Raw genomic sequence first — 105,518 nt, forward strand, 5'->3', positions numbered from 1 at the left:
TTGAACATCTTAACACCGGTTTTATTGTTTTTAATGGAGCTTTTTTTGATGCTGGAAAACTGGGGCAATGGTGGTTGCAGTGTGGTGAGTATAAATGTGCCATTTGAACCTGCAGTAAAAATGATGTTTATTTCCTAGTAAGTATGGAATTTTTGTTTATTATGATAATATATAAATTCATAGAATATTTTTCAGATGACTGCAATTTGTTTAAAATTGCGTGTTAAAACGCCATTTGTATTTTTGAACAGGCATTCCCTAAAGTATATAGCGCTCCAAATACATTTTACCACCGCATTTTGTATTTCCGATAAATACAATTCTTGGGAGTGCTTTGCCCACCTTTGCCCGCATGCGCGCACAACAGACAAACGGTGGTACAAACGCAATGTTTTGGGCAGTCGGGCAAATGTAATAATAGTGGGGAAGTGGTGGTTCTGAGGCAAGGCGGCAGGGGTTGGCGTGGGCCCTAAGTGGGCCCTCGTGCAAGGAATTAAATTGTTCTCCTGTTCACTCTTCCCCCATTTTTTGCAGCCCATCACCTGGACTCACCCTCGAGCTAACGGAACTCGTGTGCAGTTGCACCGCCTGCACCCTCGATAGCTACGCTACTTGGTTTGGGGTGGCGGGGGACCAAACAGAGAATTGCCTCAACACTAAGTGAGGCATACATGCCTACACTTACATATCCAGTTCCGCCAACCACTCTTTCTGGACACACGTGTGTCCGAGCTGCGTCAGAATCTGTCAATCCCAGATCGGTCTCTTCAGCAAATCTTCGGACCCACAGATAGTCCAAACTTTTCTATGGAAGACAATCAACCTCGATTGCGAGCGGTAGCCTATGATGATGATATGCGTATGAAGGAAGAGGGGTCCTAGAGACGGCGAGAGATATCGACATGAAGAAGGACATGGAAAATCAGACACGGAGAGACACACACACACCAAGAGACATTTCGCCTGTTCAACACAGTGCGCTGTGCCCAGATATAATTTCATCGATGCTTAATGTTTGTGCTCCCAGGACTAAGCGAAGTTCCTGAGAGAAAACGTCCATGAAACTCCACCACCTGTGCATACACACATTGCATATACTGTATACGCAACCACATTCAGACGCACATTCCATATATACACAACCACATTCAGACACACATTGCATATACTGTATACGCAACCACATTCAGGCGCACATTGCATATATACACAACCACATTCAGACACACATTGCATATATATACAACCACATTCAAACGCACATTGCATATATACACAACCGCACTGAGTGACGGTGACGTCAACATTGCACTCGTGCCAGGCTAGGTGCATCTTGAGGCCACGCGAAGTGCCAAAGGCTGGCTGACAGGAGGTTCACGGGACAGACCCAGGTGTCGTGGGTTAACTGACTGAGATGCCTGGCAGATGCACAACATGAACTCCCCGCTGAGTATGTATGTAAATTTAACTTATTTCGCACCGTACGTAACCAACCGTGCTAATCGGAGGTATGCATACATACACACAAATGGTTACACAATCCCATGCATACACTCACGCATAACTGTGCTACTTCATACAGGGCCTAATAAAATGCGTATAAAACACAACATGCGTTTGTGGTATGTGTGCACTGAATATTATTTCCTTATACCAGGAGCTAAACTCACTGCTAACACTACAATATTTCAGGCAGGCTACAATATTTAAAATGTATAATATATTTATTTGAAAAATGGGATTGGGAGAATAATTCTAGATTTAAAGCTTTCGTGACTGCAAGGATCCATACTCTTTGGTTCTATTCGGTAAAGTCACGTAGGTAAAAAATAAAACAACAAAAATCACGACGTTTCGGCCACAACACAAGCGGCCTTCATCAGGTGAAGGGATCAGGCTGTCTCGAGGACAGCGCTGGAGTGAAACACAGCCACGCGCAGACCGCGACCTTTAAGCTGTGTGCGAGGAAACAAGGTGCCTTGACAAAGGAATTAGCATAAAATTTTTATCTGAAATTTTATCAGAGATTTGTTCACGAGGCAATTCAGATCTACAAGCACAGACACAATTTCAACCGAGAAGATGGTTTCAAATTAGGCAACCATTGGAAAGATGTTCTAAATCGAACCAAACATTAAACTAATTTTCAATGGTACAGTATATTTTTCAAGTAGTGGTACCCAAACTTTCGCAGCTCTTAAATTCCCTTTTCACACCATCAATAGGTAAACTGCCCCCCCCCCCGCGCCAACCGGCATGTGCACCCGCATGTACACCACCTCTATGCTAAGTCGGCCAATCAAATGCTAATTTTATGCTAATTCCTTTGTCAAGGCACCTTGTTTCCTCGCACACAGCTTAAAGGTCGCGGTCTGAGCGTGGCTGTGTTCCACTCCAGCGCTGTCCTCGAGACAGCCTGATCCCTTCACCTGATGAAGGCCGCTTGTGTTGTGGCCGAAACGTCGTGATTTTTGTTGTTTTATTTTTTACCTACGTGACATTACCGAATAGAACCAAAGAGTATTGGGAGAATAACCTTGTTTTTCAGTTAACTTTTTCAGTATGTTTTTTGAAATATTAAGGAATCATTTAAGATCCAAACACTCGGAGTTTTAGTCATTAAAAACATTCATTCAACTTCACCGTTAACCCGAAAAACCTTTTTGGCCAAGCTTTCCAAGCATTGCCCTTCGATGCAGCGGAAACCACTCGGTGTTTCAGACGAGGTAACAACAACAAGAGGATCACCGGAGCACGTGAAAGCCATTGCAGACCAAATCACACGCGCATCATGTGCGCTCCAAGGCCATGCTGCAACATTTCCTCTCAAGACAGTAGTGAATGGAATACAAAAAAAAGAAACCCTACAATTCCGGCTATTCAAGTCGTTTATAGTCGCTGCGAGTGGTGACATGTTAACTCCCTGAGGCACGGTGCAGCCTTGGCCCTCATTAAATAAATGGGGGCTGGGGGGGCTGAAGGGGATTTGTTGGGGCCAACGGTTGCAGTGTGTGGGTTTGGGGGGGGGGGGTGCTCACCATGCCCCCCTCCGCCCCGTTCTGTTGAAAGTTGAAAACGTCGGGGAAATCCTATGGGTGGCGGTGTTGACAACAGCTGACACGAGCCTTTTTTTGGGGGGGGGAGTGGTGGTGGAGGTTTCCTGGAATTTGCGTTGGAAGGCCAAAACCGAGGCACGTGCAAACAATTAACCTGCCTCACGGGCTGCCTTTGCGCTCCCTATTCTTGGCGTCAACCCAAGGCATTGTGGGAATTTATTTGGGCAGATTTGTTTTTATTTGCGGTGGAGATTTGTTGTTTTTTTTGTGTTACTTATTTTTTTTATTTTTGTTACTTTTATTTGTACTTCCCAAAAAAGGGGTACAGGGACGCGCGGGATCAGGGTAAGCGGCGGGCAAAGTCACTGGTACACAGGGCAAAGTCACCGGTACACATGGTAAAGTCACCGGTACACAGGGTAAAGTCACCGGTACATAGGGCAAAGTCACCGGTACACAGGGCAAAAGTCACCGGTACACAGGGTAAAGTCACCGGTACACAGGGCAAAGTCACCGGTACACAGGGTAAAGTCACCGGTACACAGGGTAAAGTCACCGGTACACAGGGTAAAGTCACCGCTACACAGGGTAAAGTCACCGGTATACAGGGCAAAGTCACCGGTACACAGGGCAAAGTCACCGGTACACAGGGTAAAGTCACCGGTACACAGGGTAAAGTCACCGGTACACAGGGCAAAGTCACCGGTACACGAATACACGTGGCAATAGGAGAGAACCCCCAAGGCAACAGGAGTAGGAGCAAGATTGAATAGAGAGAGATAGAGAAGATAAATTAATGGAGAAGAGAAGTGGATTTGCTGCGACTGCGCCTTGGTTGTGGAATTACCTACCGTTTGAAATTCGTTTAACCGACAATGTGGCTACTTTTAAGTCTAGGCTAAAAAAAAACAAATATTCTGAATTTCGTTTATTTTATAAAAACCTATTCTTCTCTCTTGGCCTTTCCTTAACATTAATCTTACAAGGCGCCTTGAGACATTAGTGGAAGGCGTCTTACAAATGAACGTAAATTATTGTTATTAAAGGAGCGGAATGTACAGTCACATCAGGAACAGGTCGATGAAAGGAGACCAAATCGTCCTCTTATCAATTAGCGATCCCTGCGACAGAGTCCCAAGATGTTCAAGAGTGGATGTCTCACGCGCCAGATTCAGCCGGTGCTCAAGAGTCCTTATTGTATTGAACATTCGGCATCACGCGGTGTGCCGTTATGGCTTCGATTACAAACGCTCGTCACATCTGTTGGCCGACGGAAACAAAAAACCCGAGAACTAAAAATATCGTAAAATATTGCCGCATTTTTATTTCATAATTAACAGCTTACTTAGAATGATTACATTATGTATTTGGAGCGTTTAATTTAAAAAAAAAAGTTGGACGTTTTTCTGCACGTTTTAGCCAAAAATAACATTGGCTTCCTTTGTAGGTTATTTGTGGGTGGGTGCAACGTTGTGTGTATTAAATGTACGTTTGGTCTGTGCATATGGATATGCTGCATATGTTAACGTGCTGTGTGTGGCATGCAATGGGCTTGAACAAACCACTGCCGTTGGTCACTGGGGTTGTTTGACCATACTTCACCACCATGGTGAGTGTGTGGTTCGGTGAAAAGGGTCAAGAAAAGGATTCAAATTTCACTCGCCACCGATATCACTTGTCGCCAGGAATCCAACTCAGGTGGGTCGTTGAAAGTTTCCCAACACACACTTGACCACGTTCAATCATGGCCCCATGAGTTCTCGTCTGGATAAACAAATCGACTTGATTCGCCTTGACTTAAATCTAAAGGTTCTACAGCAACCCACCGAAGATCCTAAGAGAGATGAGAATAACATTCCAAGCTATTCTGCACTCATAGCTTGTTTTCATAGAACTTATAAACGTATGTCTTACATGTTTTCTTTAATCCTGGCAACTTAAATCAGTCTTCCTTATTATAGGATAAGTATAATTTTTTTGCTGCATATATGAATGCAAATTCACACTTTCAAGTACAAAAATGAAAAGAATGGAAACACTTTTTTTTGGGCAAATAAGGTGGAGACAATCAATGTATTTTCTCATGCCTGTGTTGCGTTATTGTTTTGCTTTTTCTTCCCTCTACGCTTGACAAAGAATACTCCAGTTTGCATTACATTTTAAGAGGGGTTAACCAACACCGGGAGGCCGCAACTGGACAGCAACAACTAAACACAGGAAGCATAGGGGGGGGAGGCATTTGCCCAACAGCAGGAAGTTACAAGTTGACAACAACGATAGCAACAACAACAAGATTGACAATCCAAATCCTGCAACAGTCCAACTTTAGTTCTCTCACTTAAAACAAACATTCACTGGCTCATTGCTGGAGCACACACGTCTTATTCGCAGGGATGAGATATGAGATGTCCAAAAGAACACACGAGACAATCTTTAAATACCATCAGCCAGTGGGTTTTGTTTCTATTGTCAATGTGTAGTAGTAGTAGTAGTCGAGGAGTAGTATGTGAATGTCCCCAAAAGAACATTATTAATCGCCACCTATGCCACTGTCCCAGAAACACACAGTGGGAGACTTCTACTGACAAGCGGCGGCTGACGAAGTTCGGACACGATCACTCGTGTAGAACAGCGGTATACCTGAACGTCATCCAACACGTGTCGCACGCTCACTCTTCCAGATAGAGAGAGATGAGATGCCCCGGACTTCCAAGTGTCCAGCTGGGAACAACGTCCCGTGCCTTGTCCGCCCCCCCCCCCCTTCCCTCGGCCATTAACGTTCAAACCGGCGGTTGTTTTGCCGTCAAACTTTTGCAAGAGGGCCCTTAAACAAGCGACTGAGCCCCCCCCCCCTTCCTCCTCCCCCCCCCCCCCCGAGGCGTCTCACCTTTCAAAAACAAACTCTCTCCGCCTCAAGCTGGCGAGCCTCATACCCCCACCGCCGTTATGAAACCTCCAGGCGCACCCTTGCCACAAGAAATATCTGATGGGGTTTTTTTTTAAATCTATTTCACCCACAGCAGCCTATCTGCGTACGCCAAACAAGCGCCGCGCCTCCGGATTAGCACGGTTGGTTACGTACGGTGCGAAAGAAGTCCAATGTACACGCGTACAAGTCCACGACAATGCACAATTTGCTTCTGTTTGAGACAAATACATTTTTTGCTACTCACCCCACGAATGTGAATTTCGATGGACGTGTGCACACACTTACATATTCATTTATTTAGCAGGGGGAAATATTTTCCCGTGACCCATAACTGTGAGCATTTTGACGATTACAGTCACAACAAATTGTGGTTGGATGCGTAATTGCCAAGTGTTTTAAGGAAGTCGGGAGAATGGAGTCTTTAAGATTTGCCTTTTGTTCTGTTCTGATCACACCGCCACTCATCTTCATGCATACTTATTTGCGTAATCAAAATAAGACGCAACGATTTCTGCATCTCATTTACACTCACGTCATCCTCGTGTTGTTTGTTGGTGTTTTTTGTAATACATATACATGATCATCTTTGTTTTCACAAAGCAACTCATTTTGCCATTCGTATCAAATAAATGTGTGCCGTTATATGTGTGATGCCACTTGTGTGAATCACTATGAGCATCATGTGAGAAAACTCTGTTGATAAATTCATACATTTTTCACCCAATTGATCATTCAACATCTCGAGTTCTTCGCAAAGAGCGTGCGAGTCGCAGGATATTAGAGGCACAGAAACCACAACTTGAAAATATTATACAAAAAAGATTACACCACAAATTCCGCATAACTGGTTCATTATTTTGGACACAGATGGAGTACGGTATGTGTGTAATGACAACTTGACACACTTCTCTTGAGATGGCACTTTATTTAAGGCACGTTCGCTTGACATCAGGCGGAGACACCCCATTGCAACAGCCCCGAGTCTCCCACGCATCTCCCTTTTATATACCAACACGAGGCCATGCTCCCCCTTCTCGATCAATCCCACTGACTCTGGCCGCTCGCTCCACCAGCAGAATCTATCGGCCTCTCCTGTCACCTGACCACGCTCCCTTCTCGAACATTCCCGTAGCCACCAGTCCCTTCGCACTCACAACTGACTCTCCTGTCATTACCTCCCGTGGCCACTAGGGAATTCGCACTGTAGGCTGACTCCCCTATCATTACCTCCCGTGGCCACTAGTCCACGCACACGGCATGCAAGATCCATTGTCATTACATATGGAACAGCAGCAGTGTTATGCGTGTAAAGCTCTGTTCATTGAATCCACCTCTCTGGCCTCTCGATGTGCTGTAAAGAAGGACCATTGCCTAATAAGTCAGCTATTATATACTTTTTCTCTTTAGAGCAGTGTTATTGATTATTGTGTTGAGTTTTTTTGTGAATTTACTGAACTCTTGCCTGTGGACATTGCCTAATCTCTTAAATAAACAGGTCCCTGCAGGGTGGGCTGGTAGGAACATTGGAATTTTGCGCAATTTTATTTTTACACCCCAACAGCACGAGATTTCACTTCGTTAAAGTATTGAAAGGGGAAGAACGGACGGACGGACGGACACATTAATCTATTGCAGGCTGGTACACTCAGTTTACAACTTCGTTCCTACCAGTATAAGTCAATTATAGAAATATGACTGTCAAGATTTTAACGGAATGCTCACATATTCACGCACAAAACAACAACAATAACCGCTATTCGCCTACTGCATGGCGGTGACGTCACCACGGCCCTTGTGCCAGGCTATGTGCACTTTAAGGTCACGTGAAGTGTCGAACACCCGCTAGCAGGAGGTCATGAGCTAGACCCAGGTGCCATGAGTTCACTGACTGAGATGACTGGCCGATGCACCACCTGTGCCCCCGACTGTGTTTTATCCGCCCCTACGCAGCACTCGTTGTTGTGAGCACGAGCACATGCGCGTGCATGCACACACACACTTCACAAGTCGAACAAGCATAGAGGTAGCTCTTTCCCAGAACTCTGCCGAATTCTCTGCCACCTCTTAGAAACATCACTGGAAACCAAACTGAACACGATGTGCTAATCACCGCAAAGCAAAAGCCGGCGTACACTCGCCGTTTAAAAATATACATTGTTAAATCAACCTATCCTCCAAAGGTTTCTATTCAACAACATGAAACTCTGCTTAGGTAAACACACTGCGAGGCCGTTTACAAAATAGTCAGGGAGCATTGACAGAAAGGGTGTCCAATGCTGTAATAGTGAGTTGAGACACATGTGAATCGGCACGAAAAGAGGCAGAACCGCTATAAAGCAGTCACGTCTTGAGATGGCAGAATGTGCAAACGTTATGGAGATTTTACCCTACATCGACTGCAAGTGAAACATTATTTACAAAAAGGCTACAGCTGAAAGGCGAACTTTCCACACGTAAAGAATTCTGCGCCAAAAAGATTCCCACCCGAGTATAAAACCACCATGTAAATTAGCGATTTTTCTAAAAGGTTAAACATGAATTACGGTGGTTGGGGTTTTTTCGAATGCTATTTTAAGGGTGCACAATGGGGGGGGGGGGGGGGTGAAACGTAGATGTGTCACGGATAAGACTGATGTAATTTGTTAATTTCAGTTCCACAATCTATTTTCCTTTTGGGGAAAAAAAAAAACATTGACCATGCTTGCTGTGGCCTTATGGCACATCCAGACGTTTTAGACTCCACGCCTACTCCAGTGAAGCAGGTCTTGATCCAAAGTCCTCTCACCTATTTGTTTTATAATCTCGCATTACCTACCCCGTTTATCGGGCCGAGAAGCACGCAATTTTTGTGTGTTGCTTCATGATTTGGAACCAACGACATTTTCTAAATCGCGTGATGCTTTGATGAAATGTTGCTATTCAGTCTTGATTCGTTCTAATACTTTTTGTTGTTGTTTTAACACTGCTGAATGGTAGCGCCTGTAAGTAGCTGAATAGTGCTGTGAACCCGTTATATGTGAATTAAAGCGCACAGATTCTTTCACGTGATTCAAGTCACCAGCTGGAGAATATTAAATGAACATTTTAAATGGAAGAAAGGTTCAAAGGTGCTCAAAGAAGCATGCAGTGTTGCATACTTTGAGTTATAATGAGACAGAAACAGGAGCAAACGGATTATAGAACATAGACAAACTTGGGACACGACAGTGACTGAACAAAAAGACACGTGAGTCGACTTGGGCAGGACCCACCACTCGAATGGACGATGGTCGATGGTTGAGACTGCGAAAGAGTGGCCGCCAAATGACATGAACGCGGCTTAAAAAAACATCCACCAAGGAGATGGACGGATGAACTCACCTCCTTTGTACGTGCTGAAGGATTGTTACATTGCAAGACTGTGAGAGATGGCGATGGTTTGAGGAAGCCTTCATCTAGCAGTGGACGGATTATGGTTGATGATCCCTCCAAACTTAGCAATCCCATCACCAACACAGTCGCTATGAACGCCGTGTAAGCTGCAATTATTTTGCAATAAACAGAGGGCCAAAATGCGTCACCTGAAAATGTCAACATGTAAACCGTGAGTGGGTAAACACATTCGTACTGGAGTTGCATAGGATTTCGCCTCCATACTAAGTACAGGAACTGATACAGTTCGGAGAGCCTGCTTAGCAATGGAACTCTGCATACCTGTGAAGCCAACCTGATTATAAGCAGCTGGGCATAGCCACATGAGGACCTCATTGGCTGCGATTGAATTGAAGCAGTCACCCTCCCCTTTGACGGCGTATCACACACACATGTAACTCGGCTTAGGTACCAGAGACTTATCTTAGGGTCAATGGAAAGCACTTCGCCAGGCACTTATGGGTTCTTAGGAAGGCATTATACTTTGCTGAATGTATACGGTACCGCATAGCCCTATGCTGACCATAGACTAAAGGACATATAGAGTCAACTTTTGATTATCCGGAGTAACGGGGAGGAGTTGTGGCCCGCATAAATAAATAAAACCCACTAATAATGCAAACCATATTTAAAGTAGGCTATAAACATGTATGGTTTGTGGCGGGTAAAGACGTGATCTGCTTTTCATCGTTTCTGAAAGGAATCGGTTTACTTACCAACAAGTTTGCGGTCACGTGGGCACTGAGTCAACAGACCCTCAAGAAGTGAGGAGGGGCAATTAATCCATGGCCTGGATATTCTGCCCATGGATAATCGAGAATCAAACTGTATTATATTAACAAGCACCAATTCTGATTTGTTTGTATATATAAAAAAATGTTTTAAACTGGGTTCGTTATATTTTCAGTGTGCATTGTTAATCATGCGATGAATAAATGAATAAAACAAACCTTGCAATTCCTTTTAATTTTCAATTTCAGCTTTTTCTCTACTTCCAGAAATGCCTTAAAAGGCTTTTACAAGCAAACGATTGTGGCATGTATTTCTGTGAATAGTCGTAACTCCAAGCAGACCCCATATCTTGGTGAAATGGCCCTTGCCTCTAAACGTCGAGAAGTTCATCATCATTATTCAGGATTATTCAAGCAAGCCTGCCTCTGCACGAAATATCAAAACCGGTCGAGAGTCTGCTGGTATTGAACCAATACTGCTCATAGGATGCACTCCCAGAAGACAACGCGCAGCCAAATGCTGGTGTACAAAAAGATCTTCACTGGCTACCTCTCCGTAACCGTATGGATTTTAAGATTCTCTTGTTGGTATTCAAGGCCTTAAATTGACTTGCTCCTTCCCTACATCCATGACCTCCTTCAGCCATATATTCCATCGAGGAGATTAAGGTCCTCAGATTGTGCGTTGCTCGCTGTCCCACGGTCTCCAGACTTCACACTTGTTCCGTTTGGAATTGATAAAAGCTACCGTACTGCCTCTACTTGACTACTGTGATATCGTGTATAAATCAGCCCCAAGTACTGTACTGAAGAAGCTTGATTCCATCTATCACTCGGCCTTAAGATTTACATTGAACTGCCCATATAGGACTCACCATTGTGATCTCTATATTGGGTCAAACGTGACATCTCTTAATGTTCGACAGCTTGTGCACCAGATCTTATTTATTCACGATGTACTTACAAAAAAATCCGCAGACTACCTGCTGGATCTCCTATCTGTTTCAAAGAACAAATTTGACCTCAGGTCTTCGCTCATTCACCAGCTTCACATTCCCTATTGCCGTACAAAATCTGGAGGAAGGGCCTTTGCTATTGATGCCCCCAGGGTCTGGAATGCTATTGCCAATAAACTGCAACTTGAATCGCTACCTATGAGATATTCTCTCAAAACTGCTCTAGAGGATATTCTTGGTTCTTTCGGTAAAGTCACGTGGAATGGAAATAAAATAATAAAAATTAAACATAATAAAATAAAATTTTCACGACGTTTCGGCCACAACACAAGTAGCCTTCTTCAGGTGAAGGAACAGAACTGTCGGGACGACAGCGCTTCAATGAACGCTGCTAAGATTAGAGGAGTTGTACACCCCTAGCTGCCACTGCTATGCATTGGCGTAAAATAAAATAAAATGTTTCGCTCCGGATGACGCTGCAAAGTATTATCTGTATTTTGATTTAGCGTGCTGATCTTAAAGGTGCATTGAAAAATGTGATACTCCGACTGATGCTCCTGTTGTTGTGGAGTAACTCATGCAGCCAGCTATGGCTCTAGGATTTGGTGTTACATGTTATTTATGTAGTTTATTGTAAAACTTCGGTCACAGTCCCTATGATCACTGTTACGTTGCAATTATGGCTTTATTTTTTGGTGATTTTTAAAAGTTTTTTGGTTTGGACATGTTTGTGTTGTAGTACGGAGTTAGGCTGATGGCCTTAATCTACTTTTCTTGTGGTTGTTGTTGTTGTTTGACTTGCATCCCACTGGGATTTTTTTGCACACAGCGTTGGTGCACGGTGCTTTTTTCAGGAATATTTTGCTGGGTTTTTTTTCATGGATTTTCTGTTTGCACAGTCACATAGTCACTTTAAAATGTTTTCTTGTTCGTGTTTTTGTTTTTCTGTTTGTTGTGGTTGCACCCGATTCAAGAGCCGAATGGCTCACAGGGCTACACCAAAATAAATGAAACTATGAAACTGAACTGACGGCAGCTTTGCAATTGCGGCACCTTAACTGTGGAACTCGTTGCCTCGTCACGGTCAGGGGACTTCTGAGACACTTTACACACAATCAAACCTCGACTGAAAACGAATCTGCTAAAATGGCTTTTTTTCTCTCTCTCGTTATTTTCAAACGTCTTTCTCAAATCTTTCCTTCCATAACACAGGTTTGTTTTTGCTTTTATTTTCCCTACGTTTTAAACTCTTCTTTCCTTGGTTGATGTTTAACTATTTACACCTTTCCATGCGTAGCGCCCTGAGAACGATTGTTTACGGGTGCTTTATGCATTTTTTATTATTATATATTTACGTATACATTTCAACGATGCATTTTCATTGTTATTGTTTCTGATCTACATGTCATTTCAGGTAATATATGCATTTATTTCACGAAAATATAATCTCTAAACATATTTACATGTTACATTTCACGATCAAGTTCAGCTCTCCAAAATCTTTTCCAGCCTGCTCTTTGTCTGCCCCTTTACTTCGTCATGTTGATTCCAATCTGCCTTCAATACCTGCCCTATAGGTACACTGATTCTGCTGACTTTTCTAGTTGTGGCCCTGTGACATATCTCCAATTGTTAAGCGAACTTTTACATAATTTTAGCCTTGTTCGTATGTATGTATGGACGTTGAACTTATTTCGCGCCATGCGTAGCCCACCGTGCTGGTAAGTAATTAATTCCCACTGGACGTTATAATGAGTGTGTGGTTAGAAAGTCTGACATGGTTCACGTTTTCCCCATTGCTTATGCAATGGAAAAAATCCTATATTTTGGAAACTATATCTCACTGTCCCTGTGAATAACGTTGGTGAAAATGTGTCACCTTCGCTGACTGCCCTTTTAATATTTACTCTGTTACTTGTTCCATGTCAAAAAAATGTATATGTAATGCAGGCTTAACAACGCATATAATTGGTCATAGAGATAATTGGGAATAGAATAGCAAAACATGTATCGGCCAGACAAATCATAAGAGCGAGTAGGGTTTAGGAAAATATTCGCTACTATTGACCACATGTTCATCAAATTTTGATGAAGACGAATTAATTTTAAATACCATTATACCTATCATTTTCATACTCAAAAAAATCCAACGCTGTAGAAAATGATGCAGTCATACAAACTCTCACGAACCACTCTCCCTATATTAATAAACAAATATTCAACTCTGGCAAAAGGGAAATATATCTTTCACGTGTTACTGTGTACTGAATGTAGCAGGACAAAAAAACAAACCTAACCGTTGTTTCGATTTAAAGCTTTCGTGACTATTATTATTATTTCCCTTCTACGTGACTTTACCGAAAGATCCAACAATACTAACCGTTGTTGTTGTTTTGTCATCTTTTTCATAAATCCAACAAAGAACAAAACACTTACCCCCGAAGTAACAAAGACATGAAGCCCGCATTGTGTATACGGGGTAATCTATATACACCCCACAAATAATAACGTAGATAATTATAGAGAATACATACATACATACATTAAAAATGTTCAAGCCTCCCCATGTCTGCCTCTAATCAAAATAAAGTAATTAAATCCTTTCAACTACTCCCCATGCACCCTGCATTGTTTCCACAGCATTCAATCAACTACTTGAGAAGTAAGGTCATTGGAAATTGGTGGCGTATTTTTAAATAGATCGCCCTGTGTAAATGCACGCATCTGCAGTAAACCTGTAATTTGCACGCGTGAAAGGCAGGTATTGTAAGATTAATCGGAAATGTGAGGACTATGTAACAGGCAATCACAATCCATTGGAGGTGGCATTGTGTAGAGATGTCTATGTAGGTCACATCAAATCAACAATACTATTCTGCATATGCCCAATGTACAAACACCACACACAGACATGAATATTGTACAACTACTGCATATGCAATGTGCCTTCTTTTGATTGTGAGCTACATCCACCCGGCTTATTAAATGCCACTCGGTTCATTGGATGCCACCCGGTTTATTAGACGGATTATTAGACGACTTATTAGACGGCTTATTAGATGCTCCCAGAAGATTACACGTACACCAAACTTGCGCCCGGTGTCGAGAACGTTCTTACAGATCTTTGTCGCACAGGAACACACACACCACGCTTAGAAGATGGCACACCCCCCTCCCCCCCCCAACTATTTGTCTCGCGCTCACGGCAAACATCTCGGTCACACACGACGAGTACCCGGCGGGGTGACTCGACACCACCATTGTAATGTGCGCATGAGAATTCACCCATGAGCGCCGAGAGTCCAAGGCGCTTTTCTCCACGGGTGTGCCCTGAGTCTCATCACAGCAGGGATCACTGCGCTTGCGGATGATGGTGGTGGCGATGATGATGATGGTGAATATTCGGATGATGTAGCAGCTGATCATGACGATGACCGTGTTGTTGTTGCTGCTGCTGCTGCTGTTGCGACTGTGTTTTTTGTATCATATTTGACACTGAGACATAAAAAGTTAAGAGGCAAACCCAGTCACATATCTTTATGAAAACAAAGACACAAACACACTCCAAAACACAAACACGGGAAATCAAAGGGAACATTAATATAGCATTTACGGTTTACATCCACACTGCTGATTTGTGTTGGCAGCGGTGAGTGTGCGACGCTGCTCAAGGCCAACACCAGTGACGATTATCTGAACCGGTCTCGGGCCTCCCCTAAGTCGACTCAGCCTCAAATGATTAGGGGCACATCCATTTAGTACGTACGTATCTGTCAAAACTTGACCCCTACCTGTACGCACGCGTACTTTTTACCCCCCCCCCCCCACCACCTGCGTACGTACGCTTGACGAACCTCCCCCCCCCCCGCCCACGAATCCTATAGAACGGCCGATATTTAATCCACGCAGAAACGATCAAGGATTAATAATATTAACGTGTTTCAAGCAAACAGATGGTCCACCGCCGGCTGCATTAAAGAATTAAGTTGCGTACCATTAACAAGTTTGTCTAGTGTCCGCTAGGTTCAAACGCCGACTGAACCCAGTCGAACAGGTGACGTATTCTTTGGTTCTATCGGTAAAGTCACGTAGGTATAAATAAAATAAATCACGACGTTTCGAACGCAACACAGGTCGCGATTTTCACCTGAAGACGGACGCTTGTGTTGCGTTCGAAACGTCGTGATTTATCTTATTTTATTTCTACCTACATGGACTTTACCGAAAGAATCAAAGAGTATGGATCCCTGCGGCCTCGAAAGCTTCAAATGAAGTTAGGTTACACATTCTTGATCCTGGCTTCACACTCCCCCCCCCCCCGTTTCCTATGCGTGCATTGTCAGTAGACCCCCCAATACGCAAGCGAACGCATTTTGGTTAACCCCCCCTCCATGCGTACGTACTAAATGGATGGCCCCCTACCTGGTGTGATGTGTAAACATAGCCACTTCGGGAGACAAAGGCAGCCGGGTGTGGCGCTGACTAGCCACCCCCATATTGAAAGGTGAATATTTGAACATCTTTTTTATAGTAAAAAAAAATCTTTATTTCAAATGCACTAAAACAGAAATAGTATGTGTGCTGAAATAAAATAAACACCTTACTTCGGTACATTGCCCTCGTGCTCTCTCCATCATCATCATCATCATCTTCTCCGTGGCTGCTCCCATCATCGAGAACTCTCCCACTCCACACACAAATAATTCAAACTTCTTCTCCCTTCAGGAGTCAATTGAGGGTGCTGCACTTTGTTGAGGGCTGGCAAGCGACGAACCGAAGCGCCTTTTGCTCCGCGCCTTTCAAGTTCGCGATCGCAACGGCGATGTGCACATTTCGCGAAATGTGTGGACGCTACGAAATGTTTCGTTCTTACGGTTGGAACAAGCAAAGATCTATATTCTTGGTTCTTTCGGTAAAGTCACGTAGAAGGGAAACAATACAATAATAAAAATATAAAACAATACAATAATTTTATTGTTTCTCTTCTACGTGGTGACTTTACTGAAAGAACCAAGAATATGAATCCCTGCAGTCACGAAAGCTTTAAATCAAAAGCAAAGATTTATTCACAACTGCGATCACCCCTCACGATCCTTCGAATGCAAGGATCCACCCAGCAGCTGCACGTGAACTGATCTCATCACTCCGTCTCCTTCGTGAATGTTCTCTCAGATGTATTCCACAATCCTTGGATGCCACTCCATTCTTATTCTTGACCATCGTTTGTGTCTCTTGTATCCGTGACGCGTCCGGCCCGAGCCCACTGACTTTCTTTTTCTACAATTTGGATGATGGAATTCACCTTCATAAGTTCTCTCATCCACGTGTTCCTCTTTCTGTCTCTCAATGTATTCCAGGCATGCATCTCTCCATGCTCCTTTGCACACTCTTTCGTATTTTTTTATCATTCATCACTGTGTTTTGAATCCATACGCAGGTGGTGCACACTGATTAAACAAATACTCCTTGAAGCGTATTGCTATGTGGCTCTCATTATCCACTTCAGCATTCCTAAACGTACTCCAACCTGCTTCTCATCCACCTTTTTATTTCATAATTTTGAGTGTGGCCTGCCTTCAATAACTTCTATTGCACACGTACAAATGTGTGTGGGGGGGCAGGGGTTTCGCAAGAATGTATTACAAGCTCCAACTACCTTGGCTTTTCACGTCGCATAGGGCCTATAAATGGCCATCCCTAGCAAGCAAGCATAGTATTGGTTACCTTTATGATTGAGGTCACACGTTCGTCTTTGAGCAATTAACACTTACAATTTTCGTTTGCTTTAAATCAGAAACAAAAAATGTTGAAGTTCAGAGGCTTTCAAAGAGGCTCATAGATCCCAGTGCAAACATTTGCTGTTTGGAATTCTAACAATAAAAAAAAACTCCACGCGTAGAGCTTGGTGGCTGTACTGCTGTGGAAGCTCTTCTATGCGTTTTTTGGGGGTCGTACCGCGTGCCGTTCGCATTTTGCCGGATGTTCCACTCCACGTGCTGGAGATTCTAATTCAAGAGATGAATTAAAATACGCGGTACAAGCTGGTAACAAATCGGAGAGCAAGCGAAAACTAGCGCAACGGACTTGCTTTTTTGACCATACATTTGCATTATTTTGCTGCGGCTTGAGCAGCTTGCTGAATGACGCGGCCACTTGTGTTTTTTTCCTGCACGCGATAGAAAAATACGCAACTTAAAGTAACTGTGACGAGACAACAAATGGCATCGAGTCGAATAACACAGGCACCGCAGAGATTTAAAAAAAAAAGTGTACGTACAATTGCAAATAGATATATAACGTTACAACACCCGACAGTTTCAAATTAATTACAGAATATGAATACGTTCGCGATTACAATAAAAAAAATCACCAAAAAGGACCGTAAACTGCAATTACATTTGTACACATTTTCTGTTTGGATTATGGACGACGTGTGTAGGAAGCCCCCTTCCCCCCCCCCCCGGCCTCCAGCACCAAAATTAAGATAAATGGTCGGGTCACTAAAAACAAAGTGTGTCTCGGTCTCCTGAAACATCCGCTCCTTCCGAGCTCTTTCGAGGATAGGCCTGTGGAGGGCATTCATCAGCCTTCTTCATCGACATGACTCGTGTCTACATGCCGTGCACACAACGGGGCGCTTAGCACAACTCGATTTGTGGATCACACCTGGTGGGTAAACGTGCGGGTACCCAATCTCTCTCTACACTGACAGTGGAACCAATGCCCCTTTGATGAAGGGGGAATCGATTGTCAGTGATGTGAGTTCCCAGGATCACCGTTCACCTCTGTCCTCTTAATACACTCAAAAAATGATCAAGATGATGCATATTTTATGCACAGCGATGACATGCCCTGGCGAGTCAAATTCTGCAAAACTGTTACTGACAACACTGATGATTGCTTAAAAAATACCAAAAAAAATTCTCCATTTTTTTTTACATACGTACCCAAATTTGTGTACATTTATAACTCTCATAATGTTTAAAACTATTTTATTTTGGAACCGTAAAGCTCTTCAGCAGCGGCAATAATTCAAGTCACATTCGTCTCAACGGACTAAAAAAAAGTGAACCTCGTGGGCACAAAAAAAAGATGCAGATTTCCTTTGGCTGGGTTTTCTTTTGCAGAGAACTTATCTCACGAAAATTCTCAGCGTGCCGTTGAAATTATCGAGTGGTGGTTCTTCTGCACCGTGAAATTGTCATGGCAACGAGCCACAGAGGGGCTGATGCCCAACAGTCACATTGACGGGGTAATGAGTGGGACTCCCCCTCCAAACGGGGATGGCCGCTGTATCCAAAAGTTGTTCCCTATATGGTTGATGTCCCACACCCATCCATTACACTTGAAACTAAAGGATATATATTGTCCCAAAATGTTTTTCCAAACATACTGATTTTGGCCTGGCAAAAAAAAAAACAAGCAAGCTTCACCAGTTTGAAACGCGTATCCAAGTTCCACATCTGTCGCGAAGGCGTAAGAGTTTTTTTTTTGTGCTCAAAGATATTTTCACTTTTGAACAGCACTTCGTACATGGACACCTTCAGCTTGCCCCGAGGGTCGCAGAATCACACAAAAAAGCCACGGGAAGAGATGGCGCTCCGGGCCGCTCACAGGACGTACCGCACGCACGTGCCGGGATTCGCGGCGCACGGCGACACGACGCCGGGCACCTCGCCGCCGCCGCCGCCGCCGCCCTTGCCGGCCGCGCCATCCCTGCCGTTGAGGGCGACGAGCGTGTACACTGTCCCACCGCTGCCACGGTGGCTCGACGTCCAGCTGCCGTTGCGCACGCCCGACGGGTGGACGCTCAACGCCGTCTGCCCGCGGTAGAGCTGCGCTCGCGCCTCGCAGAACCCGAGGCGACTCAGCAGGATGAAGAAGTCGCGACGGAACGTCTTGGTGAAGACGGCGTAGAGGAAGGGATTCGCGCACGAGTTCAGCGGGTAGAACACCACGACGAGGATCTTGGAGTGCGACACCGTGATGAGCGGCAGCTTGAACGCCGCCGAGATGGCGAAGAAGGAGATGGGCGCCATGCAGATGAAGTCCGTGAAGATGAGTATGGCCATGCGCTTGGCGATCTTGGTGTCCTGGTTGCCCGAGATGTAGTTGGGGTTACGCACGGTGATGTAAATGTGCACGTAGCAGGCGCAGATGATCACGAACGCCAGGACGTTGAGCGCGAGCACGGTGACCACGTAGGCCTGCGCCACGAACGTCTCGACCTCCATGGGCAGGCAGATGCTCACCTTGGAGTAGCTGCTCACGCCATAGAGCGGCATGCCGGCCAGGACCACCGAGAACAGCCAGCCGCCGGCCATGACGCCGAGCGCCTGGCGGAAGCGGATCTTGCGGTCGAGGCGCATGGCGAAGGTGATGGCGTGCCAGCGCTCCACCGTGATCACCATGAGCGTGTAGACCGACAGCTCGCTGGCGAACACTGACACGAAGCCCGCGATGTTGCAGCCGGGCCCCGTCTGCCAGTCGATGGCGTGGTTGTAGAACTCGCTGCGGCTGTACAGGTCGAACCCGGCAATGATGAGCAGGTAGATGCCCATGCAGAGGTCGGCGAAGGCCAGGTTGCACATGAGGAAGCGCGGCACCGTCGGCTTGTAGTGGCTCGTCAGGATGATGAGGAGGACGAAGAGGTTGCCGACGATCGCCAGGAGGCTGACGAACCAGATGCTCATCCGCAGGAACTCGTCGCCCATGATGTCTTCGCACGGGTTGAAGGCGTCGGGCTTGGGCAAGCAGGTGATGTCTCGGGGGATGCAGAACTCAAACGGGTCACCGCCGTAGGAGTGCTCGAAGGTGGCTGAGCCCTTGCTCTTGGTGACGCGGATCTGCTCCCCGAAACCGACGTTGGTGTCCTCGGGCTCCTCCAGGAAGGGCAAGTAGTAGTGGCCGCTCTGCGCCGACCGGTCGTCCTCCCCAGAGCTCCACGCCTCGCCGCTGCTGCTGCCGTTGACGTCGATGCCGAGTGGAGGCGCCTTGCCCTGTGTCAGGGCCGCCGCCCTGCGTATGCGCGAGCGGTACAGGGTCGTCTGGTTGCAATGCAGCTCCAGCGACCTTCTTGATTGAGGGGGAGAGAGTGCAAAACACACGCAAAAGCAATGTTGTGCGTGTATTTTTTTCTTATTTAAACGAGCCTGTATTTAATTTTATTAAGCAATGTTTGCAATTGCTTTTTAATTTTTATTTAAACTTTTATGGAACAACTCACGGACCCGATACATCCAGTCACGTGTTCCAGTTGAAGGATCTCCCATCGCAAAAAGCCGACCCAACGCAACTAAGCTATGTACTGGAGGAGGGGAGGATAAAGGATGGATGAAGGAGTAGGGCCCACTGCAATGTTGTGCTTTAATTATGATTGTTCTTATTTACTTCTAAGTGAGAAGGTGCTTAGAGTAATCGTCGTACAGCTGCAAATATTTTTTTCATGATTGCGCTGTAAAGCTCTTCAATAGTTTTGTGGCTTTTGGTTTGTTGTTGCATAGCACAGTAGGTCCAAAGGCCTTATAAACGTTAAGCGGCCAGAAACAAACAGCACTGTTAAAGTTTGTAATAGATAAGAGTTGACACTTTTCTTGAATTGAGCAAGGTTGTAAGAACGCTTTGGATGGAATTCCGAAGCCAGCAAAAAGACAGCACTAATAGTTGTACAGAAGATAAGCGCAAAACACATTTCTTGAATCGAGCAAGGTCATAGCAATAGAACAGAACTCGCCTGAGAGACTTTCCACCGAGGAAAAAATAGCTTCGCATAACTGCGAGGGAATTGCGATGGCTTAGAGGAAGGCCTTCATCCAGCAGTGGATAGATCATGGCTGATGATGATGATACGAACATGAGAAAAACAGGATTTGAAGTTTCAATGTTCCAAAGAGTATAATGCGATGCAGAGTGAATAAAATCAACTCTTAACCATTCGTAGTTTTGATCATTCTTATAGCAGCGCAAGGCTATCATGAAGGCCATTTGTTTCACAGATGAGTATAGCTTGCAGTAGTTTCACAGTAAGAGACAATAGTAATGTTTAGGTTTTATCCATTTATTGAATTTAAGTAGTTGCTAAGTAATTTAAGAGCAATTTAGAAACTTGACCAAATTAAGACTGTGACACCGACCGGTACTACTCTTTCTCGAATAATATCGGCGGAATATATTTTACGTCCACCGCGGCGCAGTTGGCAAGTGCATCCATGTTGGGTTCAAGATTCCCGCAAGTGTCGACCAGGGCGGCCGTTGGGAGGACGAACCGAGGAGGCCTCCACAAAAAGCAAAGCGTCGAAAAAAATTGTAGCCACCGCTCGGCCTTGCTAAGGAGCCAAGGGCAAAAGTCTCACCCCAACTGCCGCTTCATGCCGCGGAAGGCGCAGCAGTGGCTCGGGTAGGTGAGCGACGTGTTGAGCAGGGCCTTGAGCACCGAGGTTGGTGGCAGATGCTTGAGGCGCGTGGTCGCTTCGGCTCGCAGGATGCGCAGGTTGTCCAGGCCCTGGCTTGGCAGGGACTCAATGGCGGTCCAAGACACGTCACTGGAGGTCCCACGCAGCGGTGGAGGGCGGGAAAACAAGTTAGAACAATATGGGAGCTTTCTTGCAAGTATTAAAATATAACAATAGGTTTCAACCCTTTCTGCCAATGAAACAGGTGTCAAGATTTTGATTTAAAGCTTTCGCGACTGCAGAGATTCATATTCTTGGTTATTTCGGTAAAGTCACGTAAAAGGGAAACAATAAAATAAAAAATATATAAAACAATCAAATTCTCACGACATTTCGACTATAACACAAGCAATCATCATCAGGTGTGAAAACCACAGCAAGAAAATTTGAAAAAAATTGGCGGTTCTTTTAACATTAGCACCACGGAGAGCGATTTGGCAGTTATTCAGATGGACGAGTCCATCAATGTTCGGAAAAGAGGAGGAGGGATACGAAAATAATGGATGCGGTCTGAAAGCCACCGTAAGCGTGAACAATCAATTAAAACCCGAAATGGTTTATATAATCCTTCCAATGATTGCTAAGCCAGAATCCATCTTCTCGGTTGAAATTGTCTCTGTTTGTATATGTGGATAGCCTCATGAACGAATCTGTCATGGTAACCAGATGGCTTGCAGAGAACCTCTGTCTTGGAGAATAATTATAATTCAGTAGGCTCATGTGAGCCTACTGAATTATAACAGTGATCTGCCACGGCCGAGGTGTTGGTCCTACCGTGTTTTAGGTCTGCTTTGTGTTCACGAATGCGGTCCGAGACATGTCGTTTGGTTTCTCCAATGTAACTACTACCACAGAGGCAACTTAGTTTGTAGACGCCAGGGTACTGTATGTCCAGAATCACATCTTTTACAGATGGAACCAGATCACGGATTTTACGTAATGTGTTGAATCGGACCTGGATCTTGTGTTTATTCAAGATTTTGGAGATCTTTTTTGTGATCCCCGCAATGTAGGGTAAAGTGATGGTTTTGAAAGACTCCTCAAGAGGATCCTTCTTCATGGTTGGAGTGATAGCTTTGGGGATTGTGTAGTCAGAGTAACCATTAGCCTTAAGAGCTTTGTGTACGTGCATGAGTTCACTGGCTATGTGTTCCTGGTCGAATATGCATTGGGCTCTATGGTGCAAATGGATTCTGGCTTAGCAATCACTGGAAGGATTTTATAAACCATTTCGGGTTTTAATTGATTGTTCACGCTTACGGTGGCTTTCAAACCGCATCCATTATTTTCGTCTCCCCCCTCCTCTTTTCCAAACATAGATGGAGTCGTCCATCTGAATAACTGCCAAATCGCTCTCCGTGGTGCTAACGTTAAAAAAACGCCACTTTTTTCAAATTTTCTTGCTGTGGTTTTCACACCTGATGATGATTGCTTGTGTTGCAGTCGAAACGTCGTGAGAATTTTATTGTTTTATATTTTTATTATTTTATTGTTTCCCTTCTATGTGACTTTACGGAAAGAACCAAAAATATAGGTGTCAAGATGTTATAACACCGAACTGAATCCTTATTCAAGGAATCCTGTCTGCATTAACCACACGTGCTTGTGGTGAACATCCAAACAAAAAAATATCCTCTGATAATATATGGCATTGTCTTTGAAACCGATTGCTCTACAGGAAGCTGTCTCTGGTGTAGACCAACCAGTTTGTCACCCTGATTGCTGTGGTGTAAATTATTTCTATTCCTATGGTGTGAGCAGATTATATCCATTGGATGACCTCACTTCCCCCACAAAGAGGTTTATTGACCCCGAAGAGACTTCGTCAAACTCCAACCAGGATTTGATGTCAATATATGCATTAGACATACGTTTTAAATTGTTACCAATATTAGTTGGTACTTTCTTGCTGTTTTAGGAGAAAACCCCAGTTTCTGATATAATGACAAGTCTGCCCGTTCACCCGACTTACCACCATTAGATTTTTTTTTATCTGTTAGTTTTTTTTTGTTTTAAGTGAAAGTCTTACACTAGCAAACCAAGTGTCCCTTGTTAGAAATTAAACATCGTATTGTTTAATTCTAGATTTAAAGCTTTCGTGACTGCAAGGATCCATACTCTTTGGTTCTATTGGGTAAAAGACTGTCCTCCAGACAGTCTCGTCCCTTCACCTGATGAAGGCCGCTTGTGTTGTGGCCGAAACGTCGTGATTTTTGTTATTTTATTTTTTACCTACGTGACTTTACCCAATAGAACCAAAGAGTATCATATTGTTTATTCTGCTGTGTCACCATCCATCCCTACAGCTGTGTTGGAAAACGTTTTCTCAGAGTTTGAACGCCTAATTTGATTGACTGTAGTCAACGATGAGCGATGTAGCTATGTATTAATAATTCGAGAATATCTAATAGTGGCCATGAACAAAATAACTAAAACTCATGTCTATTACATGTATTCACATTAAATTGATGTCAGTATCTCGAATAACAATAAACTATTCAACGTTCTCGTTGGTATATTCATTATGGGACAGTCTTTATTTACGTGAGAGAGCACGGAGGCAGGCAAGTGTGTCTGTGTGTGTGTTTCTCGAGCGCGCCCTGTTTAACATACAGGTAGTCCGGACTTCTCAGCACGCCGGCGAAAGCGTTGTTGTCGAGTTTCTGCAGGTGTTCATTTCTGTACAGCTCCCTGCGCGGGAAGAATGACAAGACGCGGGAGCGAAGACTTTTGTGAGATGTACCACGCGGCGCATGTACGCGTGTGAAATGGAATGGTACAACGTGAATGACATGCACTGCCAGAGACGACTCACACTCGGTGGAGTCGGCTGCCATTGAACGCGTGACTCTTCACTTCTCTGATGCCGTTGTTGTACAGCCTCCTGTTGTACAACAACGTTAGCAAACAAGACGGCATCATCGTTCTCATCATCATCGTCATCGGCCATCATGAATCCACTGCTGCATGAAGGCTCCCCGAAACCATTGCCATCCCTTCTGACAAACCGGCCAGCAACCCTCCGCTTAGCACGATTGGCGAGATACGGTGCGAAAGAAGTACAGCGTACGTACAATAGCTTATGAGCGACCCAACATGCAGCATGTGTAAATTTAACGTGCCAGGAAAAATCTGGACATTCCAACATCAATGGCGAATAATGTCTTAACCAATCCTGGGTGCCACCCCTTCACAAACCCGCACTGATCAGTTTGGTGAAGTACGGTCAAACAACTGCCGTGAATGACATGGCGCGTGCAGGTTCTTCATCCAGAAGTGTATTGACAAATGACTCTAAATTATTATTTGCAATCATTGTATCCAAGTGCACAATGCACTTGGACATTGATGTACAACTTTATGATTGTGACCGAATCAGTGATTGTCATAATATTCCAAAATGCCTGAACAAAACTGAATTTAAAAAATATATATATTTGGTGATTTCTATGCGTATAACTAGAAAATGTTGAGAAGCAAATTGAGTACATTTGGGCTCCCTAATTTACAGCTGGATATTGATTGGTTTTACTCACAGGGCAAGGGAAACCTAGAGTTCTCAATTGCATGGTCATGTGATCAAGACTTCTGCAGCTGCTTCTCGTTTATCAGATCACCTACCGAGCAATGCCTTCCGCAAGCGTGCATCCATTTGCCACGCAAAAATGTTGTCTGCCTACGAAGTGCAACATTCCAATCTCAAAGGCAGTGAAGAGAACAAATGTGAATGCTCTACCAAGCAATTAAGTGTGCTCATACGCCCCTTGGTATCGTCATTACGTCACTGCTATTGAATGCCATTCCATGGTACAGTCTCACATGGCTGAAATGTATAGGCACTTCATTATTGTTTTATTGTTAGTGTGCATCATCATCACTGTCATCATGACCAAATGTAAATGCCCTGAAATAATGTAACGCGCAAAAATATCCTGCATGTATGTACAAGACAAATATTTCAATCAATGAACCGATGCGTTTGGGTGGAACACTCACAGTATGAGGGTGTCTGAGCTCAGGCCTTCAAACGCGTTGGCAGGAATCAGGGGCATGTTGAGATTGTCAGCCATCTCCCTGGGGCAAACAAACAAAAATGACGTCACCCTATCAACGGACAGACAATGGCAATCGGAAGCTGGTCAAATCCCACCTAAAATAATCGATGCGTGCATGCATGGCAGACACATGGCTCTCGCATCGGTGCGGTATTCAATCGTCTCACGATGAGAGCAAAAAAGATGAACAAATTAACCCTTCTTCAAGAAGTGTTTATATCCCTCACCGGTTGCTCCATCGTACGGCTATGATCCATTCTGTGATTAATGTGAGAGTTCTGGATCATTTGGGGTTAAGAATATGGTTTCATTAATTTAGATTATCTTAAACTGAAGGACCTCCAAATGTAAAAATATTTCACTGTGGCCAAGATAAGTTGTACATTTATCAAACTGTCTACCTAATATTTACAGTTGGTCTGGAAACCCGTTCCGCCAGCCATCTGTACTGTTGACTTCCTGTCCCTGTTCAAGCCCAAGCTGAAGACCATCTTATTCCATAAATCCAAATAATATTGTGCAGTAAAACTTCCCAAATCTGGACTCGAGAAAGTCAGAATTTTATGCAAGTCAGAAAGAATGGCCAAAGTAAATACCCTGCACTTGACAGAATATGGCTTAAAGCTCCATGCTAATACATTTAATGAAATTTGAGATGCGCTCGTCAACAATAGGAAATGTAACATTCTTTCCCCGATCGCTTTGATGAATAGTTAACAATTCACATGCATTTGCGCGCTATCAATTCTAAAGCTGTGTACTTATCTGATGGAATTTGGTCAAATGGAGTTGGGTAAACCCATTTCCTTGGACGCCACATGCTATGTTGGTATGCTCTCTCATTTTTTTCCCTTCATATTTTAAATGTATTACGCACATAAACAAAATGCATTCTCTTTCAGAAGAAAAAAAAACGTTCCCACATTTCCCGTCCAGTGAACCTCAGCCTCTCCACATTTGCTCCAGGGTGATTGTCGGAATTATTTAATGTCATTAAATTAATCATACGGAACTTTGTACCTGTGGGCACACCACAAATGAATGGGAAAAGAGAAATGAACAGCAAGAGGATGGGATGCTGGGACAGAAATTCCCCCAAAATGGACAAAGAGGGCACGGCACAAGATGAGCAGCAGCAAAAAGTAAGAATGGAGGGCTGAACAGGACAGGGCGGAAAGGGGAGAAGGATGATGTCGGAGATGAGACAGTGATGATGATGATGATGATAGGATAGTGAAGAGAGGGAGATAGTAGGAAGGAGCAAGACACAAGTGAACTGCACGGAGCAGAGTCTGTTTTCACAGGGGGCTGGGAGAGTGGAGGGATTCAGAGTGGGGGTGGCCACACAGAAGTCACGTGATTCATGGGTGACTTTATTACGTGTTCGTTAAATGTGATAGATGTTAATAACAGTAATACGCCGGTCTACGTCTGAATGACGTTCCTGAAAGGTGCACCGAATATCTAAACTATGTATATCAAAGTGATTTACAGGGTAGGTGGAGGAAAAAGCTGAGGCGACGGATACAAGAAAGGACGGATGACGCTGTCAGCGATGTAAGTGTGGGGTTGAGGCGACGCAAATCAGGCAGTGGCAATTACGAAGTGACGACGTATTTGCAAAGCAATTTACAAAACGGGTGATATGTAAATCTATAGAAAAAAAGGGAAATTTGTGAATGTGTGTCTGTTCGAAATGTTGAGCGTACTTCCCAACATGTAACAAACTTGAAATTTGGCATGTGGGTAGCTTCCAGACTGTACACAATGCAAAACGTATACAAATTGACTTTTGCATTTTGGGGGGGGGGGGGGGGGCGCAATAATGGATATATTTTGCACGACAGGTGAGCGGTGACGTCACATTTGTGATGTCACCCGCATGCGGCAGCGTCACGCAGTGTACCTGCTGACGTCACGCATCCCCCACCCTCCGCGTAGGCCGTGTATTAATCCAAGGCAAGAATCCAAGTCTCGGGCGAAGCCGGGTAGTAAAGCTAGTTATACATATAAATGTAATGTAAACGTATTTATTTGCAGGATGCCAGACATCTCCGGTAACGGGGAAGGTTCTCGGGTAATATCAGTGCGGCCGCGAGGCGTTTCTCTGTGTTCACAGTGCGGCGCGTGGTGGTGGTGGTGGCGGCGGCGGTGCAGCTCGCTTTGGAGTCAACAACAAATTCGGGGTCACGCGGGGTGGTTTTGGAGCTGGCGATCAATGTGGCCGGCCGCTGGTGATGCACTCACAGGATGAAGCCCATGATCGTGGAGCGGACCCATCGCAGGTTCGGGAAGCTGCTGATCCCAGTGTTGGTGATGGTGCTGAGCGACAAAAATATCACAGCGGCGTCAGTGATGCACAATTTTTGGCGCCGCGGTGGCGAGATGTTAACTACCTCGCCCGGTATGCAGGAGGTCGTGGGTTCAATCCCGACCTCGACGCCTGTTGTATATTTGGAGTTTGCGTGTTATCCCCGTAGCAGTGTGGATTTTCTTCCACGTCTTCCTGCTTTTCCCTCCGCATTTCGTAACATGCATTTGGAGTATTTGGCTGTTTTAAATATCCACGCGATAAGCCACTTGGTCGAGCCCACTGAGGTGTTGACTTTTTTTTTTCAGAAGCGACCTGGCCACAAATAATGGTCAACAAATGCCAGGCCAGCGGGGAAGAATAGACCAAGACACCACCCCAAGTGGTGCTCTCTACAGCTCCCTCTAGTGGAGGCGCTTCCACCTGCAGTGGTGGTAATCCAGAAATTGCAGGGCTGCACCTTTTCTCTCTCATTGTTTTTCCGTCGACCATTGTGCGCTGTCATTTTATTATTCATTTTGCCCGTTTCCCCGCCTCCAGACAAAATCTCGTCAAATATTTTTGGCCCCAAGTGGAAATTAGTTCTCGTACGATTTCAATGGATAATCAATGCTCGACTAACACCTGCTGATACGCCAATTATGGCAGACATTAACATCGCCGTAAACTTCTCGGCATTATTTACGAATCGGTGTAATTGTACCAGGAACATTTTCTGAACAAAAAATTTGCGCAATGAAACAAAATGTGCCCGAAAGGAAATTTCATGTAAATGTGAATAAAATATAATAAAAACACGTATTGTAAAGTCGTCAGGAGTACTTACAGATACTTGAGATTGGGGAGGTTTTGGAGAGCTAGCGGATGTATGCGAGTAAGATTCTTTGCGTGTTTAATTTCTCTGTAAAGGGAAAGAAAAATCAACGACAAGAAGGAAAACGCACACCCTCTTTAGAAAATAGTACAGAATTGCAATAATGAAAGTACAGTCTTTCGTCAGACAATGCGTGTTTTCACAACGCAAATTGGATATAATGCGATTAATGTATATTAGGGAACGCCTTTTTTTTTACGCGGATGCGAAATGGATATAACTCGATCGAGCAAGCGGAACTACGTCACGTGAGTAAAAATAAGCGGTCGTGTGACTGCCGCAGTGTGGCACCATCGCACGAGGCATCGGGATGCTGCTGGATGCTTCTAGATGGCACCCACGTGCCTCAGTCTCTGTTCAGCCTGCGCACGAATTTCACGTGTTATTGTGGACACGACTTGTACTCATTTTATACAAATTCATGCAATGAGCGTCAAGTGATCGCTCAGCTTGAACAACAAACAGACTTGAGAGTGCTACTAAATGATGTGCCTGCGGGATTAGCGCATGTGTGTCTGCGTTGCAATGCTCACAGGTACTTGAGCTCCACGAGGTTGGAGAAAGCATTCGCCTGAACGTGTCGCAACTGGGTGGCGATGGAGAAGAATCTGGGAACAGATTGAGAAAAGGCATCAAAGAAGGTGGACACGGGGTGGGTGGGGGGTGGTGTTGGTTGAGACCGGAGGTGGCGGAACAAAATCATTCTCGGAGGCTTGGTAGTCGGGCTTCTACTCGACCCTTAAACCTGCCAAGGATTAATCACATGAGTACCGCCTTTGTGGGGAAGGCACTCCTCGTCACAGTAAAGTGGAATTTCCACAAGTATTTTCAGGTCTGAGAAAGGGAGAAGGAGCACCACTCCACACTCATTCGAGCAGGAAATCGCTTTGGCTTGTGCGTAATATATCAAGTATGTGCTATATATATACTGCCCAGGATTTTTTTTTACAGGGTGTAATGTAATCCATTTGATGGCAATAGCAGCTTTTGTTTGGTTTTTGCCTTAAACATTGATGGTGTCAGGTGACCGACAAATTGCATCAACAGGGCTGCCCAAAGAGACCAAATATGGGCTATTTTTCACGCACAGCTGGAAAATACTCGATTATGGTTATGTTGAACGCTAAGTTGTAGGTAGAAAATCCGTGTCTGGCTATAAGCGACCACAAATGTCGTTCGAAGCAATTTTTCGGCGACTGAAAATTCAATTAAATGAATCCACTGTGACGTGCGGCTGAGGTTTGAGGTTTCGAGTCGGCGTCGGGAGGGCCCCAAGTGCCTGTTGCGTTTCGTTTCGACGGCCGTTTATGAAAACAAATTCTTTTTTTTGATTCACCATCCCAGCTGGTGCCAAACTAAATCGCTTCTCAAATCCCTCCGCTTTCGCGTGAAGTGTTCGACTTTCCCCACCAGGGCCAGGGCCAGGGCCTCCCCCCCCCCCTGGAAGGAGCGGTGTGCCCCCCTAGCGTGCCCCCCTAGCGTGCCCCCCTAGCGTGCCCCACTCCACTCCGCCCCCCGTGTCGTAATCCCTCGCCTTCGTACAGGAGGGCGCTCTGTGTGCTGCGGTTGACGCGAGGTCAGCGGTCAGGAGGCGTCTTGCGGGCCCGGCCCCTCCACTGAAAGACGGCCTCACTCCTGGGGCAACAGTGCCGGCCTGGAGCCAATTTTGAACTGCGCGATATCCAATAGCTTTCCCCAACGGGACCCGTGCCCCCAGGATTTATCCTGGCCAACGTTTTGGACTAAATATTTTGACAGAACCGCGGCACCAAAAAGGAGGGTTTTTTTTTCCCCCTTTCTGCTGTCCGTCTCCAAAGCGGTGGTTAATGGGCCAAGTGGAGAAATGTTGCCAGGGAGGCTCTACGGCGGCTCATAACGCAGCTTAGCATGACATGATTTTCCTGGAAGAAAAAAAAATGTACGTTTTCATTGGAACTCAAGCAAGCACCTAAAAAACGGGCCTGTGTGTGTGTGTGTGTTACAGGGCTGCTAGGCAGCTGGCTTTGTGAGAAGCCAGCACTGAGATGGTATTAATCTAATATTTTGCCGCAAATCACATGGTTGTGCGAGCCTTCATTGTTCAATTTCCCTTTCAGTGACTGCCGACATCTTTCAAAATCATTAAAAGCTTTCAGTTTCTGTGAAGCTTATGAAAGCTAATGTGTAAATTACCACCGCATGTTGACGGCCTTCATCTGAATGATGTGCTTTTGATTTAAGCAATTAACTTCACAAATGTACATCTTAGCTGAAAAGCAGATTTACAAAAAAAAATGTTTAAGATTTCTCGAACAATGAGCCACGAAGATAAAGTAGACCAAATGTATAGAGAAATTAATAAAAAAAATTATTATTAATTTGGCGTTGTGCTGGTGAACAAGAGCGGAGGTGGCCTCTCGAGTTCACGGATGGCAGGGACATGAAGATAATGAGAGAATATAGAGGGTGGACAACAAAAAGCCCAGATGGGGACACCGCATGAAGAAATTAAAAGAGAAATTGTAATTAAATTAATATTGGATTGCCCTGATTCTCATGGACAGTGCTCAGATATAACAACACACAAAGGGGTGCATTATCCAGACCACCAACTCAGTAGAACTAACTGTTTGGCCGTTTATTTGTTTATTTGACCAATTCAGAGTTGGGAGAATGCAAACATCCAAACAAGCAGCAATAAAAACAGCCTCGTTTAGGTTCATCAATACATATTATTGGTTCTTTCGGTAAAGTCACGTAGAGAGAAAATAAAAAATATATTAGATCAAAAATAAAAACAAAAAACGCACGACGTTTCGATCGCAGCACAAGCGGTCTTCGTCAACACAAGCGGTCTTCGTCAGCACAAGCGGTCTTTATCAACACAAGCAGTCATCATCAACACAAGCTGTCTTCGTCAACACAAGCGGTCTTCGTCAACACAAGCGGTCTTCATCAACACAAGCGGTCTTCGTCAACACAAGCGGTCTTCATCAACACAAGCGGTCTTCATCAACACAAGCGGTCTTCATCAACACAAGCGGTCTTCGTCAACACAAGCGGTCTTCATCAACACAAGCGGTCTTCATCAACACAAGCGGTCTTCATCAACACAAGCGGTCTACATCAACACAAGCGGTCTTCATCAACACAAGCAGTCATCATCAACACAAGCGGTCTTCATCAACACAAGCGGTCTTCATCAACAAAAGCGGTCTTCATCAACACAAGCGGTCTTCATCAACACAAGCGGTCTACATCAACACAAGTGGTCTACATCAACACAAGCGGTCTTCATAAACACAAGCGGTCGACGTCAACACAAGCGGTCTTCATCAACACAAGCGGTCTTCATCAACACAAGCAGTCTTCATCAACACAAGCGGTCTTCATCAACACAAGCGGTCTTCATCAACACAAGCGGTCTTCATCAACACAAGCGGTCTTCATCAACACCAGCGGTCTTCATCAACACAAGCGGTCGACGTCAACACAAGCGGTCTTCATCAACACAAGCGGTCTTCATCAACACAAGCGGTCTTCATCAACACAAATGGTCTTCGTCAACACAAGCAGTCTTCATCAACACAAATGGTCTTCGTCAACACAAGCGGTCTTCATCAACACAAGCGGTCTTCATCAACACAAGCGGTCTACATCAACACAAGCGGTCTTCATCAATACAGGTGGTCTTCATCAACACAAGCGGTCTTCATCAACACAAGCGGTCTTCATCAACACAAGCGGTCTTCATCAAAACAAGCGGTCTTCATCAACACAAGCGGTCTTCATCAACACAAGCAGACTTCGTGAACACAAGCGGTCTTCATCAACACAAGCGGTCTTCTTCAACACAAGCAGTCAACATCAACACAAGCGGTCTTCATCAACACAAGCGGTCTACATCAACACAAGCGGTCTTCATCAACACAAGCGGTCTTCATCAACACAAGCAGTCTTCATCAACACAAGCGGTCTTCATCAACACAAGCGGTCTTCATCAACACAAGCAGTCTTTGTGAACACAAGTGGTCTTCGTCAACACAAGCGGTCTTCATCAACACAAGCGGTCTACATCAACACAAGCGGTCTTCATCAACACAAGCAGTCTTTGTGAACACAAGTGGTCTTCATCAAGACAAGCGGTCTTCATCAACACAAGCGGTCTTCATCAACACAAACAGTCTTCGTCAACACAAGCGGTCTTCATCAACACAAGCGGTCTTCTTAAACACAAGCGGTCTTCATCAACACAAGCGGTCTTCATCAACACAAGCGGTCTACATCAACACAAGTGGTCTACATCAACACAAGCGGTCTTCATCAACACAAGCGGTCTTCATCAACACAAGCGGTCTTCATCAACACAAGTAGATTTTCATCAACACAAGCAGTCTACATCAACACAAGCGGTCTTCATCAACACAAGCGGCCTTCGTCAACACAAGCGGTCTTCATCAACACAAGCGGTCTTCATCAACACAGGCAGTCTTCATCAATACAAGCGGTCTTCATCAACACAAGCAGTCTTCATCAACACAAGCGGTCTTCGTCAACACAAGCGGTCTTCGTCAACACAAGCGGTCTTCGTCAACACAAGCGGTCTTCATCAACACAAGCGGTCTTCATCAACACAAGCGGTCTTCGTCAACACAAGCAGTCATCATCAACACAAACGGTCTTCATCAACACAAGCGGTCTTCATCAACACAAGCGGTCTTTATCAACACAAGCGGTCTTCATCAACACATGCGGTCTTCATCAATACAAGCGGTCTTCATCAACACAAGCGGTCGACGTCAACACAAGCGGTCTTCATCAACACAAGCGGTCTTCATCAACACAAGCGGTCTACATCAACACAAGCGGTCTTCATCAACACAAGCGGTCTTCATCAACACAAGCGGTCTTCATCAACACAAGCGGTCTTCATCAACACAAGCGGTCGACGTCAACACAAGCGGTCTTCATCAACACAAGCGGTCTTCATCAACACAAGCGGTCTACATCAACACAAGCGGTCTTCATCAACACAAGCGGTCTTCATCAACACAAGCGGTCTTCATCAACACAAGCGGTCTTCATCAACACCAGCGGTCTTCATCAACACAAGCGGTCGACGTCAACACAAGCGGTCTTCATCAACACAAGCGGTCTTCATCAACACAAGCGGTCTACATCAACACAAGCGGTCTTCATCAACACAAGCGGTCATCATCAACACAAATGGTCTTCGTCAACACAAGCAGTCTTCATCAACACAAATGGTCTTCGTCAACACAAGCAGTCATCATCAACACAATCAGTCTTCATCAACACAAGCGGTCTTCATCAACACAGGCGGTCTTTATCAACACAAACGGTCTACATCAACACAAGCGGTCTTTATCAACACAAACGGTCTACATCAACACAAGTGGTCTACATCAACACAAGCGGTCTACATCAACACAAGCGGTCTTCATCAACACAAGCGGTCTACATCAACACAAGTGGTCTACATCAACACAAGCGGTCTTCATCAACACAAGCGGTCTTCATCAACACAAGCAGATTTTCATCAACACAAGCGGCCTTCATCAACACAAGCGGTCTTCATCAACACAAGCGGTCTTCATCAACACAAGCGGTCTTCATCAACACAAGCGGTCTTCATCAACACAGGCGGTCTTCATCAACACAAGCAGTCTTCGTCAACACAGGCGGTCTTCATCAACACAAGCGGTCTACATCAACACAAGCAGTCTTCGTCAACACAGGCGGTCTTCATCAACACAAACGGTCTACATCAACACAAGCGGTCTTCATCAACACAAGCGGTCTTCATCAACACAAGCAGTCTTCGTGAACACAAGCGGTCTTCATCAACACAAGCGGTCTACATTAACACAAGCGGTCGACGTCAACACAAGCGGTCTTCATCAACACAAGCGGTCTACATCAACACATGCGGTCTTCATCAATACAGGCGGTCTTCATCAACACAAACGGTCTTCATCAACACAAGCGGTCTTCATCAACACAAGCGGTCTTCATCAACACAAGCGGTCTTCATCAACACAAGCGGTCTTCATCAAAACAAACGGTCTTCGTCAACACAAGCGGTCTTCATCAACACAAGCGGTCTTCATCAACACAAGCGGCCTTCGTCAACACAAGCGGTCTTCATCAACACAAGCGGTCTTCATCAACACAAGCGGCCTTCGTCAACACAAGCGGTCTTCATCAACACAAGCGGTCTTCATCAACACAGGCGGTCTTCATCAACACAAACGGTCTTCATCAACACAAGCGGTCTTCATCAACACAAGCGGTATTCATCAACACAAGCGGTCTTCATCAACACAAGCAGTCTTCATCAAAACAAGCGGTCTTCATCAACACAAGCGGTCTTCATCAACACAAGCAGTCTTCGTCAACACAAACGGTCTTCGTCAACACAAGCAGTCTTCATCAACACAAGTGGTCTTCATCAACACAAGCGGTCTTGATCAACACAAGCGGTCTTCATCAACACAAGCTGTCTTCGTCAACACAAGCAGTCATCATCAACACAAGCGGTCTTCATCAACACAAGCGGTTTTCATCAACACAAACAGTCTTCATCAACACAAGCGGCCTTCATCTAAACAAGCGGTCTTCATCAACACAAGCAGTCTTCATCAACACAAGCGGTCTTCATCAACACAAGCGGTCTTCATCAACACAAACAGTCTTCGTCAACACAAGCGGTCTACATCAACACAAGCGGTCTTCATCAACACAAGCGGTCTTCATCAACACAAGGGGTCTTCATCAACACAGGCGGTCTTCATCAACACAAGCGGTCTTCATCAACACAGGCGGTCTTCATCAATACAAGCGGTCTTCATCAACACAAGCGGTCTTCATCAACACAAGCAGTCTTCATCAACACAAGCGGTCTTCATCAACACAAGCGGTCTTCGTCAACACAAACAGTCTTCATCAACACAAGCGGTCTTCATCAACACAAGCGGTCTTCATCAACACAAGCGGTTTTCATCAACACAAACAGTCTTCGTCAACACAAGCGGCCTTCATCTACACAAGCGGTCTACATCAACACAAACAGTCTTCCTCAACACAAGCGGTCTTCGTCAACATAAGCGGTCTTCATCAACACAAGCGGTCTTCATCAACACAAGCGGTCTTCATCAATACAAGCGGTCTTCAACAACACAAGCGGTCTTCAACAACACAAACGGTCTACATCAACACAAGCGGTCTTCATCAACACAAGCGGTCTTCATCAACACAAATGGTCTTCGTCAACACAAGCCGTCATCATCAACACAAGTGGTCTTCATCAACACAAGCGGTCTTCATCAACACAAGCGGTCTTCATCAACACAAGCTGTCTTCGTCAACACAAGCGGTCTTCATCAACACAACCGGTCTTCATCAACACAAGCGGTCTTCGTCAACACAAGCGGTCTTCATCAACACAAGCGGTCTACATCAACACAAGCGGTCTTCATCAACACAAGCGGTCTTCATCAACACAAGCAGTCTTCATCAACACAAGCGGTCTTCGTCAACACAAGCGGTCTTCGTCAACACAAGCGGTCTTCGTCAACACAAGCGGTCTTCATCAACACAAGCGGTCTACATCAACACAAGCGGTCTTCATCAACACAAGCGGTCTTCATCAACACAAGCAGTCTTCTTCAACACAAGCGGTCTTCATTTAACACAAACTTTTAAGTAATATATATTCATACTGGACGTATCTTAAAACACAAAAACAATGCGATAGAAACAAAATACAATTCCAAGTGTTAGGGGAAACTGATATTGTTGTTGTGGTATTGTGAGATTGGATATCGTATGGTATCATGAACATTATATCACAGCAATCCTATTACAGACACCACCGAGCCGGAGTGAGCCAATGGTTGGATGCAGCACTGGCTGTCAACGCAAGTCGCAGGACAATGCAAATGTGCACTCACATTTTTGTAATGTTGGGAAGGTCACTGAAGGCACCCCCCGGAATTTCTTCTATCATCGTGTCCATGAACCTTCTGTATCCAGCACAGGGGGCGGGGGGGGCGGGGGGGGGGGTAGGGAGGGGAGCACATTTGCAACAATCACTGGAAGATAAATATTGACAAAATTCAATAAAAATACGGGCAGCAGGTGAAAATACTCTTAAAACAAGGCACACAAATGCTGGCGTGGTGACCAGATGTCACGCGCTCAAGTTCGATTCTCGCTCACGGCCAACATCAGTGATGCACTTTTAAGACTAGATTTAAGCATTTTCTTTGGAGCTGCTTATTGTGTTTCATTTTTTACCCTTCCTCTGCACCTCTGATTAGCACGGTTGGCTTATGCACCAGCAGCAGGCGGCGATCAACACAATGGGCGCCACCCCACCGGCCAAACGCGAGCCCCGGGGGGAGTCCGCTGCAGTCGCGCGCAGCGACAACGCCCTCCGGTCAGCCGTCGATCCTCAGCTTCTTTGCCAAGGCGAGCCCCGCTGCCCCCGCAGTGAATTTAACGTGTTTGTGTAATTTTTCAACTTTTTACGAAACTTAGTGCCCCGAGTAGCTCTCGACGAGGCCAATCGATTGACACTAGTTTTATTGTCGGTAAGGCAGCAAGACTCATGTCGCTACGTGGTTTTTCCCACCCCGGGGCAGTGATGGGACCCCGGGGTCCCACCAATTGCCTCAATTGACCAAATAATGCACCCAATACAGGGGCCTTCTTAGAGCTCCCTCTAGTGGAGGTTTTTTTCATCAGCCGTGGCGAGAGCGACTGCAGGTGCTGCACCTTTACCTTATTTTACCATATATATGGCAACGCATGAAGCAGAACGCAATTGACACTCTCCCAGGGTTATGCAACTTGAGGTGGTTACCGGTCACTGCCACGTCGGTAATGGGCGCACACTTTTGACGAGGTTACGTATTTTCAGTTTTGAAATTTTGCTGAACCGTCCGAAATAAAACAAGCCTTTCCTGTGTAACATTTAGAAAACGAAAAAAAGTTCTTTGTATTTTCATGAGGTTGCGTAAATGCCTTTGAGCATGAACACTTCAAGTTGTGCCTGTTCAGCATTCCAAAACTTAAGTAAAGAAAACATATATGGTTTCCGTCGTCCATTGCGAAGCACAATAATTTAGCCCGACTGTAGGCCCTTGACACCCGTAACTCGAAGATTTGAATCAACGTTATGGAGTTTTGTCATCTGCTGTGTTCAGTGTAAACAGTATAATAAACATGAGATGAAAAGCTTTCTGAAGCTGCGAGCGCTTGCAAAGCGGTCGTGAGACTCGCAGCCGCTCTGCCGCTCTTTGCCACAACCGGTGGAAGGTGAGCGCCACAAGGAGCCTTAACAAGGTCACACCAGCAAAATCCCACACCCATAACTGCCTCCCGCCCCCCTCTCAGGCACCGTTTCTACGTTTTCCATAAACTTGGCTGTCATCACGGGCTGGAGGCCAAAATTCAACAGGCCAGTTTCACTTTCATGGGCCTGGCCCAAATTCTCTTCATCACAGTTCGGAATGAGCAGAAGTTCAAATGTATTACGGTCAGTAATGTTGTGGGCCGTGAGAACATTTCACATACCATTTAAAACTATTCAACTAAACTATTACACTTTTTTATTGTACCAGGTAAGGCCTACTGAGCTATATAAGCCCTTTTTCGGAAGCGACCTGACTACAAATGATAGCTCAATGCAGTGGTTTATCATGTCGAAATTCATAGCAGCAAAATACTCTTAACGCGTGTTTCTAAATGTGGAGGGGGCAAAAACGAGGACCCTGAGAAAAATCCACGTGACCACGGGGAATACATTCAAATTCCAAATGTACAGGCGTCAGGGTGGGGATCAACCTCATGACCTCCTGTATACCAGGCGAGGTGATTAACATCTCAGGTTTAAAATTTGATTCTGTCAGAAACGTGGTCTTGCCGAACTCGCGCAATAACTCACGGAAATGTCACTTTGCTGAAATCAACTCGCGTTCTTCAATTCAAACGGGGACCAACTCAAAGTACACTCCAGTTAACTGGGGTTGGGAACGTGGTATCAGATCGCGGTGACTTTGAAATATAGGGGAAATATCTTGATCACGGAATATCATTGAAGTAGTTTTTTTTCCCCCCAGAACTGTAAAATCACACATCTTTATAAACACATTCCTGCGGAGGGAGCTGGTAAGAACGTTGGGTTGCTCGGTCAATGGCCAGGGTCAACGGCGGCACGTGGTGTATTCCGCAAATATGCCCGACTATGAGGCCGGGCACAAGCCGGCGTGAGTAGGTTAAACCTTGAGTTTTATAAGGGCACCACGGGGTGGCCCCTCTCCACCCAGCCCCACCCCTCCCACCCCCCACCCAGCCTCACTCTCCTCACCCAGCCCCTCCCCACCCTCCCCACCCAGCCCTTCCCCACCGTCCCCACCCAGCCCCTCCCCACCCTCCCCTCCCCTCCCCACCCAGCCCCACCCCTCCCATTTTTGGTTGCACGATGGAGGGACGGACACAATAATCCCGTGGGCTGGTGTAACCAGGAGGTTCCTACCAGTATAATTCTTCAGCAGTGCAAGCTTATCACCAATCAATTTACAAATACATTTAGGCACCTCTATTTAATATCATTGTCAACTCGCTTATTTACGCTGAAAAGCCTCAATGACTCTTTTTCAGGATGATCCCTGCCATGTGTTTTTGTACTAGGGGGTAATATTGATAAGTGTCATCCAATTGAGTAATTTGCAGGTAATCTTTCGGCATTCGGATGTTTGGCCACTAGAAGTTGCATTGTGTGTTCTTTTTGTTTCAACTATGAAAGAAAACACATGCATAACAGAGGTGGGGAGACTATATAGACTCCATGCAGGAAGGTGCCTGGGTCGGTAATCAAACACAGGGACTTCTAGCTGCGAGGCACACGTGTTACCCCCTTGCCACCCTGCTGCCCTCTTCCTCTGAATAAACTCAAATGTCTGATACCTGGAACAAAAAAAAATGCTGTTTCAGTAAATGTCTTAATCTGTTTTCATCTGTGGCAATCGTGCTATTCGGTTGTTTCTGCATAAGTCTGTGACACATGACCAGCGGTTTCATCTCTGTATCCTGGGCTCAGCGTTTATGTAAGCGTAGTGACGTTATGGGTGTCACTATGTCGCTTAGCGCTAGCTACTGTCGCAGGAGTGGAAACGCACGTCGGGAGTCCTCTGCCACCAGACCGTAGGTTGACACGGAAGCTGGCCACAGGGGGCATGGTTCTGGTGGTTGGTTGGAGGAGAGCAAGTAAGAACGTGCTACTCCGTGTGAACCCGAGAGGGCACGTGACCGAGACAGGGTAGCAAGGGGGCCAAAGGGGGCTCGAGGGACACGTGACGGGGAGCCGAGAGCCTTCTGACAAGATCCAGAAGGGGGCGTGGCCGAAAGTGCAGCAAGGCTACGCTCGGGGGGGGGGGGGGAGGGGATAAAGGGGAAGCCCCGAGAGCAATGGAGGCTCGTCGGTGGAATCAACCTTTGGTGCTGCGTCTCATCGTCTCCGGGTCATCGGTGTTCGCTCGGGATCATGGGTCAGGCAGCGTGTAGGCTGACTGACCCGTGCGTGCAGTTAACCCGCTGCTCACATAGTTAACTGTGTAGCTATCACTTAGCAGTAGAACCAGTGTACGTTTAGTGAGTTACCCTGTTGGGGAGTTGTTAAATGAACGTGTTGCCTCCAACTCCAGTGTGTGCCTCCGTCCATCACACTACATAAGTAAAATCATCGTGACGGAAACCAATACACAAGTGCACACAGACCAAAAACGGTTCACTTGATAGCTGTCTCAAAAGCAGGGGCTCCAGTTGTAGCAAAACAAGAAAATCTATAAGTGACAAGGATGGTATGAAATCCATTCGAGCAATTTGATAAATGAGCCCGTGGGATATGCCAAAGCCCATTACTCAATCATCACTTTGTGGCCAACAGGGAGGTCACTCACCCACCTCCAACGCAATTTGTACTTCTGATGTCACATTTGATGACTACAACAGCAGAGGTGAAGAGAAAATGTAAAATAACAGCGCAGGTTAAAACACTCCAATGTGTTTATTGCTTTGAATATCTGCTGCTCCAGAACTGGAATCAGAATTTTGACTTAAAGCTTTCGTGACTGCAGAAGTCAAGTCGATAGGTTCAAAGAAAATAACAAAAAATAATTTAAAAAAACTACGACGTTTCGATCACAACACAAGCGATCGTCATCAGGAGGCAAAAAAGAGAGGGGAAGCTGCTGAGGCAGACTGTTTTAAAGGTGTCAAAATGGGTGTAGCCCAAGAGTCATAAACGAAGTGGGTGGGGCTAATGATGTAAATGTAAAAATTAGCATAATGTTAATGTAAGATCGGAGGGCGACCTCCACGACGATCGCGTGGAGGCGGCTATGTTAATGTGAGAGATTAGCATGTTAATGGGAGATCGCAGAGCAGCAACGTCAAGCTCAGCAAGCAAGGTGGCTGTGTTAGTGTGGGAAATTTAACCTCGCTGATTCCCACAACGTGAATCTGGCCCGATTCACATTGGAATTCTGATGTGGCATTCCTTCGGGCAAGAAGGGAGGGCCCATGCGGAGCCAGAATGTACGGAGCAGACAAGTGTATAACCAAGGCTAAATATACACGTAGCTGCTGGAATCAACTATTGAGAGTCTTACATCCCAGTGGTGACTCCACCAGGGCGGCAGAATCCCATGGATACCCCCCTTCTGATTCTCGGTTGGGATAATGAGAATCATGAAAACCACTCGAATGCAGCTTCCAACAAATTAATACAATAAACAGTTGAGAATTTTACAACAAATATGTCATGGGTTTTATTTACTTTGTCCATGCTCAGCCGATAGCCTAGGCTATAGGCCTTCATCATGATGTATTTTGAGGGTGGGAATTGTTTGCCAAGTGGAATAAAAACAATTGCAGGCTCAAGTCCAAATATTTCAACTGTCCTTACATTTTATGTTTGTTTGATGGGTAGTTTTGTCCAACAATCTTTTGTCAATATATTAACATGGTTAACCTTAATGCATGCCCAAGTGTGCACTCCATAACATGCTCTCTGCGATGTCTGCCTTGGTTTTATGTGGCAAGAAATTGCCACTAATCGGTGATGGTAGTACAAAATAAGGAAAAGTGGGCTGAGGTCTGATCTCGGTGGAGTCAATGCAATGCAAAATGGACTGCTTCAGAACAACGAGCAATGAGATGCCGACCAACTCAGAGGGCTTTGTGACTTCTGAGAACATACTAACCGGAAGTTAAAAGTCAGGCTCCCATCTAAGATGAATAATTATGAACGACTTTATTACGATGTCGAAGAGAGACTCAAAATCTGTTTAAGAAAAAAGAACAATGTGACAAGCTAGAGAACAGCAGTGAATAACGATTATATCATTTACCTAGCGAAGCATCGTTACATCTCAACAGATCCGGCGAATGAATACAAAATCCGGCAGAAATGTTTTTTGCACACAGCAGGTCCTATTTTCAAAGCGACGGTGAAAAAACACATTCGGTGAACGGAGCCGCCTTCATTAACGTCGTATGCCGATATCTGTCGACAATCGTTTCCGAGGGCAAGCTGAGGTGTCGAATAAGAGCACTTACCTTTAATATGAAAGCCGGAGGTTCAGGGGAGGTCATGCGATTGAAGCAGTAACCTTGACTACCAAGGCAAAAGGTTAATTTTTTTGGCGAGTGGGGATCTTTCGAAGATGGTGCATCTCTCGGTGTAATTCCAAGCGTGTAATCTCTCCACGCTTCTTGTGCGTGATTTGTCACCTCGCTCCATTTTTGTCGTGGTTGCTGTTGTTGTCCTACCAGTGTCCACTTTTCTGCAATTGACGAGCGTTGTTCTTCAATTCGAACTGGGGCCAACTCGAAGTACACTCCAGTGCACTGGAGTTGGGAACGCGGTCTCATCAGACCACGGCGACATTGAAATCTAGGGGAATATCTTGATCACGGAATATTACTGAGGTGGTTTCCCCGACCTCCCTCTAGAACTACAAAATCACAGATCGTCATACTAATTGTTCAGTAATGCAAACTGATCACCAATCTATATACAAATACACTTAACCACATCTATTTAATGATTGTTAGTTCGCTTATATACCCTGAAAAGCCTCAATAATTTTTTTCAGGATGATCCTTGCATACTTAGACATATGCACTTATCCAAAACAAATATTTCTTCCGGAAGGCAAAATGCATGTTGCTCTTCGCTTTCAAATTATATATATATTTTTAAAGCACTCTAACCCGATCCTCAACTCACCTCTCTATCACTTCCTTGTGATCCCAGCCTGTCTCCAACAAGTGCCCTTGTTATTATACTCTGTTGCGTTTTCCAGTATTATCCTTCCCGGAAATGTATTCTTTTATTTCGTACAGGATGCTGCGTAGTGACGCTGATGTCGGGTTTGCTGTTTGGCAAAATGTCCGACGGTTTTTGCTCCCCGTGCTGGGAGCTTCGTCAGAAACCCTTCAGGAAGCTCCCCAGGAAGTGCAGCAAAACGTCGGACATCGTGCCCAACAACACGCGGCATAACCCGAAAACGCGCGGGAGAGCTGGTACACAGCAGCAAAACGGCAATGGACACCTACGCACAAGCAAAAAGAACAGTGGTCACATCACTTTGATTTCCAGCATAAGAATTGACCCTCTAAACATTTATTTTCATGCATGCGCGGTGCTCATTAACTTTATGAAACTCGCGATACGTTCTGCACACACGTTCCTTTCTTTGCAGATGCACTTAAGGACGCATGAAATAAGCAATGGGCAGATATTGCGTATGTGCACATCAAAAATGAACTTAATCTGCAATCAGTGCAAAAAAAATAGACGCGTTACACTCCAATGGTGTCCATTCACAAACATATGCCACATTCTAAAGGGTGCATCGCAACGACGCTGCTTACTGTATTTACTAAACTAAGCGAATAGCGTGTACATCAGAAGCTGGATATGCACAAAATTTCACAGCAATGAACGACTCCATCTGGGCTTCTATTTAAAATATTGGAAACACACACATGGGTATTCTTGTATATATATTTAAATAAAAACATTACGGAGCAACAGTACGGAACAGACAAGTAGGAGCATTATAATTTTGTGCTACACTCTGAGCCAGTTGACAAGTGTGTGTGTGTCCGTGTGCGCATACGTGGGGAACGGTAGTGTAGCAGTTAGCGCACTGTGCAACGGACCTGGCCACCCGAGTTCGATTCCCGCTCATGGCCAATACCAGTGACGATTATCTGAACTGGTTCTGGGCCTCCTCCCCTGGGTCGACTCAGCCTCAAATGAGTACCCCGGTGTGGTGGAAAAGATCGCCACTGGGGGAGACAAAGGCGGCCGGGCGTGGTGCTGGCCACCCACCCCCTCGTGACCCGTGCCGGCCTTCATAGGTGCTCGCTAACAGCACTTGTCCCAACAGTCTTTTAAGGCTATGCGGGGGATCTTTGTCTCTGTATGTGTGCGTACGTTGTTATTTGATGGCAGCGGTGTTTCCCACTGCACTGCCCGTAGCAGCGATCCGACTAGAGGTTGACGCTGGTCAGGTCATTGAACCTGACCTAATATCCTAAATTATTTCCGCTCCTCACTCCCTGTCACCCTCCACCTCTGGACCCCCTCCCCTCGCCCCCTACCTGCATCCGCCAGCCGTCACCGACCATGCCCTTTGGTGTTTGCGGATCAGGTTAGCACTTGGGCATCAGATCACAATTTCTCTTTCGGTGCCTCTGGCGCGTGGGCCAAACGTCGTATTTGTGCGCCGTGATTCCGTGATTCCATCGCCGTTATAGAGCGATGCCAATTTCCCCTCCAAAAAAATTCCCTTCGCAGACACAGTCAGAGTCCCATAATGATCTGCACTGATGTGGGAGATGCCGAATGTGAATTATATTACTTTTGAGATTAAATACGGATAAGGTGACGCATTTTCTGCAACCTCTGGATAACTCTCTTTTTTTTACGTGTGAAAAATATGCAGATAATAGGATGCATTGAGCACCAACAATCGTGAAAAAAATCCAGATATTTGGGATGAATTTTCCACACAATGCCTCATATCTATGAGAGAGAAAAAACCAATGCACATAAACAGAATAAAATGAGCACGTATGATAATTTTGGGGTTTGTCGCTTATTCACGCATACTTATTATGAATTGGCCACTGGACCTCTTTTATCTAGGTAAAAAAAAACATGAAGAGGAGTGTTTGTGAATCAATTACGGGAGTGTGGATAGTATCAGCGACTGCATACAAGAGTAGCTGGCCAGGTGGCCGAGAGACTCGCATTGGGAAGTTTGCGAGATCACTTCCTGGTCGGGAGTTGACTCAGCCCCCATCATCCATCTGGGGCCGATAAAAACAAATTAGTTCAGTCTGTTCTCCAATAACGGGATGGTCGTTGCGTTCCTGAAGAACACCGCGTCATGGAAAAAAAAATCGCGTTTCAATGAATAATATACAATAGAGGGTACAGCGCTGTGCGCGATAACGCGTGAGATGCGTACGCAGGCTGAACAAAGACTTGAGGCGCGTGGGTAGCAACTCGAAGCATCCAGCAGCATCCCACTGCCCTGTGTCACACTCCGTCGAGGCAGCCGTACAACCGCTCATTCAAACTCGCGTGATGTAGTTCTGTTCACTCAATCGCGTTATATCCAATGCACATCCGCGTTATATAAAAAAAGCTTCCTAATACATTCATCACGTTGTATTCAATACGCGGTTTGAAAACACGTATTCTAGGAGAACAGACTGTCCATTTGTGGAGAAGTCGATAGTGACTGTGCTGTCGATAGGCGCTCTTCCACCTTGGGAATGTGGAATTTCCACCGCTGGCTCAGGGCTGTAATCAGAAAATGAGCACCAATGCCTCACTCCTCCTCAGCTGAGCAGGAAATCAGTTTCATCTGACGATACTCGGAGTGCATTAAATGGGATTTTAACAATACAGTAAAACCTTGGAATGTGAGCATAATTTGTTCCGGAAACGTGTTTGTAATCTAAAGCACTCGTATATCAGTTGTGATCACGTGACGCTCGGCAGACAAAGCGTATACGTACTACTCGTATTGCAAGACCCTCGCTCGTTTATCAAATAAAATTTTATTTTAAAAATGTGCTCGTCTTGCAAAACACTCGCAGAACAAGTTACTCGCAATCCAAGGTTTTACTGTACTTCGATTGTTTGTTATTTCTTGCTGGATTCATAGTAAAACCTCTCCTACTTTACACAAGTAGTTCGATGAGTGTTTGGATATTAAAACCATATCAATATTAAAATTACCTATCCACTTCTGCATGAAGGCATCAGCTTTGCTCTGACCATTCCCCATTAAACCTACGACGCCACAATCATTCTTACTCCTGCACGGGAACTGATCTCATTTGCTCCATCTCCACGGAACTTGTCCTCTCAAGAGTCTTTTTTTCCCTCCTTTAGCTGCCACTCCGTCACCAGTCTTCTCCACCGGTCATCATCCATTCAATTTATGTCCCGATTTTTTGTTGTTGTTTCAACATATAATAAAGTCTTTGTTAGTCTTTCATTGTTCTAGTAAAGACTCTGCCCAAATCCAACCTTTTTAAATCTGATGTCTTTGTAAGAGAGGTTTTTGGGTTAGATCGGATAAATATAAATGCGCCGTAAAACCCGCGACCACTTGACACAGCCAATGAGTAAGGTTTGTCACATAAACAAAACGTGCGAATTCGTGACTAGTACAGCACACCGGTGTGTTGGAGAGTAAACCCACAACATTAACAATTCGAGTACGACGTTTGGCCAGTAATTACAACCAGCATCATCAGGCAACAGCCAGATTTGTGGAAGCCTACGTGTTAAATCTGATGTCTCTGATTTGCATTTTATTTTCTGTGATCCATGCATTACTCATTCTGTCAACGTCATCGTGTAATCCATGCGTTGTTCACGCTTGTCACGATGTTCCATGTTTCCGAGGTGAACTTATTGAAACCTTTCCTCTTGGGGCATAACGGCATGTTACCAGTAAGCCTCACTATCAAAACAATTATTTTGTGGGGAGAAAAAAAAGAGCTTGGAATGTGCTTAAAAATCTACACGTGTGTTCAGTCTGTGAGTATTTAAAGCGTGGCGTGTTTTAGTCTAAAGGAAAATATGTTTTATTCTTTTCAAATATAACATGCTGCCTCTAAAGCTCTTTTTGAGCGAAGCTATAAGGCAGACAGCTTGTCATCACATGGCTCTAATGACATACATTACCAATAAAAGAATAGGAACGCCAATCAATGATTCACAGTGTAAAAGTAAAATCTATCATAATTAGCCGTGATGTATCCATCGCTGGATAAAGGCTTCCTCAAGTTGTCACCCTTTTTCATGGTCCCACGATTCCAAGCTCCATCTCATTCCTACGGATTAGCAAGGTTGGCTACGTACGGTGCGAAAGAGGTTCAACATAAATACGTAGAGATTCACCGACTCCACTGCTCCACTTCCTCTCACGCGTGCTCCCTCTCATGCGTGTCACCTCGCCTTGCTGCCGTTCTGCCACCAGTGCATACATGCGCCATCGTTCCTTCTAAATATACCTTGTGCCCAAGGCCACTTGTGTTACTTAGCGGCCAATATGATGTCTCTAATTTTCATTTACTCTCCGGCCCATGCATTCCTCTTTCTGTCTTTCGCTACAATGCCAAGTGTGGATGCATCCATGCTTATATGTGTGCGTCATCCATGCTTTTGGCCCTTTCTTGTCACTTGATCCATATTTCCAAAACCATACGCATTTTCTGGCCATATGCACCGATTGAAAACGTTCACATTCAGGCACAACAATGCTGTTTTTTATTATCAAATGCCAAAAGAACATTTCCCCAATGTTCTATGCGGCACTGTATTTCATTAAACCGACAGTAGATCTGAAGCACAAGACCGAAGCAGCCATCAGCATTCATGCCCATGCCAGCCTAACATCAGGCTTTCGTGAATGCAGCATATGAACGCGTATGCAAACAGTACACATTTCCTTTCATAGATACATTATATATCAATATTAAGAGCTTAACTTAAAAACCTATTTGTTGCAAGTAGCAAAACCTCTATTGTAACAATATACAGTGATTAAATGTACAAATATCACTGGCATTGTGTGTCGTCATTTAAGTTAAGAACATCAGCCTGGGTGAGGCCTACTTCACCGCACTCCTCACGAAGCCTGAAATCACCCCTACCAACCGCGGGCCCTCATTATTTTCGGCAGTCACAAAAATACCCCAAAAAATTACCAACAGCCAAGCAAACATTTAGCGGTACAAAAATGAAGTGTGCATTTTTCTTTTCAACTTGTTTTTTTCCCTCGTCAAAAAAATGCCAACGTTTTTAAAAATAAAAGTTTGGAAATGAAGTATTTGGAAATGCATTGAAGTAGTGGTCAGCGTTTGCAGTCAAGCCAGCTGTTACAAAAATACATATTTAATACAGCTTCAAAACCACATTGCCAGCCAAAACTACAGATGTAGACATTTTTTACATAATTTAAGTAAAACCATAAAAAGTAAAATGTTTCTAGAAAACTTTACAATAAAACTAAACATGTTCTTCAAAAACGCTGCACAAAAAGGAAGACGTATAAATTGGTGACATTTTAGGCAATGGCCCGTCTTAAAAACAGAGAACACCTCTGCTATGAAGAAGAAGAAGAAGCTATAAAGAAAAATAAGCTATGAAGAAGAAGCTATGAAGAAGGGTTATTGCCTTAAACGTTGCCTTTCTCGGTGAATATATTTCCCTTCATGGCAGTGTTATTTACAAACGAGATGGGTCTTTGTTATTTTTACTTGTGCACCACTGCCAAAGCAGTATCATCATTGTTTATATATCTAAAAAATCATCTTTAGGTTGGTGTTGCTTTTCTGTGCGAAGTTCTCCCAGTAATATACCGCGTGACGTACAATACGCATAAAAAACATTAAATTCGACGCAAATGTCAAACTGTAGATTGCGGTCTAAGATCATCGCCGGTCGATAGTTTTGCCTTTAAAGGTCGCCAAAATACATGCACAGTTTTGTTCCAACTCATTCCTCGCATTTTTTCTAAATTGTAGGTTCTGGCTGTGACATATTAACCTGGACAGGTAGTAGTAACCCTATCTGCTGCGGCTGACTGGCCATTCTCTGAATTGCTGTACATCGTCTGCTCAGGAAATGACCATATATTTTGTGAAATCCGATTCTTCGCTTTGTCCAGCAGGCGCTGGAATCCTACCACCCATTTTATCCCCCCCCCCAAACCTCAACACTGCCCAACTACAAACAACTATTGCCCCCCCCTCGCCCAAGGGGTCAGCGAGTTTCTGGGTTAATTGGAATCAGACCCTTAATTAGGCAGTCCAGCATGCTCGCTTGGCGGTTGGGGATGGCCGACATGACCTCTGCAAGGTTTGTCGATGCACGTAAGAGTTGCATGCTACACATGGCACACGCATGTTCCGGAGAAACCCCACAGTTACGAGAGGGAGAACAGACACATGCAGGTTACCCGAAGAGGAAGCCATTGAACAAATACATGAAATGGAAATGGCCAGTCCCTGTGTTTATGTATGTATGTACTGTATGTTGAACTTATTTCGTACCATATGCAGCCAAGCGTGCTAATCAGAGGTTTAGTGAGAGTTGGGTGGTTGGGGGTGTATCTCCACTATATGGTAAGCATAATAATTAATTACAGCTGTTTGTAAATCTATTGTAGGATGATGGCCTCTTGACACCATGTCGGTTATGCAGGTTGCTGAACCTAGTCAGCGTGGGCTGGTGAAATGGGTGGGCATGAGGATGTTGGCCAGGAACGGTTCAGATGTCGCTAGACGCTGATGTTAACCGTGTCCAATAATTACACCCAGGTCACTGTGTGCAAAATGCAGCGTGCAAACCGATGCAGCATTGGTCCTCCGTATGTTAATAGACTTGCAAACATTAATTGTTCATATGGCTCGGATTATTGTTATGCAAATTCGCGCTTATTTTTGACCCGTGTGCAAATTGGGAGTAAGCGATATTGTCAGTCAGGTTAAAATGTCAGCGATGTTGTGTGCCGGGGGTTATTTGGGGGATTTTGTGCTAATTAAATGTTGGGAGGGTAGTGATATGAAGAGCCACGCTCGTGTAATGGCTGATGCGGGACGGTGGCGTGACCCAGCGGGGTCGAACGTTCGCTGTTTTTTTTTTACAGAGGTTAAACGGTGTGAATCCAGCGGCCGACCTGATTATAATACTGTGGGGTGTATCAACCGTAAAAAAAAAACACGCGACCATCTGCTTCACAAATTTGTACAAAAAAAATTACCCACAAAATCACTCAGCTACAACCTGTGCAGCAATCGTCATCCCCTCGCAGGACCCCTCCTGCAAAAGTTGTCATGAGACTCAGCGAGGATGTCTGAGGGGTGAACAAGCATTCAAATGATACGAATATATTTAAAATGGCAAACGCGGGTGCTCTATCATTCTCGGAAAGAGAGGTGACGTCCTCAAAAGATTTTCTCCAAAAAATTGCTTCAAACTTTTGAACGATCACTTGCGCAGGACTTCGTGGTTGTCATTTGTAGCTCTCCGGCGCGTTTTCAGGTAGTGCCATGTGTTGTTCCGTTCCTGAAGAAGCTCTAGGCGCGTGGAGTGAAACGTTGGGCATTTTATCAGCAACGCAGTACAACCCGAAAACACATTGCAGAGGAATTTGAACCAGACTATTACACTGAAGCGTGTAGCTTGTGGGATAAGCAATGTATTTGATATGTCAACATTGAAGAATAAAGATACAGACAAAAGACATAACCAATCAATTATTTCAAATACAGAATAATTGCTGAGTCATGTGTAATTAAAAAAGCACACATGTAGGCTAATTAAATGTTAGGTAAATTGAAATGTTACGGAGAGTGCTCGTGTGGACCCGAGTTGTTTAATGTTTAAATCTCTGTTTTATATATGCAGCATTGCACAGCACACTGTCAATCCATCATCCCTCTGGGGTCGATAAAGTAAGTACCACTTTATGGGGATGTCAACAGTGGTTGTCCTATGGATACACTCTCCCTTGGCATATGAATGTACATTTTTTCACCACTGCATCAGGGCTGTAACAGATTATGAGCACTGCTTCGATGCTATGTTTGAGCTGGTAATCACTTTTATGTGCAATGCCTTCATAAACCAAGAACCTACACAAATGTTTAAAGGCAAACAGAAACACACGATTCATTTTTTTGAATCCCGACCCAAGCATCACGTTTAATATAGACTGGTATTGAATGAGATATGTATTGCTGGATTTAAATTGCGTTCCCAGTGGCAATTAATCTTATTGTAAATTTGACTGCACTTGTGAACTCATTTGTATATGCATGTATAGTGATTGTTTTTTCACCCACGACAGCCTTTGAAATACGGTCTCATGTAGAAAACATGTGTACATTTAATTAAAAAATAAATAGCCCTCTGAGATGACTGGTATGGCTGTTTCCAAAAATATATACCTAATTGAAAGTGCGCATTTCCATTTAGATGGAGACTCAAGTGTGTGAAGTGGCCCACTCCTGTACTGACACAGTGATGTCACAGTTGTGTCGTGGATATGTTCAGGAGCTGAGAGGGCTGGCACGCTCATGAAAGAGGGTAAGCCAGCCCCGTGCAGCCAAGGAACAGTCCAGACCGCTGGCCCAAGTGCCATGTTCACAAACCCGCTGGGCCACTTCAAAGTGCTGATGACACTGTCATGCCATGATCGGGTAAATCTCCAAACAAAGTAAAACAGAATCTCCAACACGATTTCGACTTAATTGAAAATAAATTAGGGTTTCGTACAGAAATAAACCCTGTTTTCCCATTCTATTAAACCTGAAAATTGTTGAAGCTATAATTCTACCACTTTTTGACTACTGTGACGCTGTTTACAGATCGGCTACTTCCGAAACACTAAACAGACTAAACCCCCTTCATAATTCTGCGCTTAAATTTTCATTGGATGTACCTACCATACAGGACCCAACATTGTGACCGCTACTCAAAATGCAATCTCACATCACGTGACGCAAGAAGAAATCTACATTGGGCCCTGTTCATCCATAAAATCCTTATTGGCAAATCTGCGCTAAACTTAGCTAATTCGTGAATCCCATTGTCAACCCCATGAAACCTAAGACGTCCAACTTCATTCGCACCGTACGTAGCCAAACGTGCTAATCGGAGATGTTTTTTAACCGTGATAAAAGGCAATCTAATTGCAATCTAATTGCCTTTTAACTATCCATAGAACAAGAATTGGAATAGGTGACAAAAGCCATAGTTGTTGTAACACTAAAGTTTTGCAACAACCTTGTTTCCTCCCTTAATATAGAATTATTAAATGTACAGCTATCACTAGATACAACCACATTTGCCAATGTGATTTGTAACATTGATCCTTGCCTATGTGTCGATAGTTAAATTTTTAACGAGCACGTTGTCTCGGTGTGGTCTGGCACTGTTTGTGTTGCTTTGTTGCCTTGCCCGGGCTTGCATTGAGTGTTGAAAATTTGCAGTAATTAATGTACTCACGCAATCTGTACTTATATACAATTTTTTTTAGTTTTTAGTGACTTGCTTACTTTTTCTCTACTTTGCACTCCAATTAAGTGTATTTGTATTGTTTGTTGTTAAAACTTTCTGATCCGCCCCTACTGGACATCTGTGAAAAGGAGTGGCCATGGGAACGTGACATTGTACTTGTTGTCAGTGACAATTGACACCCTCACACTGATTAGTGAGGTTTAAAGATGTTGCATTTTGGAATTTTTAATGGTCATTTCAGATTCCACGTGACAGCACTCTTGGCGGGAAAAATGCGGATGTGACATCATAGAAGTGACGTCAATTCCTGTGATACCATATTTTAGGATCTATCCGAAAAAAATGTTGCCAGGTCATTTGAAATTTTGTATTGAGGCCCGGTTTTATAGTTTTTCAGATCATTCTGAAAATCAGTAAATTCCCTTGGCAGCATAAGAGAGGCAAACTCAACTCTCTCCATCTTTGTCGGACCTTTACCAACTTTTCAGTAACAATTTATTTAACCCCCACCCTACCTCCCAGTCAATCACCATAGTTTAACACCCTAATATTGAACAAACATCAATTACCTATGAATGGATCTGACTAAATAAATGAAGGTCGTCAATTAATGCATCAATGTGATGTCTTGACAAGTGCTGTGGTGGGGTATTCTGGGCAATGAAAAAGGTAAAGGTACAAGATTACAATGTCTTGGACACAATCCTACTGGTGTAAGGGCCTCCCACTCGAGGGAGCTCTAAAAGAGTCCCCCCCCCCCCCCCCCCCGAGTGTATTTATCCTACTCTTCCACACTATACAATTGTCTTGAAAGAGGTGGAAGTACCCGCAACTTTACCCCACCACACGCAAGCTGCCGATTGCCTAACTGTGGTGTACCCATTTATGCTGTTGGATTTGACAGGAGGTGAGGATATTCTTGGTTCTTTCGGTAAAGTCACCACGTAGAAGGGAAACAATAAAATAATAAAAATATAAAACAATAAAATTATTGTAAAACAATAAAATTATTATTCTTGGTTCTTTCGGTAAAGTCACGTAGAAGGGAAACAATAAAATAATAAAAATCTAAAACAATAAAATTCTCACGACGTTTCGACTGCAACACGAGCAATCATCATCAGGTGTGAAAACCACAGCAATATTTTTTTTGAAAAGTGGCGTTTTTTTAATTTTCTTGCTGTGGTTTCACACCCGATGATGATTGCTTGTGTTGCAGTCGAAAAGTCGTGAGAATTGTATTGTTTTATATTTTTATTATTTTATTGTTTCCCTTCTACGTGACTTTACCGAAAAAACCAAGAATATGAATCCCTGCAGTTACGAAAGCTTTAAATCAAAAGGAGGTGAGGATATTTAAGAAACCTGCACCTTTTTGGTTCGATTCTCACACCGAGAGGTTGAACCGCCGACTCCCCGGGTTGCAAGTCCAGCACTCTAAGCATGAAACCACTGCAGCGCTCTGTATTTTAAAATCTTGGCCTATCAACTTTCCGGACCTATGCTGAACAGCAGCACTTTTTAATACGTGCACACCTTTGGCCAGGTTTTGCCCTTCTGGGGCTCATCAGTAGAGTGCCGTGTCTTCCATCCAACCCATCAGGGAGGTTGGTTATAATTAGAGAATGTTGCTCCTCTTTGGTTTATGAATTTGTGTAACCTTTGCTATTACCAATCTGTCATGGGCTGCCGCATTGGCCATGGTTTGTAGATGACAGAGAAAAAAAACATTGCATTGACCCAATTGGGTACAGCTGTACACCGACACACGCACTCTTTCTTAAACCTACATTCTCTATTCGTAACAGCTGCTGCCTTGGGTTCTTTGGCCAGATCCTTTTTACAATATGAACAGTGTGTAGGTGGAACGTGCATATGCTTTATCACATTGCCATTCCGCTGCTTCCCATTTAACCACAGACTTCCACGTTTGGCAGTCTTATCCATTCAAATGCACAGATGTAAAAATCGGCAGTTTCCCACCCTTTGCGAATGGGTGATTGGTGAAGGTATTGTTATAAACATACCAGACAAGGAGGAGATATTGAGAATGCGATCATTGTATTGAAGATACTGTGGGCAATAAAGGAGGGTCTAGGAAATCAGAATGCCCTGTATACGTACAACTTCAATAAGGGGGGGTTGTTGAGTTGGAATGGTTAGTATGAGGACTCGGGTTAGTACCAGTGGCTGGTTGGATAATTGGTTAAGATTATGAGATGAGGACCAGTACTAGTGACTGTTTGGCTCATTAGTTAGGGTTATGAGCAGCACTAGTGTCCGTAGTTGGTTGGTCAGTTGTTACGGATTGCGAGTAGGGATTGCATTTGGTTGGCAAGTCCGCTCTCCCCCCAAATCGTCTGTTTTACAGCACGCCCCTCTATCACGCATTTTGCAAGGTCTCTTGCGTCTCATTCCCACCACAATGGGGGGGTGTGTGTACGTGAGAGAGGGGGGTGTAGCGGTTAGCGCGCTGCACTATGAACCTGGTCACCCGAGTTCGATTCCCGCTCACGGCCAACACCAGTGATAGTTATCTGAACCGGTCCTGGGCCTCCCCTAGGTCGACTCAGCCTCAAAATCTGTACCTACTGCGGTGTGTAAATTTCGCCACTTGGGAGACAAAGGCGGCCGGGCGTGGCACTGGCTACCCACCCCTCTGTGTGCTGTGCCGGCCTTTAAAAGTGCTACGTAACAGCACTTGCACCAACAGTCGATTAAGACTATACGGGAGATATGGTGGCAGGAGTGGAGAGGCTGGGCCTTTGGTTGATAAGATGCTTTTCATACCTACAAGGGGAGCTTGGGGGTAGCGGGGGGGGGGGTTCTTGAGGCCGAGAGACTGTGAGCCAGGGCAGGGCAGCACCGCTACCGGTGGGCAGCTGGGGAGAGCTCAGCCCACCACAGAACGTGGGAGGGCTTTTCTTTTTTTTGTTAATCGTGGACAGGGCGCCCAGGGGACCGCCCAACGGGACAGAGTGGATCCGGCTGCACGGCCCCGCGCCGCTTGGCTAGTGTCTCTCATCAGAGCGGCGGATGTGCTCGGGCGCTGTGTGTGTGGGGGGGGTGGCTTAAGGAGAAGTAAATTGGGCCAGATGGTGGAGTGGAGGTTGGGTGTGGAGAGCACTGTGGAGTGGTATAAACACCGTGACGAATCAAGAGCATCGTCTGTGGTCTGTGACCCCCTTTGGCACCTCCCCTATTTGGGTCGCACACCCCAAAGGGCACGCGAAGCGTTAGAAGGTTGCACGTTGGAAAGAATTACAGAGAAATAAATTTGTAGCCTATTGTACATTCATCCGCTACGTTCACCTGAGATTGAGACTTGAAACCGCTACACCCCCCCCCCCCTCCTCTCACGTACAGGAGTATTGCTTTGACGAAGGTGCTCGAATGAAATATCTAAATTTTCACAAACGTGTAATATAAGTATTCTTGGTTCTTTCGGTAAGGTCACGTAGAAGGGAAACAATAAAATAATTTTAAAAATATATAAAACAATAAAATTCTCACGACGTTTCGACTGCAACACAAGCAATCATCATCAGGTGTGAAAACCACAACAAGAAAATTTGAAGAAAAAAAAGTGTAATATAAGTTCTAGATTTGAAGCTTTCGTGACTGCAAGGATCCATACTCTTTGGTTCTATTCGGTAAAGTCACGTTGTTGTTTTATTTTTTACCTACGTGACTTTACCGAATAGAACCAAAGAGTATGTAATTTAAGTGCTTTTGCGTTCACCAATCCATGTACGCACGTTCGCCATCCTTTAGTGAACCAGGTGGGAACGCAACGATCCATTACGGCTCTTCGTTAATCCACTCCTGCATGAAGGCCTCGCTGCACGATGTCAGTTGTGAGGGTCGTTTGAAGAATTGCTCAGGAACACATCATAGAAGGGGAGTTCCCTGGACCATCTCAGATATTACTTGCAACTGCTGCTAGCCATGGCCATGAATCAAACTCATGTGTCTGGGTCCATTGTATAGTGAGTCACTATTCTACTACCTCACCCCAATAAGCTATTAGTTGCATAGGGAAGGTGACTAATATTGCAGACCTTTGGTGTACAAATTAACTATTGGAATTATCCAATGTTGTATGTGTGCGATGACCGCGGCACACAATTACATAGTTAACAAGCAAATGCAAAAGTCGTTGATTAAGCACAAAGACTGCTAAAGACCTACGTGACTCACTCTTGTCTCCATCCCATTAAGGGTGATTTTGTGGTTAATGCACTCACAATATTGCTATGTGACATGCACTCCATTAATGTGATTCAACAAGGCTGCCTCTGATAATTAGTCACTGTGATACGTGTTAAGATGTTGTTTGTAAAGAAACAGTTTCCATTTCTAACATCACTGTCAAATTTTGAGGCATTTTCATCTAAGCTTTCTGCCGACCATAAACATAACGCTATCTGCAATTGCTCTAAACCCGGACGGCAATGTGGCATAGTGGTAACCCTTGTACCTCACAGGAACTAAGGGCTTGGGTTCGATTTCCGACCCGGGTGCCTTTCTGTGCGGAGTGTGTACATTCTCTCCCAGTTCTGCATGGCTTTCCTCGGGCTTCTACACTCTCCTTCCATGGCTAAAAAAGACAAAATGTAACTGGTATTGGCCAACATCCTATTGCTCATTCCGCACCTCCGATTAGCGCGGTTGGCTATGTATGGTGCATAAAAATTAAGCTGAACATACATGCATATATTGCTGGAAAATGACCTGCAAATTACCTAATGGGGATTACACATGGAAACATCATTCCCTCCCGTGGAAACTTAGTCGGCCCCTGCCTGAAAAAGTGTTGAGACTCAATGAGGCTTTCCTGGGTAAACAAGTGTAACCATAATAATAGCCACCTTCAAATGTGCTTTCCACTACACCGTCTTCATTTCTTTAAACAAGTGTTGAGGATTAGCGTGATGACATCATGGGGTAGTGGGATGACGTTATATCACAGGTATTGTAAGGGGGTACTTAAGGGGGACCCCGTGACGTGAGCGGGGTCGTTGTGGGGTGCCCGGGAATATGGATCGGCTGGAAGAGGTCTCGAAGAGATAGCCGAGAGTAGAGCTCGAAGAGGTCTGTGAGAACCGGCTGATAGTGAGTGAGGTTCTTCTCTCCTCGGCCCGGATGGTGTTGGATGAGCCCCCGTCCCAGTCAGAGTGAGAGAAGCCATAGAGATAGCCGAGGTTAGGACGAGTCGAACTCGGGGGATCCATGGGAAGAACCAAGTGTAGAGCACACCTACCTCTGGTGTGAGTTTAGAGTGTGATTATTAACAGTGTTTTATAAACCGCGTAAGCCCTTACATGAAGTTCCGTCTCCAAGTGGTTCTACATCTCAACACAACGATGATTATTATATGTACGTGTGAAAGTTTAGCCTATTATTCACACTCACGCAGCATTGACTTGCAATGACGTGTGACATTTCACATTATCTATTGATATTTGTTTGCATTAGATGCATATTTTATTTCAGCAACTAAGGACACAGTAATGAACATAAAAAACTCTGTAAGGGGCCGTCCATAAATGACGTCACACACCTAGGTGGGGGGGGGGGGGGTCAGATTTTTGTGACGATGTGTGACGGGGGGGGGGGAGGTTTGAGAAATGTGACGTCACATCAAAATGCGCAACTTTTAAATAAATATATAACTTTGATTTAAAGCTTTCGTGACTGCAGGTATTCATATTATTGGTTCTTTCGGTAAAGTCACGTAGAAGGGAAACAATAAAATAATAAAAATATAAAACAATACAATTTTCACGACGTTTCGACTGCAACACAAGCAATCATCGTCAGGTGTGAAAACCACAGCAAGAAAATTGTTATAACAACGCTAATGTTATAAAAACACTTCTACAACATCAGAGTGCAGCGCCACATTAAATACGCACTACAATGACAATAGTTTAAAGCGATTTGAAGCATGTTTTATTTTCAAAATGTAAATATGGTCATATTTGAGGGGGGGGGGGTCTGACCTTTTGTAACGCCGTGTGACGAGGGGAGGGGGTCAAAATTCGTCCAAAATTGCGTGACGTCATTTATGGACGGCCCCTAATGCACTTTGCTTATTGGGCTACTGGCATAAGAAGGGTATTTTACCACATATAAGAGAGCAGTTCCAGTGAAAATATAAACGAATTAATGTAAGCATCATTAAAACCTTTTACAACCTTCAAAACTCTGAACTATTACTTTTTTTATTTTAGCAGGTAAGGCCCACTGAGCTATATAGCTCTTTTTCAGAAGCGACCTGGCCACAATTGATAGCTCAACAAAGTGGTTTATCTTGTGGAGATTTATGGCAGTCAAATGCTCTAAATGCATGTTTATAAATGTGGAGTGGAAAAAACGGAGGACCGAGAGAAAAATCCACGCGACCACGGGGAGATCATGCGAACTCCAAATATGCAGGCATCAGGGTTGGAATCGAACCCACGACCCCATGTATACTTGGCGAGGGAGTTAACATCTTTCATGAGGGTTGCCAACCATCTCAGCTCCTGAACATCTCCTGGACACAACCGTGACATCACTGTGTTTCTATCAAAGTGGAAATGTGCAGGCTGTAAAATGTATACTAAAGACACCGTGCCGGGTCTCTTGGATGCACGGCTCCATCCTTTGGGTAATTTAACAAAATAACTGCTGATAAGGACATTATTCCTCACCTTTGTCTAACAAATTGACATAGTGATTTTCTGAAAAGTGTCAGATAAGTAGGCGGTAAATGCACGTTAAAAAGAGATGAAGTGGGTATGCATGAAAATTGACAAGCTGTGATTGATCTAGCCCACTGGGTGCCAACCAAGACTGTTTATGAGTGGGGATGGCTTTTAAATGGCAAGAAGGGAGGAAACGTGAATGTGTCGTTGTGATTTTATATTTTCACGTCAAGCTTGGTACAAATTGTAGTGGCGCGTTACACGCAGACACGGTTAGGACGCATTGATGGCATCGGTTTGCGTTGATCTCTTTAATAAACAATCGATGTCCGTAACCTGACGCATGTTAACGACTGACTTGGCCTTCAAAGCCTCATATAGCGGTCCACAGTGATTAAATTGCTCCACCTCACGCTCGCCCCCCCCACCCTCCTCTTTGCTGCCTCGCCATCTCCCCCTCTCAGCAATCCAACCCCAGCGAGTAACTCGAACCCTGAGTGTATGCAGGTGTGCTACAGCCTCTCTGTATGGGATTTTTTTGTTGGGTCACAGTGTGAGATTCCATGTGCTTAGGCATTATAATGCAGCTACGAACTCCAAACCATGGACCATGTAACCTTGCACTGCCATGAATATACATTTGAAGGCGATGTTATCTGCAATTCACTAAATCCGAGGCAAAGCAATTTAATGGCTAATTCGCTTACAACTTAATCTGTAATAGTTGCTCAATTTGGGCTTCTAAGTTTAACACAGGACTGTTTATTTTAAGCCGTTTAAATCCCTTTGTTAATCCACTGCTGAATGAAGACCTCCCCAAAATAAGTTAGTCATGGAGGTTGTTTGGCCACATTTTACCATGCTGATCACTGGAGATTGGTGAAGAGGGGGCCTATGGCCTGATAAAATCAAATTCACCACCGATTTATCCATGCCTGGGTTCGTGGCACGGTATGCTAACCACTCTGCCACCACTCCACCCACACAGTACTGTACATAATCAACATGTAACTCATCCTTGAAATCGGTGAAGAACATATTTTAATCATCTACACCAGAGCAAGTGATGACTGTACTGTGCACATACATCACATAGACCCATTTGCAACGTAAAATGACCATGTTCATCGTTTAATTGTAACTTTTGGTGCACAAAGGATACTGTCAATTAGCACTTGTTGCATTTTCCTTTTAAAGTGCTCCAATAATACTATTCCCACATGGATATGTGTACAAGAGAAAACGTAATTTGTTCATCTGTGAGTCAGTCAATTAGTCACAGGACTTGAGTAACCTGTGGCTCATTCTGGCCACAAGAAACCAGGCACCTATCATAGTCACGGCGAGCTATGCACAACCTTTGACCGAGCGCAAAAATACCACGGATGAAAAATGTTGACATTGCTACGATTATGGGTTTGAGAATTTGAAACAATTATCTTCACGTTCCTATCATTTGTTCAACTTGAGAGTTGGAGCTAAAGACGAAGAAGAAATTCATAGAAAAATGTCAAATAATATGATTCCTACATTGTTTTTTTTCATTCTTTGGATCAACTTAATGAGGGCGAAAGTGGCGAGGTGGCCGAGGGCGAAGTCCAATGAGGCTTCTGGCGACTCATGTGATGTAGTTTTACTTCTTTTGTCCCAACTACATTTTAGAAAAAGCTTCACCCTGTCGCGAGGATACCCTGGTACCAGCTTGTGTGTGTACATGTCTAGATCTCTCGTTGCACCACCATACACCTCAGCACTCACCCATTAACTCCAATAGCTCACTCCCTCGTGGTAAGTCGCCTCCTTATAACTCGTCTATTGTTACTTACTATCTTGATATTTTACTATGAACTTCGCTCATTGATCCTTCCAGTCATTTTGAGGAATCAGTCTGCCACACTGACCGTTTCTCATCTCACCCATGTTGTGTTCAACTACCACACTTGCAGGGCAAAAAGCATCTCGTACTGCCTCATTCCACGCACCTCTCGTTCTTATCATCGTGTTCAATTCAAGAAATATATCAACTCTTTTCTATCACACCATCAACAAGGGCTGTTTGTTTCTGACTCCTTGTCATTTTTTTGGCCTTTGGAGCTGTGCTCAGAAACTGTGATTAAAAAAGGGCTTTGGTCTCACTAATAATATGGGCGTTTAAAATCCCCTTCCTGGTTTTACCTTTATCACACAGAAAGCTCTCTGACAAACTTAAACTCCAAGGTGTTCGGAGTGATGTGCAAATCACCCTAGAGGTTTGAGAGACGGGTGTTATAATATGATTGAAGATCATACCCCCCCCCCCCTCTAGAAGCATGGGACTAAAATTTTACGATATACCTGGTCCAAGAAAATATTACACAATTGCAAAGGGTCACCCAATAATGGGGTCTCAAATATTGACAGAGTTTAATTTCTTGACTTAAAGCTTTCGTGACTGCAGGAATGCATATTCTTTGGGTCTTTCGGTAAAGTCACGTAGATATCTACGTATCTACGTGACTTTCTTGAAAGACCCAAAGAACAAGAGTCCAATTTGTACATGTCTGTCACTTTTCAAGTTTCAAGTTTAATTTATTAGGTATAGCCCTGTGAGCCATGCGGTTCTTGAGTCGGGTGCAACCGCAACAATCACAATATGAACAGAGAACATCTTACAGCGACGACGCGCAACAGAAACATCCTGGATAAACCAGCAAATCTTCCAGAAAAAAAACAACCCACCGTATTACAAAGCTGTGTGCAAATATCCCAGTGTGATGCAAGACAAACAATAACAACCATGAGACAATTTAGATTCAAGTTATCAGGCCAACTCCGCACTTCCACAAGAAACATGGCTTAACCATATGTTTTAGAAATCACCAAAAAAAAGCTATAAAATACAATGTAACAACAGTAATCATAGGAATTTGTATTAGAATTTAACAATAAACTATATACATAACATGTACGAACAAACTTGCAGCCATATCTGTCAGCATGATACTCCCCGTGTATGATGTGTGAGTAAGTCAATGGTAGTGAGTGTATGATGTGTGAGTCAGCGTATGATAAGTGAGTCAGTGTATGATGTGTGAGTCAGTGGTAGTGTGAGTGAGTGTATGATGTGTGAGTGAGTCAGCGTATTATGAGTGAGTGTATGATGAGTGAATCATTGTATGATGAGTGAATGGGTCAGTGGTCGTGTGAGTGTATGATGTGTGAGTGAGTCAGCGTATGATGAGTGAGTCAGTGTATGATGTGTGAGTGAGTCAGTGTAAGATGAGTGAGTGTATCACGGCCTCCTCCCCGCTATCGCGGCCTCCTCCATGCCATGTGAACACATGTAGTGCTCATGGTCTAATGTGTAAGTGAATGGAGGGAATCAAAATCAGAATCTTTATTTATCCTGGAGAAATCCTATGAGCTATGACGATCTTTTCACGGATGTATTATAATTGATGTCCAGTAATCACCTGATTGAAGTAGGAAAAAAGTGGAGTGAAATCTTTTGATTTAGAGCTTTCGTGACTGCAGTAATTCATATTCTTAGCTCTTTCGGTAAAGTCACGTTGAAGGGAAACAATAAACTAATAAAATATATACAAAACAATAAAATTCTCACGACGTTTCGACCATAACACAAACGGTCATCATCAGGTGTGAAAACTAGCGGCTTTTTTATTCTTTTATATATTTTATTATTTTATTGTTTCCCTTCAACGTGACTTTACCGAAAGAGCTAAGCATATGGAGTGAAATCGTTTTTTTTTCTTTCGTTCTAAAGTTTCTGGCAAAAAATGCCCCACTCTGTCAGTTTAACCAACAAATGACAACACAATGTTTCTCTCCCGGAGTGCCATACATGCCGCGTTTCTACTTTTGGTTCTTTTTTGGCATCATTCGCTGTACACGGTGCCAGGAAATTACGCCTGTATTGAGTGCTGACTCACAGCACTGACCCTGACCCTCAGTGCGTCGCGTTGAAATTGGGTTAAATCAGTCCAACTATGCTGAACACGAGTGCCACTTGTTCGGTCCGTGTTGTGCAAGTGAGTGGAGATCATTTGCTGACTATACAAGCCACATTCCCCCATCCAGTGCTTGGATTCTTAAAGTGGCAGTTTACTTTAAAAGGAGCTATTGCTACTCTGGACTGATTCGGTTCTTTTCATGTGGATTATTCGTGATGACGCACATTGAATAGGAACTACGGGTACAACAGATAACTCCATTACATGGCTTGTTTTTACTTTGTTTTGTGTGTTTTTTATACTTCATACCGATTGTGCTGTCAACATCTCACGAGACAAGATGCGCATTTGGATCTCTGGCAGATCACTCTGTTACATTGCTGCTGATGTGGATCACATTACAGAATGGAACTATTTCAAATAAAAGTACAATTTCATAATTACGTCACTATTATTTTTTGGCTAACAGAATGAAGTATTTTCATTAAAATTGTCAAGTGTTACGGAAAATTTTCTTTGAACGAGTACAAATCGTTTCTTGAAGACATCGTTTCGCATTGAACAAATGTGAAAATAACGTTAGGTAATTATGGATAAAAACATACAAACAAATGCAATTAATTATACCTTGGTGTACCAGCAGTAATAATAACAATACATATTATAGCCAGGAAAACCTTAACTACGCATCAAGATCCTATTTCGGGAGAAAAAAAACCTGCTTTGGATATTTGGAAAATTCCTCATTTAGTATTTTTTGCATGTGTGAGAAAACCTCCTGCAACCGCTTCACATCATGATAATCTGAGCTTGATCCACCAACCTCACCTCCATATCACTGGGTTATAGGCATGTGTCACGACCACCACCACCTCTGTACTTCATTTCAGATTTGTATCAAGGTTATAAAAAACAATGAATGTCTCACATCCATTCAATCGCAAGTTACTGTTTGCACCGGGTTCCAGCAGAGACGTTTGGGATTATGGCCTTGTTGCGCGTGTTGTCACTGCAGGCAAGTGTATTTGCTGCGACCTCCCATCACTCCAGCTCACCTCATCTATAATTGCCAAAACAGTTACTATATGGAGTAGTGGACCTGGACTATTATACGGAAGGAAAACAATCAAAGCCTGCAAGCTTCCCCCACCGACTCGCACAATAGCTTGACTAAACAGCATAAAGTGTGCGTAATCAGCTCGCACTTATTACCACAGTATTAGTCTTACTTATATTTTTCTTTCTTTGTTGGGCACAAAAAAAACACAGCGGGATTAAATATACCCACACGTGCTTTTGTAGTGAAAAGCGATTCATTGTTTCGTGGCTTTTTAAAGAAAATTATATATAACAATGACGAAAAATTGCCAACCGCAAAGAGTTTGTCTTGCCAAATTATACGCAATGCTATGAACAGGACATCTAAATCAGCAAAAAAGTAAAACAAGTGACAACATTTGTAAAGAACGTGTGAATAAGAACCAAAATATCTGCATTTTCAATATCACGTGCTTACGTTGGACTCGTGGAGCACACTATATCATGAAAAGATGTTAAAAGTGTTAATAATTAGTTTGTTTTGGGTTATATCACATAGTTATAGTGCCAATGTTCAGCTGTACCCTCAGCCACCCGACACAGGCAATGGAATTAAGTTGTTGTGGACAAATATGCCTTGCTTTGATTTTTACGCAAACCAGAATGTTGAAAAGTAAGCATTTTTTAATGATTGTATTATTATTAAAATGATACCCATACGATATAACCGAAAATTTACTAATAGGAATCGTAAGATTGGTCGTGAAAGCCAACGTATAAAATGAATATGTTAATAATAGAACACATCAAAAAAATAGATATATTAGCCACATTGTGCTAGATTTGGCTATACAATATATTCACATTTTTAAACTTGGGTTATGCACCTCTTCAGCAGCCTGTACACATCAGGTCACACCTATTTACGTTTATTTTGAGAGAAAGCAAAACAACTGCATCAAGTTTTGATTTAAAGCTTTCGTGACTGCAGGGATTCATATTCTTGGTTCTTTCGGTAAAGTCTCGTTTTACATTTTAAAGTTTTATATATTTTTTTTACCGAAAGAACCAAGAATATAACTGAATCAAGGTGAAGGGCTACTTAGCCACTTAAAGGGCCATGTGGATAAGATGAGTGTATTGACACGCTCATATTAGAATCCATCTCAATGTTATATTCCAGTATTAGCAGTGTCAGACATTTTTTTATGAAAAGGCTTTCAGCATGCATAGCGAATTCAGGAACTCCATGTGACTCTAAAACAAGGCCAATTTCTAAATTGATGTACGACAGTGAAATTAATTCCTAATTTGAATTCACCAATCTCCATAAGACACTGAGTGAATGAAATTTTTCAGGACAGTAGTGCTTGTTTGTACTAATCTACCAGCCCATGACAGGACGTGCGGAAGAGCTAAAATATAAGTGTAAATCTGTTTGAATGTTTATTGTGTGTGTAGAGACGCAGAGGATGTGCATGATGAGTCAGGTTGTCAGATAATCAGGCGTGCGGCTTGGGCTGACCTACTTATTTAATATATATTTTCAGTATATTTACCTGTGTAGACTATGTGATTGGGTTCATAAGAAAGGTGTTATGAATTAGATCGTGTGTCGATATGGGTGCGTGTCGTGGATCAACCACCACCCGATACAACCTATTAGTGGGTTGCCACGATATCACCATACCGTGATCAATTGTACGATATATATCCACAATGATCATTACATTTTCTGTAAGTATTATCATTTTTCCTAGCAATATATATGAAACAAAAACAATTAAAGATTGCAATACAAATTTCAATTATAAAAAAAAATTGCTGTTACCCGTTACAGTACATTTGTGCTTTGTAAAACGTTTTATGCGCGTCAATTGGATGGCATAGTGGTTGTGTAGCATAATTTTCTGACGCGTACATTCCAAGTATTATGGATTGTATACAAAATTATGTTTACGAATGCAATTTCCATTAAACTAATGGGTCCCATGCTGTTTGTGAATGTCTGTGGCCTGTGACATCAAGAAAGCGGAAAGTCGCAAATGGGCCAGTCTGCCTGTTTAAACACATGCTGCTGAAAAATATTGGTGCAAATGCGTAAAAAAAACTTTTCGTGGAGAAATAGGCGGTGATTATGATGGCCAGTAAATAATTGTGGATTATTACATCACAGGGTTGCTTGGAGAAGCCATCATCCATTAGTGCTTTGATGATGACCATAGTTATTAGCATATATTTGACTATTCTATGCTTTTAAGACCACCTTTAGAATTCATATCAGTGTGACACTTTTTTTCCAAGTAAAGCACACTCTGATTTAAAGCTTTCGTGACTGCAGTGATTCATATTCTTGGTTCTTTCGGTAAAGTCACGTTGAAGGGAAACAATAAAATAATAAAATATATCTTCTTTGGTTCTTTCGGTAAAGTCACGTAGAATGAGAATAAAATAATAAATTGATCAAATAAAATAACACAATAATATTCTCACGACGTTTCGGCCACAACACAAGCGGCCTTCATCAGGTGAAGGGACGAGACTGTCTGGAGGACAGCGCTGGAGTGAAAAAGCCACGCTCAGATCGTGACCTTTATGATGGCCAGTGAGCGTGGCTTTTTCACTCCAGCGCTGTCCTCCAAACAGTCTCGTCCCTTCACCTGATGAAGGCCGCTTGTGTTGTGGCCGAAACGTCGTGAGAATATTATTGTGTTATTTTATTTTATCAATTTATTATTGTATTCTCATTCTACGTGACTTTACCGAAAGAACCAAAGAAGATGAATCCTTGCAGTCACGAAAGCTTTAAATCGAAATAAAATATATATTATTGTTTCCCCTTTTATTGTTTCCCCTTCAAATCAGAGTGTGCCTTACTTGGAATTTGTGGATAGGCCTTCATCCAGCAGAGGATTGGAAAGGGCTGTATAGTCGACCTTCAATGTTACTTTTTACCACTGATCTTAATAATAATTATAATTTAATTTTATATTGCATAATTCATACTAATAGTATCCCATAACGATTTTCTCTAATTATACATAATTACCAAATCCCATATACAGCCACTACCAAGGAAATGAAAACCCTACTTCCAAGGGAAATCGAAAATAAATATAGAAATATATTATTATTTTATTGTTTCCCTTCAACGTGACTTTACCGATGGTGCCATTTCTTAATTTGCTTATTTATTTTCGATTTTCCTTGGAAGTAGGGTTTTCATTTTCTTGGTAGTGGCTGTATATGGGATTTGGTAATTATGTATAATTAAAGAAAAGCGTTATGGGATACTATTAGTATGAATTATGCAATATAAAATTTAAGTAGCATTATTATTAAGATCAGTGGTAAAAAGTAACATTGAAGGTCGACTCTACAGCCCTTTCCAATCCTCTGCTGGATGAAGGCCTATCCACAAATGCCAGCCATGGGTGGTTGTAGACTATAAACGTTGACTATACTTCACCACGCTGGCCAGCGCAAGTTGGTGAAGGACGGGGGGGGGGGTCAGGACTGGTCCATATATAGCTCATTACTCTCAGCCAGTGTAAGAAAGTAAATTCAGGAAGCAAGGATTCGTTGTAAAGTACGCTCATCACTGTGCAACTGATCCACCCAAAACACGTCATGTACAATAAACTAATATGTAATAAAGGCAAATTAATATAAAGCAGTAAGCAAGCAAGAAAAGTAATTGCGAATAAGGTCGGTGGGTGTGGAGTGTTGTCACAGTGGCTAATGCCCTCGTTAAACCCAACTACAAGAGTTATATTTCCAGCAACAGCTCACATTGGGGGTGGTTCATATCTGAACCAGCCATTCACGGGCCCGCTACACTGCCGCATACTCACCAGCGTGGTAAGGTCTGGTATGGGGAGGTGTTCATCCAGCAGTGGATTGACAATTCCGCTGCAAACTTCGCGATTATTAACGTTATTATTTTCGGTCGTACATTTTTTTTTATAGAACTTACTAGAATGGGCATTTAAACGTGCTGCAAGAGTGCAATTAGTTATCAATACAGCACGTGTCAATGCGATCCTGTACATCAATGCGATCCTGTACAACACTTACTCCACGACGACGAAATACTGCCGAGGTAACATGTTCATCTTAAGTCAAGTAATCTGCTTAATTTCAGTTGCCTTGTACATTTTCATTTCGACACGTGTTCAGTTACCATATGTACACATACAGTGAAATGCATACAACGCTGCGTTATAATAATACATTGTCAGCAACCAAGAGATGGCAGTGCGCCTGGAATTGTTTTAATCCCATGAAAATGTTGCGTTTTTAACAAAGTCGATATTTTTGTCCGCATCGCAAACACAACTACCTGTTGACTGTAATTCTATGACATTTAAAAACAATCAAAACACGGTAGTTCAGATCGTAGAGCCCTCTAATCCAGCACATTAATAGTGCGTGATATGTGGCTTTGCATGTTTTCGCACGTTTCATTCGACGAACAGACAGATGGACCAGGGATGCACGGCAGAGTTGGACACATGGATGAACAGACGGACGGGAACGATGGACGAACGAACGCACAGATTGATAGACAGACGGACAATCAAGGGATGGACAGGAGGAACATGGGATGCATGGGGGGGAGATCTAACAAACAGATAGATTGGTTGGACGGAAGCGATCGATGGAGAGTAGATGGACGCGGAGCAAACGGATGGACAGATTGTACAAACGTGGGAGGTATTGTACTCACAAGAAGGTGCTGTCCCTGGGCAGAGGTGATGGTATGTCAAGGTTTCTCATCCCAACGCACTCCACCCTCTGCTCTAAGCATCGGCAATTGGCCGGACACAGCCAAGAGTGACATGCCACGAAATGCAGTAGCAGCAGCAGCGGCGGCGTCAGCGCCGATCCTCCAACCCGCATCTCTTGTCAACGCCGCCTATCCGCGTATGCCGACCAGCTGTTGTTATTCCTACTTACAACTTCTGCTCGTCGCGTGTGTCGGAGGATGTCACCCGCTACTACTACACCTTAGTTCAAACTTCAAGTCCTTTCCCGAGTCGCGTCGGTGAGCACAGCAGCCCAGGGTGGCAGGCGGGCTGGGTCTGTGATATTTAGGGTTGTTGTTAACGCGATTGAACACTTACAGCCTAATAACACATCAGCAGTTGTGACCCCAGTTGCGAGTGACGCTGAGCTTGCTCGCGCGTGTCTGTGTGTATGCTCAACTCAGAACTTTGCGCTCTGTGCTATTTATGTAGCCTTGCTACGATCTCATTCTACAGTCTGCAAGATTTACGTAACCCACACGTATGCGCATGTATGTGTGTGTGTGTAATTACAAAAGCACACGTCTGTATCTGTGTGACTAGATACACCGACGGTAATCCCTGCTCCGAATACGTGTGTGTGTAAATAGTATTGTTATACAGCCGTGTTAAGAGATTTAAAGAGTTTGAAACGCGGGGAGGACTCGAATTTAGCCCACGAGTTAAAATCCGTTCGGCGAACGCGCGCTTCTCCGTCACACGCAGTCTCGATCGGGCTAATTACCGTGGGTAGTTTTAAGACGGAGGAGGTACGATCGGGGGTGGTTTGTGGATGGTAGGAGGGGTGGGGTGGGTGGGTGGGGGAGTAAGAAAGCATGGGATATTTAATACGGAGCTGCCATAAACCCAACCCACAGTGCGGTTGGTTGGGTTATACGCGGTCCTTTTGATTTGCTGCAGGGATTTTTCTTATATAGCAGAGGGCCAAGTCTCCCTCCCATCCCAGGCACTCCTCCCCTTCTTGCTATTCCCACCCTGCGTCAGAGTGCGTTCTTCGTTGATTGAGGCTGCAGGGCTGTTGACATAACAGCAGCGACCCCTCTCCGATGCTCGTTGCTGAGTTAAAGTTCCCAAGAAGTGTCGTCCGATGCATTTCTCATAACGCCATTCCCAGGGGGTTAATGCCCGAATTAATCGTTCACGGGTCTCTCGCTGGAGTGGGTCGTACGCGAGTCGCGGTCACAACCACAACGGGAGGTACAATAAACTAGACGATTTTTATTTTAACAGGTGAGGCCCACTGAGCTATATAGCTCATTTTCAGAAGCAATCTGACCGCAAATGATAGCTCAACGTAGCGGCTCATTACGTGGAAATGTATAGCAGCCAAATACTCTAAAAGGAAGGTTTCTAAATATGGGGGGGGGGGGGGCGGAGAAAAATCCACGCGACCACGGAGAATGCAAACTCCAAATATGCACAGGTGTCAGGGTCTGGATTGAACCCACGACCTCCTGCATACCGAGCGAGGTAGTTAACATCTCGCACGGACATATTGTCTTGAGTCGCCGACATTCCTGGCTGAAATTCAACCCTGGTTGTTCCTCTTGAACCACCATGCACGGGAACACATCTGTCCGCTGTTTACCAGTCTCTTACAATCCAATGCAAATTGAGTGAACACACTGCACGTGCCTGATGATTGATAAACAATTGCCCCTACGTGACACCGATATTTCATGCAAATGTTATAACATCGTGTACGTGTGCAAATGTGAGTCCTATGCGACGTTTAGTTAAACTCTTTCTACGTCTTATGGTGTAGATGACTCCTATATATGACCATATTAAATTCAAGACGCACTACTGCATCTTATAATTCTGTATGGGTGACCATATTTGAATAACTGTCTTGGGACTGGGCCACACATTTTAGGTGCGTCTTGTTTTCCGGAGCGTCTTTTAATCTGGAGAATATGGTAACAGAGACCTTGTACAATCGATGCACTGTGTACTTCGTGCTGCTGGGAGATTGGTAGACAATGGACTTAGGGGTAGCAGCCCGTTCTACCAGTTGAACCTGTGGGCCAAGCCCGGAGCCTTCTGTGGGATCCAGAAGGGGGCGTGGCCGAGGGCGGAGCCTGGTCACCCTGGGGAGAATAAAAGGCGAGCTCCGACTCGCAGTCGGGGCTGCTGCCATCGGGAATGGAACTCGTCGTGCTGCTGTCGTCGTGGTCTTCGCCTCTTGAAGCTGTGGGTCTGGAAGCATGTTGGCTGTCCCGACTCGGTATGGAGTTATCCCCTATGGCTGTGAGAGCCGGAATAAACAAGAGGGATAACGCCTCCTACTAGTGTCTCTGAATTAGTACACTACACACGTACTCGTGTCCCACAAAACATGGAGAGCAATTGCTGTACAGTTTTAATTTGAATCAATGACACGTGGGACGTTGTTCAGAAATCGTTAGGGGCGTGAAGAGTAACTAACGAAGTTGATTAGAATGTTAACGCAAGTTGGTAAAAATGCATAGCGTTGTGATCAGTCGCTGGCACTGAAGTTTGGGAAAGCTTACTCTGAAACGTGCGTGCTGGCCTCATTCTAAGCTGCACACAGAACCCCCCCCCCCCCCCACATTCGCGAGGTGATGAGCACTCACTTGATCAAATAAAAACCATGCCGACTCGTGTTCGCTCGTGTATATAACATTCATGCCACTGCTAATCGTACAAGCCTTGGGCTATCTGATACTTCACTCGTCAAACAAACCCGCCAAGCCAGCTGTGAGCAATACGTGCATGACAAACTATTTTTTTGTGGATATCAGGACAAATCGGAACACGAACAGAAGATTCCAACAAATCTAGATACGACTGAATGGCAAATGAATATCCCCGACGAACAAGCCACACAAAATTTAATAATGTATACCAATAGATGGCGCTGTAGCACGCAAGAATGAGTTCGTGGAATATGGATGAAGTTTTAACACATAGGCTTTCGCCTACATGTTAAAACTTCACGACCAATATCATCCATGAGTTTTTTTAATAATGCTTAAATCCATGCTCGATTCCATTCTCAATCCCAAGCTTGCTCAAACACGTGCTCTACCCCATACTTGAACCCATTCTAAAACCCATTTTCGCTCAAACCCGCGCTTGCATCGAAACCCATGCTTGAACCTGTGCTCGAACCCATGCTCGTGTGTCCGTGTTTACGTTCGATACAAAATCCCGACTTTCACGTAGGATTTGAGATACTGGGACAGCCTTTATGACAGGCCAAACAGGAACGTTTACTCGGCTCACCAAGTGTGGTGCAATTGTTGCTTATATTCTACAGGCAATAAAAATATAGTTTTACAGCACTTCTGCAGTACCTAGGTTGGCTAAACCCCACTTTTTTTCTGAAATACCTTCAATGGAAAACTTTCCACATGTGCGTTCTCTCAAAGCAGATATATACTCGTGCAAGCTATGTTAAAAAAAACTCCTTTCACATATCCCACCATCGAAACGTGCAACTTCACTGAAGTTCTAACTTTTTCATCACATATACGGTAAAGCCTCGACATCCACATGGGTTAGGATCTTGGAAATTCGCGCGAATGTAGATACCGCACTATACTCTGCTTATATTTGGGGATAAACGGGTTTAGGTTCGTGTCCGACTGAACATAAAGAAATGTTTAACGTTTCATAACATTAATTATGTATGTTGAACTTCTTTCGCACCGTACGTAGCCAACCGTGCTAATCGGTGTTGCGGGGGAGGAACAAAGAAAAACAGTTCTAAAGAAATGAGTTTTAAATCTAGATTTAAAAATGCATAGCTCCAGTGGATTCCTAATATCGGAAGAGCGTTCCAGACGGCCGCAGAAGTGCATCTGAAAGCGCGCGATGCGGTGAGCGTCTTTGTTCGGTGGGCAGCTTGAAGCCGCTTCGAAGATGACCGGAGTTGGCGTGATGGTTTATGCTCCTTTGATGAGATCAGCAAGGTTCATTTGTGGCATTTTGAGTATAATCCTGGACTGCAGACATAAACAACATCCATTTACTTATTTTACAGTAATACCAATAGATAAGAACACAAAATACATCAATAATGATGAGGGTATGATGGTCTTCGGTGCACTTGACGCCTCGTTTTTATTGACATCGAAAATTCAATTATTATTTTCTATGTACTTGCGGGACTGTGTTGCATTGGTGTGGTCTGGGACTTTTTGTTTTCCTGCCTTGCCCAAGCTTGCATTTGGTGTTGACAAATCGACAGGAATTCACGTACTTGTAAAATTTGTACTTCGATACCTTATATTTATCGCGACCTGCTTACCATTTATTTTACCTTCATATCGTTTTTCTTGGTTTGTTGATGCAACTCGCTGACCCGCCCCTAACTGGACATCTTTTAAAAAGTTTGATAGCTCATCGGATTCCTCCAGGATAAATATTCTGATTCTAAAACCTGACTGTTGACTCGTTTACCATGTAACAGCAGACAACAGATGACCCACGATCACCACGAGCTAAGTCTATCCAACAACTCAACTTGTCGAGCTAAAACCAGTGTTCTTCACTAATTTTCAGAGGGGGGCCACTTTCGCCGATAAGGCATCGGTGAGGGCTGCCACACATTTGAACTCATTGGAGGTTTGACAGCACGATGGGGGTGTTTTCGCATGTGTATTTTTTATTTAGTTGCATAAGTGCCTACCAGAAACTCTTGATTAATGAATGGGGGGCCGCAGAATTTGTAATTGAATGCACTCATCCACGATAGTTGAGCTTAATGCCAACTTAAGATTGCTTGTTTTTGTTCTGATTTGCGTTGTGAATGTATGTTGGATCTCACCCAAGTGCAAGGAAATGTGTCAGAGTACAGTAAATTGTGAATTCTGTTTATGTACTAGCGTTTCTTTGCGTTAAAGTTCAGAATTAAGTACAGAGAATAAAATGTTATGGCAAGACATTATATCGATAGTTTCATACACCTTTCAACACATCTGGCCAGTATGAAAGAGTAGGCTAAATAACCCCTGGAAGGGATCTTGAGCTCCAATTGAAGGTTTTTCTGCCACCAGTGGTGTGAGCAAGAAATTGCAGGTCTGCACCTGTAACTATACTTGAACAATACAAGGGAGCAATGGAGAATATTTACAGCAATGCACTATCAAACCAACCACTTAACGCTTAATTCCTTGTCACTAATATAAGTGGTTGAGTGATAAGACCTCTGCTTAGAACGGTTGGCTACGTATGGTGCGAAATAAGTTCAACATACATAGCAGAACCAGTCCTAGGCTCACTCATCACAAACCCATACTGCCTGGTGAAGTAGGATCAACTTCCATTACCGACACGGTGTATAGGCCTTCAAGCAGATTGATAAAGGACTGAATTCACTTTTTGCACAGGAATACAAATGGTACCTTGTTCAATGCAATCTGTTGCATTGCCTTTTCACCGTACACTTAAGAGAAGAAAGTGTGTAATTGCCATGTATGATTATCCATTGCCTATTTTTGCAGGGCATTTGTGAACAGTATATATACTTTCACTTCATTGGTCCTATTGTGGCAATGCCAATTGCAGTGAAAGTATAGACATGGTAAAATTATGCATACAGGAAGTATGTCTGGTGATTGGTATGATAAACGGGTCATCTCTGTGAATTAACAGCTGGTGTGCAAACATTCAAGGTCATTGCTGTTATTTTCCAAGTTAATTTTATTGTTGGACACAAGTTGAGGGCATATCGTGTCCAGACATCCATCTCATTTTAGAGATGTACCACAGCCAGTCTGACTTTTAAATTTATTATTAGACCTGGTTAATTTGTATTTTCAAGCAAATATTTGTGGTATTTCTATAAATCTTACAGTTTATGAAATATCCCTAACCATCCTTGTTTAATGTAGATATGTTTACAATACCCAATCTATCAACTGAAGTACTGTAATGAGGACTATTGTGATGGAAATAGCAGATCTAAATACGAGAAGTAACATTTCGATTTCACATTTTATTGTGACAAAGGTTATACAATAGGTACAATGACAGTCTCAGTGATCAATGTTCCTATTGCATCCAGCACAAAGTCTAAACCAGGGCATGGTCCATTGAAGGGAGATGTGCAGCAATGTGGTCGGTCTTCATGGGGGTACATTTACATTAGTGACCCGTGCTACCTGTAAACGAGAAAAAGTGCTTTAACTCCCAGGGCAGTTCATATTTATTACAAAGCACGATAAATCTTTTGGCCAATAAAACACATTTTATTTGATAGAAGTATGAAGACACCATGAGTGTTTTTGTCAGTAAACTAACAAAACAGTTCCATTTATGTGTATGGAAAAAAAGTACTCACTGCTCTTCACCGCTTTGTTGCCTGAAAATAAAACAAAATACAGTATATTACACGACGAGATTACAGAGTAGCATGAAATATGAAAAAAATAAGAAACCACTTATCTTTTCCATAATTAAACACGTCTACATTCTCCTGTACAATGTAAAGATAAAATAGCAGTTGTAATCTGAAGGCACACGAGGGGACTCACCTCCGAATGAGAGTTTGTAGTAGAGGAAGAACATAACGCCTACGCCCACCCACACCTGGGGATGGGCGTTAAGGTAATAGGGCCGCATCTTGCTCCAGTATAGTGCGAAGCCTGACATCTACATGCATAGAAATATAAATTCAGTCTCCAGACACATAGCATGGACACCCTTGAAACATGGCAATCGAATGATAATAAAACGTGTTTCTACATTAAAATGAAACAAAAAAAAGCTGTAATTGAGAGTAGGTTTTCCCCTTGTCTTTGAAGACAATGCATATATTACCAGAGTATGTTTTTGGTTTGCATTCTGACCACAAGTATTGTGGTTAATGCAGACATGATTCCTTGTAAAAGCTTTCAGTTTGGTGTTTAAAAATCGTAACACCTGTTTTGTTGCCTGAAAATAGGGGAACACTTATTCTCATATTTTGGTACTGGCAAAGGAGGTCCCATGAAATTGCTATAATTGTAAACAGGCTGAACACTCGGGATTCACAATTGCCAAACATATTGTAATCCAAAGGTCAAGTGGTAAAGCATCCTGGGACGGTACGCATCGATAGTGTTTGAATTTGGGACTGAAGCAGTAATATTTGCATAGGACCACCACTGTTGATGTTGCAGAAAGCAGCACTGGTTTTATTCATCCTGTGTGTTGATAACGGTTGGAATAGAACCCCAAACGAGATGAGCACTCACAACCTTAAGATTGTGAGCTTATGTCGCTGAAATGAGACAGGACAGTATATGCATCCAAAATCGTTAGCTATTTGTACTTAATGATATCTGATACAGCACCACCTGCAAAGATATTCAGGACTCTTTCAAAGTGATAATTAAAAGCATTCCTGCTCAAATAATAGGGCGGCAGTCATCTCTTTTGGCTGACCTTGCCAACAGGAATTTCCACAATCCTATGCTGGGCATCAGCTTTTCCAAACGAAATATATATTTTTAAACAATCTGAGTGGTATCCCTTTTCAAAACCAATGGGAGGTTACTACTACTCGTCTCCTTACTCTTTGGTTCTATTCGGTAAAGTCACGGTAAAAAATAAAACAACAAAAATCTGAACAAGCTGCTTTAAAATGGGGGATAGATGTCTTTTGGAAAACTATTCTGGTAGTGGTCTTCTATCCTCTGGGTGGTAATGTAATTGCTAAGGTGAACCGTCTTCCAGAAGAGGATTCTGAACTACATTGCAACACGGCTTCTGGAAGGCAATGCATATAACTCGATTATGACGCATCCCAAACTGTATTTTAAATACAGGTAAAACAATGTCTTGTAATCCGGAGACTGCAGTAACTTAAATTCAATTATAGAATTGTCTCCACACCCAGAGATGTATAGGAATCGCGCTCATCGTCAAAATCGGGGCCCAATTAACATTTCAAGGCAAATCAAGTTAAACTGTGCGCATTCTAAAACAAGCCTCAACTATAATAGAGGTATGTCGAGTTAGATCGCGTAAATATAAATGCGTAGTTAAACCCGCCACCACCCGACAGCCAATTAGTAAGGTTTGTCACGTAAACAGAACATTCAAATTCGTTACTCGTACAGCACACCGATGTGTTGGAGAGTAAATCCACAAGATGTACAATCTGAGTACGCCGTTTCGCCAGTAATTACAACTAGCATCAGCAGGCGACAACCAGATTTGTGGAGAAATCATCCTGTTTCATCTATACGTTTAGTTCAGAGGCAGTGATGGAATAGCACATTGCGTTTAACTAAAGCCAAATTAACAGCAAGTCCAATCAACGAAATTACATTAAAGAGGGATAGCGTCGGCGCATATATGCAATGGGTCAGTGGTGGAAATTCCACATTCTCACGATGGTGACCAGTCCATCCATAACCCATACGAGCACTATCGTTGACAATCAGCATCCATATTTACTCCACTGCTGGATGAATGCCCTCCAAGTGGTCGCCATTGCCACACGACTGCGCAATGCAATACAAAAATACAACGACACTAACACGTCACAACCGATGAATACAAACTATGAAAGATAACGTCGTGGTATTATTCCCTTGATACATATACCGCCGGGTGAGGCTAAGAGACTTTAGGCCTCATCCAAGGCCTCGTCCAAGGGCACCTCTCGGTAAAAAAAAATAAAGTGAAAAAGACGAGGAACGGAGACAACTGAACGACGCACGACGCCGTCTAATCGTACGGATAATAAAACCGCTGCTTATTCGCCGTAAAACCGTAAGGTAAAAGCGATCTGTGTGTGAAGGAAGCCCACCGCCGCTGAGGTTGACCGAGGGCGCAGGAGATTTGGACGCTCACAGCGCGTTGACGATTGTGGTGGTGGGGGTGGTAGAGGGCGACTCCGCGTCGCGCGTGGAGGACGTCACGCAGCGATTGGGGGCGGCCATGTTGGGTAGGGGCAGGGCCCCTTGCCCGCGTTACTCGTGGGGCGGGGCACTTCGGTCAGAGGCCGCGCGTCGCCACTTGATGACGAGACGACGACAAACGCCCGTGGACTCCAATGAGCACTCTCCCTTAGTAAGATGGCGAGCGAATGAGTGCTGCGGATTGAATGTTAATTGAATTACAATAATTATAATTGTCCACTTAATATGAAACAATATGCTGTCAGTCTGGTAACAAAGCTACTCAAATGTCCGTGGACTCGAATGAGCACGTTCCCCCTTAGATGGCGAGCGAATGAGTGCTGCGGTCGTGCATTGCATTACAATACATTGTATACTACCTATAATCACGTAAACAATGGAATAAATACCGTAAGTCATAGTCTGATAACATACATACTTTTAAAATCAATAAAATCCAGATTTTAATGGTATCTCACGTGTTGGGAAGTTGATGCGTAAGTGCGTGAATGTGTTGAATTTCCTTTGCACCGTACGTCGCTAAACGTGATAATATTTGGAGGTGTGAGATCGTAGACACTTCCAAGGTGTATAGCTTGTCAGAGCCATCAGCCATGTGAAGATGTCACGAGATAGAATTAAGTAAAAACGTGACAATTTAATCTTACATATTACTCAACACGTCTACAAATTATTTTATTAGTCTGAATGTCGTTAAGTTAAAATTTTACTGTTATGTCCTCGAATCCATGTTCCGTAATGTAATTCCAAGCGTGCGTCTCTCCGTGCGCGCACGTTTCAGTTGATTTACGTGAACGAACGTGGACATCATTCAACCTGTTAAGGAAGGCTACAAGATGTTTTTCTTGTTAAGATGTTTTTCTTGCTCGTGTTTTTGTTTTTTTGTTTGTTGTGGTTGCACCCGATTCAAGAGCCGAATGGCTCACAGGGCTATACCAAAATAAACTGAACTGAACTTCACACATCCAATACTAAATTCCTGAAAGGGAAAAAAATAAGCGACGTTTCAGCCAAATGCCGTTTTTCATAGCACAGCCAGAAGGACTCGTCGCCTAAAACTTAAAAGGGACGCGCCATGGTCAAGAATTACAACGGAGTGACAGCCAACGCGCTTTCAGATGCGCTTCTGTGGCCATCTGGAACGTTCTTCTGAAATAAAAAGGAAGTCACCGGAGCTATAAACATTTTAAATAATCCGAATTGAAAACTAATTTCTTCAGAACTGCTTTGTGTTTACTTTGCTGTCCTTCACCGCACCTACGATTAGTATGGTTGGCTACCTACGGTGCGAAATACGTTCAACATACGTACGTACCAATAACCCGCCATTCGCCACTAAGTGACGGCGACGTCACCACGACGCCCCTGCCAGGACAGGTGCACTTTGAGGCCACGTGAAGTTGTCGAAGGTTCGCTGACAGGTCACGGAACAGACACATACCTGTCAACCCATACCATTTACCCATATTCTTGTACAGGAAAAAAAAAATCACTATTCAGGTCTATTTGTGTTTCTCCCTTGTGATGGAACGTTGAGATTTATAAGGGCACGGGGTGACCAATAAGGTCTTAGTCTGTAATACGGTAGGCATTGAAAAGGGGTTGACAGGTATGCAGACCCAGGTGACATGGATTGACTGAGATGATTGACTGACTCTCAGTCAACATAAACAGAGCTTCATCCAGCAGCGGATTGACCACGGCTCACACCGATGAATGATTTCACTATGTAACACAATTTTTGTTCCTGGGTACTAAGTGTTATTTTTTAATTGCTTATGACTAAAAAGTATAGCAAATTGCTATTATTCCCCACAAACTTTGCTTTTGTGACCAGGACTTTATGTGAACGAAAGACACAAATGCACACGTTTTCTCATTGAAAATACTGTAGGTTAATTTCAAAATATCACTGTCCTGGTCACAAAAGCAAAGTTTGTAGGGAATAATAGCCATTTTCTATACTTTTTGAGGCATAAACAATTAGGAAATAACACTTACTACCCAGGAACAAAACACATTTTTGTTACAGTGTTATTAATGGTGTGGATCATTAACTTTGCTTTGTGTCCAGGAACAAAAAAATTGTTAGTGTTTTGTGGCCCCCGGTGAGCAACCCACGTGCTGCGCAAACGCTCCTCCTCCACGTCGAGCTACTGGGCGGAGCCTGATACTTCCGCGTTCGCATTTCCCACAACGCATTGGCGACGCCCGCGCGCATGACGCTCGGCAATTGGACGCGGGGTGCCGCACGTGACCTCGCCGGGGTTCCCCCCCCCCCCCACCACCACTTGGAACGGCGCGCATCAGCACTGGGAAATCTGAGAGCCGTGGTCCAGCCTGGGACGAGGATCTCGTCCTCTTAGCCACCTGTTTGTTACACGAGGTAAAGGCGCAGCCCTGCAATCGCTTTCTCACCACCACCAACTGCCGGCGGCGGAAGGGGGGCCTCCGATTAAAGGCAGCTCTCGCTAATGGCTGTACGAGTTCGGAGGGTAATTGAGATACATCAGTTGTAGGTGGTTGCGAAGTGCTGTATAACCCACACGTTACCCCACCACCCATTGACGTGTCACTATGGTGAACGCGTGTCCTTGTTGTTGTATATACTGCTGGGTGGGCAGAGACGGGGTCGGGGAATTTTAAGAGCCGACCGGCGACCTGCATTTGTAAAAAATCCCGCGTTTAACGTGACAGCACCGTCAGGGTAGCATCGCGATATTTCATAGACGTTTATATTTTTGTTCATCACGCAAAGGTTGCGGGTTGTTCGCGAGCTGCCGCTACTGCTGCTGCTGTTGTTTTGGTGTGCTAAAGATGTGCTGTTCGAACGAATACGGTGGGTGTATTATTATACAGCAGCGCCGTGTAATGTCACGGTGGCATTGTGACGTGGCCATCCATGGCTTAACCGTACGCCCCGGATTATAAGACGCACGATTTTCTCCCCCTCGCTTTTAAAACCAGAGTTGTCGGTGCGTCTTATATTGTGAGACCAGATTTACGTAACCTTTATTTATTGTCATTGGGCACGCACACGCACTCTCGGGTCAACGGTATTGTGTGTTAGATCACAGCTGTCACACTTTGTAAACCGGTCAACAATCTTGAGTCACGTTTCTCGGCGCTGTCGTGTTGGCAGTGTCAATTCTCACGCATTGTAGAGGCTTGGGAATTCTCACCAACTGAGCTGGATTGTGAATTACAATAAATATTACGCTCAATTATCACCCAGACCCATGGTGTAAGACCAGTGGTGCGTAACCTGGGGTTCACGCACCCATTGGGGGTGCGTGACATACCGGATTTTTTAAAAGTAAATCATGGAAACAAATTAAAATACGCGCACCTGAGTACAACTACTTTTTTCATGAAACATGTATTTATTAACATACATTTTGATTTAAAGCTTTCGTGACTGCAGTAATTCATATTCTTAGTTTTTTCGGTAAAGTCACGTTGAAGAGAAACAACAAAATAATAAAATATATATTTTGTTGTTTCTCTTCAACGTGACTTTACCGAAAAAACTAAGAATATCATACATTTTGTTTACGATTGATAACTAAAAGGGGTGCAAGGCTTAAGTGAGGGTTAAGAACCACCGGGGTAGTCAAAATGCTGTCTCCAACTTTAATGATCCATTCTTGATTTGAAGCTTTCGTGACTTGCAGGAATCCATACTCTTTGGTTCTTTCGGTAAAGTCACGTAGGTTGAAAAATATAATAAATCACGACGTTTCGGGCGCAACACAAGCGTCCATCACACAAGCGTCCACCTGATGATGGACGCTTGTGTTGCGCCCGAAACGTCGTGATTTAATTATCCACTTCATCTCTCGGGCCTCTATCTGCTATGAAGAAGGGTCATTGCTTGAAAAGTCGCATATTTGATATTTTACTTTGAAGACCACAGTGTTGACGAATGTTTTTGGGGGGGGTTTATTATGCTTGTGTGCACCTCTGCCAACCCAGCAGTATCACCGATTAATGTGCTGTATTCTAGTTACATCGGTTTAGATATGGAGCAGATCGGAGCCAGAGTGTAGGAGTTAGCGGCACGCGGGACTGCCGGGATTCTACTCCCATCCACGGCTAACATCAGTGGCGAGTAGTCATCTGAACCGGTCCTGGTGACCACCTTTCCTTCGTTTCACCAGTCCGCACTGAACAGCGCGGTGAAGTATGGTCAAACAATCCCCATGACAGACATGGCCTGTGACGGCCTTCAGTGGCAGCGTGAAGGGGAGGGAGGGCAATGTTTGGGACTGAAACGTAACATCTTTATAGGTCTGCTGATTGGTACTAAAGTAACATATATGTAAATTGAAATATAAGCACAACTCCAATCTGTCTACTAATAAGACATTCTTTTTTCTTCCATCCAATTGGCGTTCCAGACCAATATATATACCCTGCAGCATTTGTTTCAGCAAGCAGAATCTCAACCAGTGGCGAGCATCTGGGTATCAGCATAGTAAGAGGTGTGAAACAAATTCTGTTATTTCCCAGTTATTGGCAAAGAGCACTCCATATAAAATGTGGGGCTTTGTTCAACACAAAGAGTCTGTGTGCTTTATACCTCTAGTAGGGGGTGTTGGTGGAACTCGGCTGACTGACAGTGTTGTCATGAGGCCAAGGGAGGAAGAGTGAAGTTCAGCACGTAATTATATCGGAGTAAAGTGTAAATGACTTGCTACGTGGTTAGACTGTATGCTGAGAAAACTTTGGTCTTGTTAAGACATTTTTACGGACACAATTCACAATGGTACACGCTAATACTTTACATAAAATTTCAGATTACGTAAAGTAAACCTCCAAGTGGGGAGGAGTGAAGTTGAGTAGTTTTAGTACATTCATGTTTATTAGAGAAAGGATATTACCTTAACTATTAAGCAATGGAGTCTACTTCTATTCTTTATAGTTTGTATTTGTATGTTGCCGTTATGAATATTCTGTAGTATATATGTTAAAACCTGATTAAGAATAACAGGCCATTCATATTCATAACGGCAATATGCAAATATTAAACATGTGCTCATGTCTTACCTCACTCATATTGCACTGACATAACTGCATACTAGTTAGAAATGTATTTTCACATAATGAGATACTAAGGATTGACAAACCAGCAAGATTGCAGTGGGTCTTCAAACGTGTTTGCTATTAAATATACCAGAGCGTTCAAAATTAAGCTATGTCCTATTTAGACAGTGTTTCAAAATAACTGAACTATTTAACATTGAGCTTGCAAAAATCTAAAATTGCTTTAATTATTTGCACACCTTGAGTAATGGCCTCTGTTGTAAGTTTTGGCCTTATTAATGCTTTGATGTCGAAATGCCTCCTTTAATAAGGGGGGCCTCAAACACCGCACAACAAAAACAGTGTCACAAAGAAAACACACCGCCTTGCGAACCGTGCGGCACGTGCGTTTCAACGCAAATTAATGCTCGTTTTGTTTTCTTTTTTTTTGTGCAAGGACACTAAATGAGCCGTGATGAATGCCAGACGGAGACATGGGCCCAGCAGTACCGATCAGGGCATCTACTTGGGGCCCAAGCAGATGTTCTCGCACTCCGTCCCAGCGGCCTCCGTCCCAGGCACCTTTGACCCGGCCAGATCATCGCTGGAATCGGTGCCCCCGCAGGCTGTACCCACGTCGCAGAGCCAGCTTGGCCCGCCGGCCATGGGCGCGTCGTTGGGCCAGGACCGGACGTCGGAATTCTTGGCAGCCTGCAAGTCCATGCAGGGCAGACATGTGAGCGAGCGTACATTGCCTGGCGCCGCAAGGAATATACGCAATCCTAAAACCAGGCAGTGGATTGAAAAAGGACAGGATGTGTATATTGGCGGTGGTGGCACATGCCTGTACTTCAGCACTGTGGAGGCGAGGGTTGATGGATCACACAAATGTTCTGAAACACCCTTCGCTTGGGTGTGAAGGGGCTATACCCTGCCTTGCCAGGAGAACACAGCACAACAAAAATGTGAACTCCACCTCTTCCATCTATATGGGATAGAGTGTAGCCTCGTCGCACATGTGGGTATGATCCGGGTGCTCCAGTTTCCTCGTATGTTAACATTATTTGGCAAATAACTCCTTAATATATAGAGGACAGCAGAGCTTGGGCAATTACTGGTGGCGGCTCACTATCTGGCTGCTTTCCAGCTTGTCTGTGGTTCCTCGCACCTCTGAGTCGTTCCCTCTCTTCGAGAGTGAGCGAATACTGCACGTTACAAGTTGAAATTATTACTATTGTTGTAAGCTTAAGAATTAACTTTAATTTATTAATCAATGGAAGGTAACAAATTGCCAGAAGGTTACATGCCTACGAGGCAGTCTGTTCCAGGCTATCTGGCATGAGTTTGGAGGCTTCGTTAATGAGAAGCAAGACTTTGAGATCAGGGATGTATTTATAGGACTTACGTCATAGCACTGTGAAATTATTCCCATATGTTTTAACACAATAATGTAGCAACATAACACTATGGCAGTACCTGACGAGAGATATAAAAATGTGTTTTTCATGAACAAAGCGTCAAGCCCATGTCAACCTCGGACATAGAGCCTTTATACATATTTGCAAGATTATAGCTATTTTCTTTTGGTTTGAGATATGGTAGTATCCAATCAAAGTAAATGGGCTTGGTACCCCTAATTCACTCTTCCCCATAAACTAAAAGGAAATGAGACGTACTTCGAGGCAGTATGGGATCCTTTCCTTAACAGCCCACTCAACCTACCCCCGCACACCCCGGAAGCTTCTCGAGGAGGATGGAAAGAGACTGAATTAGGAGAAAGTAGGTGAACGGCTCCCGAATAGACTGACAAGAATCCAAGGGAGAGGACAGAGGGAAAATTATTATGAATGATGTCACCTAGACCCCCTCCACCTTACAGCCAGTCCTGGAACCTGTGCTCCTTTTTTCTCTCCAGTTGCCCACTCCACTCCCCTCCTCCCACTTAACCAGAAATTGTTCCTCCTTCATGTGAATACTTACCCTACAGAGGTCACAAGCCACAGATCGCCCTCCCCCCTACCGAGTATTGGACCCATGTGCAATGGGTCCAATAAAGAAAAAAAGTAAATGGGCTTGGGCAGGGCATGCTTGAAGGAATGATGGCAGATGGTCCAGAATAAAGAGAGATTGGCAGCCAGAGAAGAGAACGCATCTGAGAAGACATCCACTGATATGATGCAAATAGAATCAGCTCTTGGGCAGGTGTTAGGTGGACATCATAGGATCGGGAAGGAGAGTGGTGGTATAGTGCGGAGGCCTTCATCCAGCAGTGAATTGACTATGGCTGATGGCCATGATAGCATGCAATTGTAGCCACATCTCAAGACGTTGCACATAAACAATGTGCATTTTTATTTTGTAGATAAAACCTCGTTTCGTGGTATTGTCTGCCTTAAAAATCCAGCATCTTCATGCCCAAGTGAGTGTTTGGGAGTGCACATCATTGTTGGCCGTCCAAATCCAGTGGTGGAAATTCCACATTTCTATGGCGAGTGACCACTTTCTGCAATTGATAACCAACGTTCACTCCCCATGACGCAATGTCAATTTTATTGACCCAGAGGGATGAGTGGTTAAGTTGCCTGGGATTTGAATTACAGGATTCTGATCGAATCAGAACTGAAATCACGGTGGCTTGGAGGTCGATGGAGAAAAAAAGGTTTCCCATGTCATCAATAACAAATGCTGGCTCATCAATTGAAATTCCAAGTGTGTATACACTGAAGTGTTTAGTAATGAATATGGTGGTATATGCTTCCCAGCCTGTGCCTCTAAATTGCTGACATTGCAAGCCCTGAAAGTACACGCTTTCATTAAAATTGGCAGAATTCTTATGTTTGTTGTGGCAAGAGTTGCTTTCTTGATCCTCAGTTTACCCATACCAAGCACACTGTCTACAGACTGGGATTTGCATAATGAGCATCATGGCTTGTCAGTAATTGCCATATATTTAACATCTACGAGAGTGTTGTGCAGTGGTTAGCGCACCGTGCTTATGAATCCAAGTTTGATTCCTGGCCACGGATAACATCAGTGGTGAGTGGTATCTGAACCTGTTATGCCCTGCCACACCGCATCTTCGTCATACCATGCTGACCAGTATGGTGAAGCATGGTTAAACAACCTCCACGTCTGATATGGTGTGGGGAGCCCTTCATAGAGAAGTCTGTTGATAAAGGACTCTTTTTTTATATATCTATATCATAACTAAAATTAATATTTCTTGACTTAAAGCTTTCGTGACTGCAGGAATTCATATTCTTTGGGTCTTTCGGTAGAGCCACGTAAGAATATAAAATTAATATTGCAGGTGTTTTTCTTTTGCAGAACGGAGCTTATGTTGACGGCCAGAACAACAGAACGTTAAGACAGATGAGTGAATTCAGCTTAATGGCCAAGTAAGTTGGGACAGCTATGAGTAAATTGTTACTTTAAGCTGAATTCGCACTTAAATATTGTGCAGCTGACTGCAATAAAACACACTGCACACCTATTGTAGCACATACACCGAGTGATCTCATGTTAAAGAAACAGCACTTTGAGAACAAACACACCTGCTCGTTTGCTTGCAGATTTATTATTTGTTCAAATTACTGTTTTTGTTGGAATTTTGACAATTTAGTGAACGGATTTAATTCGGCCATCGTGGCTTTTCTGCTTGCACAGACGTGCAGAAACTAACTTGATTAAAAACTAATTGCATTTAAGTACAGCGGGAGTTGTTAACTTGGATTGAATTCATCTGCAGTGTGCAGTCTATCCGTTATGGAGGCAAGCAATTTGAATTGGCTGCAACAGCAAAGCAAACACATTAATTGTTATTAATCTCGTTTTAGAAGCTTGGCAGTGGGAGGATGAAGCCAAAAAGCACAAGCAAAGCACTAATTACTGCTGCCCTTTCTCCCAGGCGAATTGGAAGGGACTTGAGCAACACATTTGCCAAGCTGGAAAAACTGACGTTTTGTAAGTCTGGCATGTGGCCCTCATTTTGTGATGGGACCGAGACAGGAATGTACCGTTGGATGCATCACCAGTGTGTTCACTTATGAGAGGCATGGGTCCATTCCGCATTCATGACCCCGAGCATTAACACCTGCAACCAATTCTGTTTGTTCATCCATCATCCGTCGCACATTCCATGTCTGGTAAAGATGAGGCTCTTATTTTTGTATAATTCCTGCTCGTACCCTTCCCAAAAAATATGGCAGTTTTTGCTTTAAGTGTAAATATTATGATAATTAAGAGAATGGCGTAAAATTTTACTGCGTGCTCAATCACAATGCAAAACAATGGAATGCATAAGCAGAGCATTGCAGTATATATTTTTGGAATTTACATGCAGCAGATCCAATTCAGCTTCACAAACATTGGCACTTTCCGCCGTGCAATCAAACTGACGGAATTAAGAGACGGGGGGAAAACAAAGAGACCTGATGTAATATTCTGGAATTCAAACAAACGGATTCCGCAGACTTGGACTGCCAACGTTGCCACGCTAAAAGCCACGGTGACGTTCCTGCCTCCATTGGGATTGCCCACCCAACCCACCCCCCGTGCGTTGTGCGTCAGCCGCTGTGGTGTTGGACGAGTGGCAGCCTTCCGTAATGGGTCTTGGCAGCAATGTTTGTGCCAGGCTTCCCTGCGGTGGTTTTTTTTTTTTTACGAGGCGTTACGGGCCACTGAGCAGTGTGCTTTTTGGGCACATTTGATGTGTGGGGTTGCTGAGGTTATTGGAATACATGGCACAAATTACCCCCCCCCCCCAAGCTACCTCGCGCTTATTACCGTTGTTTTTTATTCCAATATTCTCCAGAATAACACACTTTTATTCCTCCCCAATATTTTAAAACGAAAGTTAAGGAATGCGCATTGCAATGCGCAGAATACATTTATTCCGGAAGACATGTTTTAGTCTAGATGTTCAGAGCTAATTTTCCTTAAGATGGTTCTCCATAGCAGCTATACAGAATAGTCTTGAATACATCATATTTTCCTATTTTTATAGAAGTGCAGTCATAATCATCTTCCTCAAGACGGCGCTCCATAACACGATTATAAAACAAACGAGTGGGGTGTGTTTTACTTTCCGGATTGTCGTAAGAGAATGTAAATAGTTGCCAAGTAGTGATATCTATCTGATTAATAAGTGTACATTAAGACAAACCTGACTAAAATACTTTTACACATTAATCTCAACAATGGCTTTGCATATTTTTGATGTTCATATTTACAAAGCTCTGTATTTGTTTAACGGATGTGTTAAATGGCTCTCATTTTTCAACACTTTAATAGCTTATAATTTGTCCATTAAATGAACAAGACAGTCGATGCTGCATTCACCTTATTTAAATTTTCATCGCGTGTTGAGAGATTAAATCGGAATAATATTGCAACAGATGTATGCAGTATGATTACAATGATATGCAAACTAGTTCTGACTGATGGTAAAATTAACAAAATACACCCCCACCCCCGAAAATAAGTCCCTGCTGATCTTAATATATAGTCATAATTAATTAAAATATAATACATAATAAATTAAATTACGTATGACACAATGGGTGTACCGACAGAGACCCGAGTTCAACATCCAGCCACGGCTAACATTAGTGGCGAGTGATATCTGAATGGATCCTGGGATTACACCCATCACCGAACTCACAAATACCAGTATGGTGAGGTGTGGTCAAACAACCAACATTAACGACATGGAGTGAAGGTCCCTTAATTCTGTAGTGAATCGACAAAGGACTGTAATGTTTTTTTTTCTTATCATCACACAAAGGCTGGCTCAAGTTTAATGTGGCAATGGACTGCCGTGGTTTTGAGTTGCAGTTAAAGGAAGGTTCAACCGAAAAAAAACCAGCTCGTGTAGTTACGCACCTCATCTGTGCCAGGCTGCATGTCATGACTTTGAAGCATTGGTAATTAGATCAAGCTGGCACAGCAGTCTATTAAACAGATATTTTAGTTTGACGATTTGATCATACGAAGAAATGTATATAAACGTGCAAAAGGACCAGCACATGTTATAACGCAAGTGCACTAATCATATTGATAAAGTGTTATTTTGCCTTGTCTGATCTAGACACAGTGTTATTATTAAGCTATGTGGCAATTTTTAGATCAATTTGTACATGTTTTTAAGTGTTTGTGAAAATGTGAGGTGTCCTTGATGGCTCAATGTATTTTTTCTCAAGACAGCAGTAAGTGCTGAGGGTAGCATTAGCCACTTAACCTCTAACCATAAACCATAGACACTCTTTAGCCAAGCAAATAAAGAAGATGCATTGTCACTGTCTTGTTGCCTATTTCAGTGACGAAAAATATGTCACTTCAAGATGACAAATCTGGAGAGATTGGGGAACTAACCTACATCATCAAACAGGTAAAACCTGATTTCTACATTTGAATTATAGAAGACTTACTCAAATTTATGTCAAATAAATGTAACTAGCTTTTTTGCCCATCCACGGACGGGTGTATGTTGCAGTACATCTGAAATATTAAATAGAAACATTGTTCAGCTCATTATTAATGAGGGGGGGGGAGGGGAGTTGCCCCATGTGGAGTGACGTCACCCCCTCATGGTTATTGTGGAGGGGTGCGGCATGTGGAGTGACGTCACCCGCTCATGATTATTAATGAGGGGAGGGGTGCGGCATGTGGAGTGTGCGACCTTGTGCGTTAGTGTAAATTTCCACACATGCATGAATATTAATGAAGGGGGGGGGCTGTTTTGCGGTGACGTCACTCACGGATGTAGCAATGTGCTGCGTAGATTTATTTTTTACCGTCACTTTCTGCAAATAAATGTCATATTTGAAGCGACTGCGTAATAAATAATTTAATTCAGCTCGACCTTCCTCTGCATTCGTGTAAAAATCCACCCACTCATGAATATTAATTAGGGAGTGGGCCTCATGTGGAGTGACGTCACGGGGGGGCTCATGTGGAGTGACGTCACGTGCGAGACGGACAGACATTTCTGGGTGATTATAGTAGGTAATGCACAAAAACAATATCAGTATAATCAGCTTTTGTTCGTCCACACGGTACTTTTTTTTTAAATAGTATTTATGGATATCATTAGTCCTCATTTGCCAGTACCAAAAAAAGGGGAAAAACCCTATTATAGTATTTATAGATGTATATGCAACTGTTTAACAATTCAAAGTTCAGTTCTGTTCAACAGCTGAGCCTCACTCCTAGCTGACTTCTGATAGCTCAGTAAGCACCCACCATGTAACATTTCTGTCTGCCTTGCAGGACATAAACAGCCTGAACAAGCAGATAGCACAACTGCAGGCATTCGTGAGGAGCCGCGGTGCTCAAAATGGACGGCATGCCCACTCTCACGCGAGCACGGTGGTCGTGGCACTGCAGGTAAGACAACGTGGCACCCGTTAGAGTCAGAATGACTCGTAACAAGCTACCTGCTACAGTCATAGTATGTTCAGAGTGACTCATTGTAACAAGCTACCTGCTAGAGTCATAGTATGTTCAGAGTGACTCATTGTAACAAGCTACCTGCTACAGTCATAGTATGTTCAGAGTGACTCATTGTAACAAGCTACCTGCTAGAGTCATAGTATGTTCAGAGTGACTCATTGTAACAAGCTACCTGCTACAGTCATAGTATGTTCAGAGTGACTCATTGTAACAAGCTACCTGCTCGAGTCATAGTATGTTCAGAGTGACTCATTGTAACAAGCTACCTGCTATAGTCATAATAGGGTCAGAGTGACTCATTGTAACAAGCTACCTGCTAAAGTCATAGTATGTTCAGAGTGACTCATTGTAACAAGCTACCTGCTCGAGTCATAGTATGTTCAGAGTGACTCATTGTAACAAGCTACCTGCTAGAGTCATAGTATGTTCAGAGTGACTCATTGTAACAAGCTACCTGCTATAGTCATAGTAGGGTCAGAGTGACTCATTGTATCAAGCTACTTGCTATAGTCATAGTATGTTTAACACGTAGGCTTTCGCGACCAATATTATTCATAATAAAGGTTTTTGGGTTAGATCGCGTTTATTTATAAATGTGTCGTAACCCTCCACCACCCGATACGGCCAATCAGCAAAAAAAGTGTCACGTTGACAAAAGACAAATAATTCACTACTTTAGCCCACCGGTGTGTTGAAGAGTGAATCCACATTTACAGTTTGAGTACGACATTTCGCTGGTAAATACATCCAGCATCATCGGGCAATTCGCCAGAATGGTAAAGCCCTCGCTTGCTCCCGGTTTTATATAGAGCAGCAGGGTGACGTCATCACTTAACTCATATCAGGTGCAGTGATTAAAATTAGCCCGTGTTTTGCAAAAGCAAAACATTACAGTAAGATTTGGTACAGTACACAAAATTCAAAAACTAGTATCTTGCACTAAAGACGCATTACCTAAATTATCAACAGAAGGTGTATATCGGATTAATTGTTCATGTGGCAGCTGCTACATTGGGCAGACGGGACGTAACATCAGTGTAAGACTAAAAGAACATCAGAGAAATATTAAATTATCTCAAACACAACTGTCGGCAGTGGCAGAACATGCTTGTCAACAAGGACACTCAATTGATTTTGACAATGTTGCAGTGGTGTGTAAAACTAATTATTACTGGCAAAGACTAATTAGAGAATCCATTGAAATTGAGAGGAACAAGAATAACTTTAATCGCTCTGACAGCTACAGGCTTAGTGCGGCCTGGAAGCGTATTATTAAATAATACACATTACATTTTGATTAAAGAATTACTAATCTACAACTCATTACTAATCATAACCAATGACTGATTATTAATCGATTATATAATTACAATACCCCCCCCTCCGCCTCTAATCACTGCACCTGATATGAGTTAAGTGATGACGTCACCCTGCTGCTCTATATAAAACCGGGAGCAAGCGAGGGCTTTACCATTCTGGCGAATTGCCCGATGATGCTGGATGTATTTACCAGCGAAACGTCGTACTCAAACTGTAAATGTGGATTCACTCTTCAACACACCGTTGGGCTAAAGTAGTGAATTATTTGTCTTTTGTCAACGTGACACTTTTTTTGCTGATTGGCCATGTCGGGTGGTGGAGGGTTACGACACATTTATAAATAAACGCGATCTAACCCAAAAACCTTTATTATGTATAGTCATAGTATGTTCAGAGTGACTCATTGTAACAAGCTACCTGCTAGAGTTATAGTAGGGTCAGAGTGACTCATTGTAACAAGCTACCTGCTACAGTCATAGTATGTTCAGAGTGACTCATTGTAACAAGCTACCTGCTAGAGTCATAGTATGTTCAGAGTGACTCATTGTAACAAGCTACCTGCTAGAGTCATAGTATGTTCAGAGTGACTCATTGTAACAAGCTACCTGCTAGAGTCATAGTATGTTCAGAGTGACTCATTGTAACAAGCTACCTGCTAGAGTCATAGTATGTTCAGAGTGACTCATTGTAACAAGCTACCTGCTAGAGTCATAGTATGTTCAGAGTGACTCATTGTAACAAGCTACCTGCTAGAGTCATAGTATGTTCAGAGTGACTCATTGTAACAAGCTACCTGCTAGAGTCATAGTATGTTCAGAGTGACTCATTGTAACAAGCTACCTGCTAGAGTCATAGTATGTTCAGAGTGACTCATTGTAACAAGCTACCTGCTGTAGTCATAGTATGTTCAGAGTGACTCATTGTAACAAGCTACCTGCTATAGTCATAGTAGGGTCAGAGTGACTCATTGTATCAAGCTACTTGCTATAGGCATAGTATGTTCAGAGTGACTCATTGTAACAAGCTACCTGCTAGAGTTATAGTAGGGTCAGAGTGACTCATTGTAACAAGCTACCTGCTCGAGTAATAGTATGTTCAGAGTGACTCATTGTAAGAAGCTACCTGCTAGAGTCATAGTAGGATCAGAGTGGCTCATTGTATCGAGCAACCGGCTTTAGTTATAGCCTGGCATGGATGGAAGAAGGCTTGGCAGGCACCAAATCACGTTTTTCACCAGTTCATGAATTAACAAATTTCACTGGCGTGTGTTGTGTAACTTTTCGTTTTTTTTTCTGGGCCTTTTTTTAGTCTCGACTTGCTGGCATGTCAAATGAATTCAAATCGGTTCTGGAAGTTAGGACGGAGGTGAGCATTCAATTGATTGCTTTCTGTGATATTTCACGTGACATTTGATTATGGCAATGTATTATTTTTAAAAAAATGGTACGATTTGCTGATTTTCTGTCAAAACTCCTGTTGTCTTTAGAGCTTGAGGCAGATGCAGAGGAGGAAGGAGCAGTTTGCCCAGAGTTCCTCAATGGGCGTTCCATTCACGCAGGTGACAGGACATGGTATGCCTCACCTCCTCCAAGCCACACACCGCACACCAGCAGCCCCTTCTGACTTCAATTGTATTTTTAATCAATTTTACCAGATAAGGCCCACTTGAGCTATGTAGCTCTTTTTCAGAAGTGACCTTGCCACAAATGATAGCTCAACGAAGTGGCTTGTCACGTGGACATTTAATATTTTTATACTCCAAAATGCGTGATGTTGATTTTTAATGTGGATGGAAAAAACAGAGGACCCGGATTTGCGTTTCCCAAGAGCACTGTAACCATGTTCGCTGGATTATAGGACACACTTTTTCCCCCCCTTTAATTTCAAGTACAAGTTGTGGGCATGTCTCAGAATCCGATATGTGCTATATGTGTGTGTGATCAGACTTTCATAATTTAAACGCCAGGCACAAGTTTGGGGTACGTCCCATTTTCTGGAGCATGTTAATATAGACAACATGTTTTAGAAATATTTATTTGCAGCTCGTTAATGATGTCCTCCAATTATATTTCTCACCATAAGGTTACGAGGCTGTTTGCGTGGTATGCTATAAATAATAATGAGAGTTGCATGTGTAAACGACAGCATGGAGAGTACTTTAGGACAGGCTATGTGCAAGTGTGCAACAACAATGTTTACAGCCTTCCAACTCCACCTGGTGCCAGACTTATGCAATCAGTGTACTCCGTTTCAGCGTAAATGCCTAAAACTTACGAAACACGGCATGATCTTGTACCTTTGATAACACTGCTTATATGAATGCAAACTGCCGTGCTGTTGCACCAATTTAAATAGCCCGCAACACCGAATAAATAAAGTTGTGGGTGGCACACCTTTGTTAAAAAACTTTTTAAATGTATTTTGGTGCATATGCTACAAATGCTCCGATTGACTGGATGGGTGCACATGGCCATCAGGCACAGCCTACCCAGCATGGCTGGTTAATTAATTCATTAATGCATTTTACAGGATGGAGCTGTCTAATACAAAAAAGCTGGATAGATCCATCAGAGGTCCGCAGCTTGATTCATTCAATCTCCCTCTGCGGCAGTTGAAACAGTGGTGCAAATTTATTAAAGCCACCCGCCTCTGCCCACCCACCGCAATTAGTCAATCGGCAGGTCGTGTGTTGTGGGCTAAAGTATGGGCACTCCCACCTCTCTCAACATGTCTGGCCAGCGTGGAACATCGTGCCAAATACCATCTCTCTCGAAAGCTCCCTCTAACGGAGGGCACTTGCGACAGAAGTGGTAATGAGCAAGCAATCAATTAATTTCAGGGCTGCCCCCTTAAGCAATTAAATGGATCCCAAGTTGAAGCTTTGCGCAGAGGTGCCTGCAATGCGCGGTGGATCAGTGACGAGGCAGCGCCGTGACCCCGCGTGTGTCCGCGTCGGCGCACAGGCCTGGCTGCGACGCAGGACGACGGCTCGCTCGGGGGGCAAGTCTCTATCGACATGGACACGCAGAGGTCCCCACAGGCACAACTCTTGGCAAAGCAGGTCCGTCAGCCACGTTCACACACACACACACGTGCGCAATTCTTCACCGTTGTTGTTTCAAAGCTATGCAACGTGCCTTGAGTGTGTTATAATTGCTTATCCTCACTGTGTGTATGTTGAACTTCTTTCGCACCGTACGTAGCCAACCGTGCTAATCGGTTGGCTACGTGCGGTCTGGAAACGTTCATAGGAGAGTTCATCTCACGTAGCGATGTATTTATTGAGTATAATTATAGTATTCAGTGGGATGCTATTTATTCTTTAACTCCCACATTCTGGAACTCACTTCCCCCAGCAATCCGTGCTGTAGACTCTCTGTTTTTTACTGCATCTCTCTTCATATACAAGGTTGTGAGAGGTGTTCGCATTTAGACGCTATAATACATTCAAATTGTGTTATATTTTAAAAAGCGACTTGTGCCAACAGTACAAATGTTCAATTCACAGGTTTGTCTTTTGTTGTGCATATTACATACCAAAGGTGCTGAAATCAGCGTTCTAAACTTTTTTGGCGATATAATTTTGCGATCTGGATTTTCGCAATTCAACCCCCCATGTCGTAAGCTTTTTTCAAAAAGCAATTTTTTCGTATATTCTTTTCAGTCAAATTTCCCTTGCAATTTACAGTGTTCTGAGCAGAATAATAGAGCTCGGCAAGAACATATCGTTCCCTTATTGTGCACGCATTAACGAGTGCCTGTTTTTTCCAGGAGTCGTACTTACAGGAGCGAACAGATGCTATGAGTGCCATTCAGTCGACCATTGTGGAGCTGGGATCCATTTTCCAGCAGCTCGCCCACATGGTCACTGAACAGGAGGAGACGATACAACGGTCAGTGGATTCACGCAGCGTCTAATCACATGGGTGAGGGGGGGATCTCAGCACGTTAGTAATTGTTCTTCAAAATAATAATCATCTTGTAATTTATCCAGAAAAGCTTCACCGAGTCTCAATACTTATGTATGGATGTGGAACTTATTTTGCACCTTACGTAGCCAACCGTGATAGCTTAACGAAGTGGATTAACACGTGGAGATTTATAGCAGCCAAATACTCTAAACGCATGTTGATTCTAAATGTGGAGGGAAAAACCAGAGGACCCGGGGAAAAATCCACACAACCACCGGGAAAACATGCACACTCCAAATATACAGGCATCAGGGTCGGGATTGAACCCACGACCTCCTGTATACCAGGCAGGGCAGTTAACATCTCGCCACCGTGGCGCCCCTAATCGCCCAGCGGGACTCGTGTGATCCACGCTTGCTTCCAAAGTTCTGGATCGCTGGCGAGGATCACGGCGCGAAAGAACGTTCTGTGCTAAGCGGACAAGTCTTTGAACACGTGCAGGCCTTTGTGGATCCATCGCTGGATGAAGGCATCTCCATACCATGTGAACCATGGAGGTTATTTGGCCATATCTCACAAAAGTGGTCAGTGTGGGGTTTGTTCTGTGCAGCCCGCCATGCATCCGCACAGCCTATAACACAACCTACTGCACCTGGTGGGAACCCATCCTAGTGCTGTCCAGGCTCAACCATGCTCAGCATGAGGTTTGACGAGGTCGGATACATCTTGGGCGATTTTGTCATAGGCCGAGCATCTTTGTGGACGTACTTTTACATTTAAAGCAGTGCATTTGAAGCATGTGTCGAGTATTTTTTATACTTAAGAGTCTAGCAGTTGCACACAGTTTAACATTTTGGGAAAAACTGATTTAGCAATCCTAAAACTTAATATATATGTGTTCTCTTGACCACTGTGTAGGTTATTTTGCAGTTGTACAGTGTAGCTCTCTGATGTGCTTTAGGGTTGTACCGCGTCTTGTTCGGAAATAATGCCCCAATATTTTAACTCCCATGTGCTGGGAGCTTAAGTTACAAACGAAGAAGAAGCTCCCAGCATGTGGGGAGAATGTCAACAACCTGCTGAACAACACGCGGCATATCACCAGAAACACATCGGAAAGTTCGCTCTTTGTTTACCCCGGTTGGCAATATAAGCACTGCAGGCATATGAATAATAAGAATCACAATTAAGACGTTCGTGTTTTTGGGATCATTAGACAATTGGTTCGGCGTACTCTTCCTATAAGGTCCTGTTTTCTGTAATTTGAGCGCAGTTTATCTGTAGTGTTGTTTGAACCTGACGAGTTAATTCTTATTTACTCTGAAGTATGTTGTTTCGTCTGTTTTGCTTAATAATGATTTTCGTGAGTTTTGTCATTCAACTGGCGTGTGTCCCTTCTCAGAATTGACTCGAGCATAGAGGACACACAACTCAACGTGGAAGGCGCCCACACCGAGATTCTCAAGTATTTTCGCTCCGTTTCCTCCAACCGATGGCTCATGATTAAGCTCTTCGCCGTCCTCATCCTAATTTTCATCATCGTCGCGATGTTCTTGGGCTAGTGGGGGACCTCGCACGACTGTGTACCGCGAGCGGCGACTACGCCTCGGTGAAGATTAAAAAAAAAAACAGATTCGCCTCGGCGTCCAGGATGCTTCGTGGAACCACGTGCCTGTCTTTGCGAGTACCTTCGGACGAGCAATAACGAAGCCACCAGCACAGACTTCATCCCTGCGATGGCAGGACACGTACGCAATCGGTCGCGTCCGTGTTGCCAAGCCCTCGGCAACAATGAACACAACTGCTTTTTGTATTTAAGTTGCCCTTCCTCCACACCTCCGATTAGGACGGTTGGCTAGGTATTGTGCGAAAGAAGTTCAGCGTACATACAACAGTCCCATGCATCCACTTCGTGCCGCTCTCAACGGTTTACGGAAGCAGGATCGCGGAGGGCAGCTCACCATGGAGGATTAAAAAATCTCCAGCAAGTTTTTAGTTGTGTGCCACCATTATATTTGTAATGTTGATGCCTGCTCAAACTGCTGCACGTCTTGATCAATTACACAGGAAATACTAACCCTTAGCTCTTCTTGCCTATTGATGTGTTCCACAATGCAAAGGTGGTAGCTGTTGGTTCATGCCCTATTGTGGTTACACCTATACATTCAAGCTTCACGTCAGCACACCACAACATCCAGGCTGGGCTGAGTATCCACCGACTAAAATAAATACGTCGTTAATTACTGGTTTAAATGTGAACTGAATAGAATAGATTTTTGGATTATCACGCTGTACTTACTGACTGCTAATGTTGCAATAAAAGATGAAGATCATGCATTACCACCCACCTGACTGTAAAATTACTCCGTTACATTCCACTAAAACCCCATAGCTGCCCATGCACCACACTGCCGTCAATTGCATTTAGTGAACCCCCCCCCCCCGAAGCAATTAATGCGTGCCATTAAGCGCCGATAAAAAGGACTGCACTGTTGGCTGCACTTGCGGGGCACTGATGTCATAATCAGAATCTCGATTCATCCTCAGCTGTGCCTCAGTTGCATCATTCAGATTGTTCAGCTCTCCGTCAGACGCGATGATCCACTCCTGCCTTGTCCACACGTCAGTCAATTGTCCCGATTTAGCATCGCCATTCGATTCGAGAATCCATATTTTGTTGTTTCGTTTTTACAGTTTCTTGTTTGTTAGGTCGTATCCGCTTCATGATTTCAAATGTAATATTTGCATAACATTTATGTGAATGGTAAGTAATCAATTACAATGCGCACTATTTGAGGCATAAAATGTCAGCGCAGTAATTTATAGTTTTATCGATTTATTGTAAAAAGCCTGCCCCGTAGTGTTTCATCCTTAACTTTTGTTGTCATTCCCAAGGACCAAGTATTCTTGAATAACTCAGTGAAATAGTGTTTCACAGCTCACCGAGATGGACTAATATTTGTGTCACTCTTGTGCAAGGCTTTGAAACACGATGCAAGCTGCTATTTGTCTTGTCATGTAGTGGCAGTTGTTAGCTCGCTGTTGTTGGCTACATGTATCCACCTAGGTATTTTTTTAACAGTCGTTCATTACTTGCACGATAAAATCAAAAGTAGGCGTCTTGGAATGGACGCCACCTATTAGACATAAGGCCTATGTAATGTTTCGCGCCCTCTTGGTTTCATGAACTGTCACAGATAAGAGGTCATTATATTTAAAAATAAATTAGAATTTTTTACATTGTGATACATTGCAGTGCCTTTAGTGCCTGCAGAGGTCACGTGAACAAATCACACTCGTCAGGCACATTGTAAAATCATGTTCTTACTGGCACCGTTAGAATGCAGGGATTGTGAGTGCAATAATACATTGTAATGAAACCGAATGTTAAACCCATTTAAGACATTGTATAATATATTTTTTAAATAATATTTGCGTTTATCTCCAGTTGCATCCTGATTTTGCTATCAACGTCGTCGTTTTCTGAGAAGTAACATTCAGTTATAACTTGGAGGGCAGTTCGTCAGCCAACGTCTCCGCGGCCTGTTGCAGAGAGAAAGAAATGCTCATCGCATGACGGTCAAACTGATGCGTTTCATTCTCGGATGCAATTTATCCAAATTTTAGTGGAAAAGCCAAATTGAATGAGGTTTTTTGTTGTTGTGCAGTCATTGGTCATCAGGCTGCAATCAACAACTTCACTGCAGATTCAGAATATGTATTTATACTGGAGGAATCCGATGAGCGAGAAAGCTCTTTTTCACATGTCCAGCAGGGGTGGGTAAGAAGGTTACAACGACAAACAAAACAACAACACGATAGTCGTGCAAAGTACAAGCAAGGTAAACAAATCACCCGTACACAAATACAAAACACTAAACCAACCCCATCCTACCAGACAAAGCCCACTGAGGTATTAACTTGTTTTTCAGAAGCGACCTTGCCACAAATGATAGCTCAACAAAGTGGCCCCATCATTTGGACGTGATAATCATGGACAGCTGCCTGAATTCAAACTCAGGATCTACTCAGTGCTGACCTCTAAGCCACGAGTGTAAAAAAAACATTTTATCCATGGACTCATATACAGTGAGGGAAAAAAGTATTTGATCCCCTGCTGATTTTGTACGTTTGCCCACTGACAAAGAAATGATCGGTCTATAATTTTAATGGTAGGTTTATTTGAACAGTGAGAGACAGAATAACAACAAAAAATCCAGAAAAACGCATGTCAAACATGTTATAAATTGATTTGCATTTTAATGAGGAAAATAAGTATTTGACCCCTCTTCAATCAGAAAGATTTCTGGCTCCCAGGTGTCTTTATACAGGTAACGAGCTGAGATTAGGAGCACACTCTTAAAGGGAGTGCTCCTAATCTCAGCTTGTTACCTGTATAAAAGACACCTGTCCACAGAAGCAATCAATCAATCAGATTCCAAACTCTCCACCATGGCCAAGACCAAAGAGCTCTCCAAGGATGTCAGGGACAAGATTGTAGACCTACACAAGGCTGGAATGGGCTACAAGACCATTGCCAAGCAGCTTGGTGAGAAGGTGACAACAGTTGGTGCGATTATTCGCAAATGGAAGAAACACAAAAGAACTTTAAATCTCCCTCGGCCTAGGGCTCCATGCAAGATCTCACCTCATGGAGTTACAATGATCATGAGAATGGTGAGGAATCAGCCCAGAACTACACGGGAGGATCTTGTCAATGATCTCAAGGCAGCTGGGACCATAGTCACCAAGAAAACAATTGGTAACACACTACGCCGTGAAGGACTGAAATCCTGCAGCGCCCGCAAGGTCCCCCTGCTCAAGAAAGCACATATACATACCCGTCTGAAGTTTGCCAATGACCATCTGAATGATTCAGAGGACAACTGGGTGAAAGTGTTGTGGTCAGATGAGACCAAAATGGAGCTCTTTGGCATCAACTCAACTCGCCGTGTTTGGAGGAGGAGGAGGAATGCTGCCTATGACCCCAAGAACACCATCCCCACCGTCAAACATGGAGGTGGAAACATTATGCTTTGGGGGTGTTTTTCTGCTAAGGGGACAGGACAACTTCACTGCATCAAAGGGACGATGGACGGGGCCATGCACTGTCAAATCTTGGGTGAGAACCTCCTTCCCTCAGCCAGGGCATTGAAAATGGGTCGTGGATGGGTGTTCCAGCATGACAATGACCCAAAACACACGGCCAAGGCAACAAAGGAGTGGCTCAAGAAGAAGCACATTAAGGTCCTGGAGTGGCTTAGCCAGTCTCCAGACCTTAATCCCATAGAAAATCTGTGGAGGGAGCTGAAGGTTCGAGTTGCCAAACGTCAGCCTCGAAACCTTAATGACTTGGAGAAGATCTGCAAAGAGGAGTGGGACAAAATCCCTCTTGAGATGTGTGCAAACCTGGTGGCCAACTACAAGAAACGTCTGACCTCTGTGATTGCCAACAAGGGTTTTGCCACCAAGTACTAAGTCATGTTTTGCAGAAGGGTCAAATACTTATTTCCCTCATTAAAATGCAAATCAATTTATAACATTTTTGACATGCGTTTTTCTGGATTTTTGTTGTTATTCTGTCTCTCACTGTTCAAATAAACCTACCATTAAAATTATAGACTGATCATTTCTTTGTCAGTGGGCAAACGTACAAAATCAGCAGGGGATGAAATACTTTTTTCCCCTCACTGTATAATTTAAATTTGAAAACACGAGTTTTTTTTTCTTTTAATAAGCAAACCAGCGGAAGAAGATAATGATACTGACATTTATAAACGCGCCAGATTTTGCAGTCAACAACCCAGAGGCGCAGAGGCAAAGCTTCGGGCTGCTCAAAAGACTGAGCCCAACAGATAAGAAGAGGCCTTTGGATTTTTCTTAAAAGTCAGAGTGCATTTGATGTTGCGGATGTGCAAAGGGATAGATAGTTCCACATTAAGGGGGCGACAGCAGAGAACTGACGTGAGGCTATAACAGTTCGAAACCTTTGGTGTCTGAAACAGATTTTGAGTGACGCTGCTGCGTCGGGTTCTACCAGAGAACCATCAGTGCAAAGCCCGGGAGTAGTGAGGCGAGGTATATGGTAGGAAACCGGTGATTTATAGACCCGTGGTCACAACCACGCCATGCATATTCAGGCACTTATTTTCAGTAGAGTATTGGGAAGATATTCGGAATCTTAATTCGTATAAGGTATTCAGAAAATTAGGTCGTTCGGCAGGGGGCATACATGCACATCATAAGAAACCTTAAAAGCGGGCACACGTGTTGAAAAATAAAGGTTTGAAAAATCTGGATCGCTGTGCACTGTCCATCTTTAACAATGTCTTTGCCGTGTTAATTTTTTAAGTGTAAACGAACTATAAATGTCCGCATTTATATTGACACGATCTAACCCACAAACCTCTTGTGTTTAAATGTACACATTGAAAATAAAGTTTACTTCATGAAAAGCGTTGACGACACTCTAGCACTTAGTATACTTTGGTAAATATCTTGATTAAATGGTTGTTAATCTGAATGCAGCATGTAGTAATACGTGTTTATAAACTACTGAGCAACAAACCCGAGTTCAACCTTTTCAATTTTGAGAGCATTATTTCAGTTGTGACATTTTTGTGTCTGTTTTTAAAAGGCAAATAAGTTCAGGGCCGGGCAATTGGCTGCAGCTTCCAACTTATAGTAGTTGGAAGAAAAGCACGTGCCTAACTTTACATTTGCGCCGGCAAATGTAAACATTAATTTAACGAACGGTACTGGATTACTTGTTCAGTATCCCATACTTAACTGCTCCACCTCTTGATGTACAACTGCTGGGAAACGGGACCTGCATAATGTCAAAATCTGAATATTTATCCTGGATAAATCCGATGAGCTATGAAGCTTTTTTCTTCACAGATGTCCAGTAGGGACGGGTCAGAAAATTACAACAAACAATACAAAAACTGCACAATATAGGGAAGGAAAGCAAACCGCTAAAAATAAATACAAGTAAATATATAAGTTACTTGTGCTTAAAATATATAGTAGTAGTTATGCGAGCATAGCACCAAATTACATACAATTAGTTCATAGTTCTTGCATGTGCTTGTAAACGTGCGTGAGGTAAAGCAGCCTCAAGTTGCAGGAGTTTAATGCATGATAGTACAATGCCTTGTGGGTGTACAGTAACTGTCTTGAATAATTTAACCCACACCTTATCAATAATTTCAGCCTTTTTGCCGTAAACATGTTTACAATATTGCAGCTGGCACGATGGTGTCACCAGACCTTATAATCCACAGTATGCTCGTCTGATGCAAAACAGGGCTCTCAGTTTTAAAATGACTCGTTAAACACATGATAAAACTATGGGGCCGTTGCCATTTAAAAATGTTCTGGAAATGTAATATAATTGTATACTTATCCCCATTGCCCGCATGAAGTTCCACTTGGGTGCGCTGCAGTCTTCAATGTCTTTGACGGCCCTTAAAAGTCCCTTGTTCACGACGTGCCGAGTCGAGGCTGCGTGACGTACCCACGTTGGACTTCTTTCGCACCGTACGTAGCCAACCGTGTCGAGTCCCAGATGGCGGTATTCTTGCGGCTGCTCCAGATCGTCACGCTGTAGAAATGCAGTGGTCAATTTGACTGCAGCTCAACAAGACAGCGAGATGTCTTGTTTGCCAGTATCAAAACACACCTGTCAACCCCGTGTAAGTGCCTACCTCGTTACAGACCAATTCAGACCTTATTGGTCACCCCGTGCCCCTGAAAAATCTCAACGTTCATCCTATAAAGTCCCATCACAAGAAAGACACGAACAAATAGACAATGTTTTGCCCGTATTGAAACGGCTGTCCGCCTTATTGACCTGAAAACTCAATTTCGCTGTACAAGAATACGGGTAAACCATACTGGTTCGCAGGCATGTCAAAGTATTCACACATAAGAATAGGTTTAACCTATTATTTGATACTGGCAAAAAGGTCCCATGATATCAGACATCTGCAGTCAAGCTGACAGCATCCCGAGCTATGAATGCTCTGATACGTGTGGCATTGCCTTTGGACTGTTCGCCTTTTGGCGGTCTCTGTTCAGACACCAGTGAGACAGGGCCATAAAGGCCGTCTTTGGTGTAGGCCAATCAGTTTCTAATTGGATGCACTATATTATCAGATCATGTTGGTTCCTTGCTAAAGGTATCTATTTGGTTCTAGATTTGAAGTTTTCGTGACCGCAAGGATCCATACTCTTTGGTTCTTTCGGTAAAGTCACGTAGATGAAAAAATAAATAATACATAAATATAAAACATAAAAAGTATGAAAATAATATTTCTTTTATATTATTTATTTATTGTTCTTTTTCCACCTACGTGACTTTACCGAAAGAACCAAAGAGTGTGTATCTATTTGGTGTTTGAACATCTTAACACCTGTTTTATTACCAGAAAGGATAAAACATATTCTTATTTTTCACGAGATGTCTGATATTTCGCAGCGTGTCAAACGACACACGCAGCAACAACACGGCAATCCATTGGAGAGCTGTACAGCGCAAACCCTGAAAAAATAGTTTTAAAACAAAAACAAGGTTATGAATCATTATTATGCACGTCATCTCTTTGTGTTCTCTCCAAGTTACACGTTCCAATTTCCAGGGTCGCAAACGAGATCAAATCCTAAGTACGGTATCTTTATTTAGCACATCCATACGAGTGTAGTGACATAGAATAATCACAAAACACGCTGGTTACTGGTAGAGAGCGGGATCGTGGGTTTAATAGCCAGATCTACCAGCAGGGCAGGTGAAGTGTGCCACTGGGGCGCGTAGCCTCGGTTGCTGGCAGTGAAGGGCATTTGAGGATACAGCGGCCGGTCTGCCAGTAGGGCACGTGATTGGCACGGATGCAGGTGACAGAGGAGACGTGGGGCAGAGCCCAGAACCTTCTGGTAGGTTCCAGAAGGGGGCGTGACCGAGGTCGGAGACAGACCACGCTGGGGAGGATAAAAGGGAGGCCCCGACGCTGGGTCGGGGCTGATTCGGTTTGGGAATGGAACCCGTTGTCTTCACAAGTCTTCAACCCCGGTAAGCTCTGTGATATCCACTCCCAAATGCCACTCTCAAACATGAAGGTTGCACTGCTTTGAGATCCGAATGGGCGGTCTCATGATACCACACCAATTCTACAAATCAGTATGAACATTGGGGGACAATTACAATACTTTAAAAAACGTAATAAACATTAAATGTGTGCATTTTATATTAAAGCGCCAGGCTTCCTTTGTGCTTGGCATCGAGCCCCTGGGGAAGATCAGAAGACGTTCTGCTCAACGAACCATGCGTTGTTAAAACTACAATTTATAAACGTCACCATTGCATTGTACGTAGCGACACAAGCAACATTACCGGGGCAATGTGTATGGTAAACGTGATGCTATTCAGTGGTGTAAAAAAAACATATCCTAGATCGTTAACTTAGGAGACTTATTATTTCATATGGCAAGGTGAAACTTGCAACATTGTGTGTGTAAAGGTTATCAAGCCATTCAGTCGCCTCTGCGGAAGCTTTGTGGATGTCAGTGATGTTGACCGCGAATCGGCGGTGCGGGCAGTGCTGGATTACATAATTGATGGTCTGGCTCTGGTGACTGCAGGCGTCACATTGCAGAATGCTCATCATCTTCCATTGATGAAGGTGACCGTACCTGCCATATCCTTTTCTGCAGAGATTTAGGGCTTACAACTTTTTTTTCTGGGTAGGTGAAACCCCAGGAGTTCTTATAACTTCCAATGTCTGGTTAAATGTATTCCCACCAAGGTCATCCAAATGTGCTTCATAATGGATTCTTTAGTTTCCATCGTGCAAAATGGCTCAATTAAATACGCCTCACTAAACTGATTAAACAGCAGTTGGATCAGGCGAGCGTGTCGGTTATAATTCCAGGTTGAAATATTTCATGAATCGTCGCATTGGAAGAGCACAGTGTAAAGTGTTTAACGCTGCGGTGGAAGATAGCCTCAAGCGGCTGCAGGGGTAACACATTGCAAACACTAC

At 43.7% G+C, this 105,518-nt stretch overlaps 3 protein-coding genes and 1 long non-coding RNA gene across 5 annotated transcripts in view; 2 read left to right on the forward strand and 2 right to left on the reverse strand.

Annotated features, from left to right (window-relative positions):
• Positions 1-1,610, forward strand: part of LOC116943215 (uncharacterized) — a 4,426-nt gene extending 2,816 nt beyond the window's left edge. The window contains exon 2 of the long non-coding RNA XR_004402900.2: positions 535-1,610. This is a non-coding gene — a long non-coding RNA (uncharacterized LOC116943215). The remainder of the gene's footprint in view (positions 1-534) is intronic.
• A 15,004-nt stretch (positions 1,611-16,614) lies between these two features.
• LOC103091775 (follicle-stimulating hormone receptor) lies at positions 16,615-74,590 on the reverse strand. Its single transcript, XM_032955886.2, has 10 exons — positions 68,813-74,590; positions 36,727-36,798; positions 29,308-29,382; positions 28,727-28,801; positions 27,837-27,911; positions 25,531-25,608; positions 24,350-24,418; positions 24,148-24,225; positions 21,436-21,624; positions 16,615-20,158 (listed from the first exon to the last, which is right to left on the reverse strand). Exons 1-10 carry the CDS (start codon positions 68,983-68,985, stop codon positions 18,694-18,696), a joined length of 2,349 nt encoding a protein of 782 aa, XP_032811777.2. The 5' UTR covers positions 68,986-74,590; the 3' UTR covers positions 16,615-18,693.
• A 246-nt stretch (positions 74,591-74,836) lies between these two features.
• ATP5MJ (ATP synthase membrane subunit j) lies at positions 74,837-77,792 on the reverse strand. The gene is made up of 4 exons (XM_032955885.2): positions 77,659-77,792; positions 75,395-75,512; positions 75,202-75,222; positions 74,837-75,022 (listed from the first exon to the last, which is right to left on the reverse strand). Exons 2-4 carry the CDS (start codon positions 75,510-75,512, stop codon positions 75,006-75,008), a joined length of 156 nt encoding a protein of 51 aa, XP_032811776.1. The 5' UTR covers positions 77,659-77,792; the 3' UTR covers positions 74,837-75,005.
• Positions 77,793-80,031: 2,239 nt separating this feature from the next.
• LOC116943211 (syntaxin-5-like) lies at positions 80,032-97,818 on the forward strand. Of its 2 annotated transcripts, none has more exons than XM_032955883.2 (11): positions 80,032-80,156; positions 83,253-83,531; positions 86,123-86,193; positions 86,703-86,758; positions 89,113-89,183; positions 90,065-90,181; positions 92,876-92,932; positions 93,054-93,138; positions 94,531-94,628; positions 95,339-95,460; positions 96,881-97,818. In XM_032955883.2, exons 2-11 carry the CDS (start codon positions 83,271-83,273, stop codon positions 97,038-97,040), a joined length of 1,098 nt encoding a protein of 365 aa, XP_032811774.1. In that variant the 5' UTR covers positions 80,032-80,156; positions 83,253-83,270; the 3' UTR covers positions 97,041-97,818. The 2 variants fall into 2 exon arrangements, with proteins under 2 accessions (XP_032811774.1, XP_032811775.1); XM_032955884.2 differs by having other exon boundaries at positions 80,122-80,265.
• The last annotated feature ends 7,700 nt before the right edge of the window (positions 97,819-105,518 follow it).

The sequence above is a fragment of the Petromyzon marinus genome, chromosome 17 (genome assembly GCF_048934315.1).
Source record: "Petromyzon marinus isolate PM22_M1 ecotype Great Lakes invasive population chromosome 17, UKy_Petmar_22M1.pri1.0, whole genome shotgun sequence".
Lineage (NCBI taxonomy): Eukaryota > Metazoa > Chordata > Hyperoartia > Petromyzontiformes > Petromyzontidae > Petromyzon > Petromyzon marinus.

Bases quoted from the DNA above. Each gene is read 5' to 3' on its own strand.
- LOC103091775 (XM_032955886.2), bottom strand. From the start codon at position 68,985: ATGCGGGTTGGAGGATCGGCGCTGACGCCGCCGCTGCTGCTGCTACTG. The intron at 29,383-36,726 runs GTGAGTGCACAT...ATCTGTTCCCAG, and splicing joins CTTCCCAACATTACAAAAAT to ATTCTTCTCCATCGCCACCC. The intron at 20,159-21,435 runs GTGAGACTTTTG...CCCTCAATCAAG, and splicing joins GGCATGAAGCGGCAGTTGGG to AAGGTCGCTGGAGCTGCATT.
- ATP5MJ (XM_032955885.2), bottom strand. From the start codon at position 75,512: ATGTCAGGCTTCGCACTATACTGGAGCAAGATGCGGCCCTATTACCTT. The intron at 75,223-75,394 runs GTGAGTCCCCTC...TTTTATTTTCAG, and splicing joins CTACAAACTCTCATTCGGAG to GCAACAAAGCGGTGAAGAGC.
- LOC116943211 (XM_032955883.2), top strand. From the start codon at position 83,271: ATGAATGCCAGACGGAGACATGGGCCCAGCAGTACCGATCAGGGCATC. The intron at 89,184-90,064 runs GTAAAACCTGAT...TCTGCCTTGCAG, and splicing joins TAACCTACATCATCAAACAG to GACATAAACAGCCTGAACAA. The intron at 92,933-93,053 runs GTGAGCATTCAA...TGTTGTCTTTAG, and splicing joins TTCTGGAAGTTAGGACGGAG to AGCTTGAGGCAGATGCAGAG.